Source organism: Eutrigla gurnardus, assembly GCF_963514095.1.
Source record: "Eutrigla gurnardus genome assembly, chromosome: 18".
In the NCBI taxonomy this organism is placed as follows: domain Eukaryota; kingdom Metazoa; phylum Chordata; class Actinopteri; order Perciformes; family Triglidae; genus Eutrigla; species Eutrigla gurnardus.
In genome coordinates this window covers 1650576-1794153 of record NC_139929.1, presented here as the reverse complement: position 1 = coordinate 1794153, position 143578 = coordinate 1650576, and the positions used below count along the sequence as shown (strand labels likewise).

At 44.2% G+C, this 143578-nt stretch overlaps 6 protein-coding genes across 8 annotated transcripts; 2 read left to right on the top strand and 4 right to left on the bottom strand.

The window, feature by feature from the left end:
* Nucleotides 1-13302: 13302 nt before the first annotated feature.
* On the bottom strand, nt 13303-19297 carry socs6a (suppressor of cytokine signaling 6a). The gene is made up of 3 exons (XM_084034007.1): nt 18924-19297; nt 18417-18486; nt 13303-17326 (listed from the first exon to the last, which is right to left on the bottom strand). The coding sequence occupies exon 3, from the start codon at nt 17200-17202 to the stop codon at nt 15592-15594; it is 1611 nt and encodes a 536-aa protein (XP_083890133.1). The 5' UTR covers nt 17203-17326; nt 18417-18486; nt 18924-19297; the 3' UTR covers nt 13303-15591.
* Nucleotides 19298-24036: 4739 nt separating this feature from the next.
* rttn (rotatin) lies at nt 24037-54499 on the top strand. Of its 2 annotated transcripts, none has more exons than XM_084033917.1 (49): nt 24037-24179; nt 24473-24660; nt 25202-25391; nt 25613-25702; nt 25791-25881; nt 26065-26179; nt 27870-28020; nt 28348-28516; nt 29099-29298; nt 29410-29525; nt 30408-30575; nt 30670-30882; nt 31085-31197; nt 31288-31414; nt 31707-31832; nt 32424-32540; nt 33225-33364; nt 33894-34080; nt 34150-34249; nt 34830-34915; nt 35409-35526; nt 35973-36069; nt 36167-36232; nt 36300-36491; nt 37264-37506; nt 37926-38082; nt 38860-39026; nt 39527-39746; nt 40608-40736; nt 40818-40931; nt 41385-41543; nt 41803-41880; nt 43169-43364; nt 43442-43539; nt 43618-43705; nt 44010-44211; nt 44531-44621; nt 44922-45072; nt 45818-45955; nt 46815-47017; nt 47611-47716; nt 47856-47953; nt 48256-48333; nt 48721-48847; nt 52229-52422; nt 52740-53016; nt 53688-53791; nt 54100-54169; nt 54291-54499. In XM_084033917.1, exons 1-49 carry the CDS (start codon nt 24149-24151, stop codon nt 54368-54370), a joined length of 6759 nt encoding a protein of 2252 aa, XP_083890043.1. In that variant the 5' UTR covers nt 24037-24148; the 3' UTR covers nt 54371-54499. The 2 variants fall into 2 exon arrangements, with proteins under 2 accessions (XP_083890043.1, XP_083890042.1); XM_084033916.1 differs by having other exon boundaries at nt 25604-25702.
* A 662-nt stretch (nt 54500-55161) lies between these two features.
* cd226 (CD226 molecule) lies at nt 55162-59561 on the top strand. Its single transcript, XM_084033918.1, has 6 exons — nt 55162-55351; nt 55942-56265; nt 56868-57254; nt 57430-57532; nt 58147-58201; nt 58890-59561. The coding sequence occupies exons 1-6, from the start codon at nt 55288-55290 to the stop codon at nt 59013-59015; spliced, it is 1059 nt and encodes a 352-aa protein (XP_083890044.1). The 5' UTR covers nt 55162-55287; the 3' UTR covers nt 59016-59561.
* A 2069-nt stretch (nt 59562-61630) lies between these two features.
* On the bottom strand, nt 61631-97144 carry dok6 (docking protein 6). The gene is made up of 8 exons (XM_084033919.1): nt 96957-97144; nt 77920-78027; nt 74148-74262; nt 70173-70292; nt 68310-68499; nt 67837-67975; nt 67111-67216; nt 61631-62745 (listed from the first exon to the last, which is right to left on the bottom strand). Exons 1-8 carry the CDS (start codon nt 97020-97022, stop codon nt 62597-62599), a joined length of 993 nt encoding a protein of 330 aa, XP_083890045.1. The 5' UTR covers nt 97023-97144; the 3' UTR covers nt 61631-62596.
* Nucleotides 97145-107237: 10093 nt separating this feature from the next.
* crispld1a (cysteine-rich secretory protein LCCL domain containing 1a) lies at nt 107238-120428 on the bottom strand. 2 transcript variants are annotated; one of them, XM_084033284.1, is made up of 15 exons: nt 120125-120428; nt 119372-119727; nt 113760-113878; nt 112347-112479; nt 112119-112234; nt 111943-112043; nt 111667-111858; nt 111060-111120; nt 110916-110982; nt 110647-110777; nt 110503-110546; nt 110346-110418; nt 110178-110253; nt 109947-110080; nt 107238-108233 (listed from the first exon to the last, which is right to left on the bottom strand). In XM_084033284.1, exons 2-15 carry the CDS (start codon nt 119630-119632, stop codon nt 108182-108184), a joined length of 1560 nt encoding a protein of 519 aa, XP_083889410.1. In that variant the 5' UTR covers nt 119633-119727; nt 120125-120428; the 3' UTR covers nt 107238-108181. The 2 variants fall into 2 exon arrangements, with proteins under 2 accessions (XP_083889410.1, XP_083889411.1); XM_084033285.1 differs by lacking the exon at nt 120125-120428 and having other exon boundaries at nt 119372-120005.
* A 10140-nt stretch (nt 120429-130568) lies between these two features.
* pi15a (peptidase inhibitor 15a) lies at nt 130569-135295 on the bottom strand. The gene is made up of 6 exons (XM_084033395.1): nt 135217-135295; nt 134806-135119; nt 134010-134128; nt 132949-133081; nt 132755-132870; nt 130569-131751 (listed from the first exon to the last, which is right to left on the bottom strand). The coding sequence occupies exons 2-6, from the start codon at nt 135079-135081 to the stop codon at nt 131616-131618; spliced, it is 780 nt and encodes a 259-aa protein (XP_083889521.1). The 5' UTR covers nt 135082-135119; nt 135217-135295; the 3' UTR covers nt 130569-131615.
* Nucleotides 135296-143578: the final 8283 nt, after the last annotated feature.

The window sequence follows — 143578 nt, the reverse complement described above, 5'->3', positions numbered from 1 at the left end:
TTTTTTTAAACTGAAATATCTGCTCCGGCTTACAGAAACAAACTTGAATAAGGATTGGATAATTAGCAGTTAATGTCCACTATACTGTACTGCAGCAGGAATACGCTTTTCTACAGCTAGATATAAATAAGCGTCACCACTGAATCATGATTCCATTTGCCATAACGTATTATAACAGCATGACATGCTACATCTTTGCCTATAATTAGGTTACTGTTTCCTCCAGGGGAGCCGTGTCAGTGTGAATATGGCTTATTATTTTTCCCTTCCTCTCCCGCTCTCTCTCCTCTCAGCACACCTGAGCAAATAAGAGCACAGCTCCGTGGATGTCACTCCTGCTGGTAGACTCACATTGGCACAAAGACACAGTCAGTTGGCCAGATTTGAGTTGACTATAGAAAAAAAATATTCCTTGAGATCTTAAATTCACACTGAGGCCGAGTCTGAGCTGGAAGTCCTGGGTTCATTCGGATTTTGTCACAGTTTCTTTGCTCGTTTCCACGTCAAGATCTTGGGTTCCATCTGCTATCTGCGTTTGAGGTTTGAGGTTGAAATCCTGCTTTCAAGCAAAGTGACATGCAGTTAAAGGTGCAATGTGCAGCTCCATGCAAATAGAGGTCAGCGTTTACTTCTGGGTCCCTACGATGTAAATCTACACTGATCAGGTGTAAAAGCCAACGACTGACAACTGTGCCTTACAGAGAGATCATGCCCTATCCTAGTGTGCACCTGTTTCACAATATAAAGAAGTAAGCATTTGTATTTTCATATTTTTTGTATTTATCTTCCTGCTTGTGTAAGCTAGTCATGACCGCTTTAAACCAATAATATGACATCAATCCATCCATTCGTCAAACTTTTTAAACCCACCCACTTTCTAGCGCTCCAATCAATTTGATTTAAATGACTATTGTAACTTTACACCGCTCAAATATTCCAATATTTCCATGGGGAATACTCACAGTACAGAAGGTAAAACAATTCAAAGTAAGGCTGTCCCATGACGGCATTCTTCTCCCAGAGTTCAGAGGATCCAACTGATGGATCCTTCGTGGTCCAACTCCTCCCGATGATTGGATTTTGATCAACACTTCGTCTATGAGCGGATCGTCAGCCCTTCACCGGCGTTTATCCTCCAACATGATAGAAACCACAAAAAGAATAAAACTTTCATCCATTTCATTTAATAACATTAGTTACCTCGTTAAACCTGTTTCTCGTCAACCCCAGCTGGTTGCTAGGTGACGGGAAGAGCTGGTGACACATCGGCCGTGTCCTCCAAAGGATGTAAACCATGACAAACCTGAGTGTATCTCTATTTTATACATACATTCTGGTCACAGTAACTCTAAAAACAGCAATAACTCTTGCAAACAAACGTGAACATGAACTGTTTAATGGATATGAGCAAGTCTAGCTGTCTAGCATGGGGGCTAATACCTTTACCTTGTCTCTGACGATGTCTCTGATAAGGCTTGAAATCATTTTCTAGAAGCCTAAGTTCTCCTTTGCAATGAGCGAAACCCTCCCCGACACCTGTGTGCCTCCCTCCCTGGAAATGTCCTCGAGGTGCAGGACTAAGGTCCCTCCCCGGTGGATGCTGAAGGCTGAAGTGTCCCCGAGCCAGACTTTGAATCTCTTCCAGCTCCAACGGGCCCGGCGTGGCGGCTGACCCCGCTGTGAGGAAGCAGGGCCAATAGGAGAGGTTCCCTATGGGGGACGTGGAGGGAGACGGAGGCCGGTTGTAGCGCTGTCTGTTTGACCAGGCGGGGAAGAAACGATGGTGGTCCGATCAATATTTTACACGGCTGCTTTCCTCTGAAGCTGTGTGTGTGTGTGTGTGTGTGTGTGTGTGTGTGTGTGTGTGTGTGTGTGAGAGAGAAAGAGAGAGAGAGAGAAACAGTCAAAGAAGAACAGAGAGAAAAAACAAAACAAGCACAATAACATTACATTGTTTTATTATTTATCCTTTATCTAACAACTGTACTACACACCAGGACTTTCATCCAGGAGACCGCTGTTCGTGGTCAAACCAACGGGTGGCGTCATGGTAACAACATCCCTCCTTATATAGAGTCTAGGGATGTGAGCTAGCGAGAGTGGTTAGCGTGATTAGGTCGTTGAGAGGAGAGCGAGGAACGACACTGAAAGCTTTTCACTCCTGATCGGCTTTGGTAAGAGTCTGATTGACAGATTGGTTCCACCAATCACCTGCCATATATGTTTTGGAAAGGTTTCAATGACGTTTTCTCAACCATCTGGAGGTTCAAGTTGGCGAAAGTGAACCAAAACAGTAAGCCCAAAGACGCTAAAACACTCTGAGTCCGGTATTGATCCGCTGTGGGTTCATCACTACAAATGACACCTTTTACATCTGTGATCCAGTATTAATAAATCCATTAGCAGCTTGGCGAACAGTAAAACTTGAAGTCAAACATGCTAAGACTGTTTCCTATCTCCTCCTCTGTAAGAGCACAACTCAGCCAGTCGGGTAAATGATTTATCAGCGACTCGGTGAAGGATGGAGGTGAACATGAGAGGCACTGAGAGGATTGGTTGGAACAGGGAGGGATGGTGGATGAAAAGGCGATCTGAGAACCCGAAGGCTTGAGCAAGACTTTAGATCGATGATCGTCTGTGGATCATGGCTATGTACTGAAGACAAAGGGTTGGTTTTTTCATATCACCACTACCTTATTTACTTTATAGTCACTTTATACTTTATACTTTCACAGTCACAAAGCAGTTTGGAGCACCGTGGCGGTAACTGTGGACCCGAAACACAGGGAGGCGAGGTTTTAACAAGGTTTACTGTGAGTTTGGGCCGGACGAGGGTGAGTGATGGTTACACGAGGGGAGCAGACAGGCCGACAGGAATCCTGGAGAACAGGGAAACAGACAGGAACTACAAGAATACAAAGAAACCCAGACTAAACCCAGACCTGAGCGCACATTATCCTTATTGTCCACGAGTCAAACGGGTTCTTGTAGAGCCTTTCTTTGCTCCGACAAGAGGAGGCTGTTATTCTTTAACCAGGGCCTTTAACAGTGGACTATCAGGGGCTGCACATGCACGCCAACATGCACGCCAACATGCACGCCAACATGCACTCCAGCTGTTCAGCTTACATCAGGGTGCTTCTGAGGGAGAACGCATCCTGTAACTGCTGCAAAACCAACAATGAAAAGACATTTTCTTGTAAGAGCGGCAGGTAATAGCAGCCCTGCAAATCCTCACATTTCTTTTTTGGGGGGCTTTTACATATTTATATATATATTTATATATTTGAAAGCTCAATTGGAATAATAAACTGGAAAGTGCTCTTTTATGGCTGTCATCCATTGTATCCATTCTCTAAAGTGACGAAGGAAAGGGAACTTAAACGTCTACGTCTACGATCATATATGAAGGCTCTCCTATGTGAGTCACAGGTGCAATCACGCTCAGCACAGCGATAATTACAGTTAAAACATGCGTGGAACAGAAAAACATATATGATTGCTGACTGGAAGCATGTGAAAAGTCAACGCTAAAGCCAGAGAATGAAGCAGTTTGCTCCGTCTGGATTCATCACGCGAGAGATAGCGATCAGCTCAGTGTAGGTAGGATTGATTTATTTATTTATTTTCACCTTTTATTTATTTATATGTAGTTTTAAATACCACCCACGTCTGCTCCACATTCCTCTTGTCTCCCCTCTCGTTAAGATCTCGGCACTGCAGCACCGCCGCTGTCAGTCTCTTTACCTTTGTGACTGCATGTTTACGCCTGGAAACATGGCTGGATGCTTAGTTAGGCCCGTCGGAGGCTTTATATATATCTTTATATATTTATATATATTGTGTGTGAACAAATTCTATTTGTGAAAAACGCAAAAACACCAGCATTGGTGGTGATCCGTTTAAAACCGTCATTATGAAGCAGTTCTCAGTCTTTATGGGGTTTTTATTATTTAAAAAAAGAGGCTTGAAGAGTTTGAGACATTTAATATGGAGTTAAGAGTGTGTGACAGAATTCACAGGTGATAATACTCATGCAAAGTTCCATTAAAAGAGACTTTAACAGCACTCTGCTGAGCTGCAGTCAAAATAATGAATAATGGGGATCGCTAATCGCACCTGATAAATCTCTCACACGTCCTGATGCTCAGAACCGAACACATGGAAAACCAGATTAGGATTCAACGATCTTTTGTTTGGAAAAACCTCTGTGCATGCTGGGAAACGCCTTCTGCAGCTCCCCAAAAAAAGACTCCTTAAACTGGAATAAATACAGAACAGAGTGGAGAGGCTGTAAGACTGGACCTCACTATGAATCTGACCAAAAGATCTTCATTCATGGGGAATCTTTTGGAGACAGAAAGAGAAACTGAGTCTTTCAGAAACAGGATATCATGTCGTATTATTTCCGTTTTATTCCCTTAAACTGAGGTGACTTATTTTTAGAACAGACTCGCTGCAGGATGACTTGCTGAACAAGGACATCTATGGGTCACGGAGGAAAATGCAAAAAAAAAGAATAAAAATCACGACTGATTGAACCCTTCTGTGTCAAATAATAATAATAATAAATCACAGAGGAACAGGGGATGTAATCTCATAATCCAGGTCCTTCATAATCTCAGGTTGTCTCCCATTATGAACACAGAATTAATCACTTCCGTGATCGTTATACGTGGCACAAGTGATATTGTTCCAGAATAAAAAAAGCTTGATTTTCCCATGATATGCATATAGGTCACGTCCCTGCCGTCCCTTCCACTCATGTCCTCACAGCGTGTACGACTCAGGAATGATTCACATCCTCCAATATAATCTTCCAGCGAGTGGAAGGAAGCAGGCGGAGTGAACATTAACCTTACTTTAAGCTGCTGTTTTTCTCCCGGGGGGATTTGGAAGGATTTTATTACTTAAAATTGAAAGGCACTCTTCAAGTGGGAGGAGCAGACATGCATGGGCTAAAGCTACTTAGTCAAACTGACACAGAAAATGGGCTTTTTGCTTTTTTTGATGCTGTTGAAGTATAATAAGCCAAAACGGTTATGAATGCGCTTTGTGTTTTTTTTTTTTTTCCTTTTCTACTCAGAACATTGCTTCACACACACACACACACACACACACACACACACACACACACACACACACACACACACACACACACACACACAAAGGCCACTTCACGTCTCTTAGCGCTCTCACTCAAACAGGAAACGCCGAGGCGGCCTTTATCGGGAGGCTCATTTTCCTCAATCAGTTCAGTGGTACTGATTCAAGAGGGGGGCTTTGACCTTTGAGACCTGAGCGAACAACGATGAACTGATGATCACAATATTAAAAAGGTTTTCTTTGTGTGTCATAATGACAGGTTGTTTCGTAAAACGCTGAGTCATAAACCTAAAAATAAACAGAAACACCCAGTTTCCCCTCTCAGGAACACGTCCGTGATCAAACCGTCCTCAAAAAAGCATTTTCTCTTCATTTGCACTTCGACGTTAAAACAAACGTCACCTCCCGGGTTTTTTTCAGAAGGAATAAAAAGGAACGCTCCCCCTTTTATCCAGCGCATCCCCTCCCGTAGATCCGTCTGATGACAGCTTTTTTTCCTACCTGTCTTCATTACTATTGCATGGCCCCGCAGCCACTTTACCAACTCATCAACACCGCGCTACATTATTTACAAACTGGGAAACAATGGGGAGCGCCGCGTCGCCGGACTGGAAGTCGCACCATTAAAAAGTCTCATCCTGAATTATGAATGTAGCATTTCATTTATGATGCCGTGTAGCATTAAGCACCTTTATACGGGGAAGCGAAGGTGTATTTAAAGGGATTCTTCACTGAGGACGTTTGTTGTTTTTGAAGACGACGAGAGGACAGATTCAGGACAAGACTTCTTTATTTGACTTGTTTGGGGAAGACAAGAAATACTCACAAAGCCTAATGGGATTGAAGGATTTGAAGCAGGGGTCTACGTGGCTGCAGGGAGTCCGGGGAAGCAGGACCGGGTCTGACAGACTGGCTGGAGACAACGTCAGTCCGTTTAAGCTGATGGAACCGGAGAGGAGATCACGTTAACTCAAATGACCATGAGTCATGATTCGGATAATAAATGGTTCTTCCTGCAGCATTCGATACTGATCACATCAAACTGCAGCTTCAGTTCCTCTGCGTCACGCTGGTATCTGGCCTTACTGCTGATTAACCACCAAACACCAGGTGGAAATAATAAGAAAATCAGCCAGGTGAAAAGAAAAAGGCACTACGAGTCGGAGCTGGCACAATATTCCCCCCGCAATTCCTTCAGTTTGGATCTGATTTTAAAAAGACTTTCCCTCCAGGCCCACTTTCAAGCCAGCTACCGTGTGTGTGTGTGTGTGTGTGTGTGTGTGTGTGCTTGTTCAGATTTACATCAATGATAGAGATAGAGCCCACTCCTCTGATCTCCTCCATCAGAGGGAGAAACCGTGTACACAGAGGATAAACACTATATTTTGAAAGGGCAGGCGTTGCCAAATCACACAAAAACACATTTCCCCCTCGTTACCTCTCGTGTTATCGAGGGGGGAGACCTGGAGATAGTCGCTGTTTCCTGACACCGATCTGATACCGTGGAAGAGAATGGGATTTTTTTGTTTGTAACGATCAAGGCTTATTGTAGACGATCAATGGAACTCACTGTGAACAGCTTTGGTTTTGTCTAATAATAACAATGCCTGATGGAAGCAGGCTCATATTTACTAATTAGCACCGGGAACACCATTCATTTTGCAGCTATGTGCTCACAAACCTCCTTTTTTTTCATTTTGACCTCACGTTGGCACTAGGTGAAAGGTCAGGGATCAAATTCATCGTCTGGAGACCATGAACATCTGTACAAAAATGGCATAGTAATCCATCCTTTAGTTAGTCAAGTTATTTCAGTGAAAACTACAATGTCAACTGCATGCTGGCACTTAAAGAAAATCCAAAAGTCATTGGAATAGTGGTTCATCTGGGGACCATGAACGTCTGTACAGAAATGACATAGTAATTCATCCTTTAGTAAGTCAAGTTATTTCAGTAAAAACGACAATGTCAACCCCTTGGTGGCGCTGAAAGAAAAGCCAGGAGATCACCAATCCAGTCATTGGGATAGTGGTTCATCTGGGGACCATGAATGTCTGTACAGAAATGTTATCGTAATTCATCCTTTAGTTCGTAAAGTTATTTAGATAAAAACGGCAATGTCGACCCCTTGGTGGCGCTGAAAGAAAAGCCAGGAGATCACCAATCCAGTCATTGGGATAGTGGTTCATTTGGGGACCATGAATGTCTGTACAAAAATGGCATAGTAATCCGTCGTTTAGTAAGTCAAGTTATTTCAGTAAAAACTACAATGTCAACTACATGCTGGCACTAAAAGAAATCCAAGTCATTGGGATAGTGGTTCATCTGGGGACCATGAATGCCAGTGCCAATCTAAGTTTCATGTAAATCCAGAGTGGTCCATCTCCTGACGGACCGACATGCCCACGTTGCCATGGAGCCAAACGGAGGCTAAGCACGGCTGCAACCCACAGGGGCTTAAAGCATTATGTAGTAAGTCGGGTGCCTCCTTGTATACATGCACACATGCAGAGGATGCTCCATGGGCTCAAATTCATAAAAAGGCATGTAATCCACTCCACTGATTCCCTGAGTATAAAACAAGAATGAAGTGTATTTGTAGGCGACTTTCTCTGGAGCGTCCTTTCCCCAGTACAGTGCTCCTGGAGGGATGCATGCTGCTGAGATATAAGGTGAACATGCTTGTCAGAGTTTGGTTTGGATGTGAAGAGTTCTTTGGTTAACAGAAAATTGTATATTCGTGAATTAAACAGAAGACAGGAGCCATGAAAACAAAAAAAAATGCATACGTCAATATGATATAAATACAATAAAACATGTGCATGGATTAGTTTATCGCCTCTAGCTGAGAATGTTCTCATTTATAAGAAACAAAAACAATGATTTTACTTCTTCCTCCTGATATGTTGATGAATATCAGCAGCTGATGTAAAGCAGCACAATAAGCATGCATCTCTGTGTTGAGAGTGAATGCAGCCGTGCTGAAGCTGTGACTAAGGAGGTGAAATCTGATGGATGCCCGTTTTACTCTCAAATATCACATGCAGCAGAGAACTGTGGTTTAATGGAGTGGTACATGTAATCAGCTGAGGGAGGGGTGAGGAGAGCTGGAATGGAGGCTTGCTGTGATGCAGGAGGTCCGGTGTTCATTACGGCGGCGGCGGTTCAAAAGGCCTCCGCCTGTAGCCGACACATTAGGTGCTGCAGGAAGTCTGATATTATACCAGGATACGGCTGCAGGGTAATAATACACACTCAAAGGGGGGGGCTGTTAATTGAGAAAGCACTCAGGGACGTAGAGGTTTAAAGAAGGGGGGGGGGGGGGGGGGGGGGGGGTGACTGCACTTCAATCAAAGCACAAAATGATGGCAGTTTGGCCTTTGACCCCAAACAGATTGGAGGCAGTGTACGTCGTTTATTCCACATTGTCTTCTGGAAGGGAACTTTCTTTTTATTGCTCTTAAGGTCATACAGGTGTTTAGATTCTACGACGGCCGAGAGACGGGGGCAATATTCTGAGTTTATTACGATGCTAACAACAGGAAACCAAGTTGCTTGGTTCCGCTGACATCGGATGTTTGCCGTTGCTATGACAACAAGTGAAAGCTACCGCATCTTAGCACCCATAAGATGACAGTTTGTCCTCATATGAATAAAACCAACAATAAGCATCAACATCATCACCCTAAGGACCTTAACGAGGTGATGTCACACGTTGATGATTCATTAGAAAAATAAACGTACATTCATGGGAAGAAGTTAGCTAGCATAAATATCGGTTGTTAACATTGTAATAAACGCTGTTTTTCTCTGCATATTGCCTCCTCTCTCGGCTCCGTTTTTTTATTTCCTACATTGGCCCTAATGTGTCGTACTTTTCCGATTTCAAGCTGCCAAAAAGAATTCAAACCAGCACTTCTGTGTGAAGCTCCTCTTGTTTTTTCGGGATGCAGCTCGAGGTCCACCGGGACCCGGGTACAGCAGTTCTGTAGTGTAGTCCACATCGCTTTATTGGCTGCTCTTTCCCTCCCATCTACAGGGGGAACTCCATCCCTCGTTAAACGACAAGCCGCCACCTGTTCTCATTTCATCTCCCCCTCCTCCCCCCTCCCTCCCCCGTCCTCACTGTGCCTGTTGGCCCGCCGGTGAAGGGCAGACACCCAGGTCCTCCGTGAGGAATGGAGGCAAGGTTCCCATTCAAAACATTCCCCATCCATTTCCTGATGGCCGCCACCTGTTCACGGCCCCTCCTCCCTGCTTTCCGGCGGTGAGGGATGGGCAGATTGTCATGGGGGGTGGGGGGGCTCAGAGTGGATCGTCACTGTCACAAGGGGGGCAAGGGAGGAAAGGAGGTGGGCCCTCCATGTGGCCCCCAAGTTCCAGATGTCACTCCTTTTAATGACATAATTACGAGCGTCTTACGACTCCCCTTGGCCTTCGGTCTGTACTGGAAGCTATATGCAGACACACACACACACACACACACACACACACACACACACACACACACATCCTGTTATTATCATTCAAACCCCGTGTGCAGATGTCATTCATAATTATAAAGTTGTCTTTCTGGAAGACAGATATCTCAGGTGGCTCGCAAATAATATGACAAAAAACTAGTTGGAAGAAAATTATATATTAATCTTCTAAAAAAGGAGTTTTTTTCTTTTCTTGACACTTTATCAATCAGATCTCAAACCGGCCTGGCTGACTCTCTCCTCGCTGACGTCCCGGAGTCGAGGCCATCTGGATGGTCCGGTGTTTCTGATCATTAACTACGTTCATGTCTGAAGGATCCTGAGGAGCCTGAGGGCCCGATCACTCTTGTGTTCACAGTTTGAACCACTTGATTTGCTCAGATTTGATGTTTGCTCGGTGTGTGTGGGGAGAGATGTTGCTTTTGGAAGAGGGCCGCCATGAAAGGCGTTGGCAGTGAGAGACTCACTCAAGGCAGTATACCTCCACAAATATAGATATATATGATGACGGTGAATATGAGGATGTTGTTTCAGTGGGGACCCCTGATACCGATGAAGGCAGTCCCCCTTCCCTTACAGGGCTAATCGGGGTTCAGAGGTGACTGGTGGGTGATGGATGGAGACGGGGGTCTCGGCGGCGTGCGGCACGGCTGGCACGAGATCACAAGCATTAATAGAACCCAAACCTCCCACTCCGGACCCGGAGACATCTGTCGCCAGCAGGTGACCTCGGCTAGACCCGTACCAACGTTCCGAAGATTTAAAGCTATATATATATATATAAATAAATATATATGTGTGTGGGGGGTGTTTGCCGGCTAATTCGAAGCCGTCAACGTCATCCCCTGTTTTGCAGGTGAAAGATGGGATGCGCCACGCAGCGCACCAGATGGCGGGAAACGGATCATCAATCTGGGACGGCAGATATTTGATGGATGGATTCTCCAGGGTAAATAGATTCAGAACTAAGGACCACACCGGGAAAGGGATTTGCTCGCAAACGAGCACCTTTTTTTTTTTGTCATGTACCGAAAAGACGTGCGAGAGCGCCGTCTTTGGCTATTTATATTTATGACATAGGATTTACAAGCCTGTGGATGATGCAAAACGGAACAGGAAAGGAGTAGAAGAACAAAAAAATAAATAAATAAAAAGGCAGCAGGAATCTGCTATCACTCCCCAAATGGATTGTTTTTAATATAAGGACGAAGCGGGTCAGATGTCTGCTGTAACAAGGCCCCGGAGCGGCTTCAATCAATATTTTCACAATAACAATGTATCAGATGACAATTCAAACGGGGGAAGCTCATCGTGATGAATCTATAGAGAGCTGACGTCGAAATCTGCTGCTGCTTTCTGGATTTATGGAGCTTTTTAGTGAGTTTCAGCTCACCGTTGTCTCAGACATCCTGGCTACTAGCTGGTCAACATAGTGAAGTATTTAATAATAATAATAATAATAACACTTATTTATACTGCACTTGGTTGAAACGGCGACAAAAGAAAAACCTTCAGGAATGCGACGAGGCAAATATTTACAAGAGAAATAAAATACCCAAAGAAATACGGAAATAAAATGTGCTCGTATTAAAAGAGAAGTATTTAAAAGTGATTCAAAAATATGTCTCCTATTCATAGTGTTCAAGCGCTGAATGTGATGTTTTCACATGTGAAGGTCGTTGATAACCGACGGTGGTATTTCAATGGCAGTGGAGCTTAAATCCTTATAAATATACATATTTTCTTTTACTTTTATCATTTTAATGTTGCTGAAACAGCAGCATATTTGACATTTTGTCACCCGACAGCTCCCCCCCTCCCCTCCTTTGGAAAGACGAGCGTAAAGTAAGCGACACCCCCGGAGTACGAAGCAGCAAAGCGAGTTAAATATCACAATGTTTGCAAATTCAAAAAACCTGCTGAGACGCCGAGTCGAGTTGCACTCTCCGAGCAAAGTGAAATCTCTCCCGCTAAAATTCTAGAGTATAAAGTATGAAAAAGCACAGTGACAGTGGAAGGCACAGATGAGTCCTTTTATGAGGGAGGCATCTCCATATGACATGCGACCACTAGTGTGAGCCATGAATAAATCATGGTGAAGCGGGCCGAGAGAGTAAACAGTTGTGTATCTTCACCTCGGATGCCTGGAGAGGCCTGTCAGACACCGTAGTTAACAAAGCCTACCTCCTCATCATCATGCAGCCCGCGTCTCAGCTAGATCCAAGTCCAAACCCGGCACCATTATGCTGCCTGAGTCTCCCCCCCTCCCCCCTCCCTCTCTATAAGGCAGGAACTCACCCATTGTTCCTCCAGGGTCGACTTACAGCGAAGTTAACGCGACGATGGTGGCGACGCCGCTAATCTTTCCCCGGAGTCGGGAGTCTCCGCTCCGCTCGGCCGTGGTTAAAGACCGCCTGGATGGCCTCTGCAAATTAGGCAAGAGGCACTCTGGGATTAGCTGCCAATTTGCCCCCCCCCCCCACCGTCGAGACCTCCGTGGTTTTATCCATCAACACAACAGCAAGCGTGATCAGGCTCTTGTCAAATGCACCACTGACTGCAAGCTCAGAAGCCAAATCTGCTCTAATGAGTGATTACAGAGGGGCTAATTCCAAAATACATTCAAATCAATACATGTACATTTTTATTTTTTTTAGAATATAGTTTTTATTTATAATTTATAATTGGCAGATACAAAAAAACTCTTGAACTGTATCCAAAGTGTGCAATAAATCACTGTTGATTTTTTTTTCCCCAAAAGAAAAAATACAAAAAAAAAAAAAAGACCATCTACTTTGGAAAGTTGACAGTTGACAACCAATGTAAACTGGAGTGAACTGGTAATTCTACAAAGGGCTCACTAATCACTACTAATGCTCTTTTTAAACTGACTACAGTTAATCTGCTTCTCTCCCAAGATGATAACCAGTCATTATGTGTACATAACATCTACAATGGTGACATTCTAATTCCCCCGTTTGTTAAAATACAAGAAAGGCAATCATAACCATAAGCAGCACAAATGTGTAAAAAAACACATTAAAAATGAAATGAAAGAGTTTTCAAATTGTACCAACACGTTCATGTGAGAGAGGGTAAACAAAACGGGGAGGAAGGGGGACATTTTGAAACATAGTGTTGTAAACAATCACCTTCACTCACGGAGATGCACGAAAAAGAAAACCAACAAAAACACGAGCTTGTTAAGTGCTAAACAGCTGTTATTAATTCAAAATGCTTCAGCAGTCTGAACAAGCATCAACCTCTGGAATCAAACATCGAAGGCAACAATGCTCGACAACAAAATGAAATAAGTATGGAGAAAAAGTCACAGCAGCAACAAAAACTCGTTCCTGCTTGTCGAGACATCCGACGACAAATTGCAAAATAAAATGGAAATGCAATTAAAAAGAACATTGTATTAAAAAAAGACTAACATTTGTACTTTCACATTTCAACTGACACACACACACACACACACACACACGTCCCCCCCTCCAGAAAAAAGGGTTCAAATTTACATCCACATTCTTGCCGTGATCCCATTTCCTTGACATGAGCATTAGCAGAGGCTTGGATATGATGCTGGTGCCTTACCCTTTATATCCCACAGATATGACAGAAACAAAACAATCTGCTTTCAATCTAAACAGTTATATGAACACAGAAGGACAAATGTGTGACTTTTAAATTTTCCTCTTTTAAAAAAAAAAAAAAAAAACACCATCTGAAGGACAACTCTAGGCAGGAGAGGATCCAAGCATGTCAATGAAGAATATTCAAGTGCAAACAAATAAAAATGTGACTGTCGTTTTTCTATGATTCTCATGCTTTTCTCAAACGGGTCTGCAGGCAGATAAATGGATACCTCGAACAAAGCGTACATTCCTTTTTGTACAGCCCCATCCCCCAGATGGCAAGTGTCACAAAACAAAACTCACATAAGGATCCCAAAAAAACTAAACAAAAAACACATTTCTTCTACATAGAACGTCCAGCCAATGTTAGTGACAGAAAAACGTCCCTCTACACAGCCAAACGCACAACCTAGATCCTTCATTCCTATACAACTCAGCTTTAAGATGCTTAAGTCTTTAAAACATGCAACACCATTCAACGTTCCTATCTAATTTCTCCGCTGTGCTAGATCCGTGGTAAAAACTCCTCAAGACACCGACTCTCCAGCTAACTACAACTACGCGCTAACGACCTACCGAAGCTGTCCGAGAGACCACCTTCCAATACTTTTTAAAAACAAAAAGGACATCGATGTCAAAAATGTTCATTTGTGATGTGAAAACACTATTCCCTGTCAAAGTATCCATATAAAGCACTTGCGTAGCGAACTGTGTGCTCTTCCCTTTACTCTGGCACAAACAGCCAAGTAGAGACAATCTGTGGTGTAGTGCATCTCTGTGGACAACGTGAGGAAGCGATGGTGAAAATGTACATTTTTGTGTGTAAATGTCCTTGAAACCCATATGACACCAACGGTGACGTGCAGCTGTGTCAAACCAAAAGGCTCCAAGACGGCGAGGAGGACTTAACCCCGGCTTCCCCCAAATTCACCTCAGCTTGCCTCGTTCCAGGATTCTTCTGATCTGGGTCCAGCTCATTACAGCCGACTAGAGGTGTGTGTTTTTCAGCCCTGAGGTTAACTGAGGGCGATTTATCTCGACTTATAAAACGGGTCCACGGTAAGTGGAATTGTGCATTTAACAGCCTTTCAGAGTTGCGCTCAAACGACGCCCCTTTCACCGTGACATCCTCCCTCGTTTAGACTCCACAGTGCCCTTAATCGACTCGTCGTTAAAGACTTTACTACATGCAGATACAAGCATTACACGTGAGGAAAAGTCCTTCGGCCCGCGCTGCAGTGCAGTTTTTTGTAACATTCCTAATGCAGAAAGATTGAACTATTAATGGTAACATATTTAGAAAAAAAGGTTTATGCCGTTTCTACAAAACGGCACGTTAAAATCCAGCATCGTCAGTACCTTTAGGCTCGTATATAATGGCTACATGCCAGCAGACAATCTAAAAGTGACTTCTCAGACCAAACTGTTTAAAACCTTCTCACAGACCGGCACATTTTGGACATCTTCCACAACAAAATGTTAATGTTGTGGACCTGTCAGAACGTATGTTTGACCAATAAGTCTATTAATGTGTACTTTTGCACAACAGAAAGGAGGAAACATGACTCAAAATGAAGCGAACTGAAGCACAAATGTATTTGGAGGATGTCAGCTGTAACGTGAGTCAGATAATACCTGAGGAAGAAACTGTCTGTACTGGATAAGGAGTTAAGTTTGTGAATTAGCAGGATGTCTGGTTAACACAGAGAGCCCAAATTGGCCATCATCACTTGTGACACGACGAAGCCTTCCTTTTGCAATTTGACAAACTGCGTAGTACGAACGCAAAATTATTTTCTAATTGGGTAGTTTGGGCAGGCTGAAAAATATGATCTGACAGCTAATAAAAACCCAAAATTGGTCAGTCTGCAGAAAGCTGAACATTTGATTTCAAGAAAGTCATTGTGGTAAAACTTTTTTTCATCTTTTAAATGTTAAATTTGGTGGATAAAAATTCTGTTTTTTTCTAATTCAGAGTGGAATTAATTTCCCCCGTCCCTAGACCTCAACGTCAACACAGACGGCAACTTACTGAAAATCTCCTCTAGCTGGATGTTACACTTCACCTACATCCCAATGCATGTGTGATGTCTGCATGTAATCCATGCAACTAAGACAACGTGGCTGTATACCTCTTCTCTTCTACACTTTTACAACGGATTATGTGCTGGCCTTTGTTTCTCTGAAACCAGCAACAACAACAACAAAAACCCAGAGCAGTGGAATGGAGGACTGAACAGTGACCCTGGACACAAATCAAAACCAGAAGCAATCATCTCAAAACTGTGGTTGTCTGTAAACCTTGTTGAAGTCTCTCAACTGAACACAAAAGTGCAAATTGCTACCACTGTACTATCTCTGTGTCCTCAGTAGTGCTTCTCCTGCAGATAATCTTTCATCTTGTTGGGTAAGGGCAGTTTCTGGATCAGATCTATCCTCGTGTATTGTCTAATGACAAAGCGACAGAGATACTGCAGGGAGCGCACTTGCATAAACCGAGATACTGGGTTAGTTAGTCTGACGGGGTAGGTTGCAGACCCTGGTAGGCGAGACCTGGAGTAGCAAAAGGCTCCGTTCTCCGAGTCTCTGATCGAGTGTTCGATTAAGTCAACGATGGACGTGTGTCCCTCCACGTCGGGCTGCTCGTAGAAGCTGAAGCGTCCGTTGGAGTGTTCGATGCGGGTGTGGAGGGTTTTGCCCTGTGACCTGAAACTCAGGCTGAGCAGGTATCGGTCATCCGAGCTGTCTCTGACCAGAAACGAGCCGTCGGCCAAGTTGACGAGCTTTTCTTCCGCCTCCCAGCGTGTGATGGGGCCCCAGTACCAGCCCTGCCTCGCCAGCTTCTTCAGCTCCTCCGTCAGACTGGTGACCACCATGGGCCCGCTGGTCTGGACCGAGTCGTACACCCGACTGACCCCGGGAGCTGAATTCGGGTCAAAGTTGAGGTGGTGTCTTACCCTCGCGGCTACCTGGCTGTCCGAAGAGCTGAACCCTGAAAAAGTCCTTGGGATACGTGCGTTACTCATCATGGGCGGTAGGAGTGGAGAGAGGGGGGGCGGGACCTCTACTCTGCAGCTTTGGAGCATCACACCAGCCGAACCAATGAGAAGACTATTCACTGAGGTTTCCATGAAGAGATCCGGAGGCATCCCGCTAACCAGTTCGTGTTCCTCCGGCCCCTGGTCTGTGTGGAGGGACCCATCGTCTGCTTCAGTCACCACCTCCATGGGAGAGGAGCTGTCCAGGCAGAAGGAGTGGGACCCTTCGGGGTACATTCCCTCATCTAAAGGCATCGTGTACTGGATGTAGTCCTGGGGAGTCAACCCCAGCACCACAGGCACGTCATTTTCATCAATATTTAGATGCAGCTCCCCGTTTTGTGGCTGTTGGAGATTCTTGAAGGATTCTGCTTGGTCCTGAAAGAGCCCTTCCATTTGAAAATCGTGAAATTCTTTCCGGACGCCGTTCAAGTTGGGACTCGGGCTGGGAGAGTGAACCATGGCTTTAACTTTTACCTCCATCTTAATACACGCCTCGTCAGAGTTTACAGACCGTATGGGCCACGGCGAGGGGCTATAATGGTGACTCCGAAGGGATGCGGATCTAAGGGGTCTCTGGGCTTTCACCTCATTGTAGGTGATGGGCACAGAAGAGGACGAGAAGGTGTCATCATCATCCACCGAGCCGATGGCAGAGGGGCTGCCTTTCACTTTTGCCTTCTGCTTGGCAGACAGTCTCCTCTTTAGCGATCCCATCAGGCTCTCGGTCTTTGCGCGGCCCTTATTCTGGCCTCCTTTGTCCTCTTCGCCACCAAGGTCGCAGCCGGAAAGCTCTTTGGTGTAGCAGCCCCCAAAAAGTGACTCTTCCTTAGAAAAATCTGTAGTCACCGAGGGCTGCTGGAGCATGACAAAGTCACCCTCCTCTTTGCCCTTTATGCTGAGGGACTTGCGGATGGTCTTAAGGCTTATCTTCTTCATTCTGACAGGCCCTCCGAAGCGGGGGCATGGGTTGGCTCTCCTGGTATCCTGATGAAAGTACTATCCACAGTGTCCTCCCATCAGGGCGCACAAAACGTCACGCATACAGTTGAGCCATCAAACCCTACAGAAAGCAAAAACACACAACATTTTAGATATTACATATAACTGTTTGAATATGTACATTATATTCATAGTATTGAGTTGTGCCCATTAACAACTACAGCACATTACTATCAATTAGTGCAGAAATTTCCAGAGGCTAAACCTAATGTTATCAAATGTCTTGTTTTCTCAGACCGAGAGTAGAAACCAAAAGACGTTCAGATTATTCTCACATGAGACAGAATATAGCAGCAGAGTCTCAAAGTTGAGGAGTAGGAACCTTGGCATTATTTGCTTGAAAATGAAAAGATAACTCAATTACTAAAATTGCTTATTTTTCATTAAACAGTTCAGCTCTAAACTACTGTACTCGCAGCGCAATAGATTTGAAATAAAGGGCTGATTTGAGGTTTAATTTGACGTATTTTTACATCCATACAGGATGGACTGTGTGCAAATTGAGGCTCTTTTGTACAATCCCATTTAAAAATCAGACAAATTACACAATAACAAACAAAATCATTATGTGTACTATATAAAATGCTTTGCATCATTGACTGAAATATGCCTCGTATTTTCCCCGGTCATGCTATGCTAGACTTGCCTTTAAAACTCCTTTATGATCATAGCCCTGCGGCATTGTTGACTATGGAAGATACAATAGGGGACAGTGTTCCCCAACATAAATGTTCACACCTTATAACTGACAGCCAGCATTTATACCCCACAGGCAATCTCTCAGAATTATTCTAATGCAATAACCTTTGACACTAAATAAAATAAACAGACCACACCGCATTACCAAGCATGATTTTGATAAATCAACAAGCACTGCCTTGTCAATAGTCAAAACAAAGCTATTATCAATCATCCCACACTTTATGTCTGTGTTTATATTGTACATATTATCGCCACTGTTTTGTTTATTGTTGTATGTGCATGTAAAGTGTATGCACCTTATTCATTATCAAAATCCTTCTTGGTAATAAATCCGTTTCTGATTCTGATGACAGTTCTGGGCGAAACCAAGGATTTAAAAAGAGCACCCAGAGACATGCACCTAAATAAAGCTGCTTGATAATCAAGACAGCTGCAATCTGATTACTCACCATTATGTGCAGGAAAATGGTGACTCAGTTGGATGGGTCAAGTTCCACTTCCACCACCTTTCATTTGATGCTGTGAAAAACAAAGAAGGCATTTGAAAAAAAGTTGTACACACGTGATGTGTATTTAATACAACCAGGCATATACATACACAAGTACAAGCACATAACACAAGCAGTGTGTACAGATGAAGTCAACGTTAGCCAGGTTTGTCCTGACCTGGCGAGGCCTACGACAAAAACAAGCATGCCTTTAGCTTAGCTACGCCTGCTAATAGTTCGTGACTACAACTACAATCAATATTATCAAACTGTTACCGCAACAAGTACGAATTACTTTGTAACGTCACACTTTGAATAGTACGACAACAATGAACAAACAGCGTTGTTCCGACACAACTTGCCAATTTAACAGATGCTGCTAGCTGCTAGGCTAGCATCGAGTAGCTAACTTAGCATGTCTGCTTCCAAAAAGTAAAGCTGTAAATACGTTTAAAAATACACTCTTACCCGGATATGTCTGCTTGTCTCACTGGGGGGGAAGATAACCCAGAGGTGTCGTTGGCAAAGGTTCCGCTCCTTTCACGGTTTCTTGGCTAACGTTAGCTTTGGGGCTAGCTCACTGCCCTAAGTCAATCAGCTAGCTGTTAGCGCTTAGCTATCGACAACATTACCGTTGGCTTCCCTTTTTAGTCAACGTCTAACGTCTCAAAACAAAGTGAGCCGTTACTGTGGCCGGATTTGGTTCCTCTGTAAACGGGCTGGGTTCACATTTCCGACCAGAAATGACACAATAAGGTGACAATCTGTTTTTTTTTGTCCAGGTTGGCTAACACTTTAGTAGCTCGCGGCCTCTCTCTTCCTTTCTTCCTTTGTTGCCTGTTGAATTGTGGGAGCAGATTTTGAGACGCAGCGAATCAGACGCGCACAGCAGCAGCTTGGGGGCTCCATCCCAGAGGCAGAGCCACCTAAAAACACCTAGAAATCCCTTTAAAATACATAATTACAGTCAAACAAAGCACTCAGAATAATTGAGTTGAATTGAAGTCCTGAATTTAATTTAATTCAATTCCACAGTAGAGGAATTATAACATGCTCTTATAATAAACCAAACAGACTTAATATGTGACATGCTTTTTTCACTTAAGATGTCATTATTAGACTCATGGTTGGATTTTTTTCTTAAGTTATTAGGTTAATTTAAAAAAAAAATGCTCAGTTGCCAAAAGTATAATTGAAAAGCACACACCAGCTTATACATTTTAAAATAAATAATTAAACACTTAAAAATGATTTGGCTTGAATTGCAAATTATTTAAGATACAACCAAACTAGAGGAATTATTACATGCTTTTATAACAAACCAAACAGCCCTAATATGTGACATGTTTTGTCATTTCAGTTATGGCATTAGGGGACTTGTCGTTGGAATAATGTTTTGTTTTTAAATAACCTAAGGTTATAAAAAATGCTCAGCTGCTCAGTTGCTAAAAGTAGAAGTAAGTGGTTGTGTAGAGCAGTTCCCAGGAAATGAAGCAATGTGTTGCAAAAAAAAAAAGAAGCACTCTTTGAACATCAACAAAACAGGAATTAAGAAAAATAAAGTCATATGACTTAAATTAACGGCCGACACTAGTCATTATTGTCAGATGTCTCCCTGAATAACAATACATGGAAATTAACATATTTCAAAGAAAATGTAAATTAATGGGTTGCATCACAGAAAAGGATTATTATTATTATTATTTGTTTATTTGTTTTTGACCTAAATCTCTAATATGTATTCCAGACTTTATCCAAAGTGTCATTCCATGAATGTTTTTTTATAGAGAAATATGACAAGTCATAGATATTTTCAATATGAATTCATCTAAGTTCTAGGATACTGTGAACATACAGCAGCTGCTTGTGAAGTCATACCCTATATGAAATTGCAAGCTAATGACTGAACATTTTGTAATTTGTAGGTTTAGGTTTGCTTATTTTACAGTTTATTCCTCCAGTGCAATAATCCGATAACTGTGATGATATCAACCACCACACTTTCCCCTTGAAGCTGGCTGTGTGTTTAGACTTTATGCAGGAAGGTCTCTCTCTAATTTGTATTCCAGAAACATCAAGTTGGCTCTCTCCAAGTATTTCAAGTATTTGATACGGCAACTAAAAACTTGAACTCTGAAATGATACATTGGTTTCCTAATTAGTGTCAGTATTGTTCTAAAGTAGATTGTGTTTACCGCTGCCGGGCTAATTTGATCCATACTGAACATTACATTGTTTTTCCACGCTGTCAAGTGCATGGCAGTCCTTCCCCAACCTGCTTAGGGCAGCTGTGTGCAGACAGGCTTTATGCAAAGACTCTAATTACCAAGCCCCCTATTAGGGTTGATCAGACTGCCTTCACTTGATGTGTTGGCACAGGAAGGGAGGGGGTGGTGGCTGCTCTTAGATATAGCACCAAGGACACCAGGAAGCAAGGGTGCAATGTTTCTACAAGCTAAATTAGAGCTGACAAACAAACTTTACTCTGGTTGATACACGTTGTCAGACAGGAAAAAAACAAGCATCAGCTGTTTGGCATAAGCCAGATTGTGTTTGTCATGATGGGGTAAACAGATAAAATACTTACCAACAGCATGGCAATTCAAATATCACACAAATTAAACCTAAGAGTCTGATAGGAACGGAGTATCTGCATGATGTTGTCCAACAGCACAGAGCACATCGCGACCTCCGGAGCATCCTCCTCTCTGGATTTCTCAATATTTCCCCCCAAAAAAGCATTTGAATTTATGTATAACTCCAAAACACAGAATCTCATGTTGGAGATTTCACGTTGCAGTCTAATGAGATACACGGGGGGAAGCTCCTCACATTTCATTTTAATTTCAAATGAACGCCGTATCGGTCATAAATTATTTGCACAGTGTGTCTGTGGCTGCTCCAGTTTGACTCAGTCCTTTTTGACTTGACTCCTCTGCCGACGGGGGGATTGTCGGGGGGGTATCCTCAACACTTGCAGCGGAGCGGAAGACGGGTACAGCAGGCATGTCAGACAGTGACGGGGCCAGTGGGACCACTTGGGTTGTGTTTCAGGGATGACTGTGGAATAACACGGAAAGGGTTTGACTCAAAATACAACCGGAGCGTTTTACTCAGTAAAGGATGAGGTCTTGCAGCTTTGCCTCGTTTTTCTTTTCTTTTTTTTGGTGATTTCAGAGAGATTCATTTTCATGTTTTTTGTTGTTGTTGCACTATTCGTAAAAATGAATGAGTGCCCCGTGGCATGAATAAGTCCATCATCACACTGTTTTTGCCTCAGGTAAGAAGATTTCAAATATAGAACATTAATTCCTACACCAGCTGCAAAGTAATGACTCAGCTTTAGAGACCTGAGCTCAGTCCAAATAGCTGGTTAATTGCCAACGCTTGCTTATATGTTCTTTGGGTGGGACATTACATCAACGTGTAACCCCTGATTTCACATTATTAAATCTTGAAGTTACTTCTTGTATTATGTGATATTATTAATGAGCTGCTATCACCTTGTTTTAATGCACGAACACGCTATATAAGGGCAGCAACAGGTCCATTTTTCCCAGCAGCCTTTGTGAAACATTGGGTAAAAGACTCCAACGTTACATTCATGTTTGAGTCCTTAAAGGTGCAACAAGGACTGTATAAAAACTATTAAGGGTCAGAAAAGAATGAGGTTCTGTATTTTTTTGATTCATGAGATCAAACTTCAACATTCATGAACAGCCCGGGGTGGTTTTTGTTATTAATTTACCCTGATGTCAAATAAATTACAGGTTTTGCATTAGAATTAAACATCCTTGAATTGCATTTAAAAAACGAAGGACCTGAAAGACACCAACATCCCATGTGTTTCTTTTATTTAAAGAGAAGTTTTGCTTCCCTTCTAACAACTGATCCAAGACAAACAGCGGCTGTCAAACAGAAACGATGTGATGTACCGATTGAAGCAGACGCAAGCGTTATCCAGACCTCCTAGTCTGACCTAGGGCGATGTCTGTTCCCACCAGGCAAAGAAGACCTGCTCAGCTGTTTGCAAGACAGAACTCTCACTCTGTACAATCAGAGAATGTCAACAGCATTCATAACAAAAACTCTGGGAAACCTCCTCAGGTCAATGGACCCAATACATCAATATGACAGACAGAAATGTTGTTTTTAAATTCTGGTCAAGGTGCAAAAGGATTCACACAAAACTACAGGGATGTGTGTTTACAATCATTTCCCATCCATCCAGGCATCTTGGATTTGAATATTTGGCTCAGTGTGCAGTGAATATGAAGAATACAGTATCTAAAACTGAAGTTATTTAAGGAGAATATTATGAAATTGGCTTATTATGAAAAGCATGAATTATCATTTTCCTTCAACCCTCTCAAACTATTTTGGCTGACAGTAGAATATACATTATGCAGCCAAATTAATCCCTCTGGAATTCTCAAAAGCTGCATCATTATATTATTATCACATCAAATTACCATTTGCTAAGTTTGTTAATTATCATGTTGGCTGGTCACATCACATCTCAAGTGTGGGATCTTGCACAACTGGATTAACTAACTCGCCGAGTCAGAAAATAATTTATGCCTGCACTCATGTTCAGACGCGTTGTACATCAACTTTGATTTTTGAGAAGATTAATCTAACGACGGGATAATGTGCTGCTGTAAAATAAATAAAAAAACACAAAAAAAAATTAAATTCAATGATTTTGAAACATGCCTTGAAAAACACTGATTATCCCAGCAAGAAAAAATTGCTTCAGCGTGTTTACGTAATATTTCAAAAGATCCGATAAGAGAAATATCACATTGGCACATCCGATGTACCCTGTCTGAGGTCATGTCACAAAGAAAGGCGTATACAGACAGGACGTATTGGGACATAAACTAATCATTTGTGATGTACATGTGAGAGGGTCCATGCCAAAGAGTTATTAAGTCCAAAAAGGTTTGAGGGCTGCTAGTGGTGCTGGTGGGGAAAAGACCAAGTAAGAAACTAATAAAAAAGGTGGCCTGATGCACTATTTGTCAATTATTTAAAACTATCATTGGCCCTATCGGCAGCGTTTTTTGTAACCGTTGCTCACCTTTGTCTGTTTGGCAGTTTTGTGGTTTTTCTTGTTTTTTTTATATTTCAAAGTGCTAATTTATGGAAGCTCATGTCTGCCACTGCCAACATTTCTCAAAAATAATGACTTAGAATCACAAAATAATGACTTAGAATCTAAAAATAATTAGAAACCTTTCTCGAAATAATGAGAAACATATTTTCTTTGAGAAAGTTTCTCATTATTTTGAAAAAGTTTTTTCTGATATTGGCAGAAATGAGCTTCCATACTAATTAGCAGACCTATCAGAAACACTTTAATTATTATTATATATATTTATAGATTATTATATATATTTCATTTTTTATTTATTTATTTTTCATTTTTTGTGTGTTTGAAAGTACTACTGTAGTGTCACGAAAGACAAAAAAGACGAAAGATGCAGTTTGTCCTACACCGTTGTAGGTCTTGAACGCAACACGTGTCCTCCACCGGAAGTGACTGACGCTGGCGCGTTTGTTGAAAACAGAGCGGAGACGTTTGGTTGACATGACACTCACAGACAACAACACTCACTGGAAACTGACAAGCGTTGGTCGTTGATGAAGCTTTTTTAATTATTTTTTTTACAGAAGGAGACGCATTGGACATGGAGTTATCTCCGCTAATAAAGAAAATAGGTGGGCTAACACAATTAGCAATGTAGCTCAGGAGGCTGACTTTACTCCAAGTGATGTAGTCTCATATTAGCTGCTTGATTGCTAACGTTAGCTAACAATAAACAACTCAAGGTTGCATAACGTTGATTAATTAATTTAATGAGCTGAGTTAACACTAACATTAGCGAAGAAACCCGTGTCAGTAAAACTTGTTTAAGAACTTGCACTAGCTAAAAACAAAAGTTAGCTAACAGCTAGCCTAAACAACAAAAACATATTTAATACCTTTTGGTTGTTTTTTTGTCTGTAAACAGGCCACTCTTTGGTGGAGATACGAGTCCGGGCCCTGAAGAACATCCTGTGTAAGCTGGACCATTCCCTGATATCCGTGTCCGACATCGTGCAGGAGAAGATGCTGTTCGTGTATCTTCTCGAGTGGTTCAACTTCCCCGAGGTGCCGATGCAGCAGGAAGCCCTCCAGTTGCTCTCCACGTTATCCAAGGTAAGGTTTTTTTATCCATAATATAATGATAAGATGCGATAAGTTGCATTGCCGGTGGCTTTAGAGAGAGAGGAGCACTCTAAGTACAGTGTAATGAATGTTCTATATCATGGACTGATACAAGTTGAGCTGATGCATTCATTTGTCATTATTTACAACTGACATTGCCCCTTTATACTGTTTTTTTTTGTAATCCATGTCTGTGTTTGGAAACTTTATCAAAATTATGACTTAATATCTCAAAATAATGACAAACTTTCTCAATATAATGAGAAACCTTCTCAAAGTATTGACTTAGTATCTAAGACAGTACGGCATTAACTGTCACAAAAAGATGACAGATAAGTTGCGTTACTGAGCGAGTCCACTGGCTCACCAGAATTAATTGAAGCAGGATTGATATTTGCCTTTTAACAACATGTGATGTAAAAGTTTCTTGGAGCTCTTTTGATTGTAATACCCATGCTCAGGGCTTGTACTAACATTATACACTCAACTGTTGATTTTCTCCCATTTCATGCCTATTTGTTTTGTCTCTTAGCATCCTGGTGCAGCCCAGATGCTAAGAGACGTCGGCGCGGTGGACTTCCTCACTCAACTGTCTCCTAATGTGGAACCCAGACTGCGAGCTGTCATTGACGGAACCCTGGACCAGCTGTTCCAGCTACCCGAGCAACTCCCCTGTCACACAATGGTCTATTCACGTGGACGCCGTACTACAACTCCAACAGGTGTTGTAAAGTTAAAGCCAAGTGATTGGTTGTTTTTGATTTTTTTGTGCCTTCTGCAAACTGCTCCGTGTTTGTTCGTGTTACATGGCGGTGAGGTGGGAGAGAGCGTGGCGCCGTGGGTTGTCAGTTTGCTCTGCACAGATGTCGTTACAGTTTGATCAAATAATTGCAGTATGTTAAAGCATATTTTAACAAATCTGTCTCTGCTCTAGCGCCTACAGTTGTGCCACCTGAAGATCATTTTCCTAAAATGGGTTATTTCCACAAGAGCGTGCCAAGCCGTATGGACGCAGCATCGAGGAAGATAGCAGGTACCAGTGTTTTGAATACTCTTCGGTTAAATTATGTTTTTTTTATACATTTCTTGCTTTACTCATTCTTTACATCTGTGTTGTACAGTGCACGAGTCTGTGAGATGTCTCAAGTTTTCTGTGTTTCCATGGCTGTCTTTGACAAACACAGACAGACACATACTTTCATCCAATGAGAGGTGAGAGACCATACATGTATGTAACAAATAATATATGCTATATATATAATATATGCGTTAAAATGCAGTGGTGAATGAACCAAATTAGGATTTATTTTGCTTTAGTTTGAATTCCAAAGAAGCTGAATGTGCCGTAATGTAACTGATTATTAAATCCATCTGATTTGTATTCTTTTGAAACAGTTCTCTAAGGAGCAGTAACCCCAACTTGGTGCGAACCACATGTGAACTTCTGTGTGATGTCATCATGCAAGACTTTCCTGCTGAGATCTTCCTGCAGAGGCCTAGTATTGTACAGGTATCATTACATAACCACATTCCCTGCACTGAAAATAGCATTGTAAATATGCATATGCTTATGCTTAACTATAGGGTACATTATAGAAATAGTAGTGGAATGATCAAACCTGAAATTATACCATCCAGAAAGCCTGCTGTAGTGGTTTCAAGTTCCCATAATCACATGTTTGATCCCATGCTATAACAGGTAATATCAGAGTGATGGCCATTTCTTCTCATCTTCAGATACGATAGGTTTCTTCTGAGTGTTACCGTGTCAACTGTGGGCATGTCATTAAAAATAAATAGAGGTAGAATTTAGAATAGTTTCATCACCTTGAAGAAGGGCATTAGAATGACGGTCGGTGCCATCATTTTTACTGTGCAGGATCTAGGATTCAAGACAAAAGCCTGTATTTCTTGACTTTAAAGCGGTGGCTTGTTGCTGACCCTAATATCTCTCAATGCTTTCATTCGACGTGGCCGTCCACAGAGAGCAAATTAAAGATGTTACTGAGAAGTCCCGGCAGGGCTTTTGTTTATTTCCTCATGGTTTCGTGGCCAACCGTTCACGATGTTTAGTATTCTTGTTCATTCACATCAATTAGAAGAAAGGTGTTGTTTTCCAGTGGCCGGCACGACCGTCCCATAATGGAATTTACCGGACGGTCACTCGAGCTGCTGTCACAATAATAACCTGTCAAATAGTGTCCTTCAACAAAACACCCAATTTGTAATTCTGTGTCCCTGATCTTGTAAGGAGGTTGTGGAGGCCCCCCAGGGCCCTCACTTTGCTTGAGCAGGCACTAGATTGCCGCGAGGATGTAGTTTGGTCGTGATGTAACTCTTGCAGGGATGAAAGACCTTGGTGGCAACGCTTTGCTTCTTTCCTATTAAGGCCTCCTCGAAATATCAGGGATGGTGTAAAAAAAAAAAAAAACTGGTCCAAGTTGTCTGCAGGCATCCTGGTCTTGTTGGCTTTGGAGGAATCTAAACTGTCATGTGTTGCAAATGAAGTGTCGAGCTTGTGTGTATTGTAGCTGAAGTCACATGGGGGCCCGACTGATGCAAATCTACACTGATACTCCATATATTTTTTTTTACTTTAAAGACATCTGCTCTCTCCATTTCTGTAAAAAAAAAAATCCTGCACTTTTTTAAGTATCCACCAGCATCACGCCGACAGCATGTCACACGCCTGGATGAGCCACACTGTGAACATTACTGTTTTGTTAATAAAGTGGTGGATTGTGTTACATCGGTCTCAAGGTGGTATTAGCAGTCTGTCACCCAGCAGTCTCATCATCAGAAAGAAATCATTATGGGAGCGTACTTATCTATTTGTGGCTTTACTTTGCCCTCCGTTGAGTTACTGGAGCTATTAAGCTAAATTAAAAGACTCGGATTTTGGAGACGAGATATCATTGGCTGTAGGGCAGGGAATCTGAACTCGGAACAAATTGTTGCTTTCAATAATTCAATTCTACTTGCCCTTTTTCATTTTGCAAATTGTATTACATTTTTTTCACTTTGAAACTCACTTTGATTTCCGGTCCTGTTTTTACAAGGTCTTTGCACATTGTTCCAGCTTTGGCTCCGGTTTAAAAGTTATTTGTACAATTATAATAATATCCTATTAGGATGTTACCTTTCCATAACCCACATTTCCAGTAATAATTACGAGTCTTGTATCCCCTTTTTGTTTTCAGAATCTTCTGTCTCTGTTGAGGATGGGTTCAGGTAAAGGTGAGGCGAGCTACCTCCACTTTCAGGCTATTTCCTGCCTGCGGCAGCTTTGTGTGGGACTAAGGAAGCGACTACGCTTTCATCAGGATCCAAGCTTCTCCTCTACAAAGCAAGGTAGCAGTCCTTATGTTGCAGCAGGTGATTAGTGGGTTGTGGATGTGTGTGCTGTTAGTTTACATGTGTCCCTATTTATTTTAAAGCACATTTTTAATAAAATGTTTTCCTTTTCCCAAAATCATGCCACATTGTTTTCGGTTAGGTGTCGACTACAAACATTCTCAGCTGTTTATTGTAGAAGTTTTACTTTGTTTTGATCTAATCCTGCTGATTCATTTCCTCCAAGAAGGCATTTGAAACCACCACTACGCCCGTCTTCTCTTTGCTCGATTATGCAGGATTTACGTGCAACTAATGTGCAAGGATGTCTTTGTCCTTGTGCAGATCTAGTGTCCCAGAACTCGTCCTTCTCCTACTCCCAGGAAGTGCGAGGGACCCAGCGATCCCAGGCCTCGTCCCCGGGGGCGGAGTGCTCTCCTCGGCCCTCCGTCGTGGGACGCACGGGCCAGAGAGCCAGTGGAGACGGCCAAGACGGCGACGCAGCTTCCAACAGGTGTGTGGAGGCAACTCTGCATTTTAAACAAATGCTGGAGGAGATCCCTTTAGGTACATACGTGCTTGCATCCTAAGGTGTTATTTCTTTGCATGTCTTAAGCAATCATGTTGGCGGTGAGAGCAGAGATTCACTCTATTCCACTTCTGAGGCACAAATAGTGTTATCTTCGTTTATCTCCCTCGCTTGAAGACGGCATTGTTGTCAAGTCTGTTCACCAGACCTCACACATAACAAGTCTTACACTTTTTTAAAGACATTTGTGCACGGTCGGGATTTTTTGTGGCTTTGATAATGACAAAATAGCTGATGACACCAGCAACCCGCACGCTAAGATAAAACAAACATGAGAGACCCTGTGGAGGATGTTTTTATGATTTAAAAAAAAAATATGGATAAGATCAGGAGCCCCCTAGCGGCTGGCTTTACAGCATTTTAAAAAATCACTTCTGATTCTCGTGATGGCAGTTTTTTTATGATCCATCCCTATACAGCTCGTACGTCACTCCTCCTATTTGAGCGGTCCAAGAAACCGATTATGAATTTCCAGTTGTCTCCCTCTCTTGTCTGTGATTCATCCAGCGGCAGCTCGCACAGAGGTGGAGCAGCAGCAGCAGCAGTCCAGGCCGCCAGGCAGACACCCCAGTCACCTGCAGACGTGGCCCACTTGGAGCTCCCTGACCTGGGTGCAGAAGATGTCCTGGAGCTGCAGCTGCAGCAGCTCACTCTGGCTCAGTTCGCTGTTGTCACCATGGAACATGCCATACCCCTGCTTAAAACAGGTAGGACTCCTTTGTTTTTGCAAGTTGTGTACCTCTATCAGATATCACCTGTTTCACAATATTTACTGTCATTTGATCTCGTTTCTCTACCTCGTCTTCCTTGTTCCTCAGATGGTTGGCGTCTGCCCCATTGTGTGCTGGAGCTGCTGTGCGACGCCGTCCTCCTGCTCGGGGACAGCGTCTGTGAGCAGGTCTGGGACGATCGCAGCCTGGTGGGGATGGAGCTGGCAAGTCAAAGCACGACTCATGACAAGCCTCTTATGTAGATGAATGGATACACTCCACTGAAAAAAAAAGGAGCGGAAACTGGGTTGGCCACCAGACAATTTGCAGCAGACACACGGGCATATGGTACTCAACTGTCAAGGAGAAATGTGGGGCTTGTGATGGAGCTGAATGAGTTATATAAGGTTACAAAGGCTTCCTGCTGCTTACAAAGAGCCTCCTGTATATTATGCACACCTCTTGTGAGGACCCCTGGGTATAAGCACAGAGATGTTGGGTTAGTAAATGTCTATTTACTTGGTGTATAAAGTGTGTTACACTAGTGTTTTTTTGAACTATGCAGAGTTATTTGTTATCCTCTCTGACTGTTTAAAGAGTCCGTTCCAATGCAGGGGGACTTATGCACTTGTCACGCCCCAGTCCCTCCGGTCCTCTGCTGTTTAATACATGCCCAGAGCCTAGCAGCCCGAGAACTGTTTTGTCATCTTTATGTGGAGAGCAGCTTTAGTGTGCCAGACCTCGAAGTTTTTCCTATGGGAATGGGCCCAACTCTTAATGCCAGCCACGGCAATGCACAGGGCATTTACTGCCCCCTGCTGGTTCACTTCTTCTATTGTTGAATTGTCTGCCTCCACCCCTAGAACAAAGTGGCTGAGAATAGATTGTTCCAATTTATTCACACCGAGATAGGCTGGATCTGTATCTCGTCCCAAAATAACCCTGAAATCTGATTACATTCAATTCCTAACCCCTGGAACGAGCAATTTTTCTCTTGGCCCGCAGCCAGCAGCTGTGTGTCAGCGCGTACACGTGCACGCGATGTGCTGTGTTTGTGTGGCGTGCACGTTTTTGTCTACATTTCTGCCTCTGTGTGTGTTTTTTAGAAGGAGAAGCTGCAAGGCTGCATGGAAGTATTGGGGGATATTCTCAGCTACCATCAGAGCTACTCACCAGAAATCCCCCTCAGCTCTCAGGTCCATCACAGAATGACCTACACGGCCGTTGCTGTGTTCACCATTAAACTCCTACAGACCATTCTCCCTCCTGAGAAGGTGCACATGACCAGATCACACTCTCTTTTCTGGTTTTCTGCCATATTTAAACTACAAAAAAATAGAAATTAAAGGTTTCTTTTATGCCACGCAGGCTAGTGACAATCTCCCAGAAAACACAGCGACGGCTGTTTTCCACCTGTGCCTGGACACGTCATTGGGAAGCTTATTACCCAGCATGCAAGAGGCGGCGGTGGCCTACCTGGAGCAGGTGAACTCGGACAGCCACGACCTCTACAGGAGGGTGACCCGCACTGCGCTCTGGATGGAGTCCACTTGCAACTTCCTGAAGGAAGCACAAGCCGAGGTATGAGCTGCGTGTCACATAATCACAAGCAAAAAGGAGCTCTGAGCAGTCTACAGGGTCCTCTTGTACAGATATACAACCTACATTCCTTAGATTTATTACCACGCTGACACAAATGTGACTATGACAAGCTGTGGCACCCACAGCTGTCACTTATATCAGCCTTTTTTGTCTTAATGAATTGATTTCTTGCTACATTAAGGGAGAAAAGAACTGGTTGGAGCTCCTGGAACTGGCAGACCAAGCCATCGATGGCCTCCCGTTTCACCAGCACTTACCCATCGTCAAGCAATGTGTCCACATCTGCTCTTATCTGTACGTTTTACCCTCCATTTCTTCTGCTGCATTTGTATATTTCGTATTTTTGACGCTACTTTAAGTTCTCTTTGGTTCGTCCGTCACCAGGTGGAAGTTTGATCAGCCCAGTCCCCTCCTCCAAACGGAGAGCCAGAAAATCCTCCTCAAGCTGCTGTCCCATCCCTCACCGCCTGTCAAGACGGAAACATACCAGCACACTTTAAAGCTGGTCAAGGTCAGAGCACGCCATCTCATATCAGTGTTTGAATGAGTGTCGCAGGTTCACGGCTGATATTATGGCCACTAACGCCTATAATGCAGATTTGTTTGGTGGGGGTGGGGGGGGGGCATCCATATGTAAATAAGTAGGATGAAGATGGATCGCATATCACTTGACATTTTGAAATCCGACTTCTCTAACCGTCGTCTAGCGTACGCGTCTACATTTAAAGTGAGCCGAAGCTCCTGTGTGTGAGAGGATAGTGATAATTTATGATGTGCTTTGGTGTGATTACGTACACCCCTAGGACTGCCTCGGCATCCAGAAGGCACCACGACAGGAATCTGCAGCCTGCGGTGGAGTCAACTTCCTCTGCCACCACAGAGTCCTCTATGAAATAAGTGCTTTTGGACTCCAGGATCCTGCAGAGAAGGTAGTCAAACACACACGTTTTAGAGAAGGAAGTTGAAGTTTGAAGTGTATTTATCTCAAAAAGGGACAATGTGTATTGATGAACATTTAAAAGAATGCAAATATACAGGATGCCCAAAAGCTTAAGTCCCTGAGAAGGTGATGGTCCCTATAAGTAGAACAAATCAGAGTAAAAATCACAATATAATACAATCCCAGCTAATGACACCAGGTTTGATTTTCCAGTAGCCATTTTTTAAACTGTTTGGAAAATGAGGTTGATAATTCACGTATTGCACTATAGAGTTCCAGGTATTGGTTGCTCTAAAGGGGGAAAAAACTCCTAAATTGAACAGTGCAATTACCTCTGGAGGCTGCTTTTAGACATTTAAGAAGCAGGAATTCTGGCAACTTCTCTTAATATATCAGCTCAAGGTTGAAATGAATAAATCACCTCTATTGTGTGTGTTTTTAAGGTGATTGTACTTTGCTTTAAGGTCATGCTATCCTGTCAGCGTCGTGTCATCCAGACGTCTGTCACTTACAGTACTCGCTAGTAAGTGTTTTGTCAGCGGTGCTTCTGTGCATTCAGCAGTTTACCTGTGATCTATAGGTGAACATCGCTGCCAAGGATATCCTGCTATTCCTGCTCAAGGGACGATTGATGATGGCAGCGTCAACCTGGGACAGATTCAATGAGGCACTTTACCCGGTCATGCCCATATTACAGGTGTTGTTTTGTTTTTTACCTCAGAGCTCATAAAGGGGCATCATGTTTGGAATATATTGCATTGTATTTATTATATTTATGAAGGGGGAAGGGGGGGTTGTGTTCTCCGCAATCAAAACAACTGTGATCAAAAGTTCAATTTCAGCACTCTTAGACAACAAAGACTGCACATTGAGCTGCCAGAGAGGGGGAAATATATTTATTCTCTTCATTTACATATTCTGTGTTATATTGTCTCCCTTTTTGGGGTGGAAGAGAAAACGCTTTTATTAATTGTTCAGTTTCAGGCAACAGAAAGCCTGGAAATTTCTTCATGAATATACATGAGGTTTTGACTAGGCTGTCAAGTGTGATTTAATTCAAGGAGGCCATTCAGAGACGGGCCCACCATGTCAACAAGAGACGAAATGAAACCACCCCGTAATCAAAGCGATGCATATTTTATTTACTGTTGTGCTGCCTAGCTGGATTTCCCCATTGTTTCCTGCTCCGCTGTGTGCCGAGGGAGTCTGAGAATTCAACTGTGTGTGTGTGTGTGTGTGTGTGTGTGTGTGTGTGTGTGTGTGTGTGTGTGTGTGTGTGTGTGTGTGTGTGTGTGTGTGTGTGTGTGTGTGTGTGTGTGTGTGTGTGTGTGTGTGTGTGTGTGTGTGTGTGTGTGTGTGTGTGTGTGTGTGTGTGTGTCAGGGTTACGCCAGCACTGAAGAATCTCTGGGAAACTGCGTCCTGCTGATAAGTGACATGTCGGACGTGGCGGGAGACGACGTGTTTACAAGCGCGGCCAAGCTGAAAGCGGCGCTGCGACTCCTCTTTACCAAACAGCCCACGTGAGTCTTTCTTTTAGTCATTTGTTTGGGTGTTTATGATATATGCATGTCCATCAGAAATGTTTCTTTCTGTGTGCAAACTTGTTTGATTAGTTTGACGTCGGGGTCTCGGGGTTTCTTCTTTGTGTCCTAGAATAACTAGAATAGAGTCCAAGTATTCTCACACATTGTGATGGACATATTACCACTGTCTGGTGATGTTCTCATCAAGTCATCTGAGTGCTCTGTGGGCCATGTGTAAAACAGCTATCCAGTCCCAGCCTATGAATATTGATAGAGGTGGAATTTAACCCCAGACACTGGCCAGGAGACGAGCCCTGCTAAATTAAGGCAACATGCCAGCCCATTTGTTTAACAACCAGTCACCATTTAGATGTAAAAAACAAATGCAAAAACATTTCCAACCCCACATTAGTACTCCTGAATGGAGCTGTTTTATGTTGTTTTTAATCTACGTTAAACAGTGGGGTATTAAATTGAATATTTAACTCCCAAAGTATTGCATAAATTCTGCTCATTATATTAACAGCGTGAGAATAGCAGCGGTGCAACAAATCCTGCCCCACTTAACCGGCGATGATGATGATGATGATGATGATGCCAACGCTGTCAGACCAGACCTGGATCAACCGGGGATCTCCTCACTCCCCGGTCTCTTCTGCCTCCGAAACCCTCCAGACATCACGCTGGACACCAGGGCCAAGTCTGTCCTCAAGGTAAACCTGCACAGAAACACGTCTGCACACAGAAGGAACGTGATGCTTCATGTTTTTAATGGTGGATAGGTGGAGTCGGTGGAGAAGCTGTTCTGCATCCTGTCCTCAAACACCGTCGACGTCTCCCTGAGGAGATCGGCTGCAGAGCAGCTGTCTGTCGTGCTACAAGGTGAGCCGTCTGTAAACCAAACGTGTCTGTTGTGTTGTTTGACTGCATTTCCAGGCTACTTTCAAACCGCCTTTTAAGCCCACCTCTGTGCATTTCTCTCTCCTGGCTGAGTCTTATGAGAGTGCCCATATAGAGGCGCATTTTAATGGAAACACATGACTGGTTCTACTTCGGGCCCATTCTGTAACCCACAAGTGTTTGCAACTCCTGCTAAGGGGATAATATCATTGCAAAATGTGCAAAGATAATGTTTGTTGTTAACAATTCACATCCCCTTAATCGTTGATTTGAGAACCATATTGGATTAGATATTTCATAATAAAGTACATTCTCTACCACATAAAGAGGTCTAAGCAGGCGAGACACAGTTTTATATAATAAAAAAAAAAACAACTTTAAAAGTTTGTGTGGTAAGTGAGAGCTCTTTCCTCTTGAAAACACAACAACAAATGCAACAAGTGCAGGAGAGCGTGTGCCCTCCCACCACCATATGGTCTAGACGAGCAGAAAAAAGCTAATAGTTTATGATTATGCAAATGTTTATTGACTGTATTGAATTGTTTTCTTTCCTCCCCTGCAGACACGACAATGCACCCGGTGCTGAAGAGTCTGGGAATAGCAGACGAAGCCGTTTCTTTCATTATGGATAGTGTAAAAGGCAACAAGGTAAACCAGTGTGCAGCCCAAATGAAACAAAAATACCTCATAAATGCAGCTCCCGATGTCGTACGTGTCCTGTATTATATGTGCTCATGTGAGTACACGATTTGCCAGCGGATGTGGAGGAAAACCCAGCGAGGCGTGCATGATGGAAGGATGAAATGGCCTGTGTTAATAGTGTCAGACAGGCCCTGGTCAGCAGTGGTTCTTGCCCTCTAGTTACTGCAGCCTGCTGATCATTCCAAGGCCTTGAATCAGACGGCGCTAACAGGGCTAATCGTCATGCATGTCTGGCTACACGAAGGTGAAGGAACTCGTCTCAGCTAAAAACAAGAGTATAAGAGGGGTGCCTGCAGGTCGTATTCGTCCTAACCCTTCATTGTCCAATCGTGGAAATTCACATTTCACTTGAGCAGTAAAAGAGAGCATCATTATGCATGTTTGTTTGTGTTTTCCCCCTGCAATTAAACACTAGTGCGTATGTTGCCGTCGTCCCCAGAGCCTGGATTGCCTGCTGGAGCCGTGCGTATGTATCCTGAGGAAGCTGGTGTATGCTGATCCATCTCTGAGGCACAGTCTGGCACATCGCAACCTCCTGCTCCTCACGCTGCTCAGGGGTACGTTCACAAGACAACTCATTAAGTAACAGCTATATACGCAGCGTGTTGTGCAGCTCGGGGGCACATTTAAAAAAAAAAAAAGAAAAGATGACAAGTCATCCATTGATGCGTAGCTTTTAACCATGTTGTCACACTGCAGTAAGTGGGGTATTAGTATGATGCAACCGGTTGCCATGGTGATCATCTCGTCACAGAATTTGTATCTAAAATAACAGTCGCTCTAATTGGGATACGTTGAATTCAAATTATAACATCTTATTTAGACAGAAATATACGTTTATTGAGAGATTTTAGTGTAAAAAATACGTGCAATGTTTTCATAATGTGAAAAAGCCTGATGTAGGTTTCCAAACTTTAACTTTGAAATGATTCTTCAAGTGTTTGTCACTTCAAATGTTGTCATTCACAAGATCAAGTGACGGTTGTTGTGTATTTTATTATAGCATCACTGATATTAAAGGAGAACAAAGGCAATGGCAATGAGATTGCTGTTCTGATGAGTTTACTGCTCTTTGACGAGATCGCCAGCATTGAAATGTGGTGAGTTTTATTATGTTTCCTTGATTTGCTCTATTTAAAATAAAGGGGCTTCCATTTTAATATTTATTTGTGCTACCTGCTCTTTGTGTGGTATCAGGTCGGACAAACCCAACACGGGTGTGACCCTCACGCCGTTCTCCCTGCCGCTGTCGGTGATACGCAGGTAAGTGTGTTTGTGAAGACGACTCAGCGACTTAATGCCCAGCGTTAACAGCTTACTCCTCTCCCAGGTACAACATCCCGTTCCAGGCAGCGAGCCATCACGCCGTCAGCCCGTACTGCTGCGTCCTGCCGCCTTCCTCCGACCTCCTGACCCTGGCGCCCGCCCGCCTCGCCCTGCAGGTGGCCTGGAACACCGCATGGCATTCTGGGACGGACAACTTCCTCGACGAGATACGAGGCAACTCTCCGGACGTTAGCGAGTAAGAACCTTAACCGTTTATGCAGGCGGTGCCTGTGACGTCCTTCACTTTACATCGAAATAGTATTTCTGAAGGAAAATCAATTATTCCATAGTAGGATATTTTTAATCAAAGAACAATCCTCCCACAAAGCAATCTAATGCAACGTTCTCTCCTGTGGAGAATTGTAGTAAATGATTTGTTTCCGAGGCCTGGCATCTTGTGTTTCATCCGTCTTCATTTCCTTCTAATGTGACCTAATTCAAAAAGATGAGAATGTCTCCTACACAGTTCTAACCAGCTTCATTACAGCAAATGCATTTAAAGTGCGCCATATGGAACAATCCGCTGCCTTTCATACAGTGCTGCGATTGAGAGAGGAGTGCTTGTTTGAGATGGATTAGTCAGGGAACATTGAGAGGTAGCTTCCCCCCTTTTTTTTTTCTCATCTCTGACGATATTGTTGTGTCTTATTACAAAGTTTTTCATATTGTTTTGACATAATTGTGACAGTTTTCTTGAGTGTTGCTTGTTGATCGTTGCCGGTGTGGCGCCCGCCTCCCGCTCTGATTCACTTAAAAGCCATTCTCAGGAAAGCATCTCGTTGGATGGCTCATAAATGTCTCAACCCTCCAGATTGGTGATGAAATATGTTTGTTAATGCCGTCATTAGTATGCTTCTGAGGATGCTACTTATGCAGCACACTTGTCAGCACACCAGTCGTCACGTAGTCCAATTCTGAATATATATATTTATATATTTTTTAAGCATTTACATTTTTGTTCCTCACAGATTCCACCCTGACTTAAAGCTGTCAGACTCACAGGTTCTGTCGCTGCAGGCAGTTCACCTTCCCACCGCGCTACAGGACTGCATCAAGGCCATCGTCATGGCAGCGGGACACGGCTCGGTGACCTCTGCCCTCTCCAGGCTCAGTCTCTACTTACTGATTGACCGTCTGGCCGTCCCTCACATCCCCACCCACAGCTGCAGAGGCACCCTTCACTCCCTCAGCTGGCAGGCGGCCGTGACCAGGTGCACCGCATACTAATTCACTGTTCCTTGTTGTTAAGGCTGACGTGCTAATAAGCATCAAACATGTCTTGTTAAGTTTTATGAATCGAGCAAATGATGGGAGGATTTTATGGCATCTCCCCCAACAGTGTGCCATTATTAATATTATCACTGCAGTTGTGGAGCAAAACAACACTGTGAACCAATTGGCTCAGCAAGCTCTTTGTCTTTTTTGTCTTTCTCTGAAGACTTGGCATGAATTAATAGTGTTAAATGCCTTTTCTGGTTACAGTGCCTGATTCGAGTATTAAAGCTTTAATCCCGAAGCCAAAATGATTAAAAATGTGATTCATCAGTAATAAAGAAGAAAACAAGAGGAGCCTCCTTCCTTCGTCCTCCTCCTTGTTGTCTCAACGTCTCCGTGTCTTCCCTCCCTGCAGGTTTCTCCAGGTGCGTCCAGCCGGTGTCGAGGATGAGAGGTTGCTCGTGGGCATTGTTGCATTTTTGAATGCCTACTTCAAAGAGATGCACACCGAGTCTGCATCTGACCCGGAGGACAAGGACCTGCGCTGGATACTGGAGCTGCTTCTCAACCAGGTGCAAATAATTCACTCCTGCAAGACGGAAAGGAAAAACCCTTCACTGAAATAGTCTTTTTATGGGTTTTGGCTTAAATGTATGTACGTTTACTGCAAGTATGTGTACTGTAGCTCGTCTTTGGTGTGTGTATGTGCAGAGAGGGGTAATACACCTGTAATCACACAAACCAAACATATTACTCTCATAACCACAGAAAAAAGTATCGCAGCGTACCTCAAACCTGCAGAAGAGCTTATTTTCCTGAGCTCCGAAAACAAAGTTGGATTCACATTTTTGCTGGAGGAGAAGAATCACTACACTGTTTTAGCAGGGAGAGCTACTTTTAGGATTTAATCAGTCTCACCTTGGCTTTCTCATTAACGTGTGTGTAAACAATAAGCCTTCCCCTGGCAGCTAAAGCAGACTCAGATTGAATGCCTGGTAGGGGTGAGCAGCTCCGACTTTTCTGTAATTACTGAGCTGTTTCAGGAACATCTGTCGCTCCTCTCTACACTCGTATTAACTATCCACTCTGTGTGCACCGCTCGACGAGAAACCCTACATCTGAGTTTGACAGGGAAAAGGTGGAGTTGTCTGCTCAAATACATCTGTCTCCCCTCCACGGGTCAGTAAGAATGGATTTAGAAATGTCGGCAGATAAATATGATTTAACTTTAAATGCAAATCCAAGTTAATAATCTCCCTGAAGTAGGAGCATTAACACATTACATAAAATAATGCACGACACACAGTCAACCAATAAGAAATGCTGGTGTTCATCTATGGCTCATGCAGGAGACGGCGTCCCTTCTTCATTTGCTGCTTGGTGTGGAGACCCAGACCTCCACTCAGACCCCGGGGGAGCCGGAGGATTTGAAGAACCACGTCAGCCAGAGACTGCAGAGAGAACTCACCAGCTTCTTTAACATCTTACTCCTCCGACTCACACACACCACAGACAGGTAGGGAGATCTCACCTAAAAACACGTGTGACACAATTTAAATATTACTCAAAGTATTTCATAATTTCACCAGCTTTTGTTATAGTTTTGAAAGATAATTTAGCAATATTTGCTTATAAAGCAATACAAAGTACAACATTCTGCCTTAAGTAAAGGTGTTTATTTTAGTGCTGCAGTATTTTCTGAATTTCTTCAGGAAAAATAAATGAAGGAGCTGTTCATGCATTGTGCACCATATGGGAAATGCATGAATACACTCTCGTAATATTATTCAGCCTTCCTGTGAGATTAAAAAAAAATGTATCATCATCCGGATGAAAACGTGTGTTTGTTCAAGTGTTCTCCCACTCTATGGGGGGTTGCTGGTGCTTATTTCCAGGATTTCCAACATGAAAACCAAAGCCACAGGCTCGTATTAAAGCCTTGGAATGCTGATTGTTAATGTTATCTTGTCTGTCTGGTTTCTCGTGTCTCACTCCCGTCCTTTCCTGTCCACCCAGGCTGTGTCTGGCTTTAGCAGGCCCCTTCAAGAGCCAGCTGGCAGTCCGCTTGCTTCAGTGCCTGCGGGTGTCTGACGCCCCGCGTTTCTACGGCCTCCCCAGCCTGGAGAGAACACTGCAGGGCATGGTCAGCCTGACTGCCCAGCCTGACTGGAGCTCCCACTGCTCCGACCTGGAGCCCGTCTCGCTCTGCTCCAAGTATCTCAGTGGGCTATTAGAGGTTTGTGTTTGTGATTTTTATGCAGTGCGCGTGTGGATTTCTGTTTACTTCATATTATGTGTGCATATGTTTGCAACTCTCTTATCAGAGCCAGAAATGAATAAAAAAGGGAAAAGCACGGTACTTTCTGAGGAATTAATTAAAAATAAGCACAATGTGGTTACGGTACATGCATTGCAATTGGTAACGAACAAAAAAAAAAAAATCTCATTGATTAGATATGCCACTCTGTGAAGATGCTGATGAGATCAATCAACCTTGCCTCTTCCATCTGTTTGGCTGTTCAACGGTCCATAAAACAATAGCTGAAAACGGTGTAGACCAGCTTGCACAGCGGGCCTCAGCACAGAGGTGTCCAAAGTTTTTACATTTCTGATTGGAATGAAGACCCCGGTGGAAAAGACTTCCCCGTGAACACAACACCTACTTGTTCAATTTGTGTTTCTTTTAATTGGCAACTCTCATGGACGGAAATTAAGATGAATATTGAAGGTTATTTTGCTTTTTAAGTGGAGATCTCCGGTGGCCGCTTTCATCTCCGTGATAACAATTAGATAGCTAACCCCCGTCTCCTCAACCCTCTGACCCACCTCTCGCCTCGTCCTCTCTGGCACTGTAGGGCTCTACAGCTCAGCAGGCCTTGGGCTCCTCTCCCCTCCCTTCACCTGCTCTTCACACAGTCCACATCCTGATGGCACAGCGGAGCAGAAATAATTAGTCTCTGTTGTATTAATCTTTCTCTCGGATGCGGCGAGTTGCATGACAAGCACACGGTAGTACGCCAGAAAACGGGGAGCGACATGTGATAACATGTAGTTTCATTCAGTACCCCCCCTCTAATACGATCTGTGTCCTCTTTAGGTGATCTCTTCGTTTTACGTGGAGTGGGGAGGCAACTCCATGTCTTTCATGGGGAAAGGTGTGACCAAGAACGCTGTCATCTGCCTGCTGCACCTGTCCCACGAGATGATGGTGGAGAACAAGGACCAGGCAAGTGTCGACGCCACACTGTATTTAAACGTTTTCTAATGCAACCACGAGAATGTTTTTTTCCTCTTATTTCGTCTGCAGCAGGACTTCATATCCCAGTGGTCTTTGGGGAACGAGGCAGCCCCCGAGGAGGCCACTTCCTCTCAGCTGGGTTTGGCCTGGCTCATCCCTCTATGGGTGGACCGCGATCAAGAGGTACATGATATACATATAAAGATAGAATCTTTAGCTGTTCGCTGTTCATTCTCCAGCCCCAACTTCAGAAAGTCTGCATTTGTCTTCTTGTCAAATGAAGTTTCTCGACACTCGACTTTTGGGACAAAAATGAAACCCATAAGAGTTGTGCAGGAACTGGCAGACAAAAAGACATGACAGCTCGTCATACCACGTTCTCTGTCTGTCTTCAGAAATAAGTTCTCACACAAGTCGGTGGAAGAGACTCCCCCGACAGGTAGAGTCTGTCATTATGAACAAGCAGCACAGCCAGATTCATCAGATTTATATAAGATTGCTATAGATAGACATCCCGTGACGTTAGCAGCATCCATGTGTGTTTGAAGATGTATTACGTCTGTAGATGTTTCTACACCTACACATTTATCCCCCTCTTTCTCTCCGCCTTTCGTCATCCACCTGAATGTGTGTCAGGTGAGGTTTGCCAGTCTGGGTTTGGGTGCAGCTCTGTCCTCGGTGCCCAGCGGGTGCCAGGCTCTGTGTGCCAGCTGTCAGAACATCAGCGGAGGTCTGTGGGGCACGTTGCTCAACATCCTCCTGGATCAGCAGGAGAGCAGCATGGTCCGCAGAGAGGTATGTAACGCAGTCTGCCATCTATCTGCTTTCCTGGTTGCTACACAGGAAAGTAGCTGAGGAGTCCTGGACCAAAACACAGAACAGCAGACTGTCTTAACCACATCTATAAAACCCAGCTCCCTTTATGTCATCTATGGTCAGAGAATGTGGCTGGACTTTTATGTATTACCAGCCAAACACAGGCAGATGGCACTGTTGCTGATGCAGCCGAACTTGACCCAGCGTGTCTCCTTTTGTTGTCGTTTTGTGTGTCCAGGCTGCATTTATCCTGCAGAACTTGATGGTGATGCCCATGCCTGCCAACGCAGAGGAGGCCAAGGACTCCCACTGGCAGGTCAGCAGCTCTGCCAACCAGTTAAAAAGCTTTTATAGACCATGAAATGTCCTCTCTCTTTCTTTCACTTTCTCCCTGTTCCTCCCAAACCGTCCCCATCTTGTTGAGCCCTGCAGGGTCCAGACCAGAAGTGGTTTTAAACTGGAGATCTACTACGGCTTCGGGCCTCCACATCCTCACATCCAAAATTAATTACGTTTCAATCCCTCTCAGAACACCGACGGCATCTTAATATGGGATTTCAATAATAAATCTAATGTATTATCTTTAAAAGCAAGGCTTGTTGTTTTCAAAATCTGATGGACTTTCTGTTTGCATGAAAGAAAAGTGAAACCAGACAGTTAAAGGAGTCATCACCAGGAAATCGCAATTTCTCTTGTTAAAACATGCATATCTGTGTTTGACCTCAGTTGAAACTTGCCTGAAAGGCTGGAGTTTGAAAGTGGCGCCGTTTTTTCGCTTCTGCTCTTTTTCCGAACAGGAATAGCACACAAGGGTGTGCATTCCTAAAGCACGAGATTTTGATTCTGCGCCTACGGTGACGTCACCGTGGAGGCTACTTGCATAAGCCCACCCCTCTTTCACCACCCAACCCCCCCCCCGTCCGCTACCTGACGTCCTGCTGTAAACGTGTCTCTTCAACCGTCTCTGGCTCTTCACTCTCCGGTTCGGGTTCCGACTCTGGTTCGTACATAAATGCCTGAATTCCGTAAGGTTCGTCATTTAGTGTGTGCGCCATGACAGGGGGCTGTTTATGTTTTGGAGTCTGCATGCAGGCAAGCCCCCCCGGCTCTGTCCTTCCTGCGGCGAATCAACGCGCGCCTCATTACATATTATACAATGCACATCCGGACCAGTCAAAACCTCGCGCGTAATCTCGCGTGATAAAATCGCGGTACGAAAAAGGGTCAGAACAAGCTCAATGTTTGATTAAAATGTTTTTTTTTTTTTCTAATAAGTTTTACGAATTGATCCAAAGCGATCCAAGGGGGGCTGGATACGTATAAAACCAGGTGATGACTCCTTTAACAAACCTCAAATGAGACCACTTTAAAAATATAACTGGTGCATTTTTAAACTGGGATCTTTAGAAAAAAAGGACCACAGTTAAGTTAGCAAAGTGGATTTCAGATAATAAAATTGAAGTGAAGGTTCAGACAGAGTTGAGCCCAGCTGGATTTTTACCTTCAGCCCCTCTTATTCCCTCACTTCTCTTCCTTTTGGCTGTTCTTATCAGTGAATTATCAGCAGTATTCCTATTCTAGTGACTCATCTCTGCTCTTTGCAGCACCCCTGTGTGCACGACGAGGTGTCTGGTGTGTCTCTGGTGGGTCTCCCGGCGCTCCAGGCTCTGCTCTACCACTGTCAGTACTTCCAACATGTGGCTGTCTCTGCCTCCAAATGTTACCACGGCAGATACACTCTCCTGCAGCCTCATGCCGGCGCTGCCGGTGCATCGTCTCCTCGGGAGAGCAATTCACTGGGTAGGTTTATATATATGTTTCCCTGCTTCATTCTCCACCATTCTCCCAGTGTACATACGTTTAATGTGCGTGTCTAGATTCTGAGAATTCGCTGTGGTTTTGGAGATGCGACCCCCCGGCGCCCACCGTCGACTCCAGCAGACCTTCCAGCTCCCTCTCAACATCCAGCACCGTGGTGGGTAACACGTTGGAAGTCATCATCATAAGTCAAGTGGATCTCTCTGGACGGCTGTCTACATGTTGTCTATTACAGATAAGAGGTTCGGGGCCACACACCCCCAGGGGTCCCTCCCCATTATGCACCACAGAGGAAACCCCCGCCAGCAGACTTATGGCTCAAGGTACGAAGTGTAGAGAGAGTGCACACATGCGTTTGCAGTAATATTATTATCCTCAGGGCAGTGAACCTGGATGGCGAGGTCCAAAGTCGCTTTGGATACCAGAATAGAATATAATAACTTTATTAATCCCAGACTGCTAAATGTAAATGTAAATGAACCTCGCCACATGTATCTCATCTTCCTACAAATTGAAATAGTATTTTATCTTAATGTTGTGGAGGATGTGGTCCGAGGCTCGGTGTGTGAAACCGCCGCGGAGGAGGAGCAGGCGTCTCTATTAGCTGTCTGTCCATGTGTCTCCCAGGCCAGAGTGACACGGACGCCAGCGACTCGGTGACCTCCCAGGACTCCCAGCGGGGCGAGGGCTCGGCCGCCAACCCAGTCGTCATGGTAACGCCCGACCTCCTGACGGCCCACTGTGGCCTGCTGGCTAACCTGCTGGCCGTCCTGCCAGACTTCACCCTCACCGCCGTCCGACACAACCGGCTCCTCGGAGCGCTGGCGAGGTGAGAGGTCGACGTGAACATTAATCAGGAATAAAACTCAGGTTTTGTTCTCAGTATGAATCCCCTACTTATTATAGACAGACTCAGTGTTTTTTTAATTAAACAAATTGTTGATTGATGGAAAAGTAAGTATTTGTTGTTCTGGTAATTGATTAATTGTCATAAAATCAACACTGAGCTCTGGCAACACATTCTGTAATTTCCTATAATTATTAAAGATGATATAAATAAATATGTATATCAGCAGAGAGTTGATCTAGTTGCTTTACTCCCCCTCTAGCTAGTTTCCCCCCCGCTCATCGTTTCTTCTCCTCCTCAGCCTCGTGGATATCAGGCCCATTGAGAAATGTGTGACTGAGCTGAAGACACACACCGTCCTATCAGGAGCGAGAGAAGACATCCAGATCCAGGTGAAGAACACTTCTGAAGGTTTTCTTGTTCTGTGAGAGGTTTTTTGTTATAATAACGTGGGAGTACAGTGCTTCAGTGCAGCGCGACGTTGTCTGAGGGCACCTCCAGATTTTGGTGTGGGTGGAATACTCAAAGCACACCATTGTTTTTGCATCTTGGGAAATGAAATAACTTCTTCTCACTTTACATCCATTTTCAAAAATGTTCTCTCACCTTCGCTGCTCAGGAAATGTGTGCAATCTGTTCATTTGTAAAACATTTTTTTAAATGTCTTTGTGTGTGTGTGTGTGTGTTTCTAGGTTGTCACACACCTTCAGTTCCTGTCCAGCTTCTCCAAACTGCTGGGGTCATGTGTCACCGTGAGTCCTGAGCTGATTGGCCAGGTGGACTTCCTGAAACAGCTGTTGTCTGCTCTGGTGGCAGTACTCATGCTGGATACAAGAGGACTAGGTCAGAGCCCTTTATTCACGTTTAAATTGTATTTATTTTACTAAAAAAGTAGTCCAAAAGCTCTTTAAAATGTTCCATATACAGGGTTGGTATGGGTGCTGGAAATCCTTGAAAAAACCTGAATCTTAGTGTGGTGTTTTCAAGGTTTGAAAGTGCTTGGATTTAGACTAAAGGTCTTGAAATGTGTGTTGTATGTGATGACATCTATGATAGAACAGAGGAAAGAAGATCTCCATATCTGAGGGACTGAAAACAGCATTTCCTGACATTTCTTTATGAAAAATGACTTTTGATGATGAACAGATGATGAAAATAGTTGGTGATTATATTTCTGTGGATCTGTTAGTGGAATTAGTTTTCCTTTCATTTGTGGTCCTTCTGTAAAAAGCTGTCTCCAAACATCATGTTGGTTGTTTAGAGGACAATAACATCTCATTTAATGTGATGAACAAGTGACATAATAAGTAGACTGAATACTGACCATTGGATTGATACAAATATGGAGTTTACCACAGCTGGAAGGGGCTGGAAAAGCATGGCAATGCACCTGGAAATGCTTGGAAAGTGCTTGAATTTGATTTTGGTGAAGGTGGAGGAACCTTGCATATATACTGTTGTGTATTTCACCCATTATCGATGTGAGAAATGATGCATCTCCTGTTCATCCCCCTCGCCCATGCAGCGTTCTACAGTGTGATCCCGTCTCATGTAATAAAATGTGTGACTCACTTGTTCCCCTCCTCAGATGCAGGAAGCCGGCATGCGGTCTGTGTGTGCTGGGCAGACGTGTTTATGCTCCTGGCTGCTCTGGTGAGGAGGGACGGCTCGGCAACCTACCCATCTGTCTCTGCTGCGCTGGGGAGACGCTGGCGGACATTTGCAGGTACACAGATCCTCTATTGTGTGTGTGTGTGTGTGTGTGTGTGTGTGTGTGTGTGTGTGTGTGTGTGTGTGTGTGTGTGTGTGTGTGTGTGTGTGTGTGTTGTGTGTGTTGTGTGTGTGTGTGTGTGTGTGTGTGTGTGTGTGTGTGTGTGAGAGATTAAAGTGAGTGAAAGAGACAAAAAATGCATTAATCTGGTTTGGGCTGCACAATTAGTTTATAATCAGTAATATAATAACAGTTTATAATACCCTTGGCATCAGATTGATTCTGTTTATAATAATAGATTATTGTCCTTTTGCAAACATTTATTTAATTTGAAGATAAATGATGAAATCCATCTGTAATTAATTAAATATTTGTATCTCTCCCAGACTGATGATTATCGTTCACTGATTGATTGTCACAAAATAACCCCGGATTAGCATTTTAGGTATAATTGTTCAGCTTTAATTCGGGTTAAAAAAAGAAACTCTCATATTAACACATCGGATGCATCATTACTGTGTGTTAAGTTTCCCCAGAACAGATGCTGGGTTGGGATAATTGCATCCTGTCCTTAAACTACCTTCCTCTCCTCCCACTCGTCTTCCTCTGTGATTAATGGCGCAGCAGCCAAATGTGATGAGTCCAGTAAAAGATGAATGCTGATCCTCCGTGCTTGTGTTTTATGTCGGTGTGTACTTGTTAATGGCGTCCGGGTGTCTGTGTTCTCCGCCAGCATCCCGCCTCAGTCATACACAAATATCTGTCGTGGGATTTAATTGATTTCCCGTTTTGTCTCGCCGTGATGGAGTACATTACGTCGCCGTGTCATCTGTTAAAAGGCCAACTTTACATTTATTTCCCCGTGTGTCTGCAGGAACGTTGTCGGTGTGTGTGGATGAGACGCTGGCGGAGCCTCTCCTCCACACGGCGGCTCTGCAGTTCCTCAGTGTGGTCTTCACCGAGGAGGCCAAAGGTCTGGGAGCGGAGGTCACGACCTCCAACTCCAAACTCGCCACCGCTTTGTCCGACATCGTGAACGGTCCCTCAGCCGGCCAGCTGTGTGAACAGTTACTGCAGGTACGTAGACCAGGTCTGTCTTAGACCAGGTCTGTCTTAGACCAGGTCTGTGGTAGTCTCGAGAGTTAGTTACTATGGTAACATGCATGCTCAGAAACTTCCTGATGCATACTTGGTTTCCCACATCCCTAAATCTAACTCATCCAGACGAGTGCAGGTGGCCGTTTAATCCCACGGTTTACATGGTGGAGAATCACAGGAAATGTGTTGCTGTATTTTTTCAGCATCCCTCTAGTTTGTCCTCCTTTAAAATATAATCAGAAGCCCAAAGTAAGGATCTTTATTATCCTATGTTTTGAAGAAAAATGTGTGGATCTCTGAATAAAGACCCAAGAAACACAAATGAGCAAAAATGACCAAAATGTGTGAATTAATGAGGCCAGGAAGGGTCGAGTGGGTCAGGGATAATGTCCAACTCCAGGTCCCTTTAGCGTTCTGGAAATGTGGCCCCTGAACAACCTCATTAAAGGGCCCTGGTCTAGACCTTCATACACAGTGTTCATTTACATGTGTTATAGACAATAATGTGCTCATGGCAAAGATTCAGTCTTTTTGAGGGTGTGTGATTGTGTGTCCCTCTTTGTCGATGCCAGAGTCTGGATAAGAGGACTCTTCAGGACCCTTTAAAGAGGCTGACGGCCAGAGCTCTGATGTCACTGCTGGCCTGCAGTCCCACGGCTCAAGACCACGCCGCCAAAGGTAGATCCCCCAAAGACCACCTTAAATCAAGTCCTCACTATGATATCATTAAGAGGGATTGTTTTTTCTCAGTGATGGTAAATATCTTATTATAACTCTTCATTTAAAATGAATTAATAAGTGTGTTTTTCCCTCCCAGCTGGTCTGATTGACAGCTGTGTGGAACAAATGAAGCAGACTTACTCCCAGCTCCACCTGGAGTCCGTCCGACCCGGCAAGGCTTCGCACCGCAAGAAGGTGAGCAGAGAATTTTCTATTCCTTGATATTCTTGTTTTAATTTATTTTTTATTTGTATTTATTTATTAATTTTTTTCAAATAAACTTTATTTTATTATTGGCTTGTTTTAATGTGTTTTTTTTTCTCCAATGCTTTTAATGTTTTCTGTAAAGCACTTTGAATTGCCCTGTTGTTGAAAGATGCTATACAAATAAAATTGCCTTGCCTTGCCTTGCCTTGAATCTCTCTGGGAGTTGTTGCTGTGAGGGAGCGGTGACGATGCAGCTTGAACATATTTTTGTGTTTTTGTGTTTTTATCAGGAAGAAGGCCACTTAAAGGAAGTCAAGCTGACTGTGGAGATCCTGCGGAACGCTCTTTACCGCAACGACGGATGCAAAGTGAGCCTCTGCCTTTCTTTGAAATTCCCCGCCGCTAATTGGTTTTTAATGTGGAGCTGTCGGAGTAGCGCCGCTGTGCCTGTAAATGAGATCCACCTAAATGTGCTTGGTTCCTGCTCACATCTCAGCAAGCGTTTTTAGCTCCTTTAAACCCCGTGATGGCGTTGCTGGTGGAACATATTAGCTGGTTTTCATTTTCTAAGTGGCCTTTCAGTCACTTTTCTCCTGCACACGTACGGAAACATTGAAGCGCTTTGTGTTGATTACTGCCATCTGTGTGTGTGCCGTTCTATAAATCAGATTCTCTAATGTATGTAATCACGTACGTGCCTGTATAATGTACATGGAGCTTTATTTATGTGTGTGTGTGTGTATTTGTGTGTGTAGGTGGTGGCCACAGATGCTCGCCTAACACTGGCACTCTATGCTCTTTGGCCTTGGCTCCTATTGGACGACCCCACCATGGAGGCGGTGCTGGAGCTTCTGTGTGTCTACACTGCCAACTGCACCACAGGTCTGTCTGTGTGCATGTCTGTCTGCCTGCCTGTGTGTCCCATGTGTTTGTGCAGGCACTGTGCCTGGCCCGTGCCTGCCCGTCGCCCTCCGTCTGCGCTTCGCAGTCTGACTGAGTCACACACACTTTACACCAAGAGCCCCATTGTCCTCCTCGGCGGCCGTGAATACATTGTGTCTCACTGTATAACACCAACGGCTGCCACAATGGGCACAGTGTCGGTCCAAGGGCTCAGGCTTGGATGGCTGCTCCTCTGTACGTATGGCAACGGGTTTCAGACCGGTGGAGACGATGAGGTGGGGGCACATCAGCTCTGTGCTGCCTGGGATATTTGCAGGGTTCCTACGGGTGCTGGAAATCCTTGAAAACACCATTTAAATGGACGTTTTTTATTCATTTTACTCCCAAAAATTGTAGTCCAAAAGCTTTTCAATATGTTCCATATACAGGGTTGGTACGGGTGCTGGAAATCCTTGAAAACACTTGCATTTTACTGTGTTTTCAAGGTGCTTGGATTTAGACTAAAGGTCTTGAAATGTGTGTTGTATGTGATGACATCTGTGATAGAACAGAGAAAAGAAGATCTCCATATTTGAGGGACTGAAAACAGCATTTTCTGACATTTCTTTATGAAAAATGACTTTTGATGATGAACAGATGATGAAAATAGTTGGTGATTATATTTCTGTGGATCTGTTAGTGGAATTAGTTTTCCTTTCATTTGTGGTCCTTCTGTAAAAAGCTGTCTCCAAACATCATGTTGGTTGTTTAGAGGACAATAACATCTCATTTAATGTGATGAACAAGTGACATAATAAGTAGACTGAATACTGACCATTGGATTGATACAAATATGGAGTTTACCACAGCTGGAAGGGGCTGGAAAAGCATGGAAATGCACCTTGAAAGTGCTTGAATGTGACTTTGTAAAAGGTGTAGGAAGCCTGTATTTGGTATATGTTGAAATCCTACTGAAAGGTGAGATTCGTGGGGAGGAAACAGTGAGGAAATGTGAACTTTGAGTAACGTCTCGTGGTCCCTTTGATGGGTTTGTGCGTGTGATGTTCTGCGATGGAAATCAGCGAAGGAAAGGAAGTTTCATGTGCAACACTTGTGATCGTTTCCGAGTGTGTGTCTCTGTTTGATTGGCACCGGTTTCCTCGGTGGATGCATGGTGCTGTGATCTGAACTCGCTGGCTTTAGACCCCTGATAAGCGTGAGCTGTGAAGGCACCGGAGACGTCGGGGCACAATATTTCCCTAAAGGTTAACTGAACAGCAGGTTGTGTTCAGGCTGCGTGCAGCCAGGCTTAGTATTACACCATCCGCCCTCCGGCTACCAGCTCCTCTCCTGAGACTGCAACATTTCTACTAAATCTTTCATCTCCAGTCTACCGCCTTCATCCAAGGCTTTGTTTGCACTCCTAGTTCTTGTCAAATTGCATTTTTTTTTTTATCTGCATCACATATTTTTGTAGCACCCCAAAAAATGTGCTCCCACAAACAAAAACAACCCAAAAAAATAGATTTTTCCTCCACTTCTGTGCAGTGATGATACATAAATGTAGATTTGCAGCAGCGCGGGGATGGTTTTGACTCATATCGGGGAGGTAGATCCATTATGAAGCAGACCTCCCTCATCAGCTCTGTGATAGACCAGCCTTTCTTGACAGGTATTGAGATAACCTCGGGCGAACATCAGCATACTGCCTGTTGCTGCACGCTCCCCATTTCAGGATTAGCATAACCAACAAGCTGTCATGTTCTTCAATAAGCAGCATCAATCAGTGTCAGACTCCGGCTCGTCAACCTTCTCTGTCTTAAGCTTGTTATTTTTTGTCTTCAGTCAGACATACCGATGTGAATGTGGCGCCAAAAGAGAGAGATTTTATACCTATTTGTGTTTGCATTTTTCTGAATCCTAGCCATAGCCTGGGGCTTAATGATTTCCCTCCATGCCAGAGTCAGTGAGCGTGGTTTTCTTCATCAGTCAGGATGCTTTTAATGGTGAAGGAAGATGAAAATGTGAGACTTCATTGCTTCCAAACTCATATTCCTATTCTCTCTTTGCAGCTACGGTTTCATTGTTCTCACTAATGTGAAATTAATTCTGTCTTTTGTACAAGTGCTCAACACTTCTTCATGGTTTTTGTCACTCGGCTAGACAGCGTTTACAGCAAACAAGCATGCAGTCGTGCAGAGATGGTTTAGTAGCGAGAGCAGACAGGTGAGTGTTTATTTGTGGAGGTTTGGACGGCTAGCTGGCTCTAAGATTAACAGTAAGAAGCAACCGCTTCCAACAAGGAGAGAGCATCGCACTTTTTCATGGGGATGAAAGTCAGGGTTTGTACGGGTGCTGGAAATCCTTGAAAATGCTTGAATTTTAGATTTGAACAGTGCTTGGATGTAGAATAAAGGTCTATAAATGTGTGTTGTATGTGATGACATCTATGATAGAACAGAGAAAAGAAGATCTCCATATCTGAGGGACTGAAAACAGCATTTTCTGACATTTCTTTATGAAAAATGACTTTTGATGATGAACAGATGATGAAAATAGTTGGTGATTATATTTCTGTGGATCTGTTAGTGGAATTAGTTTTCCTTTCATTTGTGGTCCTTCTGTAAAAAGCTGTCTCCAAACATCATGTTGGTTGTTTAGAGGACAATAACATCTCATTTAATGTGATGAACAAGTGACATAATAAGTAGACTGAATACTGACCATTGGATTGATACAAAGATGGAGTTTACCACAGCTGGAAGGGGCTGGAAAAGCATGGAAACGCACCTTGAAAGTGCTTGAATGTGACTTTGGAGAAGGTGTAGGAAGCCTGTATTTGGTATATGTTGAAATCCTACTGAAAGGTGAGATTCGTGGGGAGGAAACAGTGAGGAAATGTGAACTTTGAGTAACGTCTCGTGGTCCCTTTGATGGGTTTGAAAAGTGCTTGAATGTGACTTTGTAAAAAGGTGGAGGAACCCTGAACTGCACATTTTCAGGAAGAATCTTTTCCCCAATATAAACATCAGAATGGTAAATGATGAGGCCCACAGTCCACTTAGTTTGTGAGGATCTAATAGTTTGTTGGTTTTGCTGCCAGCATAAACATGTCAATCAGCAGAGCTCTGGATTGGCTGCCTCGGGGGCCGAGAGCAGCCTTCATGCATTGATTACTGCTCCCACCATTAATACACAGCGTTACAGTATTGCTTCTAAAGTGACCTCCAGCCTCGGGCTGCTGTAAATACTGTGGATAATGTGCACCTGCCTGCATACATTTTTCAGTGTATGACATTAAATAACTCCGTGTTTATGAAAGATTAACTATCTTTGTTACCTTGAATGTTGATTAAATTGTTCTTTGTTCCCTCCTTTCAGCATGCAGTTGTGTTTGTGGTGGCGGGGCCAATGTTGCACCCGGATCTAAAGGTGCCCCGAGTAGTTCCCTGATGCACTCCGTGATGAAATTGGCCTCGGGGGTGGCCCCAGACAACAGCCCGGTCCAGAAGCTGTCCTTCCGTCTCCTGGCTAACCTCGCCGCGTCCCGCGACTGTCGAGGCCTCCTGCAGAAGGTACAAGACAGGAAGTAGTGTAGGAAAAGAAAGGAACGTCCAGTTAGTGATGATTTGTTCCTCAGATATATGAAGAAGGAAGAGCTTCTTTCCCCAACAAAATGGGCCAATTTAACAGTTTCCTTCAGTCGTGCCTGGAGATGGATAAACTAACTTTCATGTTAAGTGTGATATTCAGTGTTACCCATATTATCTTGCTTTAAATAACCATGCGCTCGTCTTGCACTTTTCCTGTCCATCTCGCCCTCACACCCCGACTCACAAGCAGCTGTTAATGATCCGCTCCACACTTCAAACTCTTTTTCTGTCATTCTCAGAATAATTTCCTGCAAGGCTTCCTGTCGGTGCCGATGCCCAAGGCGAGTGGCGTGAAGGCGGCGCCCGCTGGTGGCGGCGGGGGCGGTGGCCTGCTGGGCCTGTGGCTGAGGCTGCTGGTCAGTCTGTCGTTTGCGGAGGACGGCCAGCAGAGTATCCTCAGGGCGACCGGAGCCCTGGAGCTGCTGGCGGACCTGGCACCTCACCGACGCCACGCCCTCCTCACCCTCCACAACCTCTGCTTCTGCCCCGCCAACAAGCCGCACGTCATCGCCACCGGTACGGGAGGGAAGCTGGGGTTGAATGTATCGATCTCAGGGGGGACGAATGTGAAAATGAGGGGATTTACATACATGACACTGTGAAAAGAGTGAGAACTTCCTCCCTGAGTGACTGTGAAAACATCAGACCACAGCGGGTGTGAACATGCACCAAGTGTTTGTGGCCTCACTTCTTTTCAAAGCCACTCCATTTCTGGTTAACAAGTTTATTCTTATCATCTTGATTGTTCAAGCAAAATATGATATTAAACCAGCATTTTGTTCGGAACACATTCATTTAAATCAGTAGGAAGAATGCGATGCAGGTGAACGAAGATTAAAACACGTAGATGAAGACAGGAGGAAGTTACAGAGAAGGCTAAAGGTAGTTCTCCCCCCCTTTCCTGTGGAAAGGTCATGTTTCCTGTGTAGCATAGAGTGTCATCAATCAAATACATCCTCTTACACAAAATGACCACAAAACACTGTCAAACTTCGGCATGAATTGGTGAAAATATGGGTTTTTTTTTAAGGAAGTGACCCAGATAATAACAATTCCTTAATTCCACCTGAAAATATCAATATGTTGCAATTTCAAGCTAATATATCACATGTTTTTTGATAACTAGAATCTTTTATAAAGGTACATTTGTGTGTCATTTTGAATGAAAAGTGTCGTCTTTGTTTCAGACAAAGCTGTGAAGGTGTTACTCTGCTGTCTGAACCATAAAGAGATGGAAACCCGCTCTATGGGAGCATCTGCACTTTGGGCATTGCTCCATAACAATCAGAGGGTACACACACACACACACACACACACACACACACACACACACATGCAACCAGGCAGTAACACTTTATTTTAGTGACTGTGCATTTTTTTACAGGCTGCTGTTGGAGTTTATTTGTGATGCATGTCACATTAAATCCTCAGTCTGCTGCTATAAATAAATCAGCTTGAAAGCTTCATTGTCCGCCTCACATACAGAAGGAATGACCAAACCTTTTTTTTCTCTGTTTTATCTCCTGATTATAAACCGGCGCGGGAGAAGAAAACCTGCTCATCTGCTTCCTAATCCGTCTTTGTCATTTTCCCTCAAAGGCTAAGACTACTTTGAAGTGTCCTTCTGTTCGACGGAGGATCGAGGAGGCACGTCGCGTCTCCAAGAAGGGTCTGCATTTATTCACTTTGATGAAGACGTCGGACTACCTGCTCCGCCGTCCAACGTGAACATTAGGGTTTTTACATTTCTGATTGTTTACAACGTGTTTCTCTGTCCTGTAAACCCTCAGATGAAGAGAACGAGGAGGATCCGATGAGAGCCTACCTCCTGAAGTGCCTTGAAAACCTCTCCCAGCTGCTACAGAACTAGTATTTAGATTGTGTTTAGATCATGTTATATATTGTAATTATTTTTGATATTAAAGTGCCATTAAATGTAAAGACATTGCATGATCTGATTTCACTGTAACAAAGTGTACGTTTCACATCAGACAGCGGAAACATTTAGATTACAGGAAACCAGACCTTGAGGGTCTGTGAGGCTGGACTCGAGACTGGTAGGTGGACCTCGGACCCTCTGGGGGGTCGGAGGTCTGTGTCCCCCCCAGTCCACATTTTAAAGTTACATCCTTCAATCTGAGGCTGAATTTTGAGACGATGTCCACACGTTGAGGGTTCAGGTCTGTCCCACTTTCACATCCTCAGGTGCAGACTTTGCCTGAGGGGATTACCCACAGTTCATAGCGGTTGTGACATCATACACAGTGGTTACGAGGGGGGGAAGCCCGAAGGAATAATGATAACAAGAGGGACAACATGACATTTACACAGAAACATTGACATTAACGATTTAATATAGAACATAAAACAAATGTTTCAATAAAAAAACACAAATATGAACCTTGTTGTGTCGAGGAAAAGTCAGGGGACCAGCAAAATAATGAGAACGTATCATGAGGGGACCTTGAATATTTGGAAAACAACAAATTGGGATCCATGAATGTCGGCACAATAATCCATAAAATAGTTGTTGATTTATTTCAGTTTGGATCAAAGAAAACCTCTCAAACTTAGTTTCATCCTTTAATTTCCATGTGTGGTAAATACCCTGCCGTGCCACCACACTTTGCCATAACCCCCCCCTCTCTGTGTGGAAGTGGGCAACCATGAAGTGCCCCAGTTGCTCAAGTGTTGCTCTGCAGCCAGCGAGCAGGCAGGAAGTTGCAGCTCAGGGGGGCATCTCCTCGTCTCATCAATGCAGCTTTCATTCTGCCTCGGCGGGGCGACATGGGAGCTGTACAAACGGACCGCTGGTACTTCATGGTACTCCTCGTCCTCCCTTTCCTTCAAGGTATGAATACTTGTTTTTATACTAGATTCATTCACTGTCTTAAAACGTGGCTCTAGTTTATTTTAATATGTTTTTATAATCTTTTTATTCCTAATCAGTATTTACAACTAAACATTCCGGTATTTTCATAGTATGTATTTAATTTGGCAGCTGAGATGACAGGAAAAAGCTTGTTATTGTGAGTTTTTTTGAGACATTATTATTCTTAACGTGCCAGAACTCTCTCCCCTAAGGGCAAAATCAATTGTCATTCAGCTCAGATAAAAAAAAGTCTTTGAAAACCTCGGAGGCTTGATCACCAACTATTGTCAGTTGTTTGTGTGTGTGTGTGTGTGTGTGTGTGTGTGTTGACCGTAACCCGAGAGACGGCCTCAAAGCTGTGAAAGGCTGTGTTCATCTTCAACTCGGGGACATTTAAGGGGATAATCGGGCCTCTTTCTTCTTTTTGTTGCCGTGTTACAAAGGTGTAAACATCATTTCTAATGTATTTAAGATATAATCCCTGTAGGTGATTTACTGCTTCACAGATGTCTTGGTTAATCGATGATCTCCAGCTGAATTCAAAAAGTAAAAACCTGCTGTGTGTTCAGGTGCCGTGCAGCAGACGGAGGTCCCCACGGTGCGTCTGGAGGAAGGGATGGTCCTGGACTGCCTGTGTCCCTGGGACGGGAACCTCAGCATGGTGTCCTGGACCAAAGTCCCGGACAAGGACCCGGTGGCGGTCTACCACCCGGAGTACGGCGTGGCCTTCTCTCACCAGTACCGGGAGAGGATCGAGTTCCTGAGGACGGCGCCGATGGACGGAAGCGTCTCCATGAGGAACGTCACCCACCAGGACATCGGGGTCTACCACTGCTCGGTCCAGACCTTCCCCCAGGGCCCCTGGACCAGGACCCTCCAGGTGGAGGATCTAGGTAAAGGAACTTTATAGATTAATTGAAAACACATGAATTTGAGTGTGGTGTTTTCAAGGTTTAAAAAGTGCTTGGATTTAGAATAAAGGTCTATAAATGTGTGTTGTATGTGATGACATCTATGATAGAACAGAGAAAAGAAGATCTCCATATTTGAGGGACTGAAAACAGCATTTTCTGACATTTCTTTATGAAAAATGACTTTTGATGATGAACAGATGATGAAAATAGTTGGTGATTATATTTCTGTGGATCTGTTAGTGGAATTAGTTTTCCTTTCATTTGTGGTCCTTCTGTAAAAAGCTGTCTCCAAACATCATGTTGGTTGTTTAGAGGACAATAACATCTCATTTAATGTGATGAACAAGTGACATAATAAGTAGACTGAATACTGACCATTGGATTGGTACAAATATGGAGTTTACCACAGCTGGAAGGGGCTGGAAAAGCATGGAAATGCACCTGGAAATGATTGGAAAGTGCTTGAATTTGACTTTAGAGAAGGTGGAGGAACGCTGTCTTTAGATGCTTTAGTTTCCATGACATCTTTCTGTCCGTGACGGGTTATTTCCTGTTCCATCTCCTACTTCCTGTGTTTGCAGACGAGCCTCCAGAAGAAGGCAGCGCGGAGCAGCGCCCCCCGGAGGAGGAGGAGATCGAGACGGACAAGGAGCTGACGGCCGAGCCCAACGGCAACATGACCGTCAGCTGCAACCACGAGCACAACGGCACCGTCTACCAGGTGATCCTGGAGCGGATGCCCCTGGGGGGCCGCCCCTGGGGCATCATCGGGGTCTGCAAGAAGGTGGAGGGCGGCCTGGTGGGCGAGGACTACAGCGAGCGAGGCCGGGTCAGCTGCGCCGACAGCCTGGACGTCAGCCTCCACCTGACGGGCGTGGAGCGGGACGACGGAGGTTTCTACCGCTGCACCTTCAGCACGGACGCCGGGACTCGAACCACCACCGTGCTGCTCACCGTGCCCCCTCCAGGTACAAACACACATCATCAGCATACACAGGAACCGCTTCTCACACTGTTGTGAGGAAACATAACACAACAAAGGATCTCAAACAGGAAACCTGAACACACCTGCTGAAACCTCAACATCCTGCCTCTCATTGTTGTGTGTGACGGAGTTTTTCTTTCATTTTCTCTCGTTCTCAGGTGGCTTCGACCTCTCCGTCTACATGATGTATATCTACATCGGGGCTGGAGCTGCTGGGCTTCTCCTCCTCATCGCCATCTTCATCCTGGCGGTGAAGCACAGGTGAGAAAACCACCACCACACTAACTACACTAGAAAGTGGTCCAATCTCACATTATACTGGACATGTGTTTCACAGTTCATTGTAAAATTGTTCATTTTTTATTTCGGTCCATCCAAAGAGGTGCAAAATATTGATTATTTCACAATAAGAAGCAAAAATGAGGAGGAAGTCCAACAGAAATGTTTCTTTTTTTCTGCTATCCTGATTTATCAGAGTAATCCTCTGGGGACCATGAATGTGAACAGGTTACTAAGGGGCGAGGGTAACCCTGATCCTCTACTCTTGCTGGGAAATCCGTGGTAATAGTGATAGTCGATACACGATCAAGTAAACAGAAGTAGATAAAGTTAGTGCAGTGACCTTTTGGTCTCAATTGTTTGGAAAAGTATTTCCTCTTTTTTCTAGTTTTATTGGGAGTACATCCTGGAATTTATGGATTTTTATTGGATTTTATGTTGATAATGGATTCCAAATTGGTGAGAAAACAGCGAATGTGACTCTATTCTGGGATTATTGGTGCTTTGGGAAGAAACATGTATATAAGAAAGGATCAGAAGGTTGCATCTGAAATCTCTGTTTGAGTTGTGTCGTTGACTTTTTGCCTGATGATCAGGAAGAAGAGCCGGAGGGAGGAGTACCGGGTGAAGCTGCACCCCTCTCAGAGACAGGTGAGCCTCACGCTAGTCATCATATCCACCCTCGTCTTTGCACTCGACTCTTTCAAGGCCCTCCCTCACCTTCTCTGCAGACACGCACTTCATTATAAATCCATCCCACTCCACTATTAATCCTCTTTAATACGGCGGCACGTCCTGTATTCATGCAGCTCACTTAGCCAACGCCGCTCTCTAACTGCTGTGATGGCTTTCAGATGTCGAGATGGACCTTTAATTGAATTTAATTACACTAATGAGTCGTGATGTTATTTCCTTTTATAGGGCATTTCATTTGACCTATATAACATCATTGAATTAAATGCGTTACATCCTTTTGATGGAATGAAAACTGCGTAATGTTATACGGACATTTTATATCATCATAAAAAACATATTTCAGCCCGTTTAGCTGGAACATTTTTGCCGAGCTCTCTGTCATCTTTCTACGACGGCGTATCAGGGTCACTGGAAAAGGAAATAATAAAAAAATAAAAAAATAAAGTCGAGAGGGGGCGATATTCAGAGGAAACACTTTATAAATATATATAGCCGATATAAACGAGTTGTTAGCAAATCTGCCCCCCCCCTCTCGGCTCCGTTTTTTTCTTTTTTTTTTAAGTGGCCCTAATCCGGCGTCGTCCTGTCTCACGTCCTCGTCTAACACTTCATGTAATCATATTAATCTCCCTCATCTTCACAGCCGAACCTCTATGAGAACGTCCCCGTGTGTCGCCGCACGCCAAAGAAGTCCAGGCAGATAAAAACCTGTCCGGTCTACGCCAACGTGCAGAGCATCCGCTCACACAAAACCTCAGCTCTGAGATGAATGAGCACAGAGATAATGCTTATTTACCACCAAACAAAGCAGAGTTCACTTCATGCACGTTGTTGTAAATGTCTTTTTTTTTTACCCATCAACGTGCACTAAATAACCCATAATAATAATAATGTGAACAAAACATTTTTAGATTTTTATTTTATTTTTTTACAAACTTCAAATCCCAAAAATAAGCTGGAGTCTCTCATTTCCATAAGTCTTCAACCCCGTTGCTGTTCTGTTTGCTCTAATGACCCTGAATTGGACTCCACCTGTGGTGATTGGATTTAATTGGCCGAACACACACCTGTGTGTTTATAAGTCCCACCTCCACTCTGATGTCACATCTACAACACAAGCCAGCCTACCGCTAATTAAACACTGTGTGCTTCATAATTACCGTTTGTCTTTGGGGGGGCAAAACAAATATTTGACAGTCACCAAAAAAAAAACAATCAAAGCAGACAAAAGCCCCCCCCTCCCCCGGCCCTCGAGGAAAACCATAAAACAAAAGCCTGTGAAATTGCTCTCCTTTCTTTTTTTACTTCATCCCTCCTGGTTTCCATTCAAAGCTTTGACAATGGCGTCTAATCATCTAACGGAAGAGAAAGGCACTCGAGACCCCCCCCCCCCCCCCCCAAAGGGCTCTTCGTCGAGGATGGCTGCGTCCTCGCCGCGCTCTTATTTTGAAAGCACAACTCTAATTGGATAATTGTGTGCTTCAGTTTAAAGCTTCCTCCTACATTGTCTGTCTGTTTATTGATGAATGTGTTTTTTTATGATGAGCTGTGAGAGGTCAAAGGTCTCACTGTCTGTGTCATGTGATTCGTTTATCTCCGTAGAAGTGGAGGCAGTGGCAGAGGCAGTAATGGATACGCAGGCTAACCTGCTAAATGTGGACGAGCTAGAAATGTGGAACATAAAGGGACAATAAACATGTTTTTTTTTCATCTTGCTGTTCTCGGCAAAACGGCAGAAGATGCAAAATGTATATTTGATATTTGTGTAACTTGTGATGTGTGCGTTTGTGTGTGTGACTGTAAATAAAACAATGTCATAGCGATACAATTCATTATGGTGCCATTCTGTTTAGTGTGTGCCAGCATGTACGACGCCCAACTAAATGGAACGTGGCCGTGATTAATGTAGTTAATTACACCTGTGATGACATAATTTCTGGGAAACCAAACGACTTGTTTGTGATTAAATTGTTCGTAGAATAGTTTTACTTTATTTTTGTGTACAGCAAGCTAGCAGTCCGTTAGCTTAGCAAACAAAGAGCGGGTGGAAACCGCTAGCATGGCGTTGTTCGAGGTTAACGGCACAACTGAAGCTCACAAATGAACATGTATCTTTGTTTGTTTAAAAAAAATATATACTATTCATGCTAACAAGCTAAGCTAACTGACTGCTAGCCGAGCAGTTTTTCCAGTGAGCTAGCATGTATGACGCCAGGGCCCACCTAAATGGAATGTGGCCGGATAGTTATTGTAAATTACACATGCATATCTCCGGAAACTAAATTATCTTCTTGCTTGTGCTTCAATTCTTCAGAGTAGTTTTAAAAAAAATTCAAATTGCTCAATGACGAGACTAACAAGCTAAGCTAACTGACTGCTAGCATGAATAGTCAAACAAAAGTCAAAAATTGTATTCTAGTAGCCAGTTAGCTTAGCTTGTTAGCATGAAGTCATAGTTATTTTTTCAACATGACTTATTCATGCTAACAAGCTAAGCTAGCTCGCTGCTAGCTGAGCTGTAGCTTCGTATCAATCCTCTTCTGTCGTACATTTCCCAAGATGTTTGGACAATTCCTCGAATGTTACTCACCTTGTGTTCGACGTTACTGTAAGCTTTAAATAAATAAAATGCTGACACATAGAACATTCAATTTATTAGCTTTTTTTTTTTAAATCGTCAAAAACATTACATATGTACATTTAGTGAAAACTATAGTCCTACGCTCCGGGTATTCAAAGTGCTATTAACATGTAATCCGACGGAAACACAAAAAACCGGATGGACACAAACACGATCGTATACTTTAGAACAACAACGTAAATGTGAGTCTTCGTCGTACCTACGAACACGGAGAACAGAATTTACAAACGAAGAACACGCATGGGAACGAGGACTTTCTGCAGTCTTATGGGATTCTACGCTCCAGATGTACGATTTATTCACCAGACTTGGGATGACTCGGCAGAAATGTGTCGTCTACGTGTCCGTGTTTGTCTGAGGCTCAAAACAATATGAGTTTTTTTTTTTAAATACAATATACAAAATAAAATATCTGCAAAAAACAACAAAATAAACGCTTGTACTTCTCCAGTTCTACGGGAATCTCACGACGACAAAAACAATAAAATACGTGATTAACACTTAACGGACTACTTTGCTACCTCAAACTGATTGTCATTGGAATCACTGTTTTATTTCATATTCGCTGCTGGAACTTCCGATCTCACGCCGAACGTACCACAAAAAAAAAAGCATGAACACTTTTTTTTTTTTTTTTACCACAAAGTATTTTATGAGAAGAGCGTCTGGCATCTCGACTTCCTGAAACAACTCTGTGGGTCGCAGGTGTCGCTTCACAGCTGGGGGTCGCGATGTTTCAGAGCTAAGCTCCGCCCATAATAGTGAGCTCACAGCTCACGCTCTGCGGTCTGCGTGTCGGAAAAAGGCACTTCTTACTCGAGGCGTTGCTCACATGCCAGAAAGGATTCACTGACCTCTAAAACCATGTCTTTCTACTTTCTATTCTGCTGCTTATGGAAACATACAGGAATAAATGAGGAAAGTATCGATCCTTTATTCTAGACAAGAAAACGACTAGAACTACCGGTATTCCTTTAATGACCTTTAAAGCCTATGTATGTATATTTTGCTGAGCAAAGATTTTCTCAGAGAAATTTTCTCTTCTCTCTTCTCTTTTTTCTAAATTTAAATACCAGGTCACACCAACATCCCCCTATACTCTCCTTGTTCCACCTGTGAACCAGTTACTATGATTATATGAGGCTGGAGAAGAGCTGAAAACCAAATATCTCCACTTATGTCACATTTATTTGACTTTTTTTCTACTTTTTCGTACACGAAAGTCCGACTTTTCCCCCCTTTTTGACCGATTAAGTGCTTTTTTTGCCGATTCATCACTGCCACGGGACTCTCGCTGTTTTCCCAGTAAGGCATTGATCAATTTCACATCCTGGAGGAGTACAGGAAGTTTGGGAGGGACTATTTGTCAAAAAATAAAAATAAATAAATAAATGTGGCGTTCCTCTTAAACCGGTTGCTGAGGCTGCACATTGTGAGTTTATCAGCTGCAGGGTAGAAGTTTAGCATTGTTTCTGCTCTCCTTAAGGTATAAATGATTGCAGTGATTTAAATAAAATAATAATTATAACTTAGAGGATTTTTGGTGCAAAATGTGAAGCTACTGCTGCCGTCACACAGCAACACACAGAAAAAGGTCCTTCTCATCACTCAGCTCTACAGTATCACCAGCAAAAATCATATATTACAGTCACTATACATATTTCTACATCGCTCTACAGTGGAGTCCAGCTCTCTTTGCAAATTGTCTGTCATTGAAGAGCGCCCAGGCTGCAACTGGACTCGGGGCCACTAGAGGGCGACGGCGCCTCTTCCTGGTGCTGGCTCTCCTCCTGCTCATCCGACAGGAAGCTGGGGAACGTCTGTGCTCGGGGGATAAAAGTCATTGTCAGGCCGTTCCCTGTGAGGAGGAGGAGGAGGAGGAGGAGGAGGAGGAAAACACAGTGTCAATGCAGCATTTCTTTTTTTAGCAGAATCAAATAAGTTCTGTTTCACTAAACTGGATCAAAACAACACCGTCCTGTTTTTCTTCTGCGGTATATTTATGGCACAACTGTTGCTTAGCTACTGCTGATACCTTAATAAACAAGACTACAAGAAGAATCCTGTGATGGACCTCAAATATACACGTTTATTTTCACCTCGTCTCATGGTTTTTATGTATTTCTTTATGTTTTTGGGGGGTAGGCCTTCTGTCTGCTTTCTCCCTCTCCACCTTTAATTTAAATTAATTGGACCGATTTGTTCTGCGGTTCATATTTCTTAACTGCGCTGAGAGGGAGGAATGGATGCTTGTGGGCGGAGGGCTGTTCCGTGCAGCTGAGAGACCATTAATAATATATTAGCATGCTGTTTGGAGGAGGTGGGTTGAGGATACGGCGGCTGCTGATCACCGAAAAACAAGAAGCAAACAACAACCATAACCTATATAAGCGTGTACTACTGATACAGAGTCGATACGCCTCCCGATCACTTCACCTCCAGAGGTTAATTCAAATTGGATTAACAAATCTGAATTAGTTTTCTATCAGCCGGCGTCTTCGCAGATCATTTTCCTCTGGTGTTTGCTGAAGTGCTTATTGACAAGTGTGATTTGTCAATATTTAAATCATTCATAATGTCACACACACACACACACAACCTTCTCCGTGTGTGCAGCCAACCAAGACAACGAGAAGGCAACACACAGAAAAAGTACTAATACCACAGTGGAAAAAACTCTCTGTAACAGTAAAAGTACTCATACGAGGATGTAAAAACACACATTTTGAGTGCCAGGAGACCCTAAGAGTGAAGCAGAGGGACCAGTAGGGAGTGTGAGACCACAACAGACCACAAGAGACCACAACAGGTGGGTCACCCCTCAGCCCGCCCACCACCACTTTGTCTCCACGTTGTACTTAATAGACAATAGAAAAAGGAGGCAGGAAGGCAAGTGGAGAAGCAGATCTCTTCATCTCCTCGGTCGTAAAACTGCTGCAGAGTTTTGTTGTGTGATGTCAGACACCCCACCAATGTAGACACACACACACACACACACACACACACACACACAAAGACAAAATAATAAAAACACAGGGAGGAGATCAGCATCCTCCTCCTCGTCCATCCCTACGAGGAGCAGACAGTGATTTGTCAGTGCCTTTTCATTACCAGGGAAGGTCATGTCATCCTATCTGTCCCGACACACACACACACACACACACACACACACACACACATACCTGCAGGTACAATGGGTGGAACAAGCGGCCATTCATGCACGCTTGTACACACACACCTGTCTGCACCTTCCTCCCCGATAACCCAGATCCCAGAACAGCTGTAACCAGAGAGAGGAGCTTTGTGCCTTTTTGTGCGCTAAAGACACAAAACACACGAGAAAAGATCAATCCGACGTCTAAAACCGTGTTTCCCAAATCTGGGTCGCCACGTTTTAAAAAAGGCCTCATCTGTAAACCAACGTATCCCCTTCTTGATCAGGTAAACCAGCTGTTTAGAAGAGACTTTGTCTCTTTCATGCATGAAACAATGAAAACATTGAGGCTCCCTCTTGTGGCTCAAATGTGTACTGCAGAAATAAATGTGAAATCAAACACTGTGGAAATAAATTCTGCAAATCTGGCAACCCAAATCAAATGACTATTTCAAGTTTGTAATCGTGTTAAACTTGAAGTTGAACTCTCTTCTACCTGCGATGAACATTTCCGACTCCGTTCCTCGCCTGTTGATCGGATCGCGTTATCGTGCCGTTCTCCTCTCGCCTCCTCCTCCCTCCTCTGTGAAACCTCCTATCGCTCCCCGGCCCATCACACTAAGAAAAGTGCTCCGTCCCATTAGACTTGCTAATGTTACGGCACTAAACTGTGGCGCACAATGGAATGCAGAGCGAGGGAGAGAAATGGCATAAAAGATTACAGAAAAATGAATCCCGAGAAAAGAAATGCAGCCGTTTTTTTCTCCCTTTTCCGTTCCAATATTGGAGTCTGTAATGGAAGCGTTTCCGACGCAGCCAACAACTTTAAAGTGCACTTATTTCTATGCATCAGCAAACGTCGGAGAAGACGGCGGCGTCACGGAAAACACAGGGAAAAGGATGAATAACTTTAGGAAGAGCAGAGATGGGACCCAGTCCAAAGTATGTGTTGTGTATTGTTTTGATTTGATTTGATATAAATTCAAATAAAAGGATGATGAAGGCTGGGTGTTATTTTTTCCCCGTAGTTCCGTTTTAAACAAAAACATGTGACAAACATTAGTTAATTATGGCAAACAAGCCTTCAGAGGGATGTATTTCTGAGACATTTCCAAACAAACGTGTGAAATCTAATCAAATAAAGGAGCTCCTTCTGTTAACCAAGGGGAAAAGAAATAAACAAATAAGTGGATAAAAACCTCAACGGGGACAGGAAACCATGTTCCTTAATTATTCCCCCGGACCCACAGGGTATTTGAAAGCAACCTGAGCATGACTCAGCAAATTGAGTGTGCTGATTGGATATTCAGAACACACGCAGCGATGCAGCAGAAGGAGCGACGGCAGCCGTGGCGGTCTAACGTCCCCATTTCTCATATTTGCACCCAGATGGTTTTTGCTTATATTGTTATTATTTACAGAAACAGAGACTGATGGATGTGTTTCCCCTGGTGGGATAATAAAGATGACCTTTAACCCCTGGTGTGAATGTAAAGTGTTGCTGGGTTGATTTGAGCTGAAGGTCCCCTGAGTTGATTGGAGGTTATGTGGATCACCTGTTGTGGACCGGCTCCTAATTAAGAACCGGGACCAGCTTGGTGCGTTTTCCCTCTCGGCCAATCAGGAGTGAGACGACGCCCCGGCCTCAGAGCTTAAGAGAGGCGGGGGATTCACTGAGTCGGGTCTTTCTGCTTCTCCTCTCACTCGATGCAAACCTCATTAGTCGGCCACGAGCTGCTGTTTAGACCCTTTGGGGTTTTGTTTCTGTCCTTTTACTGATTGAGGCTGATGTTGATCCTTCTAAGTAGGAGGGATTATTACTGGGTTACCTGCTCACACCTGCAGGCTTTTATCATTGAAACCCCCTCCCATACATTCTATACGCCTCCTTATTTAGTGGCATTTTATTGTTGTTCCTCCAGATGAATATTATTTTATGGTTCTTCCTAATCAGCTGAAGTATCGGCATGAATGAAGTCCACTGGTGATGGTTTTAACATCCATTTACAACCCGACTCGGGTCGCAGTGTGTGTTTTTGTGTTACGACGTACGAGGTTATGCTCCGAGTGCAGAGAGCAGCACAAGACCACACACACACACACACACACGGGATGTAAAAGACCTTCTGCCAGCGAAGAATCAATGCAATTACTCTACGTGACTCTGCTCGTCTAAAACCGGCTCTCAGCCAGCGTTAAAAGCAGCGCTAGCTTCTCTACGACATCCCAACATCCCTATATCTCCACATCCCGACATCCCGACATCCCGCCCCACACGAGGACTTGAACTCCCGTCGCTCACCTCGTCGTCCCCACCTCGTCTGACGAGACCGTTCCCCCGCGTCCTCAAACACACCGATGCATTGAATTTATTCATAGAAAGGGGGTGGGAGGGGGGGTGATAACGGCATGTATGAGTGGAGGAGGTGGAGGGTTTGTTCTGAGGGAGGAGACCGTGTGAGAGGAAGAGCGGAGATGCCAGAGGTGATGGATGAGAGAAGCTCCTCTGCTCGGTTCGGAGGAGGAAGAGTTTTAAAAAAAGCAGACTGGCCCTTTAAATAATGACCCGAGGTGGAAGCTTCTCTGCTTTAGTGTTAAAAACCAAAAACACGTTGATGTTGGGAAGGGAAGCTTATCAGGCTACAATTAAATAATGAAAACAAGAATCCAGCCTTCAGGTTTTTCAGAAAGGAAAATGATGACGTCGGCGTGACTTTCATCTTCATCCTGCTTTCTGTTGCTGTGATCAGTGAAAAGCCAAAAGGCCCGTAATCCTCAGATAAGTCTACTAATCAACTAATACCATGGACAGCATAATCTCATCAGCTCACTAATCACCTTTCTGCCTCTGGTCCACGTCACACACACACACACACACACACACACACACACACACACACACACACACACACACACACACATGTCCCTCATGATTTAATGCAGAATGAGTCACAGAAAGGTTCGTAGTCCTGAATAGAGATCTATTGAGGGACGTAGACTTAATATCTAAACCTGGTCTGGATGAACATGTGACGTTTTCACGCGGCGGTCGGTGACTTCCTGTCGTACCTCGGTAGCTGTAGAGATCTCCCACGCTGTTCTGCCGTGTGATGTGCTGCCAGTAGGCGCTGCGCGGCAGCGAGATGGACTTGGTTAGCGTCTCTCTGGGGTGAATCTGAAAAAGACGGGAAAGTCAGCGACATCAGCAGGTGAACACATCCGGGGTTGGACGTGTGTGTCACTAAACACTCCGTCTTCCAGCCGGACGGCTGCTGCTGGATGTTTATGAAATACTTGTTAGTGAGTAATCTGCATGGTGACGCCCACTCTGACGGGTCTCCCTGAGATTAGAGAGCCGAGGGGAAACGCTGCGCTTGGAAACGTTCCCAAACGGTCCGAGAGCATCGCCATATGGTCAAGGCTCATCAAGCACCAGGCAGGCCCACATTAATACAGAATACAGATGATGGGGGGGAGGGTGATGGGATGGAGGGAGGAAGGATGGAGGGGTGGAGGAGGGATGGAAGGGAGGGAGGATGGAGGGATGGAAGGAGGGATGAGGGATGGAGGGGGAGGAAGGGAGGATGGAGGGATGGAAGGAGGGTGTGATGGATGGAGGGGGAGGAAGGGCGAAGGGAGGGAGGGATGGAGGGATGGAAGGAGGGAGGGAGGATGGGGGGAGGGATGAGGGATGGAGGGTGGAGGAAGGGATGGAGGGTGGAGCGGGATGAAGGGAGAAGGGAGGATGGAGGAGGGATGGTGGACCACCGTACAGAGCGGGGCGGACCACCGTACCTGGGAGCTCTTCTCCATCTCCTCCATCATCCTCTCGTGCTGCTGGGCGATGGCCAGCGTGGCCGAGTGGACCCGCTGGTAGATCATCTCGCCCTCCCGCGTCTGGAACGTGAACAAACCCTCGCCTGTGTCACACATCCTGCGCCAGGAACACACACACAGAGACAGAGAGGATGCACGCTTTCATCGCGTCGCTTCGCCGTTGGATTGCTGATTTACAACAACAACAAGTCACACACACACACACACACACACAGTGGATACACAAACAGAGAAACACACTCACAACCTGTCACTTCAATGCCTGAAGGGCTCTGCAGGAAAACTGATATCCTGCGTTGTTCGGAGACCCGACGACACTTTGTTGTAGTTTTTATGACATTTCCAGAACTTTTTGTTTTTTAAAAACTCCCACTGATAATATTTCAGTCTCTCACACACACACACACACTTGTCTCTGTGCACACACACACCTTCCCGACTCGAAGGTGAACCAGGTGGAGTCCCGTCCGTATCGCCGCAGCGAGCTGAGCGGCCACATGACGAGCTTGAGGCGAGCGTTGTGGATGTCCCACAGGTAGATGTTCTCGTGGGTGATCTGCATGGTGCACTCCCCGTAGATGTCCAGGTTGGGCGTGGGCATCAGGTACACGTTGAACCGCTCTGGAAGGACCCGCAAACAGGAAACCAATGGGAGACTAGAATCACCAACAGAGTCATGTTTGTGTCAAATTTGAAGAAATGTCCTCAAGGCGTTCCTGAGATACGATAATCGTACACATGGACAACCCAAAAACACAAATCCTCATAAAAACAGGGAAGAAAAAAACGACCACAGACTGTTTACACACTCTGGGTAATCCACTAGATCGGTTTTTGTTTCAGTGTTTAGTTGTAGGAATATATATTGCAAGATTAGCCGTGGACAGACACAGAGATTCACACTCAATCACTCACACACATGTGGTTTTTGGAGCTAATTCTTTCTATGAAGGTTATTTCGGATGTTTTAACAGAAGTAAAGTGAAAGTGGAGCCAACTTAATGAAATAGTCCAGGATGCAGCTTTTAACATTACAAGGGGGTTCGCAGAGATCCGGATCCAGGAGGGACCGGGTCCTTATCAGGTCATGGATTATGGATTATGCTCCTTTTTGTTTGGAAAGAACGAAACACATGCCTGCTAAAAAACATAATATTCATGCAATATATAAAGATTGTGAACCCAGTCTTACTTTCACCCGGAACGAGGTCTTAAAAACAACACTTAGACCCTAGACCCGGTCTAACTGTCCATCCTGTGGTTCTGGACCGGGATCAAGGAGCCAAATCTGGCCATTCACGGGGGGAGAGAGAGACAGAGAGAGAGGGAGAGAGAGTGTTCTCTCCATACTCTAAATTAGTTCTCACTAATTACACTTAATGATTGAAAATAAGCCGTGTGTCTGCAGTGGATAGAAAATGGCGATGTCAAAGCACGGCCGTATTTTTAGGGACAGTGAAAATGAACTCTGATCTAATTACCGGCCCCCACCCACAGGGGGGGGGGGGGGGGGGGGGTACTAATGAAACGTGGTGTTCAGGGCCGAGTCACTCTTTTTGTGTCCAAATAGTTAAAAAACGTGTGTATTAATACCTTTTTTTATGCTGAATAAAACCGTTTCACTTCACCGCCGCAGTGAAATCAAACGACGGCAGATTCTTTTCAATTATCTCGCCTTTTTTTTTTTTTTACAACTTCTAAACTGCTCTTCTTTTTGCCCGTTGCCTTTTTTTCAATTTCCTCTTGTGAGTTTTACAAATTACAACGAGTCACCGCCACCGCGATAGCAGCGACCTGTTGTCTTCCTCTCTTTTCCTTTTCCATTTCCTGTGAGGGGATATGTATGTGTGTGTGTGTGTGTGTATGTGTGTGTGTGTGTGTGTGTGCGTGTGTGTGTGTGTGTGTGCGTGTGTGTGTGTGTGTGTGTGTGTGTGGAGGGGGGGGGGGGGGGGAGTACATTTATTTCACGTGGCTTTTAGGAGCCATAATCTCATCCATCTCTGTGACAAGCTTCATTATGAGGGAAGCCAGTGATGCACAGCACTTCTCATTAGGGCTGGAACAGAGCCCCGACCACAGCCTCGACCTGTGACTCACACACACACACACACACACACACACACACACACACACGCACACACACTCACACACACACACACCCCAACATGTGCTGATGTTACTAAAGAACGTGAAAAAAATGTCCTTTATCATCCCGGTCTGATTGGAGAGTTCTGCTTCTAACCGACTGAGGACCCGGGACCCGGACCCTGAAGGGACCGGGTTTGGGGACTCACCGTTCTGCTCCCGCTGCACCCCCGCCGCCAGCAGGTCCGGCTCCCCCAGGCTGATGTCGTTCAGGCGGCTGCCGAGGCACTCCACGCACAGCAGCTTACACCACTCCTCAGCATCCAGCTCTGCACACAGCAGCAAAGTGTCAGGACCAACACACACACACACACACACACACATGGACACACACACACACACACACACACACACACACTGCAGGCATGATACAACGTTAGATCATACCGCTGTGCCGCCTTTTTAGTGTGTTATATGCACAAACTCACCCAAGGATTTTCAAAATAAAAGCTGAATGTACAGGACAAGCTGCTAGCTGACCAGGAGGGAACCAATCGATCCGATTGATTGGATGCAGATTAAAAGAGCTGAGGTTCCTCCTCCCTCCCCGTGCCGATACTCCGAGGCTTGCACAATAAAGCTGGAACAATACGGTCCCGATGAAACCCCCCCCCCCCCCCCCCCCCGACCATCCATTCACACGATCAATAAGCTATTTTACAAATTGAAGCTCGTGGCTCGTTAATTGGAAAGGAAATGTATGCACGAAGGAATAAGGAATGAGGAACGCAAATTTGCTGACTTGTCGAAAGTCAGATGAGAAAATTGATACGACTCACATTTTGTACAGTTAGCATTAGCAGCTAGTTAGCTTAGCTGAGGATAAAACGTGGAAAATGGGGGTGAAACAGAAAAAAATGACTCTTTTCAGGGCCATCAAATCCACTAATTAACACACTAATTTGTGTTTGTTTGATTAATACTAACACTTTAGCACAACATTGGTGTTTTTAGGTGGTTTAGGGGCTGAACATCTAACGTACATGTGTGAGCGTAGCGTCGATGTTCTCTTAAAAGCAGATATTCCTTCGAGGCTTCGCTGTATTTCTGAATGAATCAGAAGAATTATGAGAATTATTTGGGGGGGGGGGGGGTCTTTAATTGGAGGCTAAGTGGAGACAAATGATTTCATGAATGAAAACGTGGGAAGTCTGTGTGGCAATCTGTTGTTTGTGATTACTGATTCATGGTCCCGTCGAGTCGGAGAGGGAAACAGTGTTTACAATGATTCCAGTCGTCTCGTGAGCTTTTCCGGCGGAGAGTTACTCGGGGATGAAATGAGGCAAACGCCGGAGTTGGTTATCTTTCTCTCCGACGCTCCCTGAACTCCCGAGGCCCCCGCGGTATTCTGGGATGCGTAACTACGGCCAGTGTGTGTGTGTGTACAGAGCATCATGTTAATCAAGTTTGCTTGTGTGTGTGTAGAGGTGTGTGTGTGTGTGTAGAGGTGTGTGTTCACTTCATTCACTGGGAAGGTGCTCGTGCAATGAAGGCTGACAGGCTGTTTGTTAGCGTCCGGTGGGGCAGATCTACACAACTTTGCAGGGTGAAGGAAAGGTCTGCTGCTGCCTGAAGCACTTCATTCACACATAACACACACACACACACACACACACACACACACACACACACACACACACACACACACACCAAGCAGGCAGCAGCTGTGCACTTTAGCTCCGTGCTCATGCCTCCCAGGATTCAGTTTCTCATTCAGACTCACGGTGGCCTTTGAGTGCCTCTAAACTCCCACACACTATTTAAGGCCGGCGAGTGGAAACATCGGCTAAACAAACACTCAGGGATGGACAGACTCGCTCGTCCATGTGCCATGCATGAAGAAACACTGTCGTGCATGTCGTAGCGTGTGCAGAGGAGGTGGAGGTGTGTCATGGAAGCGGATTTTTGTGAAAAGAAACAGGATTAGGTTGTGATGTACGACGGCGTATTAGGACCACTGTAGGAAAAAAGGGTCGAATATGGGTGTTTGATTGATCGGGGTGGTTGAGCTAAGATGCTAGCGGTAGCTATCACTTGTTGTCATAGCAACGGCAAACATCAGGTGTTAGCAGAACCAAGCAACTTGTTCATATCGCCTATATATATTTATAAAGTTGCAAATTTGCGACTTTTATATATATTTGTATTGTAACACTTTAGATTAGGGAACATATATTAACTATGAACTAGTTTCTTATTAGCTTATTCTTATTAAGTGGTTTACAACAACTCCCTAACCCACTATCAATAAGCAGTGATTAGGAAATTATTGATGGGAAACTCTCACAGTAGTTAATAGTAGTTGCAGAATATGATCGTGCAGAATAAGGCATTAGTAAGTGATTTATAATGGCTTAAAAACAGCCAATATGCTACTGATATGCATGCTAATAAGAAACTAGTTCATGGTTAATGTGTTCCCTAATATATATATATACCTTTATATATTACTTTTTAATATTGCCCCTCTCTCTTGGCTCTATTTATTTTTCTACAGTGGTTCTAATACGCCGTCGTAGTGGTGAGAGAATATAGATATATAAGAGATTTCTTTGGTGGGGGTTTGATCATTATTCAGTCTGCGGGTCACAACTCTCTTTATCTCCACATTTGACACATGCAAAGCACAAAACACACATCCGTCAAAACAAGTAAGATCTGTCGCCGTCATTTGTTTCCAGCGTTTTGTTGACAGAACGCTCAACGACACGCCGCCGCCGCCGCCATCAAACCGTTATCAGGACATCAGCAGGAGACCTGATTACTTTTTGTGTTTTTCTTCTAAATCAGTCAAAAGTGTGGATGGAAATCCTGGAATATGAGTTTGAGATTTGCTGTCTGACTGCCAGGTTCAGCTTCCAGACGGCATCACACAGTAGTGGAGAGGCTGCAGGATGAAGGGAAGCCTTCAGGTTACCTGGCAACCAACTCAGCTCCAGAATACAGTTGTAGTTTTTGTTACTACGATCACATAACTTAGTAACAAGACCGGTTTTACTCCGATACTGGAGGGCAACTACACAAGGTAGTGGGGGGTTGACGGGTGTGAATGTAAGGGGGATACAGGAAGTGAAGGACTATGGGAGGTCATGGACACATCCATATGGTGGTGCTGGGGGGGGGGGGGGGGGGGGGGGGGTGATGGAGATGAGCCAAGAGAGTGAGGGAGAGGTGATCATGGGAAACGGAGTAAAGGCGAGAGAGAGTTCACCACTCAAGCCCAATAATATTTCCCCTGAGGGTTACTGCACACACACACACACACACACACACACGTCAGCGAGGTAAGATGGAGACGTTCATCCGTGTCTGTTCGGCTGCAGCACATTAAGGTTCCCCCCCGGCTTCCTCGACACCCGGCTCCATTTATTTGCAGCTAAAGTACTGTAGAATCTCCGACCAATCACGTGCCTCTTTGGCTTCCCGTCCACGTACATTACAGGCAATCTCCATCGTTACAGTCCATAATTGGGTTGATGGCGCAATAGAGTTTTTTTCATACCTGCGATGTGAAAAAAGTCAATATTTTGGGACTGAACCTCCAACTTCTTAATATAGCGGTAAATGAGCATCACTTGGCTAAAGTCCAAGTCTCCTCTACCTCTCTCTACCTCCCTCTCTCACTCAGTCTTTCTGCATCTTGATTCTCAACAAACTTCACAAAACATGTGAAAAAGGAAAATAAAAACACCCGGGTAATGAATGCTTTACGACGGCGTATTAGAGTCACTGTAGAAAAAAATGGAGCCAAGAGAGAGGGGCAATATTCTGAGAAAAAAGTGGCAAATATGCAAGTTTATTAAGATGCTAACAACCGGCATTTATGCTAGCTAACTTTCCCATTATTGTACGCATTTATTTTCTAATTATTTCATCATAACCTGTGACAACGCCTCGTTAAGGTCCTTAGGGTGATGATGTTGATGCTTATTGTTGGTTTTATTTATATGAGGACAAACTGTCATCTTATGGGTGTTTATTTATTAAGATGCTAGCGGTAGCTTTCACTTGTTGTCATAGCAACGGCAAACATCCGTTGTTAGCGAATTTGCGACTTTTCCTTTTCCTTTTCTACCTATAGTAGCTAAAAAGACACGTTTGAAATCAGATTTTTTCTCACGTACCCGATTCACAGGCGAACGTCTTGGATGTGTCGTCGCAGAAGATGATGGCGACGGCGTGCTTTTTCGTCTCCCGCGGCATGCGGGTGACGTTCTTGACGTTGTGGAGCTCGGTGATCTGAAGAGGAAGCAGAGAGAGAGAGCGGCGGTTGTGCCACATTACTTTGAATGAACACAGCCGGGAGCAGCAGCGGCGCCAGCAAAGGCTTAATTGCCATCTTGCAGCGACTTTTGCTGAAAGTGCAATAGTAGTTAGAGGCTTAGCATATAAAGGATGGCGAAGTAAAACCGACATGAGGGTGATCTTAACGGGATGGATAAATGATGGTTATTTTTTCTTCTGCTGATTACAAAAAAAAAGCCTCTTTTTAAAAAGTAAGAAATCATCTGCTAATGTCAGCGGTGGTGTCTGAGTGTAATGTATTGCTAAAAGCACTTTCTGCATAAATGCGACCTGACACCGGTAATGTATCCGCGGCGTATATCCGGCTGCTCAAGCGCCTCTCCTTGAAGCTCTTCCACTCAATAGGAGGAGGTGGAGGGGCGATCAAAAGCATCTAAATCACTTTACCGGGAGATTGATCGTGAAATGGAAAAAGAGAAGATTACATTTAATTGAATATCGCTCCCGCATTTACAGGCCATTTTTAGTTCAACGGTCCTCCGTGTTCACTCGGCCCGGGAGATAAGGCCCATTACATTATTGTAGTCTATTGTTGGGCTAACCGCGGGCCCTTTGCCAGACTGTCGGGAATGAATCCACTCGGCTCACTGCCTGTATCGTAAAGCTTGACGTTTCAGGTTAAAAAGCCCCAGACCTCATAACGGCACACGACATACATTACATTTAAATAATAGAAAAGAAGAGAGAAGGAAAAGGAGGCCAAAGTCATTTGGAGTTGTTATCCTCTTCAAAGACTACGACGGCATATTAGGGCCACTGTAGAACAAAAGAGAGGGGGGCAATAACGAGAAGAAAGGTCGCAAATTTGCGATTTTACTACGATGCTAACAACCAGTATCTATGCTAGCTACCTTCCCATGTATGTCCGCATTTATTATTCTAATTAATACACACAACGCCTCGTTAAGGTCCTTAGGGTGATGATGTTGATGCTTATTGTTGCTTTTATTCATACAAGGACAAACTGTCATCTTATGGGTGTTTATTGATCCGATTGGTTGGGCTAAGATGCTAGCGGTAGCTTTCACTTGTTGTCATAGCAACGGCAAACATGCGGTCTTAGCGGAACCAAGAATCCTTACTTATATTGGCTATGACAAGTTTTTCTCTCTGAATATTGCCCCCCTGCTCCATTTTTTTACTACAGTGGCCCGAAAACGCTGTCGTGAATTTATTTATTTTAATTTATTTTTTCCGTTTATGAGATGAGGTGATACAGTATGCGTTTGTCTTTGGGCAGATCATTCATACATATAACTGACACAAAGCAAGGCATCAACTGTGGGAATTTCTGAGCCATGAATTCCACAAGCCTCATCCATCACCCCTTTGTGTTACCGTGTGTGTGTGTGTTAGTGTGTGTGTGTGTGTGAGAGAAAGAGAGAGAGAGAGAGAGAGAGAGAGAGAGAGATTTGGGTGCATTCCCAGCCTGCGGCGCTACGGAGTCCGAGCAAAGTGAATAATTTGCGATGAGACGTATTCCTCGTCTCCGTCGGTCTTCTGGTTTATTCAAAAGGTGTAAATTACATCAAGAAAGGTTGCGTTCGCACCACATCGGAGTATTTCGGCGTTTGAAAGTGAGTCATGCGTTGGGCTGCAGCCGTGGAGAAGCTGGGAGAGGAATAATAACAATGTAAAAAAGCAGCGGCCTGTGGTGAAAACGTTTAAACAGAATTCACGTAAACGCATAACCGGCGACCGACGGGTCTGATCAAATGAACTCATTTGATCAGACCCGTCACTCCACCACGTCACTCCACCACGCCGATTAGCATAGCAACCTGATGCCTGCTTTGGTGTGAATGCAGCCATGCTAGCAGATCTGTGATGCAAATATGCTAATGTTTACGACGCTGTGCTAGCATGCTAACGTTCGATAATTAGCATGAAGCACTAATTTCATCTGATATTTAGTGATAAACCAAATTATTGAAAACATTTTCACCTTATGGTGCTGCAAGATGACATTTGAGATGTGAGGGATTCTAGATGTTTAGACACGTTCATGTTGCCCGTTATCGGTGTGTGTCCGCGTTTTCTTTCTATTGTTCAATAGAACAACAAAATCTGGAGCTGTGCAAACGTTCATTTCTAATCCGACAATAGTTGTTGAGACATGTCACTAAAAGATAAACCTACTGGTGGCGCTAAAGGAGAAGTCAGGGATCATAAAAGTCATTGAGATTCATCCTCTGGGGACCATGAATGTCTGTAAAATGAAAGGCAAAGTGGTGAGACCAACATCTATATGCACATACTATGTTTAGGCATTTAAATAAAGCTCCACTTTGCGTAGCACACAAACAAACAAAGGCATAGAAATATTGCCAAAAATATCCAGGGTTGTTGTTTTTGCTGGGTGGACCAGCACTTCTAAGATGCCCAGGGAAGGAGAAGGAGAAAAGGAATGGTATAGAAAGCCAATCCCCTTTGTGTTGATTGTGTAAATCAGCCTTTTCCCTCCCAAAGCACTGCAGCGTTGAATGAAGCCCTCAGACGGGACCCTTTTCTTGATCTCCGTGGCGATGCATTACCAGGTGCACTGGTGCATGTGTGCGCTCATCGCTCACTCTGGCGCTGGATGTATGAGATGCCTCTGGGAGGGGTGGAGGGGGTGGAGGTGGGGGGGTTACAGCCACACAGGAAGCCCAGTGTGACAGCATGATGCAGGAGGCTGGGAGCCGCTTCATTCACAACACATGGCTGCTACTGTAGCAGCGAGGGATGCTGACCAAGTGGGTCTAAAAGTAGCATCCGCATGTATTCTTGGAGGACATTTACACGCTTTTGAGAAACCCCGAACCTAATTCATAATTACGTGATTATGTGATGTCACAGACTACTCAAAACCAGACTACATCCACGTAAGGAGAGTGTCAAACCCCCGCCTATCATCTGCTCTTATCTCCTCATTACTTATAAGGCTGTTCGGGGGGCGCTACTCCTTTTTAACATCGTCTCCTCTCACCGCGATAATGAGCCATAATTGAGAGAATTTCAGAGGGCTCAAGAGGCTGGAGAGATATATTATATACTGGATTATTACTTTCAAAGAGGGGGAGAGAAAAGGGGGGACCCGGGGGAGACGATAACGCTGTCTTAATGGATCCTTAACTCCATCATCTGTGGCCGGTGGACAGAAAGTTTTATATGGAGATGAAAACAAGGAGTGTGTTATACAGCCTAGTACGTCTGATCTGATACAATCTATTACACAGAGCTTTAACTTGATAAGCCTTGGGGGTCCCTCCACCAGGTCTCTAGAGGCCTTGGGGGTCCCTCCACTGGGTCTCTATAGGCCTTGGGGGTCCCTCCACCAGGTCTCTAGAGGCCTTGGGGGTCCCTGCACTGGGTCTCTATAGGTCTTGGGGGTCCCTCCACTGGGTCTCTATAGGCCTTGGGGGTCCCTCCACCGGGTCTCTTTAGGCCTTGGGGGTCCCTCCACCAGGTCTCTAGAGGCCTTGGGGGTCCCTCCACTGGGTCTCTATAGGCCTTGGGGGTCCCTCCACCAGGTCTCTTTAGGCCTTGGGGGTCGTCTGCCTGAAGATGTTGAAGACCTCTGGTCCAGAATGCGGTTCAGGGTGTGTTTACCTTGTGGAAGCTCCTGAAGTAGGCCGCCTTCTCGTCGGGGTACTTCTCTAACCTTCGGGGTCCTTTGCTGGAGGCCTTCTTGAACACCAGCCAACACCTCCTGAAGATCTGACGAAAGAGAGTAAACACAAAATATTGGACCTGAATAACTCGACCCGAAGTCGTATTAAGGAAAATCGACTCTATCAAAGCTGAAATCAACTCCATTCAACATCCTGGACTTCAAGCTTTTACTATTATCCACTAAAATCAATGCAACACTTTAAAGTCGCCGACCGCCTTCCCCATCGCTCAAACTGTAGTTTGGCCTCCGGGTTCATTCATGTCGTTTACTATTGGAAAGAAGTGACACGATGCACATTAAAGTGATTCTCAGTCTGATTATTAAACCAGCTGAACGTCAAACAGAAAACTGGGGAAAGGAAATGAAACCATTTGGCCTCATGAATCAAATACATCTGGAAATACATTATTTGTGGGGAGAACTTATCTCATTCAAATGTTATGATCTCATGATTAATGTATTTAGATAATAAACTGGTCCGTCTATGACATTATCAGAGTTTTGGAACAAGAGTAAATGCTTTAATTTGGTGAATAGCTGCTCCGTCTACTCGTCCTTTGTTGGTATGCATGGGGTGGGAGTATTACGGGCTCCTACAGATCCAATTGTTCTCTAAGAAAAAAAACTTAATTGGTTGTGTGCTTGTGTTAAAGTCTCTAAAAGTATCTGTCAATCACAGGATCCTCACAAGCGTCCTGAATCTTAAAACACCCACAAAAACCTCCTTACAGCATTTGGTAAAAGGAATATGATATTTAAAAAGGAAACAAGGGAAATAAAACTTTTAATATGTAAGAATGTTTTTCTCAGAAGGGAATGTAGGGAATAAAAATGACTTATTTACATATTGTCTTTGTTATTAATTAATACCCCAACTCCTGAATATTTGATTGAGTCAGTGATACATTTATTTCCAAGTGAATTTATGTATTAGCAACAGGGCAGAGACCGGCTGTAACTGCAGGCATTAAAGCACATTTCACAATATGTGCACACAAACAAATACTGTCCCAGAATATAAATCAGAGTAAATAAACTACACTCTGCTTAACAACACAGCTTCAACCTGCAATAATGTGCTTCTGTTTATTATACCGGCTGTGGAGCACGAGGTCACTTTCGCTTTCTGGCCACACAATGTAAGCACACACACACACACACACACACACACACACACACACACACACTCTGGTGCAGCAGATAACTGTACATTGTATTGATTACTGGACCTCAGTTTGACCCACCAACCGGCTGAAGATGACACAAACACAGGATGTTGTATATTGGACTAGTTCAAGGTCAAACACACACACACACACACACACACACACACACACACACACACATATATATACAATACATATATACAATTTATCTCTGCGATTTTCTTTAAATTTCTCTCTGCAAACCATGTAATTATCATTCGATGAAGAAGAACTAAACTATTTTCTGCTTTGATGCAATACGATTTTCATTTGGAGATACATGGTTTTCTTTGGACTTCCCCTGAGGATCAATTAAAAAGTCTGCTGATATCAGGCCGCCATATTAAAAGCCAGACTTCCAAAATGTCAAGGTTTAAAAAGTCGATGCAGAGTCTCCACATCGCTGTTGAGAGGCAGACTAAGCGTGATGGCCTTATGAGTCCTACGTGGTCGCCTATATTTAATAGCGTGGGACCCTTCTATTTCCTGGTGCGGACAGCCGCCATCACTCTGCCTGATGTATGATTGCCCTGGGCCGCCTGGTCGTGTCGGGGAATCACGGACGTACGATTAATTTGTTTACTCAAGCTGGCGTACTTCATAAAAGGCCCACTGAGTTGAACTTGGCACTTTGCGGTAATTGTCTAGAGTGGATCCCCGGGTCCTTATCGCTCCGCCTTGATGGGCCTCCATTCTTGTTAAGTGTTGGCCGGGCCCATCAGAAACAGCAGACAACACAGAAATACACCACAACACACAGTCTCACACATGTCGGATCACTCTCTTCACACTCTTCATAATAAAAGATGTAAGGAAACCAAGGCGTGATAGAAAAATCTTAATGCATTATTCCTATAATAATGCAGATTAAAACACATCTTTGATAGAAAAACAAGCAGCGACGTGAATCCCGTTTTGACTGCGGACATTTGTAACTTTTTACTCAGTAAAATGAAAGCTAGCCTGAATTCCCCTTTGGGAGCTTGAGTCAAAGCAAGGCTCCCTGCTGGCCGCACACAAAGTAATTCACCCTAGGAGTGCTCAGATTAAGTAATTATAGCAGCACAAAAGCACGCTCAGTGAGATAGCTCGTGCATAATCAGAACTAGAGGGTATGAATGGAGAGGGCTTAATTTTGCCTGTTCCACAGTTGTCAACGCTTTTGTCGAGGCAGTCCTATTCTCAGGGCTGCTGGTGGGTCTCTCATTCAGACACTCCAACACTGATTGTAATTACACAGACGTGAATGAGACTCTGCTGGTTTTGGTGCAACTCATTTAATACCAGAACGCTGTTAGAGTACACTGCTTGGCAGTGAAATCTGACCCACCCGTTCCAGAAAGAGAAAACAAGGAAGAGTGAAGAAAAACATGTCAAGTCATGGTGAAAATAAAATCCTGGTTTATGCTTTGAGTTGTCCTCCTGATTTCCGTTGTATGGAAGGAAAGAAAAGAAACTTGCCGAACACAAAACTAGAGAAGAATCATTCAGGAAAGAACTGGAAATGAAAAAAATCCTTTTATGGATTGCCTTTTGCCTTTCTATCTCACCTGTTGTCACTTTGATTTGCAACCAAGCAGCTGAAACTGATTCCTAATTACTTGTCCTTCCTAAATGGACAGATTGATGTGTTGAGGTTTAACTGACTCGTGATGAGGTCTCGATCTTTGATTTACTTAAACCGCCACATAAAGCAGTGTATCGTCGGCATATGGGAAGAGGTGGAACGTCTACAACACAGAGTATATACATACAATAAACAGTACTGGTCCCAATTTTAGATTCTCAAGGAACACAATGTAATTCTTCAGTGTTTTGTGAAATAATTATCTATTGAAAAAAAATACGTAGCTGACTGGAAGCAGTTATATCTCAGTCTTAAGAAGTATATTTAAAATAATGTGTTACACACTTCTCCATCAAATACCCACGCTCCTCCATCCAGCATGGACAACATAATCAACCAGTAGCCCCACTCACTATTATGACATTTGAAGACAGACAATACACTCAATTCTGAATGAACACGACCTACAGATCACAGTAAGAAACGGGTCCAATCAGCATGCGTGGGTTCTGTTTTCTACATGAATAACTGTAAGCAGCTCGTCAGCAGGGATCCTCTTAAAATACTAAACATGAACTCTGGAGTCGGTTCCCTCTCCCATATAGACCTGATTAGTCTCAAAGTCTGATTAATGAGCGAGAGGCTCATTAAAAGTTAGTCAGAGAACGCTGCCTCATCTGCACACACACTTCACTTCAAGATGTACCTGCTTAGAAACACACACAGTTAACGACTGATGCTCCACAATGACAATTTAATTATTATTATTATTGTGATCCACCGGTCAAAAAAGCAGCTTTCAGTAGGTTAACAGGATCACAAAGAAGTCATTTTATGGGATTCATTTCAATTTTGGGGAATGGGAAGAACCCACGGGGCCACTGGAATCCACGAGATTGGGTTATTAAAATTTAACACTTCATTAACACGATCTTGGAATGATTTATTAAAGAAAATTATTTTTCCAACTCAAGTTGCCCACGGTGTGTGTGTGTGTGTGTGTGTGTGTGTGTGTGTGTGTGTGTGTGTGTGTATGTGTGTGTGTGTGTGTGCATGTGTGTGTGTGTCCTCTTCATTAACGAGTAAACAGACCAGAAACAAACAAATAAAATCCTTTTCCTTCTCGTTCTGGTTTAAAATGGGCTACATGTCTGTGTGTGTGGCGTTTCAGTGTGATTAATGCAGCAACACAATATGATAGCACCATAAATCCAACGGCCTCTGATACATTTAACAATGGACTGAATGGAAAAACCTTGAATTTAAACAAAAGGGATTCAAATGATTTCTACCAAAGCTTTTGGTTTCATTTGTGACTTTTTCAAATGATTTGACATAATTCAGAAGAAAACATATTATGTTATGTTTTGTTTAACTGTTGCAATTTCGGAGAGTATGCCAGGAAATTGAATTGGCGTTACCAGGACAACCAAGTGTGACAAGAGGGTTGACATGTTTCTGTAGCCGATTATGGAGAGTATAGCAAGTATACTATACAGAGATTATATTGTTTTTCAATACTCTGATGAACCATATGAATGAGCATCCTAAATATTAGTTTAAAATGATCATATAGTGACCAGAAGGAAGTCCCTTCTGATAAAAGGCACATGACAACATGCCAAGAGTTTGCAAATCAGGCAGATGAAACAGGGAACCGGACTCTAATGCAAAAAAAAAAAAAATGCTGTATCTAGAAAAAAAAGCAATGTTAAGCTGATAATCCATGTAAGCTCTCTTCCATGAAGAACATGATGGCATCAGCTGTAGGGGGAGTGGAAGGCTGGTAAGGATGCAGGAAAACAATGGATGCAGTCAACCTGTTGATGGAAACCCGCTTCCAACTGCTCGACGTCTTTTTGATTTTGACGACTCGCAGCTTCGAGTGAAATCATCACTGAAATGTCGGAGGACGGGCGGCGGCCCAGTGGAAACCCCGATTTCAATTCTGCTCCAGTACCACGGATTCAATTAGACTGACCTTGAGCAGATGAGGGAATTTAAATAGGGCAAATACCAAAAAACTTTCATAACATGTTTTCATTTTTGTCATATTTTGGATCGCTATAAATGTAAGAAATCCAGGAGAACTGATAGGTTGGTCGTAATTGGAAGTTTTGAGACGTGACTGTACGAGTTGTATTGATTAGGGTATCCAGAATTGTGAATATGACTGGTATTGGTTTTGACATTCTTATTCTCTGTTTGACTTTTAGTCCACCGCCACATAGCAAGGCGGCGTGTGAAGTAGGCGCAACAAGCTGGAGAGAACGTTTCAAGGGCAATCCCTTCACTTGTGAGGCAGATCCGTCTCTGGCGGGGAAAAACAATTCAGGAGGCACTTTGGCGAGGTGCAGCGAGTTCATCAGCTCGACTCCGACAACCACACGGAGACTTGTTGTTCTAGGGGGGACCGCGGGAAGGATGGCAGCCAGAATCCGATCGCAGACAGTCGGATGGGCTAACAATTTCAAAAGGAATCTGTCTACGTATAAAATAACCTTTCTTTGCAGCGCGGTGACATTTAATGTAACGATGAATGCCGTTAAAGTTTAACTCGGGGTTCCTGACAGACATCCAGGGCTGAGAGGTCTGGTAGAGGATTGCCTCAGTAATGAGCCATTTTCTGAAGCCTTCGTCATTTTTCCTGTAAGTGGCCTCAAACACAAAGTCCGTCATCAAACTTCGGCCGTTATTAAAGACCTGTCTCGCCTCTCGATAAAATATTTTCCTATTTCCCCCCACAGGCGAGATCACTTGTCGTCGGGGTGAAGCGAGGAAACCGTCTGAAGACATGAAAATGATTTCCGATGACAGCCTGCTTCAGGTAAATGACTAATCACACGGCGGAATAAAAATAGCCGCCCATTAGATTCTCCGGGAGTGAATGTTGAAGCGTAGTACCTCGGAGGCGCACATGCATTCATTATTCTCTAAGATGTTTGATTATTTTACAAAGGGACAAACGTGGGCAGGGTTTGCAACCCCTCCGTGATTCATGTGAACTTCCAAGCGGTGATTTAAAAGATGATTGCTGCGGCGCGTGCTGGCAACAACGAGGCATGAGAGCCCTTCAATCACGGTAGTCCTGCAACACTCAGACGGGACGATCACAGCGGCCACTTAGCATGTTGAAGACCGAGTCCGGGAACAAAATGCATATTTAACCTTGTAATCACCAAGAAAACATTCACATTTTCACTAGTAGTGTGGAGTCTGCATGAGGTTAACGGTTCCCCCGGCGATGATGACGCCTGATGGACTCTGACAGACCGGGCCCTGACAATATCGGCTCCTGGTGCCGGCAATCAATTTCAGGCGGCGGCGGCGGTGGCGGGGTCTGTGCCGCGGTGTCCATCTTTATAATTTGATTTGTTATTCCGTCAGACAGTTGTTACAGCAATCATCACTGGGATCACTCCGCCCCTCCCTCGCCAAATCCTCCCCAGGACCATTTCTAACAAACCTCCAACTATAAATATTTACCTAATTTCACCCCTGTGCTCCGCCTGTCACTCCCATCCCAGTCACCGGCTGTGACCTTTGACTTAATATAAAACACTCATCCCTTCTCAAATCCCCCTCCCTCCCCTCCCCTACCCGATACGGAAATATATTTCCCGCTCCACTAAAATGTTTGGACATCCCATAATTTTGTAATTCGCCTCCGACTACAGCTGTTGGCAGGGTGGCGAGCCAGCCGCGCCCCAGTTAATCATAGATTACTTTATCTGGGCCATTCCAAATCCTCATGTGTAATGCAGTGCTACCTCAGCGGCAAGTAATCACTGCCCCCAACTCCACACACACACACACACACACACACACACACACACACACACACACACACACACACGTCTTCTCCTGATTCGTCTCCGTCTCTCCTCCCTTCTCTCGTCACCCTCTCTCTCTCTCTCCCTTCTAAATGTCCCTCGTTCATTCCTCATCCCTTTCTTCTGTCTCTGCATGGTTGGACATTCTCATCAAACACGCATGAGCCAAACTGGTCCTGAAATGTAATATTACAGAATTAGTAACCCCCCCCCGCCCCCCACCCTATTTTCACTTGTTAAAGGCCTCGGCTGATATAGCACGTGGTGCGTTCAGGAGCTGAAAAATAGATTTGGAAATATGACGAACAACATGTTATTGCTGCTTCTTCGGCCGAAAGAAAGAGTGCCACGGAGCAGGTGATATTATTAAAAATGAGTGTGTGACGGACAGGAATACAAGTCCAGCAGGGGATTTAGAGAAAGACAGGAAAGGGGAGAAAGTAAAGTTTGCTTGAGAGAAAGATGGCGAGGAAGCTGCTGGAACAGGTCAGCGCTACAGAGGCAACTTCTCTGCACAAACCTCCATTAGGATTCATGATGAATGTCTGGGTTCGTGGTCGGAGCACCGAGGGTCACCTTTCTGCTGCAGCGTTCATAAGAAAGCCTCCTCCCCTTACTTCAGGCACCATATACACCCTGACCTAGAACCTGGTGCTGGTTCCCATTGGTTCCTCATTGTGTCTTCCGAGGTTTCCCCAAAAACACGAGCGCCAACTTGTTTGTTCTTGAGGTTCTTGAGGACCAAACTCCGAGGAGACGACTGCTTTGATTTTGCGTCCATAGTTATGCCGTTTCCACAAGCTCTGTTTCGCTTGGTCTTGTTGGTCACCACCCCCCCCTGAACTTAGCAAGACTTGGTTTGAGACCGGTTCAGGACCAGCAAAGAGTCAGTGCCACTCTGGAACCAGTTTTCCTGGCCGAGAGCCGGTTCTTTGGCCTGGTTTGAGATCAGGCTCCCAACCGGCCCTGAAAATGCCTTTGTCAGAAAGGGCTGTTTGGCTTCTCATTGCTGATCTCATGTAAGTATTTCTGCTGTTGTTGTTCCTGATAACTGTGTGGAGACGAGGGAGATGTTTGCCCGACACTGGAACAAGAAGTTAAAATGTCACACTGCTACTGAATCCACTGGAGCTTTTCTTTTTTCTCTCTTTTTACAGCACAGCACAAAAATAGCCGGCCAAATTATTCTGAAGGAGATGTAGGTCAATATTGAAGTTTTTCTCCCAGGTGTGAGGGAGCGGAGAGGAGGCTTTTTTTACGGCGTAAACAGGGCGGCATATCGCCAAAAACGACCACAGCTAAAACATGGGATTACACCACCAATCATAATCCCATAATACACCAATACACTTCCATAATGTTGCTTACTTCGTCTATTTCAGCGCCCGGTGGGAGAATTTGTGCTTTAAGTAATCATTACGACTATTGCCTGCTCTTTAAACCGTCCCTCATCCAAACCTCTTTGTGTTACAGCTTTAGTCAGCAGTCCTCTACACACACACACACACACACACACACACACACACACACACGTAACAATTTCCATTTAATCCTGTACAAGGCTGAAGCGTTCACAGACAATAACGCGCAGACAAAGAAGGATTTGGACTGTGGCAGAATACCCTCGCCGCCGAGCGGAGCGAGACCGCTCAGACAGGGGGGGGGCAACAATAACGGGGCGGCGGTTATCTTCTTTGTGAGTCTGGAATGAGTTGTCCAGCGCTGTGTATCCTCCAGCGTGGCTGCATGTTAAACCGAACCTAATCCATAAATGAAGAAGGAATATGGTCACAATAAAAAGGGTCGTAAAGGCCTTATTATTTTTTGGTTGCCGTAGGTGACGGGGCTGTTGCATGGAAACCAAGTACAGTTCCTCAGAAGAGACCGACTGTGGGAAGAGAATGTAAATGACCATTAGATGACCACTTAATTATCACATCAATAAAGACTGAGAGAGTGAACGAGGCTCAGAGGCGTTCCAGCAAACACTTTGTGCATGTTCAGCAGGATTATTAGGAAACCAAAGGACACTTTGTTATTTGAATTTCATCAGAAGCTCTAAAAGCAGTAATCCTCATGCATTGGTGCAGCCCCCCCCTTGAGGATTACTTCTAAAGAGGTACTCTCTCGCTGATGTTTGGGTCTCTGATACGGGAGAAAGCATGCCGTCTCGACTATTTCCCTCCGAAACCCAGAAAGCAGCAGATTTGTTCTCCCTGGAACTAACTTGACTCCTCAAAGAGGATGCCGGGGGAATAAAAACAGAAAAGGGAAGGGGAGGAAATAAACGTGGGAAGTGCACTTGTGTGTCAAAATAAAGGGAGGTCCGATGGAGTCGGTCATATTGTTTTTGTCTCATTTCCTCCCAAAGAAACACGCTCCCTTGGAATAAATGGGCTGTGATTCGCCGTCGCTGTGTGTCTCAGCATGAAATCGGTGAGGAATGCAATTATCACTTCGCCCCGACAGACATTTTCTCCGAAAATGTGAGCGAACAACTGGGCACATTAAGGAAGGGGTGTGTGTGTGTGTGTGTTGACCCAGATGTGTTCTCTCAACTTAAACCTTCCTTTTTTTGTGCTAAAACTGCCAGTTCATGCTCAGGATTCACGGCGGGTCAAAAGTTTGCACGTATGAACTCCTGTTGTATAATCCCCTCTTGTTTTTAATTGTTTTATGGCTCGTAACGGCTATTATTTCCTCCATTATGACCTTTAAATGATCCGCTACCAAAGTGCCACTGCCAAGCCTGCTATTGTGTGCTCCGTTTCCCGTTGGCAGACCTTATCCAAAACCCATTCCCCCGAACAATCATTCTTGGAGAAATATTAAAAGCTGTTTAATAGAAGGGGAGGGGGGCGGGGGTCAGATTACCTTGGCCTACACTCGAGGTCATTTTAGCTCGTTAGAACAGAGTGTGTGAGAATTTTAGAAAACTCGGCGGTAGCCAAAGTGTAACCCCGGTAAACTGTCACCTCCTTACTATTAAAAGAACTCCCCCGAGACCGAGGACGAGGGGGAGGGAGGGAGGAGAGGACACACTCATCTCCAAACAAACAGAGTTCCACACAGACGGGAGGATACCAACGCTTACACAAGGTCAACTTTTAAAAAAAAACACATTAATAATACAGAGCCTGACAATTAGTGCCACGTTAAAACAAAAAAAAACATTGTTTACTCCACAGTCAGGGCTCATTTACATTATTCAACAAGGCTATTTGCTTGCATTTTAGAGCACATCGGGTGCTCTATCACTCTTTTTCCTTAGCGAGGCCGTAATAATGTTTACCTATGCACTGCGTCGGTAAATTAGGAGACGCAGACAAAGACGAACACATAGACACGCAGCCGAGGCTATCTTTGGCTGCACACTGTACTGAATGTGCTTGGCAAGCAGGCTGATGAAAGGTAACAGCAGGAGAAGAACTCATTATAGATCGTGATTCAAATATAAAAAAGAAGGTAGGTGGGACCTTCTTCTTCTTCTTCTTCTTCTTCTAAGAATAACTTCAACCGCTTCCCTTTTTTTCAGATAGTATTTACAAATCTGATTGTCAGGTATGACAACTAATCTTAGAAGACCCAATTTCTCTGAAATGAGTTTGGAAGCAGGAAGCGAGAAAACGGAAATATCGCTCTGAGAAAGTGTATTTTCACATATCTCCCACGTGCAAACACCCATGCATGTGCACATTATGCAAATGCACAATGCCCACATGTATGCAGCACACACACACACACACACACACTTACACAGTGAACTTAGCTGCAGCGTGGAGCCCTGAGGGCCGGTCTGTTGATTAATGAGGGGAGGGAGGCGAGGAGGATGAAGCAGGAGTGTTAATGGAGCTATGATAGATTCCTCCAGGCATTGGTGTTTTATAGGTGAGTCTCCAGCGTATCGGCACGATCCGTTGATCTGAGATCTGTCGAGACCTGGACCCCCACGTGGGGAGGGGGGATGTGGATCGGATGGACTCGGAGCACGTTATTACAGGAATTAAATTAGTTATTAAATGTAGCTTTTTTCCCCTTTCCAGCCAAGAGATAGAGAATCGACTTTGAAACATAATTCATTTCACCGACTTTGTTGAAAACCAAAACTCCAAGAAGGAGTCGCGGCGCTAACTGTGTGACGAGAGTGACAACGCGATTTTTGCGGGAAAATCCAATTTGTTCACATCGCTGAAATGTAATATTTAACATGCTTGAATAAATATTCTGAGTCTACAGTGTTGGGTTTATTGTCGGGGAGGCAGGTGGAGGATCTCATCACATCACAGATAGTGTTGAAATAGTCACTTATAGAAAGTCCTTCACAAAAAAAACCTGCTCACCGACCTGAAAGAAAGTCTAAAATGAATTAATTTTGGCTCCAAAATGTATCTCTGAATAACAAGTAGATGAAACACATCTCTGGACTGCACTTTCATTTAACTACTTAAACTGTGATGAATGTACCAAAACAACAGATAAGAAGCCGAAAGTCTGTCCTTTTATAGAACAGATTTAGTCTTAATATAATTTAGTTCTGTTGCATTTTTCAATATTGTATGTTAAATCACTAACGCCCTGTTAGGCCACTTGGGGGCAGCAGAAACAAGCTGTAAACACACAAACATATTCTCACCTTTAAGTTGATAGCAAACGTGTTAGCATTCAGTTATTGAAACATTCTGGGCAACGTCGGCACGTGTTTGGATTCAGTCAATTTGAACTCTTTGGTCGCCACCAACTCCTGAAGGAAGTATCTGGGTGTTTAAACTGCTAAACGCTCCACGATGCAGGTATTTGCTAACGTTGACTGTTGCTGGGCAGGTAGCGTATCATCCGTTTGTTTCCAAAACAGTAAAAAAAGAACAAAACAATGAGCTGAAAGTTGCTATAAATCTCTGTAAAGCTGAAATAAACAGAAAGATAATCCTCATGTATAGAAATATTGATAAAGCTGCTTTAAATGAAATTCTCCGTTGCATTTCCGATCCTTAATATCCAAACAGAATAAACCAACCGAATAAAGATTTAAATGCAGTCGGACAAATGTGCTTGTTTTATTTATGGTACTGAAGCGAGTGTTGTCAGGGGGCATGGTCTGCAGGGATTGGAGAGATTAAACAGCCATGAAGAGAGCCTTTTCCATTGAGCTGTGACTTTTTTTCTCCCCCCTCCAATGGGATTAGAGAACTTTGCACTTTACAAAGCAGCTCATCAGAAAAACACTGGGAACACAAAGCTGCCGTGGACAGCGGCGGCTCGGTGTGACATCGTTCGTGTACGATCTCAGACAGCGAGTCAGACGAGAGAGGGAGGAGACAAATCTGTGGGATTGAAAAAGTCCTTCCTTGTAATCTCTGAGAGCACGAAGCTGGGCGAGGGCAAGGAAAGAGTGTTGATACGAGGCGTTATTAGCAAAAAACGCTCTTTTTATGGTGCATTACTTCATCAATGGGCTTTTAGGCATTACAAACTACTAATAACAACATTCTGTCACGACCAAAAGCTTTTTTGATAATTAGGAACAACGGGAATCAATGATGTGAAATGTTCAAGTGGGGTCCGGGCCTGAGATTTATTAATGAAAGCGACTATATAATAGAGGCACATATTTCACCGTGAATAACGACCGTCCGACTGTTGTTCCCACATCCCGCTGGAGATGCAATTCATCAGGGCCAATAAGAGCCGGTAATCTGTCTTCGGCCTTTTTTTTGTCTTTGACGGCGGAAGCTGATGAAAAACCAAAGGAAATGACCACACGATGTATAGCCCCGCATATACCCGTGGATTAATGCAGCGAGTCGAAAAAGCATCCATCACAAGGAGGAGCTTGAAAGTAGGCTACGATGCGCCCACAAGGCACAAATCACACCCTAAACAAAACGAGGCTTGTTGAAGAAATCTGCCACAGTTTCAAGTTCTGTTTGGCAAATCGGAAAAAGATGGGAGTGAAGAACGCGGCGGATTGTTGCCGCCAGATGGAAGAATTTGCTAATTGATATAATCTGATTCCTTCTGCTGTAGTTTGGAAAGTCTCAACACAGCCGACTGTGTCTCTTCTCCGCTCCGCCGGCGAGGAAAGTTCCCGGGTGAGAAATCTCCTGACATGCAGCGTTCTGGACGGCCCGTCATTGTTTCCTAGCGAGTGCATGGAAGTGGCAAGATCCCATCTTAAATGGCTGTACCATCTTGGACAATAGGCGCATTGTTCTCCGCTCTTTTTCTGCGTCTGCTTTGGTGGGCGTTTAGTGCGCCAACAAGGAGGGGGTCAAACATACCCACAAACCATCACAGTACACGCCGTCCACGTTCAAAAACAAAAACCCGGATGGTCACTGGACAAAAAACAGCTGAGTGAGACAAAAGAGGGAAAAAACACTTCACAGAGATCGGCCGGCGAGCACCATCCAAAAAAGTACTTTAAAAGAGTCATAAATCTTATATTTAATGGTGAGAAAATGTTTTAGTTGCACCGTTAACGTCTGTTTCGGTGTAAACTGCAAGCTAAGCTAATCGGAGTCAGGTGTTAAAAGGTCTTCAAAACACTATTTTGACACTTTGCATTGTCTCTTTCTGGGGATTACCTTTGTTTTGTCCAAACTTGTTCAGTTTACGAAGATATAGCTGGAACCGGAAACAGCCGTTTGCATGAATCAAGCATCAAAATATTCAAATATAGTCCAAACTCTCTTCCCCAACAGAGCAAGATGGAAAGATGCATGACTTCCACATTTATTTCATGAGTAAGCATCCACAGTAAGTGTCTACCCAGAGAGAGGAGCTGGTAGGAGCTGGTAGGAGTATCACACCATGTAATGTGATGTGTTTAAAGTGGTCATATCTAATTACCAACATCCCTTACTGCCGATTTTGCAGCGTCGGGCCACCGCAACACATTAAACTCCCCTCAAACCAAAGACGGCAAGGTTCCAATAAGTAGCGAGCTTCTGTTGTCACTCGATTATTTTCAGTCTTGAAATTACGGCGAGATTCCTAAGTACATTCCCCTCCACTGTGAAGTGGTTCTCTCATATAAAAAAGCAATTTTAAGCCTCCAAATCACTTCTGTAAATCTATAAACAAGAGCAAAATACATCTTTTTCGTAAATGATATCCTTGTGTTTGGATGATGACTAACTTAAACGCTCCGTCTGCAGCCGCCCCGATTATTGGCTTACTGATTATTTGTTTACATCCAGACTTTTTGGCTGATTGTATTTTCACTCCTCCTCATTCTGGACCAGACATAATGCATTTTTAATGTGTTTTTCTGCTTTGACATTTCCGGTTTGACCGAGGCTCTCTCATAATGGCCGTTGACTACAAACTTTGTCCTTTTCCATTTTATTCTAGCTATTATGAATTGCATTAGCAGTCTATCAAATATATTCTACAGTATTTCTCTTTAGGATCTAAGTCAGTTTGTTGATTTTAATCTTATTTTAGCTTGAATGTAGAAGTCCAGCACAATGAAGGTGCACTTTCAACGTCAAAATGTCCGATGGCATCTCCGGATCTCCAAAATGTCCTCTAGATCGATGCTGACATTTTCATTTTTAAATCAGTTTGAAGTCCAAAGTAGCAGAAAATCAACAGTGAGCTACACAGGAGAATTGGGTCAAAATGAGTTGCCCTCAACTTTCAGCTACTTTCTAGCTCACAACTGTCCTTTTTGGCTCTGATTTTGTTCTCCACCAACTCCTGTGGGAAATATCTGGCTCTCTAGCTGCTCAATCCTATACTTTCATCAGCAGCTAAATGCTAACTCTGTCTGTCTGCAGAAAAACAGTTGCCTGTGGTGTCTGAAAGCTACACTATGAACCAAAATATTAAAGTTAAAGGCATTAAAAAACTAAACGACTGAAGAGCTGCTATAACCACAGGAAGTCAGGCGATAATTCTCCATGTTCTATTCTAACCACACATTTTGTATGTGTTTGTATGTGAGAGAAGTTAATGCTGAGTCTTTTGCATTTACTTTTTGCTTTGATGAAAATACTGTAGTGGAAAATGTGTGTGAAATCTATGTGTGAAGTGCTCGGCGTTTTCCTAAAATATTACACATTTTTACCTGCGGGCCAACATCTAATCTAACGCTTCCGTTTGAAGTGTCAAAAACATGTTTTGTTGAACGGGGAGAGCGAATGGCACGAGAAATGGAGCGTTAACAGGCTTGAAAAGGAAAAATGTTGGGACGGACGAGGGGTAAAAATATTCCCATTAACAGCCGACCTTTTTATCCTATTTACCACAGCGACGCTTAACCTGGAAAGCATGTACCTGGTCTGAGGCTGACGCACAGATCTACTCAAAGGTCACGTTATTCAGCTCGTCAAAGAGGAGTCCATCCCTCCGATAGCATCGCCGGAAGGGACAAAAGCAAAAAGGGCTGCATGTGTGTCGGCAATGCTGCCACATTTGATGTTTTTCTCTTGTTTTTTTTGGGGACCGCTTGTCAGCATTTAGTTTGTCTTTATGTCGTGAAAGAAAAATACTGTATGGTTACAAAGCCACGGGATTAGAATTAATTGAGAATCCACACACTGTTCTCTGGCAGCAGATTGTTTACTTGTTTGTCGGGGTTGCATGTGTGTGTGTGTGTGTGCCAATTCTTCAATGTTGAACCGAGCCAATTTGTGTGTGTGTGTGTGTGTGTGTGTGTGTGTGTGTGTGTGTGTGTGTGTGTGTGTGTGTGTGTGCGTGCCTTTGCACTGTGTCGGGGGGGAATAGCCTGTTGGGGTTATGGAGGGTGCAGTGTGGGGTGATGAATAGGATGCTTTTGTGCTCAGTCTCTCAGCTGTCTGCAAACCAGTGAAGGAGAGAATAGTGTGAGAGAGAGAGAAAAGGGGGATGAGGTGAGGGAGATAAAGAGGAAGAAGGGAGATAAAATGAGAAGGGGGGTGAGAGAGAGACTGAAGTGTACAGGTGAGACAAGAGTTGAGAGAATGGGTGGCGAGGTGAGGAAGAGGAGGGGGATGTGAGAAAGGAAAAGGGAGAGAGAGAGACTACTTGTGCATTCAAGAACACTGCACCGTTGTCTCTTCAGCCAACAAAGAGACAAAGAAGTTGGCTAATGTAGAAAATCGTTGCCATTCACGTCAGTGGAAAGAGAAAACAAACGTCCCGGCAAAAATAGCCGAAGGAGAAAGTGGCCACCGATTTGGTGGTTCTGATCACTCGGCAGAATCTGACCTCGCGGCCCTCAACCTTCACACATGGCAGGGTTTTGGAAATGAGCCAATCATATTGACAGATGCTGATGAGATTCAGGCGAAGCCGTTGGTGTGGCCACTGTAATATCATCGCATAAAGAGAACCATTCGTCTCTACTACACTTTCATAAAAAAAATAATGTATAATGCATTTTAAATGGCACAGCATTTAGAATGGAGACCTGGGTGGGAGCATTAGAAGGTCAACTGTGATGCAAAGTCTTGATATGTGATATTTGAAAGACCTTTAAAGCACAAAAAAAACACCACGCGTTGGGGGGGAAACATTCAGGACCTTTCTGTGCTAAAGCTGAGCAGGTACAAGCTGACAGGTAGGGCTAGGTATCGAGCCTCAACCGGGGTACCTTTCTGGTACCCATTGAAATGCATTCGTAGCACACATAGAGCCGGGTATCGAGCCTCAACCGGGTTACCTTTCTGGAACCCATTTAAATGCATTTGAAACACATATGGCCAGATATCGAGCCTCAACCGGGGTACCTTTCTGGTACCCATTTAAATGCATTCGTAGAACACATATGGCCAGATATCGAGCCTCAACCGGGGTACGTTTCTGGAACCCATTTAAATGCATTCGTAGAACACATATGGCCAGATATCGAGCCTCAACCGGGGTACCTTTCTGGAACCCATTGAAATGCATTCGTAGCACACATAGAGCCGGGTATCGAGCCTCAACCGGGGTACCTTTCTGGAACCCATTGAAATGCATTCGTAGCACACATATGGCCAGATATAGAGCCTCAACCGGGGTACCTTTCTGGTACCCATTTAAATGCATTCGTAGCACTTCATATCAAAACCTGTCAGAAAATTGAAGCTTCGTCTTCTATCATCATAAACAGAATCTCTCTGGGTTTTTAGACAAAACAAGCAAACAACAATCAATTCATCATATAAAGCAGATAAATGATCAGCAGATTAATTGGTTATGAAAACAATCGTTGGTTGCAGCTCTGTTGCTCAGATTTATGATCTCGTTCACTCATCCTTTGTGGAAACGACTGCTGATTTGAATCAGAATCATTTTTGATTCAGGCAACATGTTCATATTAATTATTAAAGGACATTTGCTGAACAGGTAGATCGATAAGACGATCAGCAGACAGATATGTGGATGATCAACTAATAATTAAAGAAGTTTCAGCCTGTCCAATGCAAACATTGGCCTCATGTATAGTACATTTTGTTATTGTGAGGTTATTAGTTATATTTTGAGTTTGAAGATGTCTCCCCAGGCCTTTGGGAACTTTTGGCAATCATTTTTCTCTCTGACATCTTATTGATCAAACATTTAATTAAATAGTTATTTTGTATGAGAATAGATTTATAGTTAATGAGCATGAGCTTCAATCATGGCCCTATTTGGGTTAGTTAAGCAGCACATTGTAGAAATAAATCTTACATTTCTCCCAGTAAGGTGTTGGGATTTTTGACTCCAGAACGGCTCATTGGATGGGAGTCTATGTCGCAGGTTTGGCTGCATCTTAGCGATGATGAGGAATCCTAAGAAGCGAGGTGTCTATCGATACTAAATCTGAGTCTCCTTCTGTTCTCACTCTCTGTTCGGCATATCAAGCGTCTCTTCACAGCCATAAACCTTATTTAGCTGTTGTGTGTCAAAAAAATGAGACAAAGATAAAAATGAAATGAATGATGCCGTTTGAAACAGCTATGATATAACTCTCTCAACTCTAAATATCATCCCCTTCTATCCAGATGTGTATTTTTTTTCACAGTCAGCCCACACGTGTCACACATTGGGATTTCCATCCCCCTCAAAACACTTGAAATTAGGCACTTTAAGCACTGGAATAATCAGAAGGATCAGTGCCTGTTGATTCTGGGAGACAGAGGCCTTGTTCCTGCCACATTTCCACCGTTTCTCCATGATTCACGATGAGAATGGGCCCTGGAATAACTAACCCCGAGCATAGAGGGATAAATACTTTCTGTCTGCCCACACCGGGGTCCTCTGAGGCCATCGCAGCGTGGCTTTTTTCCTTTCTATGATGAAACGTCAGCGAGCATGGAGTGGGCGATCAGGACACAAACTGTGCTTCTTCTTTTTTTTTTCTCCACAAACAGCAGGATGAGATTTGGAGCTGGCAGAGATATGGCATCCATACCTCGAGCTGCAGCCAACGCAGCGTGGCGTCCTCGGGAGTCGCACGCTCTCCCTCTCCCTCTTTCTCTGAATGCATCTCGCTAATAGCATATGGCAAGAAGTAAATAAACCCAGCCAAGTGCGTGAGCGAGCTAATTTGCATGTTAACAACTAACGAATGCCTTGCACTTTCATTTGTTTCTAGCTTGTGCACTAAAGGTGTTCCTCTTACTAGACAAACCAATCATCAGAGATCAGCTCAAACTGGCAGCAAACAATAGTGGGACGGCGTTGATGAAGCCAGGTGATGATGTGAGGAGGCAGACATCATTAGCCTCCATCATCACACTTCATCAAAAGGAGGGGGAGGTGTGCCCCGCTCTGTCGGCGTAATGAGCTGGAAGCATGAACAAAAGCAGATGGCTTTATGAGTCAGACAATAAGGCACTCATAATTGAATATGTATCATTCATTTCAATTTAAGCCAATGGAGACTTTTTTTTTTCCTGGATGGCAAATCCTTTACCTGGGTCTCAGCCATCACACCAGAATCAGCTGGTTTAAACACACTGGTGTCAATGCACATAATAAACACGATTTCCAGAATTCATATACTGTTGGAAATCCATCCAACACGTTTGCAGAGTATCTCAGACAGCATGTGTAACTTTCCTCAGTGAATATAAAGTTAGACTCCAAGCAGAGACTAAAGGACAACAGCATCCACCTGACAGCAGCTGTCAGTCACCCTCAACCATCCCGGTTTGTGCTGTGTGTTGTTGGTTGGTTGGTTGGTTGGTTGGTTGTTTGCACGGTGCACCGGAGAAAGTTGGCCGGGCTCGTGCTGCTCTAATCGGTTTCTCTCCTCTTGAAGAGCTCGCAGCGGGACGGCGGTCTGCGGAGCAATTAAAGGCTCTTTTCTTAATCCAGCCGCCCCCCGACGCCGAGGAGACCGCAAACATCCTCCTCCTCCTCCTCCTCCTCCTCCTCCTCCTCCTCCGACAGACTGCAAGTGCAACAGTACTCACCCCCAGTTTCTTACTCCGTATCCTCACGTATCCCTGCTTCACTATGTCGTTGAAGTTGGAAGCCATGGTGGTGTAGCTTCCTGCCCGAGGGGATAAATATATCTATAAAAAATAAATCAAATAAATAGAAATAAAACAACCTCTCTTTGCGGGTGTGTTTTCTTTTTTTCTTTTTCTTTTTTTTTGCCGGTCGTCGGTGAGACATCCAGCGGCGGGAGAGAGCGCGGCGGTGGGGCGACCTGCTCCTGTGTCAGCGCGCAGGCTGGCCGGCTTCAGCGGCGCGATCCATCCGCGAGAGGAGGGGGGGAGGGAGGGAGATACCATTCAGTCAGCTGATTCCCTTCAGAGGAGAGGAGAGGAGGAGGAGGAGGGGGAGGAGAGGCGCGCTTCCTGGACCACACCATCCCCGCAGCAGAGAGGGGGGTGTGGAGGATCACTGCTGCTTTAACTCCATTATTACTATGAAATAATGTTCATATTGTCTCTGGATTTAAAGAAGTATTGAGACCTTTGGAATAAAAACACATTCGAACAAAAATGATTTGTTTTTTCTTATGGTGGCTAAGGTTAGCATTTCAAAAATATTGCTCATTATTATGCATTCTTTGAGTCTGATTTTACGACTTATCATAGTATGTTTTATTTTAGCATTTGCATTATGCAACAATGAGAGAGAGAGTTTATTGTAGTGTTATATCACCGTATTTTATCTTAAAGTTGAGCGTGCTATCACAGTGTAATACTTAATTCTCATGTTCATATTTTTTTAAATAGTAAATTAATAGATTCATCAGGAGATATATTTGTTTAACTTCAGATTTTATCATTTTTTTCAGGCAAAAATGCAAATTCTGGGGGATTTATTTGAATTTTTTTTTTTCCTTAAAGTGAAGGTCTGGCCAAAAAAATGGTATCTTATTAAGTTCTCACTTTAAATAATTCTGGCATTTTATAGATTAAAATATAAATAAATCATTAGTGGAAATATAATCCGCAGATTTATGAATAATGAAAACAACCACCAGTAATCACTAAATATGTTTAGATACTGATATCATTTGGATGTTTTTGTCTATAACCGACGTGTAAACCGTAAACTCTGAGGTCGTTCATCACGTTGGTCACTGAAATAAAAGTGCTTGTGGAGATTAATGTGCCTCCCTCATTTGTTTGTTACAACGTGTTTTACAAGGCTTTCGTGAATTTTAATGAACTTTTTTTAAATCTGAAAACAGCAGATTCGAAGCCTCACCCTTTATGTTCAAAGAGAATATGCAAATATCCACCGAGCCTCGTGTTCAGGCTAATTTGCAACACACTTCTTTGTTTTTCACCTTGCCTTTCAGTCATTATTACCTGTCTGAGTATGAATATCATTTCCATATTTTCCACCAGACGGCCTGGCTAATAAGCAAATACAATACGGCAGTGTGTGAGCACCGTGTTTTGTCATTATTAGGTGGCCTTGAATTGATGTTGTTTGATTTGTTGAATAATAAAGAAGCAGATAGTCCGGTAAAGGATCAAAAACATCGTAGGAGAACGAGATCGCAGAAAGCAAACGGCTTATTGTTGATACAGGGCTGCAGATTGGCAATAAAAAGAAATTCAAAAAAGAAACAGAAACAAAATTCTGATCCCTGCCAAAGCTCTAATCCTGATCCGTGTGTGTGTGTGTGTGTGTGTGTGTGTGTGTGTGTGTGTGTGTGTGTGTGTGTGTCGGAGCAGATGGCTCAGGTACATCGATACAAGGCTCTACCATTACTTACCTTGATTAAAATGCAGAGGAAAGAGATGACTTATGTAACGCAGTTACATAAACAACTTTATGGTGAAGTGAAGATTCCTCAACACCTCACTTTTTATTCAACCCTCCAGATTAATGTGGCGTTATCAGCAAAGCCATAAATGAGAACACACGTTTTTATCTTTTCTCTGCTACAATCAGCCCATTGCCCACACCGATGTATTATTCCTTGTGTTGCACTGAATGCCGATGTCTCTTCGCTGCACGTTGGATGCGTTTAAAATAAAGACGTGAAACTGTGTTTGTGTCTGCAACAAAACAGCTCCACTTTGATAATCTCCATATCTCCCCGGAAGTGTCCTCAAATGTTCCAGACTTGTCAAAGTTGTTTTGTCTACGTAATCCTCTTTCCGTACAACGCGAAGGCCCCGTTCCATTTCCCTGCAGCCTTGTCATCCCCCCTCCAAGAAAAAACCCCGCTCTGACAGCAACAATGACTTTTTTCCCCCATCGTGTTAAATATTCTGCTCCCGTGTCATTACGGCGAAGCTGTCCCAGTTTTTTTCTCTTTTTTCGGGGAAGTAATTACCTGCTGCGATACAAGACCAACAACCGTTTATTTGGCGGTCGCAGGTAGACTCGGCGTGCGGGCGAACCGACATACACGAGCGGCTGCCAACAAGGTCAACGCGTGTGAAGAGTCACCCGGGAAACAGGAGCGACCTTCATCAAGGTCAAACGATCTGCTGAGCCGTAGAAAACAACTCCCGTCCAATACGGGGAGCCGATCCATCAGCCATTGACCTCATAATCGTCGCCCATTTTTCACAGACGTTTACGGCGTCACGGATCCGAGTCCTTTCACGTCTGCGGTGATTAATCCTGAGAAGACGGAGCTGCTTCACACAAACTAAACCATCCATTAAAGCACTTAAAGCCCTAAAAACAAGTACACACCCCCGTATTGTTTATTTAATCGCAGCCAAAAAAAACCAAAAGCAAGCTTTAGATGGTTTTGATGGTCTGGTGAAATTAAAATGGCCTTTTTTTTTGCATTAGACGCTTAGTTTGGCGAGCGTTTGCGAGCGCAGGCCGATAAATAATTAACACATCCTAAAGAAGATAAGCTGGGGTGAACGAGAGGAAGACACTCCACTCTTAGTTTGCCAGATAAGCATTTTAACATGTGGGCAGAGAGAGAAAATGGTGATCACACACAGGCGGAGTTATGCTAATGTTCTGCTCCTGTACTTCCAGCTTCTTCTTTTTTTACAGCAACCGGTATCAGCCTGATATGTTAATAGGCACAATGGGATTTGGGTTTGATTAAATGTCAATGCCTGGAGGGCAGAAAAAGCTAGTAGGGGGGAAGAGAATAAGAGATGTGGGCTGTTCTGGGCTCAGCGGGTCCTTGGCCATCAGTAGGACATCGGTATCGTAGCGGCGCAATATAGGACAGCTAAGGTTGTGTGTGTTCCCCGAGGATCCGGCCATGACATGTTTGTGATTTACTCCATAACAGAAGAAGAAGAAGTGGTTGGAGGGCCTCTCCGTCCTCTGGAAGGGGAGACTGAGAACGCAGACGGTCCTTCGCTTCAATCCAACGAGCGTTTGTGTAGAGCGAATAAGACGGAGGGCATTACATAATTAACCAAAAAAATGAGCTATGAATAAGATTTCATTTGTGGCAGCTTGAGTAAAAATACATGGCATGGCTTTAATTTTTTTTTTTCTTGTTGTGAATTCTGGCTAATGCGTACAACGGCGTTTTAAAGTCACTGTAGATAAAAAGAAAAAACAGAGCCGAGAGAGAGGGGCAATATTCTGATCTTATGGGTGTTTATTGATCGGGGTGGTTGGCTAAGATGCTAGCGGTAGCTTTCACTTGTTGTCATAGCAACAGCAAACATCCGGTGTTAGCGGAACCAACTTGTTTATAGCGGCGATACATATTTGCCACTTAATAAACTCACTTGTAAACATGTGCTTTTTTCTCTCAAAATATTGCCCCCCCCCCCCTCTTTCATTATTTTTGGTCCTGTTCTGAATTCGGCCGGTGTGCGGGCATTTGCATTCAGAGACTATTTATAATCATGAATGAGCGGCCATGACTCAGAAAATGAACTTTGGAAAGTAAACCATGTAGGTACACGCTTAATGATCATTCATGGTAATGAGGGGGGGGGGGGGGGGGGGGGGGGGGCGGCGAGGGGAAGTGAGCGAGGAGGGGAAGGAGATGTAGACGGATGAGGGTGAATCAGAGGGGAAGATACAAAAATAGGAGGCCAGAGAGAGAGGGAGCGTGGAACGGTTCATTCTCAGGGAAAGAGGCTGCCCCTCCTGTTGGTTCGACCCAGTCTTTGTGTCCTAAATTGGGGTCCGTCTTATGTCACGGCGAGGCTGAACCCGGGTCGGTTCTCTGGAGACGGACGCTGTTCTGCTGCCGAGGCGTTTCTCCCAGAAAACGGCTGAATCCATCACACTCAGTAAAACAGGACCCTCCCTCCTCTCCCACAAGACTGATGGGACGCCTGGTTTTCCTCCTCTTCTTTCTTATTTCATGCCACGCGGCTAATTTGGAGGCCATGAGGCTGAATTCATCAGTTCTCTAAGTGGAGGAGCGTCTGGTCCTGGATCACGGACCGGGTCCTTCATGTGACCCAATCTCATTCCTTTTAATCATCATTTCACAGTCAAGGGGACACTTGATGAACGAGAGGACCACGTTCCCGGGATTCATTCAGAATAATCAGTCTCCATAATCATCGTTAAATCAACATTATTAAAACATTTGTGTTGTCAACACATTCATTTGAGGTTATAAGACAAGTTTGGATTTGTTCATTCTCTTTCTCCGTCGAACCGTGAGGGTCAACGAGACCATGAAGGACTCAAGGTCAAGAGGGTCTAATCCAGGGTCCTGATCTGTCGATCCACACTAAAACCCCTGATCCTCGGGTAAACACCGGGTCATTAAACATGCATTAACACGTGTGGTGCAGTGTTCCCCCCCCCATCCAAAAACCAGTGGACAGGCCAGCGTGACTAATGTGGATGCCCTGTAGAGGGCAACATTGTCTGCAGCGTCTGGGGTTTTACTTTGAAAGGGGCTGTTTAAAGCCTTCATGTTCCTGCTCTGTACGACAATGAGATCTCTGTGCTTGTGCAATAATTTAACAAGGTGATGAATGAGCAACATATTTGTTTTTGCTGCTGAAAAAACATAAAAAAAATGATGATTTAAGAGAAATTTTGTATTACGCCCAAACAGAAAACCAAGAGGAAAAATATAGAAGAGCCTTGTCACCGTGCAGATTCATGGATTCTCTGAGAACAGAGTGAGATCAGAGCACAGCGGCGGGGTCAAAGCTCGCCCCCAGAAAGCTGCAGGTTATTGGCCGTCCTTATTTAATCTGACAGATTTAATATAAAACAGGTGATGCCTGTGCTTGTCTCAACGGCTGGACTTTGTGGGCACCTCCTCGGGATTGGCAGAAGCACATGACTCCGGCGCTGCAGCGGCATCCAGGTTGGTCAGGACAAAGCTAGTCTTTTACCTCGGCGGGCCGCTTTCACAACGACCCGAGTGTGAGCGTGGAAAAAACGAGTGGAAATCAAACCTCCTCTGTAAACACGCGAAAGGTCAGCGATGACGTCAGAGTCCCCCCGTGACTTCTTTTTTTTTTGCGGCCCCCGTCGCCGGCGCCCTGATTCGTTTGCAGCTCTTTATAAATATATATATATTTTGCACTCTTTGCTCCCTTGACCATGATCCCAATATAAATACACTTGTACACAGAATTGGATGTGGGAGCATCACCCCACTGCTCTTAGGTCTGTCTACTGTACAAAAAGTGGAAATATTTTATTTCGCTGACTCGTACAAAATCTTGAAAACAAACTTATTTCTGGGATTCCTTTTCATGGCGTTACTTTTAACTGTAGTTTCTGAAGAAGTCTCTTCTCCCTCCAGCCCTCGGCCCAAAAGCACCATCTACCATACATGCCTTATCGTCCTGGACTGGACTGAAGCTTCCTTTGTTCCTCGTTGTCTTGCCAGGCATCCTCGTTTCCTTCTTCCTCCTCAACATTTATTTAGTTTGTTTTACACACGGGGTCGTCCGATCGGCCCCCGATAAGCCGTCTTCTTTTGAAGCTCAGTCCATTTCCTCTTCCTGTGATGCCACATTCCCGAGCCACGTCTTTTTGTTTTGTTATTATTATTGTTATCATTAATTTAACCGCATCTAGAGGATAAAACAGGAAACCTCACTCCTACAAATGTGCTCTGTACGAGTACAGCTATAAAAGATTGATCAATTATCCGGAGATAACCGGTATAGGCTTTTAAAAAAATTCCTTCCACGCACGTACGCGCCTTCAAAGGTGTCCAGATGAGGCGGACTGTCATTATTTATTCGCAGGCATAGATCTAACAGCAGTGCCGTCTGGGAGGCAGCCAGCCCTCTCCTGGAGAGGAGCTACTGTAAGCACAACCTTCCCTGCTTTTTGACATGTGGCCCACATCTGCATCCAGAGCATAAAGCTGCTTCACCCAAACCCGTTTGTCGGCGTTAGTGTCTTATGTGTGCAAAAAGTGTTGGCGATAAATCGTCTGAGCTGCAGGTTTTGCGTAATAAAGTGTTCAGAAATATGGCCGTCTGTCACGACAGAAGTGAGATGAATGTTTATGTTTGTCGCCGAGAAGCTCGAGAGGGAGGGAAGAAGACAACAGCTAACGCGTAAAATATGCTGATTAGCATAATCTGTCTGGAGTCATTTGGCCGAATCTTCCTGATTGTTGTCCAAGAAGCTGCACGAGTTTCTTCATTTCCGATCAAACAAAAGAGCCCTTTTTTACGACGGTGTATCAGGGCACTGTAGGAAAAAATGGAGCCGAGACAAGGGGCCAATATTTGGAAAAAAAGTGGCAAATTTGCGAGTTTATTACGATGCTAGCAACCTGCATCTATGAAGATGCTAACTCCCTATGAATGTACGCATTTATTTTTCTCGTTAAGGTCCTTAGGGTGATGAGGTTGATGCTTATTGTTGGTTTTATTTATATGAGGACAAACTGTCATCTTATGGGTGTTTATTGATTGGGGCGGTTGGGCTAAGATGCTAGCGATAGCTTTCACTTGTTGTCATAGCAACGGCAAACAAGCAACTTGTTCATCGGTTGTATATATTTATAAATTGACAAATTTGCAACTTATTTACCTCAGAATATTGCCCCCTTCTCTCAGCTCCATTTTTTTTTTTTTTTCCTACAGCGGCTCTAATACACCGCTGGATAAAAGCTCATTTATTTGTGTTGGACTGAAGAAAAAGCGACATGTTTGATCTGTTAAAGCCTCTTGTAATTAACCGGGTACAACACATTGGTGAAGTCTGAATTGCTGACTTTGCATTATAACTGCAGGTGCACTGTTTGCTCATAATTCTAGCTCACATTACCAATGATCCCGGCATACTGTAACCATTCACGTGAAGGTGACCTTTGGTTTGACAGTATGAGGTCACGCTGCTCACACCTGCAGTAAAACAGCCCATTAAAGAAACCATGTTTGAGACGTTAACATTTCACTTCATCCATTGTTGGCCTCTGATTTGATGTTAAAGCCTTCAACGGTCTCCAGCACCAGTTTTGACTGCTTGTTATAAGGTTTTCATTTTTCCTGGTCGAGTAGTTGGGTGGGTTGATCACAGCAGAGCCAGCTGGTAATGACTGGTTATTATAAATCAAATGTCTCAGATTTGTCAGAGGGGTTTGTTTTAAAAGCGCGGAGGCCTAAAATAACTCAATAATTATATGAGTCACCTTGCCACTCGGGAAAAGCTTATTTTTTTCCTCTCACCAAAGTGCCCACTCCATCTTTTTAGTTTTGTGAAAACACATTCACAGTGTGGCTGTGTACATGTAATATTTTTGGATCACGAGGGAAAAAAATTCCCCCCAAAAAACCCCACTCCCTGTCCGATTTTTTTATGTTTTGTTCATCCGCCAAAGTAAAGGTTTGACAAGAAGGAACGCAGTCATTACCACTGGCAACGGTAACGCTTCACCTCGGTGCCGACGGCTTCCCTCGCCTGCTATCGGACTCCCGTCCAATCAGAGCGGGACACACGTAGCACACAAACAAACAGGTGAGTGTAAAAAACACAATTAAACCTGAATATACCCACAAACCGATGCACATCTCAGGTGTATCCGGTGTTTTTGACACCGTCTGCCAGTCCGCTGCCACATTTAGCTTCCTGAGCAGCGCCAGACTGCAGCTGAGCGGAGCAGTGAGGAGGTTATTAATGGCTTTCCTTATTTTAAGCGACAGTCTGAAAACAGTGGTGGCACCGTGCAGACCCCAGCTGAGCTGCGAGCTTGTCTTTTCATCCCATCTGTCTTCACTGCGGCGTCAGTCTCCTTGGGCCCTAATGGGCCCCGTGGCTGTCGCTGCACCCGGCTCCCATAATGCACCCCTCGTCTGTCTGGCGGCTCGCACACGAAGGCACGACCATCCATCATCAACTCATCTGTTGCACCTCTTCCTTAATGGTTTGAAAATCACCACGCATTTTCTTAACAGAGTGTCAAACAAATGCTGCAAATACGACGGCGGATCAGGGCCACTGTAGGAAAAAAATGGAGCCGAAAGAGAGGGGCAACATTCCCAGAAAAAAAGTGGCAAATTTGCAAGTTCATATATATATCTATCCGATATAAAGAAGTTGCTTGCAGTTGCTATGACAACAAGTGAAAGCTACCAATAGCATCTTAGCCCAACCGCCCCGATCAATAAACACCCATAAGATGACAACATGGCCTCATATAAATAAAAGCAACAATAAGCATCAACATCATCACACTAAGGACCTTAACGAGGCGTCACATGTTGCGTACATTCATGGGACGTTAGCTAGCATAGGCATCGTTATAAACTTGCAAATTTGTGACTTTTTTCTCCAGATATTGCCCCCCTTTCTCGGCTCTGTTTTTTTTTTTTCCTACAGTGGTCTTAATACGCCGTTCTATGCCAACCTTCAAAGTCTTATAAACTCTTAACTCTATAGATGTTATCCCAACAACAACCTCTCACTGTGTTTCTCTCAACTTCAAGTTATCTCTCTGGCCTTTTCCCTCCGCCCCTCACTCTTCACCATCCTCCTCATCCTCGTACCTTTCTTTCTTCAGAGCCCCTCTACGCCACCTTTCACCACACCCTGCTGCGACTTTTGACACCTGTCTGATGTATGCTTCTCTTTTCCTCTCTCACAGGACCCGGACGCACATGGACGGCCTATCAATCACTTTCTCCTGCAGAGATCAGCCAATCACAGCCACAGGATTGATCTATGTGATCTATGTATATGATCTACATATGTGAGGGCGTGCATGAATGTGTGAGCATGCATTAAACCTAGCTAAATGTTGCATAATGCAACATGGCCGGTTGCATGATGCAACATTTAGCAGCACTTGTCTCTGGGAACAACAACGTCTGACATCTTGAGTCACAACCTCTTCCAGCCGCAACAAAACCCCGTAACGCCGTCGGACATGGATACCGTGGAAACCCATCACAGATCGGTCATTTCGCTCCGTCGCTGCACAAAAGCAAATGAGGAGTGACGACTGCTCCCTGGCGATGAGAGCTGGGACATTTCAAATCAAACGCTTTCGCTCTCAAAGGCTTGAATGAATATCAAGCGTGGATAATAGGGAGGAGGGGCGGGGGGGTACATCCTGAGACATCTGGAGCAATGGATCCGGGAGTCCAGGGGATTGGGGTTCAGGTTTTTCATCCAACATGCCCACAAAACCGAACACTTGAGTGGATCCCGGAGGTGCTTGGATCTCTGACTCGATGCTTATCCATTAAGTTGGAGGAAATGTGAGATGACTCATCGCCAATGAGGGTTTGGAGCAGATTGCCAGCTTTTAATATGAAGGCATTATGAGCCGTATCGGATGAACCGTTCCAGGACCACGGACAAACGGTCTGTGGACGCGGCTTCCCGCGTTCAGAGTGCCAATGTTGAATAATTTTCAGATTTGTTATAGACGACTATTAGAGTGTTTCCTGTCAAAAGTCTGAAACCCCAGAACGCTTGTCCCAGCTTTACCTTTCTGCCTTCGCTTGAGGTGAAACGAATGTGACGCCGCGTTTGAGGTTAACTAAACACGCATCTGAGTTCCCATCGTGGTACTTACAAGAAATCTTCCAAGAATGAGGATGAATATGCAGCGCCGCCCCGTCACCGCAGCCACCGGCAGGAAATCCAACACTAACATACGTTTAAAGGAGACATTCTGACATTTCTAAGCTACATTCTTCATTTCATGGAATTGCATTTTTTGGGGCAGTGGCTCCAACGCAGCTCCTTTTTTCAATTTAGCACCATTAATGTGTAGTTGTAAAGCTAACAAAAGGCAATAACACATTCAGATCTGTGCTATTTTAAGTATTTGTAGTCCAAATCACCATTATCACTTTGCCTCCGAGTACTTAAACGACACAAGTCTGAAAGAGAACTGTGGTTGTAATATTTTATTGCAAAATGGACTTTTTCCTAACAACCTGAGGTAGGAAAATGTATATAAAGCACACAGCAACAGTGACAAGAATACAATGAATTGACGGAATTGAAAGAAAGCTGAAGAGCTGGGGGGAAAAAATATGAGCAAATATATGGGTTGATTAAACATCACCCTTCCCTATGAAATATAACATAGTATGATAGTGTTTTATCTAAGTGAAATGGAGATGGTAGAGACATCCAGTAATGTGTGATGAAGTCTGTTTATAGAATAAAAACTCTTGGGAAGGAGTGGACTTCCCCGACCTGCAGGGAGTTTTAACTAAACCACATTATTTGGAAAAATAATCAAACAAAAACCATCACATCGGCAATTAAAATAGCAAAACAAAAATACATATAGCAGCAACCTTTATAAATCATATTGATATACAGTAAAGCATAATAATATAAAAATATAAATGCTTAACAAATGTTCCCCAATTATTATTAAAAAAAGGACAAAATATGACAGGATACCTTTCCAGAGCACCAGTAAAACATGTGCCAGACTTACTTAATACAATAAAATGATATTCATCCTTAAGTGCCGTTGTAATGTTATATCTAGGATATATATATCTATTTGTTAAGAAGGCAAGGAAACGGCACAAAGACACACGTGTGATAGTATTTACAAATATGTACAACATTCAGAGATATTTACATGTATATTTCCTAAAGATGACAAATTGAATGCTCAGTTTTTCCTCATTGTGTATGTGTCAAGTTCTGGTTGCTGGGTTTCCGCTGCCATGGCGACGACCTCTAACACCCGGAGCGCAGCAAAGTCAGAAACATTTCAGTCGTCAAGAGTTGACAACGGGGCTTGATTGCCGCCTATTCAATGGCCCAAAGTGTTGCTTTCTGCCTGGGTGGAAGCCGGCCGCCCTCCGGGGCCTCAAATCACCGCAAACACCCGGAACGCCTTCCCTCCAGGGGGGTTCTGAAGGCTGCGGGGAAGAGATGGAGAGTGTCAGATACTGAACATGCACAAGCCTTCTGCAGAGAGACGTGGATGACACGCTAACAGATCGGCTTCGTGTTGCCTGACACCCTAATGACAGATAGAGGTTTGGGGCTCCTGCAGGAAATAGATGAACCATCCGTTTTGAACACAAACACAGGGTGGGGGGGACCTTCATGAGTTAATCTAACAAAGAACAGACATGTTGTGAAGTTAAAGGAGACGGATAAATGATGGGCAGATGCTAACAGACGTCGGGCATCTCGGTAAAGTGACAAAGATGAATGTGGTGGAGGAAAAGGCGAGGAGGGGGGAGAGAAGGAAGGCCGTAGAATAAATGAGTGTGAGTTTGTCCTCTATGCAGGTCATGTGAACAAAAAGTTATTCTGCAGACCACAGAACAGCCCAATATATCTACAAAACTACAAGATATTCTACGGGATGTGGGTCACTTAAGCTTTAAACGGAGGCTGGTACGGATCCGTAGCCTGGGAGGTGGTACCGCATGGATTTAACACGTTATTAGCCTTTTCCAAGGCAATCACAATCCGGTCTACGATAACAATTAAACAGTATTTCCTTTTAATCGGCAAGTTTGATGTCAAAAAGGCATTCAGAAATGTCTATAATTCAAGTTCATACCTTCTTGTCTTCTCAATGCAGAAGCTGCATGACCTCCTTGTGAGGTACATTTTTACACTGCATAGATTAGAATCGGGTAATTTGCTTCCCGGATTAAGCTTCTTAACATTCCAACAGGCGCCGTACAAACCGATGACATCTCTTATTTGCTGCTCTGAGTTAGCAGGTGGTGCCGGACAGGACTGTCTATTGTTGCCCCTCCTCTAAGGAGTAGAGATTGGACCAAAGTCAACCTCTACGCAGACAATGTGGTGCTGGATTCGCAAAACCTGCTATTTCCTACTTGAGATCTTGTATCTGGTCCCTGGTTGGGTCCAGGTGCAGAAAGTCCCACCATTACTGACCAACCCTTTATTGTATGAGAGCAATTCAACATTTTGAACCTTGAGGCAAATTTTAGGTCACAAGTAATACCGAAAGCCTCTGCGATAATTTCTCAAGGAAATAAAATTTGAAATGCATGTTTTCACAAAAAGAATAGGAAGAGGATTTTCTTCTCTACGTTTATCCACCAAATTGGTTGGACTAAGCTTAAACTGTCTTATTGATCCCCTTTGTGTTAGACGCTTGCAGGATCCTTTTTTCCTCATTGTATATGCTTTTCACTGCTTTGCATCCTTGTTTGTTTCTCTTTCTTTATCTAAGTCGCTATATTAAGCCTTAGACCCCGTCTCTGCTCATTGCCCTTTCTGACTGACTACCGAAAACAAAAACCCTCCCAGAACTTCATTAAGATACACTCATCGTCTCTGCGCTAATTGCCAAGCAATTCATTATTTTAAACTGGAAGCATGCTAATCACCCTCCCATGTGAGACCCAACCAACCGCCTGCATCTCGAAAAAGATTAGGTTCACAAGGGAGGGCAGGGTGGATACGTTTCTCTCTACCGGAGGGCCATTGATTTCTCATTCCTCTTCTCTGAAGCCCCGGCAGATTAACCCCTTCACTTCCAAACCAAGGAGTGAGACACTGACATAGGACCACCGACTCTCTTTTATTGAAATGTAATACCTTTGTGGTCCTGTTCGTGGAACCGCTGATTAGGAATCCCTTACCTCTCAGAGGAAATGCCGTTTTGGTGCGAGGCGATGTAGTGTTTCCGCTTGTCCACTGGCATCACGTCGATGTAACCGCCTACACCATTCCTGATGACCCCAGCATGCACTGCGGCTCGGCAGATACTGGACTTCTGCAGAGGAGCACGGGAGGAAAAGACAATGTAAGAAAATGCTGAGTCATTACAATCAACACGGATTAATTCAGCTTAAAATAAAAGAGGGACTTACATCGGAGTATATTTGGGTTCCGATTACTCTGGATATGTGAGGATTCTCTTCTAAGCAGTTTCTCGGGCAGTATAACCTAAAACATAGAACGGTCGGAGAAAAGCAATGACTCAAACGTTACATGAGGCTGCAGAACCAAACGTGCATGAGTCGGAGTCGGGTTCATACCGCGGACAGTGCTTTACAGGCTTCTGGTACGAACACATCTGTGCAACTGTGGTTTCACACGTGACGGCTTTGACTGCAAGACAGAATTTATTGTGAGTCATTCCAGACAAAATGTGACTTATCTATAATTGCATTGTCTCAATATTGTGGGACTAACCTGCTACTCTGGCCACCGTGAAGGAATTAGCGCTCAGATATTTCCTGTCCAGAGGAAACACAACAGCGATGTGAGACGACATTACTCGATGTCAAACACCATCAGAATAAATCTACGGCGATGTGTCCGACATCGGCGTCTCACCCGAGAGACTGGACGCCGTTCTTGTTGGATTTGATGAAAAACTCCTTCCTGCCTTGTCTCGTTACGTCCATCCATCCTCCGTCGTTATCTATGATGCCGGCGTGCAGACCCGCTCTGCATATGCTGGATTGCTTAGCGAATAGAAAATGTATTTACATAATTAAGATTGAAGCTGACGCAGCTGAAAGCAAAGTAGCTCTTCAGTGTCTCTAAGACACTTTCGACAGGACAATTGGCGTAATATTGAGCACATAATTTGGATTACTCACCATCTCATAGTACACTGTCCCGACGACTTTCCCCATGGCATCGAGGCACCCGGCTGGACACTCATATCTGTGGAGTAAATGAGGGGAAATTAACTGTTGTGTTATGTTTTCTGCTGTTTTTAATAGATTTGATCTCTACTGTACCTGTTGCACGGCGTTCCTTTACATTGGTCCCGAAGCTTCGTGTCACAGGTCACAATCTGAGCTGCAGAAACATAGAGTCCTTTCAGACACACAGGAAGCAACATGCATGATGCAGACAGCCAGTTTGAGTGACGATCGTCGCGTTGCCTTCAAGAACCAACAGAATTCCTGCGACGAGGTTCAGGGTGGTCAGCGATGGGAGAGGAAGCGTGTCGTCTTACAAGCACAGAGAGGAAGCCATTTAAAAACCATCAAGCTGCTCTCACCCCTCAACCCCTTTCAGCCGGCCAAAAGCAAACACCCCCCCCTCCTGCCCTGCTTCCCTGCTTCCAAAGAGTGACTTGCAATATTAAGTTCAGACACTGTCGTAGTTCATCAGGGAAATGATGGATAATGGCCACAGAACATTAAGGCCATTTAAGATAAATTGCAAGAAAAATACTTCCGGTCGAAGTCTTATTTCTGCTCTTGTTATCTATCCATGATTGCTTTTTCTACATTAAATTATTTGCTTTTCTTTTCGACCTCGTCCTCTATTTCTTGACACTTTCTTGGCATTTCTTGAGATGAAACTGGATCCAGAACAAACGGTGAAGTGGCAGCTTACACATCTGCTGCGTGTTGACCAATTCGTTCTTCTGCAGGTCCTCCGTGGGGGGTCTGGTGGGGGCCGGGGCGGGGAGACCCGGAGGCTCCGGCTTGGGGGCCCTCGGCCGGGGCTTTTGCGGAGCGCGAGGGGCCTCCGGCTCGATGAAGTTGTTTTCTTCCGTTTCCTCTTGCGGACGGCTGAAGCTGTCATCTTGGAGTAAAGTTACAGAAAACAGAGAACAGTCAGCATGTTTCCCCCCGGCTCCCTCACTACTTATCTGTTTCACACACATACCTTTGTAGCAGAGGTTGTCCTTGCAGCCTCCTCCATAGCTGGGAGGACAGGCGGAGCACGAGGTCCCATGTTTGTAAGGCGAATGCCCCCACCAGTTCCCCCTGTTTATATTACAGGCAAATTAATAACCTGTATCATATACATATATAGAAGAACATCAGAGCAAATACACTTACTTTGGTGAATAGTTGCAGACCAGATAGACAGCTTTGGCCCAAATCTGTCCCCACACATTCATGTTGTAGCACATGTTGATGGCACAGCCGATCCGACTGCTGGTGGCCCAGACCAGCTGCAAAACCACGACGATGAGACACACCATGAAAAACGTCTTCAATCGCTAAAGGACGAGGTCTAGAAGTGAGATGAAGGGTATAGAAATGGTATGATCCAGACCTAGCTACCTGTGTATAGTGAGTACAAACTGGGCCGGAGCATCTGAAAGGACAATAGGGGTCGCACTCCTGAGGGTAGGGGAAGGAGTAGTCCTTCACTTCGTCGTACCAGGCCTGCACATGGGACGTAGGCGGACGATACCTGGAGGGACGAGGAAGTATGATGATGTCCCAACAAAACATTTCTATTGGTCGTGTGGCGTTCAAAGCTCTTTTCTGCTCACTGCAAGAACATACATGCATGATACCCACAGGTGTCAGACATTCTGTACTCAAGTAGAAGTACGAATACTAAAGACTCTGGTAAAAGTCAAAGTACTCAACTTATTTACTCAAGTACAAGTGAAAAAGTACAGGATCTGAAATGTACTGCAAAATGTAATGAGTGGATTTCATGCATTTCATTGTGCTAAATTAGTCATGAAAGCAAAAACAGGGCACTTTAAAAAGCAAGACTAAACTTCTCTAATCGAGATATTAATATTTGTACACAACAAGAAATGGAAAAGGGGATTTAATGCATTTAATGGTGCATTTGGCAAAAAAGAAAAAAAGGATACTAGCACTTTGTTGAACCGAAGCCCACAAGGATAATTCCTTAATGAATAACAGTCTGAGCCAAGTCCGGCTAGCTAACGGTCTGACTGACAGTGTTGCCAGGTTGGGCAACATTTAGTTGTGAAAACAATTTGACCAAACAAGCTGTCTTTTTATGGTCCAAATGGTAAAATCCTGTTAAAAGTCATTACTTCTTATGTTTCCTCTTTTATTTTGTAGTTCTAGTCTAGTTTCAGTTCCTGCCCTCGTGATTACCCCCTGATTACCTACACCTGCCTCTGACGACCTACCTGCCTCTGATTACCCATCAAGCCTTCCCCTACATAGTCTCCCCTGGTTGCCCAGATCCTTGCCAGATTTTCTTTGTTCCCATAGTGTTCACGACTCTCCAGCGTTTATCTAGTCCTGGTTTTTTCCTGGTTTAGTGTTCTGTCTTACGGCTTTTTGGGATTCTGCTTGTTCCCTGTAACTTGTTTTCCTTCTTTTTCTTTTTCACCCACAAAACCATAGATACCAAACTAAATGACTTGTATTCAGCCACCATTAAGGATAATGGAGGAACTTTGGTTATTTGATGCAGACATGAAGCTTTGTGAGCTTCTATGTGAGGGTTTATGGTGTAACTGTCACGGTTTCTGTCAAGGTTATGCTTTGAGCTGGTTTCTATCGATTTGCCTCCATGTTTATTACATTTTTTACTGAACCTTTTATATCTCCAGGATCGTTTACAATTTCTTATCCAATGGGGTCCTGACCTAAACAGCCACATTAGAGACAAATACTCCCTAAGCTACCTTCCTTCAACCTTGGATCAAAACTAAAGGCCACATGTGCAGGAAGCATGCATGCTGAGTTTCTGCTGACCTTCCCCAGTGGGCTCCCAGGTTCTGTCCGATCTGCGGCAGCAAGCTGGCGGGGCCGTGCTCCCACAGACAGGTCTCAGCCCACTCCTCAGCTGTACGCTCCAACTCGGTGTCCCACACCTGCACAAGACATCGGGAAAAAACAACATATGAAGAGGTTGAAATGCTACTAATGGGCCATAAGATGTAGAGATGTCAGGTTAGTGTGGAACTGGAGATATTCACTATTATATTAATATTCTTATAGGGTTTGTTCAGCTGTAGGTGATATCCACACACACACCGAGGAAGGATAACTTATCATATGTCCTGATAAGTCAGAGGGACTGTGGATAACTAAGTGCAGCACTTTTTGACTCTCTTATTGCCGATCAGCTGACTTTCCCCCAGATGCGATTTTCCCCCTCGTAGGATCGGGTGTTATTCGAAAAATGCAAAAAAGCTGTTTTTCCTTAAGTAATACCTTCCATATGTCTCTGGTGAGATGTCTGGGTGCACGCTTTCCCTCCGCTTCTACCTCTCCCTGAAAATTGCCCTCTCGGTTAAGTTTGGCTCTGGTTGGATACTAAGGGATCATATTCCCATTCTGGGGTTTTCTGGGAATGCAAAGACCGTCCTTCCTCCCTGCTGACCTACATTCTACCATGAGAAGAAAAAAAGCTAGAATAACACAGCTGTAATTGCTCTGAAGGACGTTCCTTTTAATTGCACACCTTCACTTTACCCAATGTAACAGGTTTCTACGACTTGTGTGTGTTAGCATGAGTATAGTATTTTCACACATTGGGCCCCTGGAGGTCGTGGCTCGCCATCACCCAAATCTCCTCCAATGACAGACACTGAAATGACCCCCCCGCCCCAATTCCACCGCCACCTCACCCACTTAGAGTCCCATCAGGAACAACCGCTGTTCTCTGCATTACTGCCCTGAAACACACACCTACCTAACAACAGGATGTCTGGCGGCGCTGCTAACTAACTCCCAACTCTCAGCCACTTTCTGGGAATCTTGCGAGCCCGTTGAGTCGGACCTATTTGTTTAAATCAACAACGCACGGCGTCTGCCTTTCAACGCGAAGCCTCATAGAAACGTTACATAACTGACATGTAGAACAAATAAACGCTTGGGAGGTATATTTTTCATTCATCTCCACAGAGGCAGTGGGTCGGTCTTGCGCAATGAAGCCAAATGATGAGTGACAGAGCCGGAGCCGACACCAGGAATCTGTTTCTGAAACTCTATCTGTGCTCCGAACCGCCTTCTGTCAGAGTGCCGATCTGTTTAGTCTTTTCCTGGTTGTCACTGGTATGATAGCTTACGAAGCTAAAACAGAACGATGAAGGGATTTACGCCTGGTTATCATCAGCAGTGAGAGGTATAACATTCATTTCCGTCAGCGTCATTTTTCCCTCTTCGATTTGCTCGGCGAGCTTAAAAAAAGAATTGATCTTTACACCGATAACCGGGCTGAAACATGTTGCATTGAGCTGGCGACTGGCGAACGATCTGCAAACCGCAGCACATCGGACGTTCTGGGCTCCAGCGGCGTCAACACAATGTTTGTGGCCATTAATGGAAGGGTATGGGTCTGAAAACATCTGAAAAGTGCAGGTTTCAAGCCAGAAACGACCAAAAACTGGCTACAATCTCTTGGCTGATGATTCGTGATGCATGTTTTAAATTATGATAGATTCCTGCAGCCGCGGAACTCCTTCCATTGTCCTCAAATCTGCAGAGAAAGCAGCTCACAAAACGTTTACGGAGACACATAGTTTTGAGCTGATGAATCCGGTCAAGCTGCTGTTGTTTGCACAGTTAGCCCAGCAGGGAGGCCTCATATCCAAGACTACACACACACTCTACACACACACCTACACACACCCCACCCTCCACCCCCGACCACACTTCTGCTGGGGCCCATAAAGAAAAACACCTCCCCTGCTGAAGTCTTTCAGCACAGTGTACACAGCATTGTGCATTTCGCTTGACACTTCATTTGCGGCCAGTTTGGGGTTTTTTGGGGCGAGGGAGGGGTGGGTCCTCTCTCTTCATCTGTCACCTGGTTGCATTCCAAAGCGTTTGCACGTTTTGGGTTTCCTGTTCATAATCGATGGTGCATGCAGAGAAAAGAAGTAAATGAGTTCTGGCAACGAACAGGGGAGGAAGACGGGGAGGGAAAGGTGTGATGAAACAAATACATCAAATGTTAGATTGCCCGCCCAAACTATTATAATTTCCCACGGCGGTCGAGTAAACAGCAGCACATTCCAGCCCACATTAACCCCCATCAGAGGTCCCGGGGCTGACCATTGTCTGGAGTTGGTCAACCAGTGAATACTCGTTATATAACAGTACAGCACAGTCCGACAGGAACGGCATCGCTGATTACTGTAGGCTTGACTTGAGCAGGAAGTTGTCTCACTCACTGGGTGCGTCATAAGTGGGCCGGTTAATGGTTAAGCTTAACCGTAAAATCTTGATTTGGTCTTGGGAATAATAGCAACGGCATCAGCACAACTCCACAAGAAGCATTGGTTTCTTGGTGGTCGGCGCTTCGAAGGGCAGAAACCCAAGAAAGCTGGTGAGTCATGAATGGAAAACAAGCCTTTGAGTAACTCTGGATTCAACCCTGGACCAGATGCAGGTTGAGAGGGTTTGTCCTCTTCAAGGCTTCACAGATATTTTATCGTTGGAATTTTCTAATTTGCTAATAATGTGTTTTGCACCTCTGCAAAGGTTTTACGAGCGTGCTCCCTTAAGTGTTCGTGGAAGGTGTTATTGCAAACCATTCTTCATGAGTAAGAGCTCTGTTTCCCATCTCGTCATTAAATCAAGCAGATGCATTGCCTCGTTGCCTCATTGCCTTGTTCCCTTGTTGCCTCATTGCCTTGTTGCCTTGTTGCCTCATTGCCTTTTTGCCTTGGCCCTTGTTGCCTCTCCTGTTCGTCATATTGGTGGAAAGGATGAAACCGGTGCAGGTTTTGAATTGCCCTGTTGTTGAAAGGTGCAATACAAATGAAATTGCCTTGCCTTGTTCCCTTGTTGCCTTGTTCCCTTGTTCCCTTGTTGCCTCGTTGTCTTGTTCCCTTGTTGCCTCGTTGCCTCTCCTGTTCGTCATATCCGTGGACAGGATGAAACCGGTGCAGGTGAGACGAGAGCTTTGTGACATCAGGGTTGCGTCTTTGCTATTTTGGGACAGTGTCGTCCTTTTGGCTTCATTGGAGCGTGACGGGAGGAGGGCCTTCAATCATTCACTGTATTCAGCTGGGCTCTTTCCCTGGGTGCAACCTGCCAAACCAGACCAGGTGTAAAACCCCAGACAACCTGGATAGATGGGTCTCTCAGCTGCTCTGTGATCTCAGCCAGAGAAACTGCAGAGGGAGGGTTCGGACAGCTCTTCTTAGTCCTTTCACCACTGGGGTCTGATAATGACTTCTTATTTGGTATTTCACTCATCTCAACCAGTTTCTCTCCACATCAAAGCTGTCTGATTCCACACGCAGTTAAACATGTTGGCTAATTTATTAGTCTAGACATAAGCATCGTCTGATTGGACAGCCGAATTATCCAGTGGATTAAATCATCTTGAAACCCTCGCAGCACAACTCTGACTCATCCCAAACAGAAAAACCGTCAACGCAGCTTTATCTTAAAAACCCACGAAGCCTCAGACGGGAGCGCCGCCCGGCAGACGTCCAAGTTCAACATCGATTCAGGTGGGTGGGGGGTGGGGGACCCTTTTCTCCCATGATGCCATATGTTTGTCTTGAGGCGCTTCAAACGCTGACACTCCTCCGTTTATACCTGTGGGTCAACGTTTGAGCGACTGAAGCTTTGTGGATCGCTAGCGAGTGTGAATGCTTATCCAAGGGGAATTTTCTTTTTGGGGCCTCTGTGTTGGATAATGACAGAATGGGAACGGAGCCACAGGGATAACGGAGAGGGAGGAAGAGAGGGAGGAAGAGAGGGAGGAAGAGAGGGAGGGCAAGGAAGGAAACATGGAGGAGGGAGGGGTTGATGGTATCTCCGTGATGATCGCCACAGAGGGTCAGCCGGGTTTAATACAACAGCAAACAACAGGCTGTGTATGTATGCATGCATGTGCTGTGTGTGTGTGTGTGTGTGTGTGTGTGTGTGTGTGTGTGTGTGTGTGTGTGTGTGTGTGTGTGTGTGTGTGTGTGTGTGTGTGTGTGTGTGTGCAGAGAGCAGGGGAGCATGTCTATGAAGTCTTCCAGTACAGTGAAGCTGTGAGCTTTCTGAAAGGTGACAGCAGTTCTCCGAGATATTCGGAGCGCCCTTTTTTTTTTTTTTCAAAATAAAGCGCAGCGAGTTTCTTGCCTTCATATTGACGTCGACAGAACTGCAAATCAGATTTCAGCACGCATCCATATAAATCACTGTCTCCTTGTACTTTGTGCCCCCTTCCAAATGTCTCCATCTCTATTTGACTTTGGTCTCAATCTCATATTTCTTTAAAATCTGATTTTGACACCTTTCTTTTTATTCTAGTCCTCGTGTGCAGCTTTATATAATTTTTACACCTCTATTTTTATTTACCCACTCTATTCTCTTTCTCTCACCTCACGTCCTCTTGTTGCATGCCTCTCCATATTTCACCCCTGGGTGCCCCTGAAACTAAAAAAAAAAAAAAACCCAGCCAACTGTAACAGGAGACAGTAGAAAGGAGCTGTGTTGCTGCTGGCTCAGCATTTCTCTACCGGAGTGTACCTCAACCAGAAGGCTGCCAGGCAGAGTGGTGCTTACACACACACACACACACACACACACACACACACACACACACACACACACACACACATGTGAGGGGTCCTCAAGTCCAACCTCTCAATTATACAATTACACAGTCCAGCAATTGCCCCCAGCAGGAACTGTTTATTTGCCTTTTGCCGTCAAATAATGCTGCCTTTTGTTCCGCAGCTCTTTAAGTGGAGATGAAAGGATTATTAAACCTCATTACTTTCTGCACACCGGATTGATTTTTTAAGTATTATTTGGTAGCATTGCACTGTGGCGGTCAAGCAGCTCCTACACATAGTAGTGTATCTGGAAAGGTTCCAGATCTACGGAGGACTGACTTTCAGAAGGCGTGGTGTGTGTGTGTGTGTGTGTGTGTGTGTGTGTGTGTGTGTGTGTGTGTGTGTGTGTGTGTGTGTGTGTGTGTGTGTGTTTAGTGGGGGGTAGACAGCTGGTAAAACAAGTCCCGGTGCCGTGCTCTGATTCTAATTGCACTGTGAAAAGTGATCTGGCGCTGCACAGACACACACACACACACACACACACACACACACGTGACGGCCGAAGGACAAAGTCAAACAAATCTCTCGGCGTGAGTTTAAAAAAAGAAAAAAGAAACACAAGTAGTAATGTGATCGTTGGCAAGTTGGTGGAATTCTTTTCTTCTAGCAAAAACAACCAAAGTCACATGGTAGCGTGTGTGTGTGTGTGTGTGTGTGTGTGTGTGTGTGTGGTGGGGCTGGTATTCTACTTTCTGTGTGAGCCAGAAAGAGACAAGTGCCAGTCGGTTCATTAAGCTCAACCTACATGGTCCACAAGACTGTCAGGGGGGTCAGATCGGGGTCATATCCACCTACCATGTGCTCCATGTTGGAGGACGGGGGGTAGACCTGGCCCCTGAGCTTGTTGTGGAGGTCCAGGATGAGCTGGGCGTCGCTGTCGGAGATGGCCCTCTTCCCCCTCTGTTTGGCCTCCCACCAGTCCCCGTCCTGGTCCAGATACTTGTCCAGGATCTGCTCCCAGCCCGTGGAGTTGGGGAGCATCACCATGGAGGTGGCCGTCTGGAGCAGCAGGAGCAGGGACACGCCCCTCAGCCAATGGGGAGACACATGCCTCATCCCGGAGACGGCGGCGGTGGCGGTCCTCTCAGACTCCAGACGGGGTTGATGGGGTCAAACAAGGAGCACAGAAACCTTCTTCTTGGTCTGAAGTGCTGAGAGGAGAGAACACTGGATTATTGGAACTTCTGCATCAGAATTAGCTGGATAACTTGTGAATATTGAAGTTGGTTTGGTGCTCTGCCACGGTGAAAACCTCACGAGTTCAAGCTGGAACACTGAGGATGACTAAAGAGTTGGACTTACTTAAACATTTACTTTTCCTCAATAAAAAAAAAGCTAAAAATGAATATTTCATCAAATCACATCCAGTACAGCTGTAATAAATGCAATTTTAGTGCACAGAATGATACATAATTCTTAATGCATATATATCTTAAGGTGGAATGACGTGCAACAGAAGCTGATACAACGTGCCAGAACTAATGGAAAACGTGTTGAAACAGAAATAAAGCAGCTGTGATTTAACGTGAGACTTGGGAAATAATTTACCTTTTATGAATTGGAACGCAGCCCGTTTTTTTTTTTTTTTTTTTTTTGGAGAATCCTGACAGAGAAGATCTTGGCTGTGGGAGAAGTTGAAGAATAAAAAAGTCCTCTTTCAAAGTAAGTTGAGGTGGAGCGCCGATGTGAACTAAATCACGTAGAATAGAAGATGTGGTCGTCACTCCGCTGAGAGAGAGACACAGGCAGACAGGGAGAGAGAGCGGGTCTTTCTTCTGTCGGGATTCTTGCACCAAAGCCGCTAAAGCATCACTTATCCACATTTTATCCTCAACTTGGCTGCGCGTCGTGAGAGCCCGTCCCCTGGCCACGCCCCTCTGCAAACGGCCCCACGCGCTCGTGCCAAGACCTCCGTGCGCGTCCGTGCTCGTGCGTGTGTGTATTGGTAAAACTTCTTTTTTTTTCCTCTCCAGTGTTGTACAAGTTACAGACTCTGAAGCGCCGCCCAATAAAAACACACGACTCTGTCACATTCCTGCAGAGGCTTTTATTGTGGTAGGGCAGCTAAGGAGGAAGGGATGCAAAATGACCACAAAGAGACACAAAACTACAAACAAAGGGGTCCATTGATCATAATTCTCAGTGGTTATAATCTCAATGTTGTATTTATGTATCTTGTGTCTTTTCCACTCCTTTTATTTTTGTTTCTGTATTTATTTGTCCAGAATTACATGTATTTGAGTATCCAAAAAAAGCTTTATAAGTCCTATGAATTATTGTTATTATTATTATTATTATTATTATTATTATTATTATTATTATTATTATTATTGTTATTGTTATTGTTATGTATTATTACTACAGTGAGTATCCAAAAAAACACTTAATTACTCCTATTCATTATTATTATTATTATTATTATTATAATTATTATTATTATGGTATTTGTAGTTTATCTATAGGAAGTCTGTCCCTGTGAGGTTGCCGGCTGCGTGTTGCCCTCTTACCTAGAAACTGGCAACAACACATTAATGTAAACCAGATCTTCTTGCCCCCCCAGTCCTAACCGTTCACAGGTGACTCCTCACAGGGATTAAAACACAAACCCACTCTGTTAATTTCCAAACTCCTGCACTTCTTCCCTACCCCCAACACACACACACACACACACACACACACACACACACACACACACACACACACAAACACACACACATTCCATAATGGAAACAGGCAGGTTTTGTCTTTTTGTCATCTGGTCATTTTCACTGGGAGCTGTTACACATGTGGAAACGGTAGCTAATCACCAGGCGTGTGTGTGTGTGTGTGTGTGTGTGTGTGTGTGTGAGTGTGTGTGTGTGTGTGTGTGTGTGTGTGTGTGTGTGTGTGTGTGTGTGTGTGAGACACAATCTTCTTTTATTTTACCTGACAAACATAATAAACCGAATGCTAGCCAAGCGGACCGTGTTCCCGGGTTCTGTGTTTTTTTTTTGTTTTTTTCTTTAAATCCCTCCGTTTCCATGACTCCCTGATGTTTCCATGCTATTTCTGTTTCACTCACATCAGGTAAAACAGGGGCTGAATGGACACTTCTCTCACTTGGTTATGGATTTATTTGTAATTCATCATTTCAGATTCAGCATGGTCACTATATTATAAGTAATACTGTAATAAATAGTCATCATTAAGATGTTTAATGCTAAAAAAAAAAAGTCCTGTATTCAAATTCATACTGAAGTAAAAGTTCAGAGAAGTCTCCACCCAGATGTACTGACAGTATGAAATGTTTATATTATTTGATGTACTCATATTTGTTATAAATAACGATATAAAGCTGTGAATATCCACTGGGTCATAAAGATAAATCTGAGCACCCTGAGGTGATAAATGTGTTACAGAAGAATAAAAAAATTCTCTGACACAAATTTGGATTCACATTCTGTCTGTTTCTCTAATCTTTGCTTTAGTAATAAATGTTGGTTAATCTGACTTCTTTTGGCCCTCGAGCGTTTATTCAAATGAAACAACCCGGGTGTGTGGAGGATACCGGCTTGTTTGTAAAAGAGTCACACCAGAAAAAGACTGTTGTAGAGCAAAAACTTCAATATCATCCTCTGAAATGTAAAGTAAAGTTCATCCTTTCCACTTCACTGCTCCCCGTAGTGAAGATGCAGCACTGAGGAGGTGGACCGGGTCCTGCAGATGCATACAAAACCAGGTCTTCCTGGTTTAACCTCTAGTCCAGAACAGACACAAGAGCTCTCACATTGGAGGACCCACCGCATTCTGAACTTCCATAAACCCAGGTTTACTGTCTGCTGCCTGGGTCAGCAGCAGAGGCCTCGGCCACAAGACCCAGCAGCGGTCCCCCTCTCTGTGGTCAGGACCCGAGCAGGCTTCCCCAGACCCCCCAGACCACCCCCCCCCCACCCCCCACCCCCCCACCGCAGCTGAAATAGCAACACTCCAACTCCCAGGAGGGAAACACTCATTCATCTGCTAGAGAACTAATGCTGCTCTCCTTTTAGATGTGTGTGTGTGTGTGCGTGTGTGTGTTTGTGTGTGTGTCTGTGTGCGTGTGTGTGTGTGTGTGTGTGTGTGTGTGTGTGTGTGTGTGTGTGTGTGTGTGTGTGTGTGTGTGTGTGTGTGTTGATACGCCTCCGTAACATAAATATATGAGTCAATACATAAAAGATGATTAAAATTATTTTAAAGACTGAAAAATGTGTTTTTATTGGGGTTTATGTGAAAATGACTTCTTCTATGACATAAATGTTAAATGTGAAATACATAAAGAGGCGACTGTGAGAGACGAGAGGTCGTCTCTGACCCCCCGACTATAAAATGAAACTAGTGTGGATGAGGGACTATTTAGCGCCGGCTGCTCCTCGGAGGGATATCTGAGATTTACAGCGTGCTGATTTAGGTCAAGCCATCTGTAACGAACGTTCTCAGATTGATGTTTATTACGAAGCCGGCCACTAAATATACACTGTTTGTGCCGTTGGTGCAGCAATATAAGTGATTTTGTGTTTAGTGGCCTTTCATGACAGTTCTCTCTCTCTCTATATATTATTTTCTTACTATTTCCCCACATCTTTCATTCCAGACCTCCTCTATAACCTGTTTCTGTCCAACACTCCTTCTATCTCACCCACGCAGCCATTGTTTGGCCCGAATGCTGGTTTCCAGGGGGGACCTCCTCCCGTTCAGCATGTGGTCTGAGAGAAAACCCCATGAACCCAGCAGAATGCCGGCGGGCCGCGCCAGACTCCAACGGTAGCCCTCCGGACCCGGCAGCGAAACACAAAAACCAAAACAAACAACTCTGGAAGAACACTTTTTGTTGGCCCACGTTCCCCCCTTAATGGGTCTGGTTTGAGCTGGACTCGAGGGCGGGGCGTTCGGGAAGGGCGTCCCGGGGGTGAGAGCAGGAGGAGAGAGCATCAAGGTCATGTTGGGCGGCCGCTCTACATCATTGTGACATTATCAGCAGCTCAGCAGGAGGTCAGAGATCTGCTGCAGGTCAGGGTTTGGCTTAGTCTGTCTGCCTCCTCCCCCTGGTGGTGAAGAGACGCCGGTGCAGCTGTGAGGGTGAATGTGAACCTACTGGATTCAAATGTCTCCCCGTCGGTTTAATGCTCAATACTTTTGTGGTATTTGTACTTTTACTTACGTACATGATAACTTTAAAATACTGCAAAACACTGCATTAAAACAAAAGTGCATTAAATATTGCATTTACGTAAAAGAAGTATCAAAGTCTTGCATTTTAAAGTACAAATTCTGTGCACAAAATTACCTCATATTATAAGTGTTGGATTATATCACTGGATTATTATTATTACTTATAATACAGGGTCGCCCGTGAAGTTGGAATAATTTGCAAATGTCTTGTCTTTTATAGTGCCAAAAAAACATCCATCCATCCATTTTCTACCGCTTATCCTGTATTTAGGGTCGCGGGGGGCTGGAGCCGATCCCAGCTGTCATTGGGCGAAGGCAGGGTACACCCTGGACAGGACGCCAGTCTATCACAGGGCCGACATGTAGAGACAGACAGGTAACCAGTCTATCACAGGGAGACATGTAGAGACAGACAGGTAACCAGTCTATCACAGGGAGACATGTAGAGACAGACAGGTAACCAGTCTATCACAGGGAGACATGTAGAGATAAACAACCATTCACGCTCACATTCACACCTACGGGCAATTTAGAGTCACCAATGAACCTATCCCCATCCTGCATGTCTTTGGACTGTGGGAGGAAGCCGGAGAACCCGGAGAGAACCCACGCTTACACGGGGAGAACATGCAAACTCCACACAGAAGGAACCCGGGCCGACCCGGGAATCAAACCCAGGACCCTCTTGCTGTGAGGCGAGAGTGCTACCCACTACACCACCGTGCAGCCCTCCAAACAAACATCATGCATGAATTCATTTCTGTGTATTTGTGAAACATAATGTGATCATTACACCTGGTCAAAAGTGATTAATAATCAATTTAAATAGGAATAAACAGAGGATTGTGTCTGAAAACTAAATATATGATTGTTATAGTGACATTGTTATTGTAATTCTTTATACGCCGTTTGACTTAAATTGGTATTAACTTGATATTTGTATGTAAAATTGTCATTTTATTAGCTTGAACCTGCTGTGTGGAAGTTATTTTCACATAAATATCTTCATCCCGTCTGTTATTGGTCGGTGATCCAGAAGCCCGGGAGGATGACTGTATTTACTGCAGTAGTAAAAGTATCACAACTCCCTTCATTGACTGTAACGCCTCGTTTCCTCCCTCGTGTCTCTCCATGGAGAACACGGTGCATGATGGGAACTCAGCGTCTAAATCACCACATAAGCACCCTCTGCCAGTGGAAGTCAGGAGATGGAGTGAAGCCGAGAGCCTCGTGACTTATTGATCAGCCGTCCTGCCTGTGACCTGCAGTCATGTGTATTTATGAGTATTGTTTACACGTGTAGCTCGGTGGAGAAGTTCCTGCTGACGCCTGGAGTCATCCAGAGCCTCCTGCTGCTTCTCCACCTAATCTGCTCACCATGGTTCAGGAGCACTTCAACACTGGTGAAGAGCTTTACTCTGCTATTATTTTAACTCCTGCATCATTTGGCTGTGAACATCTGAGGCCTGACGGAAGAGAAAAGGTCAAAGGTCACTGGTCTGGGTCTTAAAGCAGCTGAATCACTGAATGGTTCTGGTTTTCCCCAGTGTCTGAACACCATGCTGAAGTTATTAACGGTGCACGAGAAGCAGAAGATCCTCGTCTAACAGAATTAACACAGACGATAATGAGCCGTTTACAGTTCAAACGTTCCTCCAACATGTTACGATCACATATTGTTTCTTGGTACAAACTGACGAACGGCAAAGAGACAGTGAAGGGAATTGAACCATGTGGAGTCCGAATAGTCAACATGCAAATAAAAATAATACACAGAGGAGGAGATCATTGTGATCGCTTCTCCATCTAAGGAAGCCTGGAAGGCCACAGAGACTCTCCGGGTTATTTGCACAAAAAAATCATGTAATTCATAAAATGATTCATTTCGCTTTCACTTACTGACCTTAACCTCTGGAGGTCAGCTGTTTTTAATCTGCTAGCACACTCTTCACCACCAGATGTCAGTGTCCTTCAACATACAATCAACGTGTCTTTCACACTGAATGCACGTTGTAAAAGAAAATAAAAGAGAAACAGTTCACGATGACTGCAGGTATCCTCCGCCTCCCATCCATCCCAGTCAGATGACTGGAAGTCTACAGCTCTGGTCCACTGATCTGTGGTTTTCTGTCCAAACTCCCTTTTGTTTTATATGACAGAGCATCCAATGAAGTAACTCTACCAGAAGCTCCTCCGACATTATGTTTCTCTGTGCTGAACGTTTAATAGATAGTTTGCTTGTGGTGCAAACCATGTGGACAAACCAAGACATTTCACAATAATGCACCAAACGAGCAGAGAAATGCAATAACCATGAGTTCTCTTGGATTCGATCTGTGGGCTAGCGTGCTGCACGTCAATACTCTTTCTGTTAGACTCATAAATTAACTTCTGCTAGACTTTAGTGAATCTTGTAGTGACGATGCCGTGAGAAGGAATGATGAACACATGAGGTCAACATCCTGTATCAGAAAACGCTTGCAAGCAGGTATAGAAGAGAGTATGCAGCACTTTCCCAGCTGCTCTGCTGTCTGAGAGGACATTGATTTTGGCCCCCGGCTGCTGGATGTCGCTGGTCTGAAGTCCCCCGAGGGCCCCGGTCCAGACAAAGACCTGCAGAGGGACGTGGAGGCCACCGTCTCCTCTGGTTCTGGTCTTAGACGGGAACAGAAGGGACTCGTCTGTATTCTCATATGTGGTGGAGACGAACACGCAGCATGTCATTACTTCTAAGGTGAATACAGACTATACAGTTTGATTACACGGCATCATAAAACATGGAATATCTATCCCGAGGTATGCCAGATATGCTTCATTTCTGTTTGACTGGAGCTGACTTCGCCAAGGGAAAGTCAGCAGACGAGAAAAGTGACCATAAGATAAACTGGAACGGTGTCTTGTTGCTCGGAGAGCACACGTGTAAAACAACCCTGAGAAATGAAATATTTCCCCCCGCATGTTATGGCGACACTCTCCTGAATAAATACCATTATGGAACAAAAATAGACATCTGAGCCACCGCAAATGATTGGTGTACCTTTAAAAACGGTCTTTTTTCACCCCTTGTTTGAAGTAAGGGCATCCAACGCAAAAGAAGGAGCCCTGCAGTTAACTGTGAGAGATTTATGGTCTCAAAGGGGGTTTTAACATGTACATGGCAACATTTGAGGAGAGTAGCTGACAGTCTCTGGGAAACACATATGTCAACGTATTCCCGACCCCCGGCGTGTGAACGCAGCGAGGTCGCTCGGAAAGTTACATCCACAATATCTGCACAAGATTAATCAGATTGGACATAATGCAGTATAATTATCACAATTAAGGTAACACATGTGCAAATGTTTCCATTATATATCCTGCAAATGCATAAACATCATATTCTAAATAACATTAAATGAGCTTTTCTTTCTTTCATCCAAATATAAAGGTTATTTGTTGGGTTTGACAAAACAATCTCAAGGTTATTGTTATTATTTTTATTTATTTATTGTATTTGTCAAGAGACAACATGCAACATAACATTGATTATTAAGAAAATAAAAAGATGTGTGCACCAGATTTAGTCAAATATCTAATTTCCATCTGTAGTTCCCAAAACAAGTAGATACAACAAAATACAGTACAAATACAAATACACTATAGGTACTCACAAAAACACAAAGAGGAGAGATTCTGTGAACATGATAAAGTTCATGATCCTGATATGGAACTACATTTAAATTATGCTAATTAGGTTTTTAAATTTTGGGACGTAATATTGTGCAATATGCTCGAAAGCTCTGGAAGAAGAACGTAAGTGGACCTTGAGTGGAAGATCTGCTGTGAAGATCAAGATCGACCTGTCAATCTCAATCTGAAGTCCCTCAAATCTCACAGAAGAATCCGTCCAGCTTCATGCCGACTCCATCCGCTGGTGAAGAGAGTAAGATGTGGTCAAAAGCTCCAGAACTCTAGTGAGTAAGTGGATGTTATTTAGTGGCTCAGCAGTGATTTATCTCCTCAGCAGCCGAGCATGGCAGCTCTCTCTCTTCTACATGACCTCAACACGAGGTCGCGGTGATCGGGGCTTTGAGGACACGGTCACATGTCAGATGGTTGAGCTGCAAGCGGAGCAAATAAACATAGTTGATGTTCGTCCAACACGGACGGAAGAAACAAGGAGAACATAATACCATGAATCACAGAGAAGTCTCCCAGAGTCTCAACCATCAGTCAGAGAGGGCAGGGAGTTTGTAGAGGAGGAGGGAGAGGAGGAGGGAGAGAGGGGGAGGAGGAGGAGGGGGAGAGGGGGAGGAGGAGAGGAAGAAGAGGAGGAGAAGAAGAAGAGGAGAGCAGATTATCTGCAGCTGCTCCCTCCACAATATATTTATCCTTTTCCCAGATTTACTCACTCCGACTCTTTCTCATGCTTCTCACCATTACTGGACTTGGATGGGTGGTTGACTCCCCCATCCTCCCCCCATCCTCCCCCTCTCCCCCCTCCCTGCTAATAATCTCTCACCCCATCGTATCGTCCCGCTGGAGTCTCCATCTTCTTCCCAAAATCAGCAGCAACGGTATCTGACGGCTCGGTGACTCACGTGAGATCTGAGGGTTCAGACGAGAGCTGCGTCGTCATGGTGACCTCAGCAGGTGTCAGGTGTCGTCATGGTGACCTCAGCAGGTGTCAGGTGTCGTCATGGTGACCTCAGCAGGTGTCGTCATGGTGACCTCAGCAGGTGTCGTCATCGTGACCTCAGCAGGTGTCAGGTGTCGTCATGGTGACCTCAGCAGGTGTCGTCATGGTGACCTCAGCAGGTGTCGTCATGGTGACCTCAGCAGGTGTCAGGTGTCGTCATGGTGACCTCAGCAGGTGTCGTCATGGTGAGGGGTTGAAGTGTCGGCCTGCGTTGAAAGCGGTTGAGATGTCATGTAAATCTGCTGAGTCATGTTGTGAAGTGAAGGGGAGATCTGGAAGTCGGCCGATGCGTGGAAGCGTTGGAGCTGAACGCCGTTGGAGTAAATGGAGTGTGAACAGTGTGAGTTAGGAGGAAGATGATGCAGCTGAAGTGTGAGATGTGGAAGTGGAGTCACGGAAGCTGTTGAAATATGAAAGTGTTGCTACTTTAAATCTTAACGCTCCATTTATGAGTGTTTTTGTTCGGTTCCTCTGTAGGAAAAAAAAACTTAGCCGAGAGAGGAGGGCGATATTCAGAGAATAAAAGTGACAAATCTGCTAGTTTATAAATATATAAAGCCGATATATAAACAAGTTGCTTGGTTCCGCTAACTCCGGATGTTTGCCGTTGCTATGACAACAAGTGGAAGCTACCGCTAGCATCTTAGCCCAACCGCCCCGATCAATAAACACCCATAAGATGACAGTTTGTCCTACAAATAAGCATCAACATCATCACCCTAAGGACCTTAACGAGGCGTTGTGTATATTAATTAGAAACATAGATGTACATTCATGGGACGTTAGCTATAATAAACTCACAAATTTGCCACTTAACACTATAAACTCTTTTTGTTCCTACAGTGTACGCCGTCGTATTTGTGTTCTCATCCCTGAACCATCAAGAGGTTCTGTTTTAATCCCAAATCCACGTCCTTAACCGTTGCTCCGCCTCCCGTTTCACATTGGAAGATGTTTTTCTGCAGGTTTGAACGAATCCAGATTTCTTGTTGGGTTTTCTACATTTGTTGTCTTGATCTCATGCCTTTGATGCAGATCAGACCAGATCCTCATCCTGCAAACCCCAGCCGGAGAAAACAGTAAACCAAACCTGCAGCCTCGGCCCAGAACATCAGGATGTTTAATGGTTTTTACCTCCGGCTCTCTCTCACACGCTGCAGAACAAACATAACATCTCTCTTTGTTTACTCTGCCTTTTTTCTTGGCTATGTTTTTGATTTAGTTTGATTTGTATGGCGGTGACACACATTCCCGTCTCTCTCTCCGAGGTCAACGGTTTCATGGACTAACTCAAACAGGAGGAAACCTGAAACCCGACCGTCTTGTTGGTTTGTGTAAACATAGAGTCAACCTCCTCTTATGAGGATTCACACTCAGCATTCCCAGCATGCTTCTCTCCCTCTCTGGCCTTCTGATTCACAGGAAACTTTGAATTGAAAGTGAAAGCTGGATGGAATGAGCCTGATTGGTAGTTTGGGCAGAACTAGGGGTGTGAATCTTCGGCTTCACAGCGATTCGTTTCGATTAACGATACAGTAGTTGGCGATTCGATTCAAGGACGATTTTTTGTTGTTGTAACGATTCAATTCGATTCGATTCAGTAACTTGTAACCAAAATTCTATATCCATTAAATAAACATGCAATAATGCGAGTGAGACTATCTGTATTCTTCTGAAAGGTGAAAAATAACATATTTATTCTAGAAAAAAGTAGTCCTGCATAATATTTTATGCTGAATACTAAAATGTAATTAAACATTGCTCAGTTATTTTTAACATTTTCAGTAGACTCCATGCTGGCAGGGGAGAGAGTGTCTTAAACGTATTAAAACATTAATCATAAGTAAGAATCACGATTCATCCGATTAAATGCATTAATATCGATTATTGGTGAAGCCAAAACGATTCATTTTATTTATTTATTGTAGCAGATGGATTTAGTAGAATCTATAGGACTGACAATCGATTCATCGATTAATCGAATGAATCGTTACACCTCTAGGCAGAACTTTTAATCAATATCAGACCAGAGGAAGGGCGTGGTTTGATGGTGAAAAATCAGAACTTAATCCAAACTCCTGCAAACTTGTGGAATATATCTTAAAATAAAATAAGAAACGATCAAAATAAACCATTTTATTACAAAAACAAACCACACAACATGAAAAAAGCGCAGCTCATTGCATATTAAATACAGTCAGTGCGGAAAACGTTCCTATTTTGTGATGCATTATTTCCCACTAGATCTCAGATTTACTTTAAAGTCCTTCAATGTATAAAAAGCTGACATGCAAATGAACCACGTTCTTTTTTTTATCCTTTATATATTTACAATCGTTTTGCAAAACAAATACAAAATGAATATCAATTAAATATTTTCCCCATATAAAAATGAATAACTTATACTTGTTTTAGGATAGTCACGGTATGATGATTATCTACATGTACAAAAAAGAAAAGAACAAAACGCGTATTTTGGAAACTTTTAGAAAAGATTAAGGTGCACTTGAGTGCCTAAAAAAAACTACATCAGTGATCATAACCAAATATAAACAACCGATTTGAAGCAATATATTGAAATATAATATACCAATACACTGTGTACAAATAGGATTACATAAACAGATATGTGGGCAACTTTTAAAGGAATATTCTAGGAAATATGAAACATCAGTGCAGATAAAAACTGCAAATGCATGTAAATGTTGATATTTCAAGCCTTTATCCGTATATTCCTCATCTCGTATACTTGTACTTTCTAGTAAGTGCACTTTTGTCAACAGATTGTTGCCAGGACACAGATGGAGTGGAGTGTGGAGTTTCCACAGGTTTCCACCCTGGAGGTCAGACGCTTTCATCCCGACCTCGCCACATTCCCGTGAAGGCCGAGCACACAACGTGAAGGTGTGAAGTCCACAGCACCGCCGTGAGCAGCTCGGATCCCCCTCACGCCCTTAATCACCGTTAAACAGCACGCGCTGCCTTCAAGGACCCCCTCCACACATAAATTATATCAACATTAATTTACACTTTATGTACAAAAAAATCGTCTGCTGCCTTTTTTAAAAAAATGTATGTTTGTGTCTTTTTAAATACGCCCATATATACAAAATAGTGTGATCCACGACGTTTGTGCAAATCCTTTGTTCTTTGTGACGTGGTTGAAATAAAGTTTTATTTGAACCAGTGCAGGTAGTTCGTCTTGAGAGCCGGGAAGCACATGTTGTTGCTGCAGGAGCCTCCGTAGCTGGGGGGGCAGGCGGAGCAGGGAACCCCCACCTTGTAGGGGGCCTCGCCGATCCAGTTCCCCCTAGGACACACAGTTATTCATATTTACATTATAGGCTCATATTAGTGTCCATTTAGCAGCTCTCACTCATATCACATCATCTTCTTTCTGTTTACATTTTGCACTCTCTCACTAAAGTATTTATAACAATCCTTAACCTTTACTTTTACAATGTATGCTCTTAATTGTAGAGTTATTACATTTCATTATTACTTTATTTGATTTGTGAATCCCAATATGACGGCGAATTAGGGCCACTGTAGAAAAAAAAAACAGTGCAGAGAGAGAACCCTGTACTTTTACTGCTGCTTTTCAAATATTCGGACTGAGAACTACAGTACATGCTGATGAAGATCATGTGACGTGATCGAAAGATCCAGAACAGCTACTATGTGACCCTTTAGATAGATAGATATATTAGATAGGTTTGTCAGCATCTATAGGTCTGTATAATTATCTGTATAATATCATATTATAAATGTGTAAATGGAAAGAAGGTCAAATCATCCAGACTCCAGCTGCTGTTATAGCAGCATCCAGTTACCGTAAATCCTCTAATATAGGCCCAGGCCTTTATTTATTTACGAGTTACCGTAAATCCTCTAATATAGGCCCGGGCCTTTATTTATTTACGAGTTACCGTAAATCCTCTAATATAGGCCCAGGCCTTTATTTATTTACGTCCGCCGACAGCGAGTTAGAGACCCGGCTGCTAATGGAATACAGGCCAATATTAGAGGATTTACGGTATTCGTGTCCAGCGACCTCTGACCTCAGAGCAGACATAGCCAGACTCTCTGAAATAGGTCATGGCTGTCTCAACCCGTTGGGATTAAAGAACCCGGGTCACAAGTGAGTCACGAGTCCAGTTTGACTGTTCGGTGCCGCTTCACAGGTTTGTATCGAGGTGATCTCAGTCCCTCCCGGCGGCGGCGACGCGGGTGGCATTTCACAGAGCCGGATTAAAGGCTGCTTAACGAGCTCTCAAAGGGTTCCCCTGTACGCCTGGAGACCACATACTTACTTGGGGGAGTAGTTGCAGACGAGGTAGGTGGCCCGTTTCCACACGGAGCCCCACACGTTCATGTTGTGGCACGTGTGAACGGCACAGCCCACTTTGTTGGACGTGGCCCACACCATCTGCAACAGAGACAGCCGATCAGTGCTATTGATCACTCCACGGTGTTGTACTGAAGGCCGAGGGAGGGGTCTGGGTACCTGTGTGTAGTGGGTGCACATGGGCCCGTAGCATCTGAGAGGGCAGCGGGGGTTGCAGTCGCGGGGGTACGGGAAGGAGTAGTCTTTGACCTCGTCGTACCACGGCTTCACCAGCTGGAGGATGGAGCGGTAGCTGCAGACATGGAGGAGCCCAGATGATTGATTGGACTCGGATCTGAGATTCTAACCAGCAACCTGGGTTTCACATCTGACCATGAAACATCACTGTTCTTCTGAACCACAGTAACAATAAAAATCAAACAATACACACTGTCTGCACCATCAAACCCACATTTATGGTTTGACAAACAGGTTTCAGCGTATTAACGAGGGCTTTTTGAAGATGATCCAGAGCCTCCAGCAATACTACGAAACTGAATCCCCATGTTTAAACAAACAAGGCTTAGAATTGATTTTTGCGTAACTTTCAGTGAATTCCAATTAACAGAAAGATGAACAACTTCCTACGTATTCTACATTATTAACAAGTCAGTTACATGGAAACAACCTCACTACAGGACTCTCGCATGGAAAAGTCTCGTTCCTCCAACACAAAGGTTAAAGACGTGAAGGTGGCCCCGTGTTTCCAACATGGAAAGTCTAGACCCTCTGAAGGGGATGTGCCTTTTGTTTCCTCAGGGGTCATGGCTGAAAACACAAGCTCTGTTTATGTGAAGGGTCACAGGAGCATTCCTCAGGCAGTCACCGGGTCACAGTGCAACAGGGGCAGAGGAGGAGGAGGAGGAGGAGCAGGAGGAGGAGGAGGAGGAGGAAGAGGAGGGGGCAGCAAGGCAACGACCATGACTGCTGAGAGAGATTTTACAGACATTTTTAGTATATATATTTTTAATTATCTATGTTATTCTATTATTATTATTTGAATTTGTTATTTTTTATTATTCGTAATATTATTATTATTTATTTTTATTTTATTTTTAATGCATTATATGTAATTGTGCTTTGGCAACACATTCAAATGTCAATAAAGAGAGAGAGAGAGAGAGAGAGAGAGAGGGGGGAGCAGCAGATGTCGGGGGAGGGGGGGGTCAAAGGTCACTCACCGTCCCGTCCTGACGGAGAGGTTCTGACCCAGGAAGCGGAGGAGGTGAGGCGGCCCGTGCTCCCACATGCAGGCGTGAGCCCAGTCCTCGGCCGTCTTCGCCAGGGCGTCGTCCCACACCTGCAGGGACACGGCGGGGACACGTCACATGACCATAGCACACATACCGTCACATGACCATAGCACAGGTGGCATCCATCAAACCAGCGGAGGAAGTGGGGAAAGTGAAGTGGCCCAGAGGAGGAAAACGGGTTTTAAGAACTTAAGAATTAGTTGGGAAGAGACTTCCTCCGAGTCTCATCAAGGAGACGTTAGAGGATGGAGATGCTGCCAGTTTGATTTATTTTTTAATGGTCACATATCGGCTAAGTTGTTACGTTTGGCTGGAAACAAACCGTTCGGGTTCAAACCAGCATCAAACCACTTAATGTTGAACATTTGGTGAAATTAAAGGTCTGATTCCGGATATTTTGGACCACAAACACTAGCAGCTCTCTCTCTCTCTCTCTCTCTCTCTCTCTCTCTCTCTCTCTCTCTTTACCACACATGACCCCTCTTCCTCTGGAAGTCACTACCATGGTGGTCTCCCACACAGCAATCTGCTCAACAGCTGAAGGTGCCAAGAAATCTCCTCCACATCTGTCACTTTGCTCCCAAGCCTCGCTCTCAGATTCTCCCATCACCATGACAACACGCATGGTCATATAGAGCTAGATGAACATGCACATTGCAGGAAAAGCTCCAGATATGACGCACGGCTGCAGGAATGATGTCATGCACACAAATGAATCTCTCACCATGTATTCCATGTTGGACGCCGGCGGGAACACCTTCCCTCTCACTTTGTTGTGGTAGTCGAGGATGGCCAGCATGTCGTTCTGGCTGATGTAACGCTTCCTCCTGGCTTTGGGGAGCGACAGATCCGCGGTGTCCGTCCCGGAGCTGCGCGCTGCGCCCCCGGGCTGGCTGAGGTTGGCGGACGCGGAGACGCCGGGGACCGCCGTTGCCAACGCACTTGCCCCGCAGGATATGCACACAAGTATGAAGTCCACAAGCAACAGCTGAGGTGTCATGTTGAGGGTGAATATCCCGCGTTTCTTCGTGGAGAGATCTGAGAAGGAAAGGAAACTTTAACTTTTTGTCTTTGCGCGCAAAAACAGCCTACTTTACAATGAGAGAGCCGCTCCTGCCTCCTCCTGCAGCGGTACCTTGTGTGTCTGCGTTGCCAAGGCGGTGTCACCTCTAAAGCCCTGCTAATGGATGAGAGGGAGAGCGGGAGAGGGAGAGTCTTTTTTGCTGCTTTGCAGACTGTGTGAGTGCTTCAGGAGCGGACTTTTAGGGGCTTTATATAGGCTGTGGCAGCGGACGGTGCAGGAAGTGCGCCTGTTTGGAGGTATAGACGCAGCAGCCCCCCACCCCCCCTCCTTTGTCACCTGAAACATCTGTTTGGGGCTTTTCCCAAAACCCCAGATTCCTGGCAGAACCTCAATCTGATCTGTTGCTGCAGGATGTGGAACAGCTGATCATATTAGACTGTTAATGATGTTGGTCTGACTTGTGTTGATTATGTGGATGTAACTTGTGTTTTTTATGTTATTTTATGAACCCTCAGTATGAATTGACTTAATGTCACATTTGCATTTCCATGTGACCGATGAGGTCATCCATACAAAGAGCTGGATCCACGTATTCTCCGATAAAGATTACACTTGTTCGGTGCGTGGCTCCAGCTGTGTGCTTTGTCAGGTCAGATGTGGAGCCAAGAAGAAGAAGAAGAAGAAGGAGGAGGAGGAGGAGGAGGAGGAGGGAGGAAAAAGCCTCAGCTGGTGAAGAAATTAAAGAAACGTGACGCAGGAGAAGTTCACTCTTTCCCCTCCTCCTTCTCTTGTTGCCGGCAAATTGGTGCTTTCCCAAAAAGCCTTCTTGGAAGTGATGGACTTTTCAGGTGCTGGAGCCGGTGAAGGGGGATATATCACTCAGGAGCTGGAGCATGGCGGAGATTTTCTCCTCCGTTTCACTCCATCCAACACGTTTTCGGCTCCTACTCTCCACCGCTGCATCTTCCTTTTAGCCCGGGATGGAAAGTCGTCCGATAAATCACCACGAGATTAGTTGAATACTTGGCTCTGGAGGCTGATCCAGAGCTCTGCTTTGAATGCCAGGACGCTTACACAGTGTCCTATTGATGCTTGAATTCAAATGTGTAAAGGTATTATTTATAGCAGGAGAAGAGGAGGTTCTGGCTCACTTCAAAACTCACCATCACTCCCAATGCCTGAACTCTGAATTCTACATTCTCAGAAAACAAACATGCTTTTTATTCTATTTTCAAGCTTCCAATCAAACTACCAACGTTTAATTCCTGAGATATATTCTGACACATGACGTGACTTTGTTTTCTTTTTCCCCTCCTTCTGTTATGACGATGCATCATCACATCTGCTCAGTATTTTCGACTCATCCTCTCATCTGGAATCAATAGGGAGGGCGTCTCTGCAGCCAGCGCCGCTCCAACGCCAGCCAAAGACTCTGCTCGTCGTCACGGCGATGAGATCCTCATCCCTGCAGGCTTACGGCCGTATCGGCGTCGGCCATATTATCAGATTAAGCTTAACGTACACCTGTTTCACAGCATCTCACACTATCTTCACATTTATGTTGCTGCAGGCTTCTTATCCAGACTAAACAAGGGAGTAGTTTCAGTGTGGAGAAGCAGGATTTAATAGGATACTGTATCTACTGTATCCTCCTCCTCCCTCCTCCTCCCTCCTCCCTCCCTCCCTCACTCTGTTTTCCTCACGTGCCGTCTCCTCCGGGCCTCCAGATGATATTCCCTCCGTCTTCAGAGCTGCTGCTTGTTTGCCTCAGTGAACCCAGTGACTTCCAGAAGAGGTCCACGCATTATTATCACATTATGGGAGTTAATTAGGGCATTATTTGGGGGGCACATTGCTACGAGGGGCCCTTCGGGTTTCTGTTTTGGAAAGGCATTCTTTTTCAGAGAGAGCATTTGTTTACCTACAATATATTGCTCCAAGTTTCCCCCCGGTCCATGCTTCCCCCTCTACGGAGGGCCTCTCGAAGCCCGGCGTCCATGCCAGTACAGAGAGAGAGGAGGAATCAGAGACAATAGACAGTCAACAAGCGTTAGTTATGCATCAATATGCACTGAAGCCAAAAGTAGCCAATGAACCACTATAGTGTGCATTTGTGCATATAAAGCTAATAGCATAGCAACCTGGACAGTTCAATAAGGGACTTAATCTCCCAACAAATCAGTCAATCATCAGTGGATGAATGGGAAGATGAGATAGTAAGCTTAGGGTGGGTTTTATTCTCTGACATGAATTTGATTCAAAGGAGCAGCTCGTGATATATTTGCTTTCTTGCTCAGGGTTTGATAATCTAACTCCCGGCTAGAAAACAGATCATATTTCCCGTATTCAGCCGTGCCAAGTAATGCAAATATGAAGTTTGATAGAAGCGAATACTACGAAAATAAAGTCTTACTATGTATCGGGGCTTTTGGAAAGGCCATTGCATCGGGGCGGCTGGGAAGTTGTTATGTCATGAGTTTGGGTTTTTGTTGGCCAGAGGGGGCAAAAAAAAAAAAAAAAAGTGACATTTCAAGAGTTGGTTTACATTGGTGAGAAGCCCAGTCTCTAACTTCAAACTGTCCAGGCTGCTTTCTTCCACACACAGCTGTTAAACATTGTATCAGCTAGAATATGCAGCTACATAGCAAATACTGTATGTTTCACACAGTCTGCTAGCTTACGGCGGGGCCCGAAAAGGCTGGTTGACGGTGAGAACGCTTCAACCCCGTGTCCCCGTGGTTGAGTTCAGCAGTGGATTATTACTCCCTCCGTGTCCGAAGAGTAACAAGCACGCTAATTAAGTCAATAAATAGCCCCGACTTCTGATCAAAGTGCCCTCGCTGAGCTTCAATTTAATTCAAAATGAAATTCCTGCTGTGTTTGGACTGTATATACAACCCAGAAGGTGCTGGTAAAATAAAAAACATTTCATAGGCCCCGCCATGCCAGCTGGTACTGTAACTCCAGGGCTCGTTGCTGTACGATGACCCAATATAATCCCACAGCCACATTGTGTGGTATTTACCGAGCAGCCACCTCCACAAACATGAGCGAGGAGAATCCGCTCCAGGCCGGGATGCTTCCCCCCTCCTGTTGTCTAGATACGAGTCTGGCTGCTTGTTTGGCCGGATCTAAGGTGACTTTGTCCTCAACTTTGGTCACGGGAAGGAAGACCAGAGAGAAGATAGACAGAATCTGCAAAACAAAAGTGGATAATCCCCAGAAGAAGATGATTAAAAGGTAAAAGAAGTTGTTGCACCGTTGGCTTTATGTAACGGCCTGTAAAGTGCTTCAAACAATCTTAATAACACACAATTAAACACCCAAAACACCATTAAAAACCCTGAGGGACACCTCGAAGGGAGAGCTTTTTTCCCCCGTCGGGAATAAGTCACTCAGCTTGTGTATCTATTTTTGACATGTTACATTCCTGTTGCCCCCCCAGATATTCTCACCCATCTATAAGACATTTACAACCATCTTTGATGCTCAGGCCTTGTAAGCCGGCAGAGAGACGGGGGCTGTGGTCGCACACAGACATTTCTCCAGGGTTCAGATGTCAGCTGGGAGAGAGAGAGACAGGCAAACATGAAAAAGCTAAAGTTAGAAGCGAGGCGTTTTTTATGATGTATCTTCATGACGGCAGGTAACAAAAAATATCACCTGGGACTCAGGAGGGACCTGCCAAAACCAAAACAACCCATGCAGAGTCTTCTGGAAACTGTGAGCTACACCTTTAACTGTATGACAGGAGATTATGTGCAACAATACAGATTCCTGTTATTATTTCACATTTTGGGAAATGCACTGATTTACTTTCCTGCAAAGAAAAAAAAATACACTAAATGAAGCAGGAGCTTGGAAAACAACCATCTGAGTTGTTTGTTCTAACCACACATACGTGTCAACAATGACAAGCGTTGGTTTTACAGCAGACAGAATGAAGGGTTTGGTGGCATCTAGTGGTGAAGGTGCACATTGCCACCAAATGAAACTTCTCCTGTGTGCCAAGCAAGTAGAAAAATCTATATGTAGATAAAAACGGCTCATTGTAAAGTCACCACAAACACAACTTATACACAAATACTTCCTAATGGTTTAGATATGTAGATGGATGGATAGATGGATGGATAGATAGATAGATAGATAGATAGATAGATAGATAGATAGATAGATAGATAGATAGATAGATAGATAGATAGATAGATAGATAGATAGATAGATAGATAGATAGATAGATAGATAGATAGATAGATCCTCTGATGAAGGTGGATTTCGTGGTGACCTTGGTCGGTCGGACCCAGCAGAGATGGTGAGATGCTGGCGGTCTGGATCAGGCTGCGGCCGGGTACGCCTGCAGCCAGTCTAGACAGCAGATGAGCAGTGATCTGAGGCCTGGCAGACAGGCCCTGTGGCTTGGGACTGTCTTGGGCAGGGCAGGGCCCGGGACTCCTGTCCCTGGCAGACCATCATATGCACTCAACTATGCTGAGGTTGAGACACCCCTTTGTAATTCTAATGCACGCGTCTAGATGACGAAGGTTTATACGTACACCTTCCACTTGATCTACCAATGTCTGTTTTTGCAATACTCTAAATTGTGCCCAGGACTTTGTGATTCCACTGAAGTTTTCACCCCTGAAGAAGTGATCTTTATCACAAAGTGAAAGAAAGCCTGGGTCCCGATCCCTATGTGGGTGGTTTAAGCCTTGATCCTGGCTCGCTTGGCATATGCTAAAAGCTTTTTCTTGTGTCGCTGGTGAGGGCCGCGACCAGTCTTGAGTTTTTGCATCCAGAGTGCAGCGGCGCCGTCTGGTGAACCGTACCATTCATCGTTAGAGAATATGCAAATTGTTACGTTGGATTATGTTTTCCTTGATCCTATTAGAGGCTGTTGGAGCCGCAACCTGCCAGAAAGAAACCCCATGCAAGGAGGTACAATGACACAGGTGACACCATTGTTACGCTCACGGTCGATCCTTTCATGATCCGAGACGCTATTGTTCCAGAAGGAGGGGAATTTACCATCCTTGATTGTGTTTGAGTGTGATGTAAGGACATGCCGAATGTTATCCAGGTCCATGTTTCAAAATATTATGCAGAGTGATGGAAATCATGTGTATCTTCCAATATACAGTCCGGCGTGCTAATCTGTTTCAGCTCAGGAGCAGATGAGGCCACAAACAGTTAGACCTGGAAAACAAAATGTGTTTTTTTTTTTCTATAATTCTTCCGTAGTTGTTGTTCGCTCTCCTGATTTTTGGCCTTGACAGATGACGTAAATCTGGGAACCGAGCCTCGGAGTCCAAGGAGAGTTCAGGAGGCCGTGAGCTAGAATCCACGTTTGATTCGAGGGAGTAATATGATCATAAAAGGAACTTAAGATGTCTCAGAATCAGACTCTAGTATGTTTATCTCGCTGGAGTTTGGGTCAATGACGTCGGAGCAATAATCATCAATCTGTCGCTAGCAGGCTCTCGCCCGGGGCCGCCTTCATGATGACATCAGTGTTTTTGTTGGATCCGGCTTATCGGGGGGGAAAGCTTCAAGGTTTTTTTCTTTTGCCCTGTCCATGGAAGTGATGGATTTCAAGCGAGGACGAAGGAAAGTCTCTGAGAGTCTGCCCTTTGCCCTCCCGTCTCCGTCATCTTTGTGTGGTTTCTAGGTTTTTTCCCGAAAGTGTCTCGTACTTAGTGAATATTTCCCGAATACTGGGCATCTGGGGTGGATGATGCAGTGGACAGGATACTGGATCCCCCCCTCTCTCTCAGACTGCTTTGGTCCAAACAAGGTGACCTCAGATGTTTTGCACTGCCCGCCCCCCTTCGACCCGCTGCGGCAGGTGGCATCCCTCGTAAGAATTTACGGCTTGGTTCTTCTGGTTCAATGCAAACAAAGCAGGTTTTATGGAGCAAATACTGAGAGGTCGCGACCCCCCTGCAGTTTGATTGCACCATGACAGAGGAACCCGGGCCTTATATCCATGTAGCACCTGTGAGATGTTTTTTAGACCTGTATGAGATCAGGAAAAACAATCAGTCCACTCACAGATTTGTCCTTCTATCTACTTGACTGTCTCTCATGTTGGAGAGCCGTGAATCAGTGGTTGCTACGGAGACCTCCAAAGCCCCCAAAATCACACAATTTAATTTTCAAAAAGTCTAAATAATTCCCTAAAACATCTTTTGGCTCTGTATGATTAGTCAAACACGAGAAAACTTCTTTTTTTTTGTAGGGCACTATTTTCTATGGCGGATTAATACACATTTGGTGTACTAGTGGGGAAAAGAGGCTTTAAATCACCAAAACAGCTTCCGAGCGCATTACTGCCCCCTGCTGGTCTGGAGTCTGAATCAACTGAACAATATTTTTACCTTAAAACACAAACATCTTAACAACTAATAAAATAACAGGACAATTAGTCTCTAAGTATATTTTAATAATGAATCAAAAAGCAAGAAACTTTCTGTAGAAATGAACAACTATAAATCTCAACCCCCCCATGATGTGGTGGGCACTTGGTACACTCCGACTGGCCACTTCCTGGATTTAAGATCTCTGCTTTAGGCGGCCATCTTTTGCTCCTTCCTGACAAGATTTCCCTCCAGAAGCAACAGGTAAGTCAAAGTTCAACCACTTAAACAAACTAAAGGCTAAATGTAGGAAAGTGACCTAAATGTAAATGCACTATAAGAAAACTCCCAAAACTAAATAACGAGTATACATGTGAAACTGATTATGTGTCATAATGGATCTGTTTGTAACTTAAAATAACTATAAAGTGAAAACTAACTTGTGCAGGAGGTTTACCAACATTTCAGACAGTGTTTGGAATTGACGGAAAATAAATTCTGGTTTATTTATACATTAATTTTCTTCCATCTAGTCCAACGGTTTAACAAACAAAGCAGAGCGTGTTGAAAGTGTGTACTTCTATGAGAACGATGATGATGTTTTTTTCCTTTCATTTGTCATATTTGTCTGCTGTTTACATGAACGTGGACTAGAGTAGCACGTAATCAGCTCCGTCAAACTTTCCTGTAACATCTTACATCACACGAGGACTGTTTTTGTAACTCTATCCTTTTTAATCTTCCCCACATAGTAAACTTTCTCTTTTGTTTCTCTTAACCTTCGACCCTCAGTGCGTAAACATGCAGCTGCTACGAGACTGTTGTGACGGGTTTTTGCATCAGAGCGTGTTTTGACTCTTCCTCTACAACTAGCAGCGTCCCTGCCAACGATTCCACACATTTGATTGGCTGACGTTCGGCCTGCAGGTGAATGCACGTGAGTTTGTAGACGACACATTGCTTCATATGTAGTAGTGAACGTCCAGTTAGAGAACGGAGCCAGGTTACCGGGAGGACCATCCAAGGGTCGACGGCGTTGTTGTTGAACTGAAAACGCCTGCTAGAGTTTCGCCCCGTACCTGACCTGAGGAGCTTTCACTGCTTTGATGTACTTGGCAAGACTTTGAACCTTTCTGTACTGTTTTTAAAGGAAAGTCCCAGATTCTAGCTTTCAGTCATTTTTAAAGCAATAATATCTCAGTGTGTGATATTTGGTTTATTCCAGGTAATATTTTGTGAATAAATCCTGCAATTTAGCCTTTATGTTCATACTGTTTCTCTCGTAGAGACGTTTGTACCGTACTACCATGAAATACCTTCATGTATCCCCCAAACTCATCTAGTGAGCTAGTTGGGAAACAGCTGCTTATTTGCACTTGGAGTTGAGTGTCTGCACTTCCTTCCACAGCAGCTGGATTATCTCAATGTCACATGATCACGTTGAATCGGCACTGAAGGCTTTTCTAGGCGGGAAAAGATGTTTTTGGCTCTTTTCTGTAAGAGTTTGATTGACGGATGCTTCATGCAATCGGCTGCCGAGGTTGATTCTGAAAGCGACCGCCCCCTTTTTTTCAAAAGTCTCCGATGTGCGATGACGGCTCAGATTCTCACATTGTTGTTGTCTGGTGTGTAAATCATGTGATGCAGCATAAATGTGCTGTAGGTTTCACACGAGACTCGAACACCTGTCTCCTGGGTGAAAGTCTTGAGTTAACTACTATAGTTGAATATTAGCAGAATTGATGATAATTTGATAGATGCTGCAAGGTGATAATTCTCCTTTCACATCACACAGTCAATAGATCCTTTTTTAATATAGAAATAGTAATTACAGCTCCTTTAAGGTCATTTGTGTATTTTTTTATCTTGTTTTTATTTCTTTGATTGTAAATGTTTTGTACTGTGTTCTTGAGTGCCAAGAAAAGTGCCTTTAAAATATATTAGTATTATTTAATTCTGATGTCACGTTACAAAGTTTACACGTAAATATCTTGATGAAGTTGCTGGAAATGGTCCATTAAAGGGTGCACTTGTCCTTTTATTTGCCCGTCTGAAACATTTCTTGTAGCATTCATAGTCAATCTCCCCAAAGCTTGTGCTGCTTGTTGTGACAGAAATTG

Bases quoted from the DNA above. Each gene is read 5' to 3' on its own strand.
- socs6a (XM_084034007.1), bottom strand. From the start codon at position 17,202: ATGAAGAAGATAAGCCTTAAGACCATCCGCAAGTCCCTCAGCATAAAG.
- rttn (XM_084033916.1), top strand. From the start codon at position 24,149: ATGGAGTTATCTCCGCTAATAAAGAAAATAG. The intron at 32,541-33,224 runs GTGTTGTTTTGT...TGTGTGTGTCAG, and splicing joins CGGTCATGCCCATATTACAG to GGTTACGCCAGCACTGAAGA. The intron at 43,365-43,441 runs GTAGGTTTATAT...GTGCGTGTCTAG, and splicing joins TCGGGAGAGCAATTCACTGG to ATTCTGAGAATTCGCTGTGG.
- cd226 (XM_084033918.1), top strand. From the start codon at position 55,288: ATGGGAGCTGTACAAACGGACCGCTGGTACTTCATGGTACTCCTCGTC. The intron at 55,352-55,941 runs GTATGAATACTT...CTGTGTGTTCAG, and splicing joins CGTCCTCCCTTTCCTTCAAG to GTGCCGTGCAGCAGACGGAG. The intron at 58,202-58,889 runs GTGAGCCTCACG...TCATCTTCACAG, and splicing joins TGCACCCCTCTCAGAGACAG to CCGAACCTCTATGAGAACGT.
- dok6 (XM_084033919.1), bottom strand. From the start codon at position 97,022: ATGGCTTCCAACTTCAACGACATAGTGAAGCAGGGATACGTGAGGATA. The intron at 74,263-77,919 runs GTAAACACACCC...CTTCCTCTTCAG, and splicing joins ACTTCAGGAGCTTCCACAAG to ATCACCGAGCTCCACAACGT. The intron at 62,746-67,110 runs GTACGACAGGAA...TCCTCCTCACAG, and splicing joins AGATCTCTACAGCTACCGAG to GGAACGGCCTGACAATGACT.
- crispld1a (XM_084033284.1), bottom strand. From the start codon at position 119,632: ATGAGGCATGTGTCTCCCCATTGGCTGAGGGGCGTGTCCCTGCTCCTG. The intron at 112,480-113,759 runs GTCAGCAGAAAC...TCGTCCCTCCAG, and splicing joins CTGGGAGCCCACTGGGGAAG to GTATCGTCCGCCTACGTCCC. The intron at 110,983-111,059 runs GTACAGTAGAGA...TTTACTCCACAG, and splicing joins AAAGGAACGCCGTGCAACAG to ATATGAGTGTCCAGCCGGGT.
- pi15a (XM_084033395.1), bottom strand. From the start codon at position 135,081: ATGACACCTCAGCTGTTGCTTGTGGACTTCATACTTGTGTGCATATCC. The intron at 134,129-134,805 runs GTGAGAGATTCA...GTGTCCCTGCAG, and splicing joins CGTCCAACATGGAATACATG to GTGTGGGACGACGCCCTGGC. The intron at 132,871-132,948 runs GTACCCAGACCC...TCTCTGTTGCAG, and splicing joins TGTGCACCCACTACACACAG to ATGGTGTGGGCCACGTCCAA.